This window comes from Diuraphis noxia, unplaced genomic scaffold, assembly GCF_037042655.1.
Source record: "Diuraphis noxia isolate RWA-SAM2 unplaced genomic scaffold, SU_Dnox_SAM2 contig0001, whole genome shotgun sequence".
Lineage (NCBI taxonomy): Eukaryota > Metazoa > Arthropoda > Insecta > Hemiptera > Aphididae > Diuraphis > Diuraphis noxia.
The window spans coordinates 7776479-7896315 of NW_028301711.1; the positions used below are offsets into that span (position 1 = coordinate 7776479).

General features: G+C 28.6%; 8 protein-coding genes across 8 annotated transcripts; 4 read left to right on the forward strand and 4 right to left on the reverse strand.

Annotated features, from left to right (window-relative positions):
- The first annotated feature begins 19256 nt into the window (after positions 1-19256).
- On the forward strand, positions 19257-19919 carry LOC107171216 (zinc finger BED domain-containing protein 5-like). Its single transcript, XM_015521444.2, has one exon. The coding sequence runs from the start codon at positions 19257-19259 to the stop codon at positions 19917-19919; it is 663 nt and encodes a 220-aa protein (XP_015376930.2).
- A 3096-nt stretch (positions 19920-23015) lies between these two features.
- Positions 23016-27701, reverse strand: LOC149059395 (cathepsin B-like cysteine proteinase 4). The gene is made up of 6 exons (XM_089215763.1): positions 27490-27701; positions 24030-24257; positions 23762-23962; positions 23572-23695; positions 23391-23501; positions 23016-23309 (listed from the first exon to the last, which is right to left on the reverse strand). The coding sequence occupies exons 1-6, from the start codon at positions 27607-27609 to the stop codon at positions 23101-23103; spliced, it is 993 nt and encodes a 330-aa protein (XP_089071889.1). The 5' UTR covers positions 27610-27701; the 3' UTR covers positions 23016-23100.
- A 3489-nt stretch (positions 27702-31190) lies between these two features.
- Positions 31191-33766, reverse strand: LOC149059396 (cathepsin B-like cysteine proteinase 6). Its single transcript, XM_089215760.1, has 6 exons — positions 33554-33766; positions 32206-32433; positions 31938-32138; positions 31747-31870; positions 31566-31676; positions 31191-31484 (listed from the first exon to the last, which is right to left on the reverse strand). The coding sequence occupies exons 1-6, from the start codon at positions 33671-33673 to the stop codon at positions 31276-31278; spliced, it is 993 nt and encodes a 330-aa protein (XP_089071886.1). The 5' UTR covers positions 33674-33766; the 3' UTR covers positions 31191-31275.
- Positions 33767-45383: 11617 nt separating this feature from the next.
- LOC107171777 (cathepsin B-like cysteine proteinase 4) lies at positions 45384-47958 on the reverse strand. The gene is made up of 6 exons (XM_089215673.1): positions 47741-47958; positions 46392-46619; positions 46124-46324; positions 45933-46056; positions 45752-45862; positions 45384-45670 (listed from the first exon to the last, which is right to left on the reverse strand). Exons 1-6 carry the CDS (start codon positions 47858-47860, stop codon positions 45459-45461), a joined length of 996 nt encoding a protein of 331 aa, XP_089071799.1. The 5' UTR covers positions 47861-47958; the 3' UTR covers positions 45384-45458.
- A 7588-nt stretch (positions 47959-55546) lies between these two features.
- LOC149059397 (uncharacterized) lies at positions 55547-82913 on the forward strand. The gene is made up of 6 exons (XM_089224007.1): positions 55547-55786; positions 80469-80585; positions 81792-81950; positions 82046-82218; positions 82344-82550; positions 82624-82913. Exons 1-4 carry the CDS (start codon positions 55547-55549, stop codon positions 82085-82087), a joined length of 558 nt encoding a protein of 185 aa, XP_089080133.1. The 3' UTR covers positions 82088-82218; positions 82344-82550; positions 82624-82913.
- Positions 82389-89656, forward strand: LOC107171561 (zinc finger MYM-type protein 1-like). The gene is made up of 6 exons (XM_089224013.1): positions 82389-82550; positions 82624-82633; positions 82734-82839; positions 88609-88991; positions 89043-89115; positions 89194-89656. Exons 1-6 carry the CDS (start codon positions 82389-82391, stop codon positions 89654-89656), a joined length of 1197 nt encoding a protein of 398 aa, XP_089080139.1.
- An 89-nt stretch (positions 89657-89745) lies between these two features.
- LOC107167170 (uncharacterized) lies at positions 89746-117678 on the forward strand. Its single transcript, XM_089216259.1, has 7 exons — positions 89746-89854; positions 103945-104017; positions 109719-109918; positions 115247-115453; positions 116510-116707; positions 116790-116862; positions 117541-117678. The coding sequence occupies exons 2-7, from the start codon at positions 104001-104003 to the stop codon at positions 117587-117589; spliced, it is 744 nt and encodes a 247-aa protein (XP_089072385.1). The 5' UTR covers positions 89746-89854; positions 103945-104000; the 3' UTR covers positions 117590-117678.
- On the reverse strand, positions 94562-101768 carry LOC107167159 (uncharacterized). The gene is made up of 6 exons (XM_089216257.1): positions 101612-101768; positions 101403-101552; positions 98332-98429; positions 97486-97641; positions 97269-97370; positions 94562-94780 (listed from the first exon to the last, which is right to left on the reverse strand). The coding sequence occupies exons 1-6, from the start codon at positions 101766-101768 to the stop codon at positions 94562-94564; spliced, it is 882 nt and encodes a 293-aa protein (XP_089072383.1).
- Positions 117679-119837: the final 2159 nt, after the last annotated feature.

Sequence of the window (119837 nt, forward strand, 5' to 3'; positions counted from 1 at the left end):
AAATTTAATATAAGGCTCCTAAAATATTTTTACAATAGCAGGTGATAAATAAAAGAATAATATAGTCACAATTTTTATTTACAAGCATTCAAATTTTGAATTTTGATAACATACTTAAAAATCACGAAAAATCGTAAATTATTTTATGTTAGAAATTCATAAATATTTTTCTTTTTAAATCTAGGATTTGAACATTTTTAATAATCTATATAATATATCCTAGACATATAAACCGTCTTTGCTCAGAATCGTTTTTCGTATACAATGATATAATATCATTGGATTCAAATTTAATTTCATCCATTACAGAAACCGACTTGTAACCTACTGTACAGCAAAGCGACATCCACGACTTACCCGCTTTTTTTTTAATTATAGTAAAAATTTTTTATTCATGATTTATAATCTTTTTTTAAATGGTTACGAGGCGGTAGGAATACTATCACGGGTCGGGGGTTGGGCACGCCTGATCTAAGGCCTTCTAACTACTTAGCCCATTACCATAGACGTGTAATTCTTACTTTCTTAGTACACAAGTTGTACCTATAACTCAAACGCTACTCGTTAGAATTTTGATTACAATAAAATTTAAAAAAAAAATTAATATCTTGTAATAATTCAAAGAAAATAGGTTTTCATATTTAAAATATAAACGGTTGTAAATTGTAATGTCACAAGTAATAATATTTTTACTATTCTAAAATAAGGTCATCAAATGTGTTAGAAAATTTAAAAAATGGAATATAAATATAAAATGAATAATTTATAAGCATATTAAAAATATAGTAAACGTGCTTAAAAAATTGTCTGTGTGCCGTTATAATTTATTATAAAAAAAGTTTATAAAATATTATTCGCGGTAGATATAATATTATTACCTATCTAATTACTGAAATCGGTAAAAATTCAAAACAAGTATTGTTTTATTTACTCTGACTGTCATTTTCGAATAAAAATTATTAATGGATTGGATTATATTTTGAAAACGTAACCTACAACGAGCACGTTTGTCGGACACAGCAACTATAAATTATGAAATGAATGCCAGCGTGCACCTAAATAGACCGATTAACCCTATAGGTATGCACTCTTCTTAAAATTAAAGAAATAATATACTATTATATACCTATCTTAACCAACAGTATTGATACTTATAATAAGTGTATTGTCAATAAGATTAAATACAAAGATACACTACACAAAAAATGTGGATACAAATGATACAATTTATGAAGCTGCACCATAAGCTTAGATTTAGGTGAATGTAACAATGACCATGTAGAATACAAGGTGATATTTTAAACCTGCTCATGCCTATTTTCCCCTTTAAGTAGTGTCCTATAGTTACTATTACTTCTGTTTTTGAAGTAACTTCTGCTTTTTAAATAATTTTTTTACTGCAAATTATTTAGCGAAATATTTTCTTGAAAACGTTGATGTAAATAAAATGAAATTCTAATCTATGGTTTCTATAACATAAATAAATCTAAAAAAGACTACAATTGTACACCGTTTGTAGCACAAGCAATATCATATGCGGCCTGCACATAAAAATTTAACAAAAAAAAAAAATTTTAAAAATGTCTTATTCGATATTTCGATTACAATTTACAGCTAGTAGTTTATCATCAGAAAATAAGGCAGTACAATAATGTATAGCAAATAAACGATTCTCTAAGAATCTAAGATAGTTGTGACATGGCATTAATATTTTATTATTTTTATTATTATATTATATTTTTGTTCATTAATATTGGTAGACGTGGGCCACAAAAAATTGAGCTGAGGCAGCGAGTTTGACATGCCTGGCATACATCATTAAAATTTAAAGCTCAATCAATTAATAATATAATATATCATGTTTATCTATTAATCTGTTTTTTTTTTTTTAAGTCCCCGGGTGAAGGTATACATCATAATATTGAATAAGCACCTGTACTATGATAGTGGATGGCGTACAGTCGTTATTTTTGTTTTTATTTCAACGTTATTATCATGTTTATTTATTAGGTATTATAAATTTTATAATCTATCAAAATCAAAAGGAAATATTGATAGTATTCTATTTCAAAGAGATTGATGTGCTATATTATAAAGTGATTAATTTGTAAACAGAACAAAAGCTGACGTTTTTATGTATATATATACAATACATAGCTATTCTTAATATAGCCATCGATATTTTCTTAATGAAAAATGATGAAAAATTAATTCATTAAAACTTCTTAAATGATATTATAATAAAAGTATTCGTAATTATAATTATTTACTAAATATTGAAATATCTTGTTTGATTTTTCGAACCATGCTTTGAAATTATTATTATTTCGCATTTTCATACGCTAGTTTAGTCATTCTAAATACCCACTGCTTATTGATCATTTTTGGATTTAATTAATATCAGCTCAAAGAGCCGACGCCGCATGCCGTCGTTTATTAAATTCGATGTTCACTATAATATTATATCCGAACGGAAGGTAATGATGGTGATGCATTTAAAACGTAAGGGCGTTTCCTTTCCCGTGTCCAATTTTCTCGTTCATTAATTTATTATACACAATACGAATCCATCACGACTTATTAGCATACACAAAATCGAACCTAGGACGTGCAAAAGTTACTGTTGTGCATTTCAACCCACCAACGTTTTCTTTTTCTTTTTATTGCAACAATATTTTCAAAAGAGAAGACATTTTATAGGCTGTTATAAATTTGCTTCCAGCAGTTTTTTATAATACGAATACTAGACCATAAACATTCTAGTGCTTCCCTGTATATTATATTCTTTAATAATAATATTGTTTTATAAAATATATAGCATAAAACATAAACTCCATTAATAACACTTTTTTCCAGTTTGAATTAGGTATGTACTAAACTATCAATGAAATGGGTTTAACTCCAGTTTACTGGAAGACATAATGGTTATATGAACAATCTACAATATGATTAAGTATTGATAATATTTATTGACTTTTGTTTGCGCCAGAACGAAAATATTTTAATTATTTATATGTATAACCAAATTATTTTAATTGGTGGCAGGTCCATTATATTCCTTAGAAAAATGTTAAACCTTTACTTTTTAATGTTTATGTGTTCTTATCCAGCTACTACAAAACACAAATTTAAAACATTTTTAAATTAACAAATTTTTTTTCTAATTGCATAGACACAACGTGTGTAATTCAAATGCCAAATCAAAAAACGAAAACGTCAGAGATATTTAAAACCAATCGAAATATTGATTTTTAGTTATTATAAACTAAAAACACTCATATATCATTAAATTTGGACTGCAGTTGTATCACGTTTGTTACTGCTTCTCCCTCGTGTGAACTGGTCAGTATTAAGTCAGACTAAATCTCAAAGCAAACGATTTTTTGCATACATCATACAAGTATGGCAAAATATAATGGAGCGAAACTAATTATTTCATTAAGTTAATTTAGTTCATTAGTAGTATGTTTTAGCCGATTCAAAAACCTCACCCCTCATCTCTCATACTCATCCCACCGCCCACACCCTAATCCTCATCCCGCCGCTCGCGTACGTATGCAGCATATATTATTGTTATCACACGTTATCACTTATCATATTATTGTTATCGTACATTATCACTGTTATCATATTATTTCCGTTGTCATGGAAAAACTGCAAAATAACTGATCGGGTATTGGACCCGGACATACCGTCACCCGTGCGATTTTTTACCTCTAGTCCACCCCACTATACACTTTATTATTGTTATTTTCACTTATTTAACCAGAGTTTGAACATATTATAAATAAATTTAAAAATATTTAAACCCGGTCATAGTACATTAGGATACTTATAACTTTCAGCTGCGTACACAAATAATATCGATGAATACACCATATTAACAATAGAAGACATTTGACCACAATGGCGCCACCGCCGTATATTTCCTGCCATTAGATATTATTCGTATTCAATATTTTTCTAGTCATACACATAAATCATTATTATTGAAAAACTCCACCGCCACATGTGATAATTCTATACATTAAGTCTAATTAGTGTCGCCAGGATGTGATTTACTTATCGATATTAAAATACCTATTAGTGAATAACTCAGTAATGACCGATTTAGTCGCCAGGATGTCGCGGACTCTAAATAGCCTAACCACAATGGGCATTTATATTGAAAGTCACTTTCGACATTAAGAGACAATAGGTATCCTTATTCAATTAAAAATATACTACACACTGCAAAACCATTTATATTGACAATAAAATGTCAAAAAATTAATATTTAATTTACGTTTTATTAATTATGTAGACAATGTTCGCGTCCGGACACCTGGTGAAAAAGAAATATCTCCTGGAATATATGTCCCTGACATACCAGCAGGTCCCTCTTGGCAGTATGTGAATAGTTTACCGTCCGATGATTTTAACGATGGGAATGATAAAATTTGCGTAGAAGTTTTGAATAATGCTGAAAGTGCTGGACTATGCAATACGACAAGTAAGATTTTTTATTATTATTTGTGCTATGTTTCTATTTATTTCTAATTATTTTTAAGTAGATTCTTATATGGCTACGGTAAGGGGAAAGCGTGTACACGTTGAAAACACAGCATCCCGCGTTAAATCGAAAAAGGCTCGAATGGATATACCTAATAAACTAGGCTTTGTTAAATGGTTTAATGGTATTACGCTAAAAATCTAAACAATTTCGAAAATTATATTTATTTTCCAATCGTTAAAAATAGAACTTGTTGATTTATTAAAATACCTTAACAATCATAAAAAAGCGGGTAAGTCATGGATGTCACTCTGCTGCACTGCAGTAAGTTATTGTAATGGATGGAATTAAATTTGAATGCAATGATAGGTATCATTGTATACGAAAAACGATTCTGAACGGAGATGATTTGTCAGTCTAGGATATATTATATTTAAATATTGTCATATATTCTATTTTGAAACAAATATTTTATTTTTCATTTAAGACGCATTTTGCATATTGCATAGTTAATCAATTAGTGTAGTTATCATGTAGTTATCATAATTCATAATACCTTATATATACGAATACCTGGTTTGAAGATAAATCGTTATCATTACGCGATTTCATACAAATTTAAAACTCAAACGCTCAAAACATTTTTCCTATAATGACGCTTCAAATTTTCTCTATAGCTATTTGAAGCAAAACTTGTGGAAAACTTGGTGTTAAATTTTATAACCTTAGATATAAATACAAACAATATTATGAATTTTGAACTACAAAATAATTTGCAAATATTCATGGTTTTGACAAATTTTTGTCAATATTTGAAATTCAAATGCTAATAAAAATTTAATTTGAATTTCCGGTGGACATTTTTTTTGTGATTAAGATTGACAAATTTGTAAGGAATCTTGTATTAAATTTTCAATCTTAGATTTAAAAAGAACATTTTTTATGAATTTCTAGCTTAAAATAATTTGTGATTTTTACGTATTTTGTCAAAATTCAAACTTTGAATGCTTGTAAAAAAAAATTGTGCCTATGAATTTATTTTATTTTTCAACTGCTATTGTAATAATATGTTAAGAGCCTTGTATTAAATTTTCAAGATTTTCTACCTAAAACATAAATTTTTATCGATTTTAATTTTAAAAAAAAACTAATAATGATTGAAAATTGCATATACCTATGAATAGTTCAACTTCAGTTAAAATTTTTTAAAAATTTCATGGTAGATTGAATATACTTATATAAACATTCGGTGAACATTTCATGTATCGATGGTCAATTGTTTTAAACTTACAACAAAAATCAAAATCGATTTTGTCGAAAACTGATTGTACGGAAAACTTCCTGTTTTTCCCTTAATTTTTAGTTTGTTTATCCCGATTATTTAGAAAAATATTAAGAATTTTTTACTTTTGATCCCCCAAAGTATCAACTAGATTCACTTTCTGATTAAACAAGGTACTGAAGTTAAATGTCGAAGCATTTTTACTGCCCCAAAACGTAATGACAAATAAAAAAAAAAATATTCATGGTTTTGACGAATTTTTGTCAATATTTAAACTTCAAATGCTAATAAAAAAAATTGTGCCAATGTTTTCTTATAATTTTTTATTCACTATAAGAATATATTATGAGGAACTTTGTATTAAATTTTCAAGTATTTTTATAGGGCCAAAACAATTTTATCGACACTTCAAAAAATTTTTTCAGAAAAATTGAAAATTTCAGCTGTCTATAAATGTCTCAAAAAAAGTCAAAATATTTTGAAAATTAAATCATGATAAGAAAATGACAATCTAAATAACTGATAAAATTTTCAAGTATCTACGACTTTGAATAATAACAAATATTTAAAATCGTTTCAGGATAAATCGTTATCGTTACGCTATTTCGTAAAAATTTAAAATTCAAACGCACTTAAACTCTTTCCTATAATGACGCTGCGAGTTTTCTCTATAGCTACTTGAAGGAAAACTTATGGAAAACTTAGTGTTGTATTCTTAATCCTTAGTTGTCTGATCATCGTAATTTATAGTTTGTAGATATGCTATTAGTAATAAAATATACTACAATGAGGCGCAGAAAATATATTTAGTAGACAAATAATTTCAATTGGGTTTTTGAGATTTTCTCATTGTTGTTAAAACCATAAAGTCAAATGGAAATAGAAATTGTAATTTGTATAATACTTTTATTATAAAATGAATAAAAACTATTAATATATATGCACAACTTATTTTGTAATTTGGTGACCCCCGACCAAAACTTCTGGGGCAAGTGCCCCGGTTCACCCTTCCCCCCTAGATCCGGCCATGATTACGACTATCATAGTATCATTTGTAATTTATATTTATATTTAAATTAATTTTTAAAATTGTAATTGTTATGTAAAGAGACATTGGTACATTTATAGAATTTTTTAAGAATGCTCACCCCCATTTTCCCTTTAATTGAACATTTATTAGAGATTTGATCTTTTTAAATTTTGAAGTTTTATTAAAAATATTTATGTACCTATCTAAAGCAAAATGTTAGTAAATAGTTTTTGAGTTCTAAACATACTTATGCTAAAGATAATATCTTTTAAAAATGAATTTTCAAAATTATAAATTTATGTTGTTGTGTTAGATAATATAGAAGTTATTAAAATTATTGGATCATTTTTTTATAAATTATTTTTATTGATAGAACAATAGCAATTGCTAACATTTTAGAACCACCTTAACAACTATTATGCCATTACCGTAGACTTATTTTACTTAGTAGATACACAAATTAATATAACTCTAAAACAAATCGTTAAAAATTTGATTTGGATACATAAAAATTCTCGAAATTCTCAAAAAAAAAAAAAATTGAATTATTACTTGAAAAATAGAGATGTGGAATATTTAAAGAACAAAATTAGTTTAGGCCCAGGATCGTATATAAGCAGTACAAAAAATTCACAAGTATTAGAAAATATGGTCTTAGAGTTTAATTAAAACTTCCAAATATTTGAATTTGAATACATAAGCATAGTTTAAGCAAAAATATACAATAAGCATACTTAGAAAATCACCGTGTATACATGGTTAATATATTATACAACAGACGTGATTATAGTCGTATCCATAAATAATTAACTGTAAACAAAATATATTTAATAAACGATATATGACCCAAAAAGTACAACAAATACCATTTTCTAATTGACATCAAAGTTAAATAATATTAATGTGAGGTAATATAATTACTATAAGGTGCATTTACTTTTAATTATATTATATTCTTTACATTTAAAATTAAAAAACCTGAAGTTTGAAAATAATATAATGCTAGATTCTCCTCATACTTTTTTCTAACGTATATTAAAAAATACATATTATGCAGAATTTTATAGAGATTTTAAGTTAAAATTTCGATAAAATTCATGTGGACTTGAAATATTTTACCACAAAGTATATTATTGTAATATTATATATCTGTATTATTATAACATATTGCATTTCTTAAATCATTTATGTTGGTTTTAAACTACTTTTAAGCTGTAATCGATTTTAGCACAATAAACAATAATCAGGTTCACTTACTTCTTAATATTATAATAATTAGTATATATTTGTATTGATATTTTAGCTTTGCGAGAAATTTGCATTGGAAATTTTAATTATTTAATTTATTTTAACTGTTTTATGAATTTTATATATACAATTGTGAACTTATAGAGTTATAGGCCCCCACACGAACATGTTCAATGGGACCTATTATCTCAATGAATATTATATAAAAATAAAAAATATATTATATATCCTAGGTTGACATTTGAAAATAAAATCTTAAGAGTTTTTCCTATCGAGTCATTTTTGTCTTTTGTCTATATAATGAAACTCCCCTAAATGGGTGTCGGACAGTTGTAGATTATAGTAGATATCGGACAAGTATTATAAATTATCGGTGGCCTCTGAAACACAAAATATAATTTAATATAAAATCGGAACCTGGCACTTTAATTACAGCTTAAGTGTAATATATTAAGGTACCTGTTTGTTTTGTACATTTAAGTCAATTAGGTCAATCAAGGTAATTTCGAGAAAACGTATTATTATTATTTTATTTTTGTGGCTGCCGTTAACCGTGGTACACAAGGATACCGAATCTGAGTACCTATGGATTGACTAGTAGAAGATGTAGGTAGGTACCCACTCGCCACTCGGAGTTTAATAACCGAAGTGCAATCGATTGGAATCGTGATAACTCGTACACTGCTGAAGTGCAAACTTGTGTAACAGTATTATATTATTATTTATGATGTGTTAGTGCGTAAAAAATACTATAACTTGTTGAAAATTGTTCAAGTTACGATCTCCGTTAGTCAGCAGCTGCACAGAGATGCTATAATGTTGTTACGATTCCGAGTTCAAATATTTAATTATTCAAAACGAAACTTTTGATTTACATTCAACACACCGTATGCATACGTAATTACAGTAAAAGAATGTGTAAGAGTTTGGGTGGATATTTTGAAATATATGAACAATAGTATCTCCCACGTCATATAGTCATAACACTCGTAACGTGCTCATGTCGAGTTGATGTCACCCGTTAGAGTGGTTGCTATATGAAGAGAAAATGGTGCTTGTGAGTTTAGACAGCAGTATAGTAGTACATTATACAAACATTAATTTAAGGTTTTACGATTTAAATTAAAAAATTTTGTATATTTCAAATAATTGATAATCATATTGATGGTAAAAATTATATTTTTTAATTAAGAAATGTATAGTATAAATCAAGGCAATTATTTATAAACCAGAGCTTGAATTCAAAAAAGCACCAAAACGGGGTAAGCAAAAAGTAAATCATACGGTACAAAAGCAAAAAAAACCCAGTTACAAATATATAAAAAAAATCTTCAGTAGTTGAATTTTAGATAGGTACATAAATTGATTTTAGTGCATTCATCAGAAGTTTCGGTCAAAATTCCAGATAAAAATATTATACAAACTAGGTATAAGACATGCAACTGTATTAAGAATATATTCATTTCCTTATCAGAAATGATGGTAAAATAGAAAATTGAAGCGTTTTTAGTGCTTTAAAGTGTACCTAATAATAGGAACATACATAAAAAAAAATTTAAAAAAATACCTACACATAACATTGTAAAACCCATACATGCGTCGGTCCGCTTAAAATCCAAAATTATCATCTTATTTTACTAAATCCAACCAAAATTCCGTGCATGTATTAAAAGCAATATTATAAATTAAAACAAAAAAAAAAAACGGGAAAGTGGGTATCGCTCTGCTGTACATTCGGGGTGGACCTCTGACTAGGGTAGGTTAGATTTGAATGAAATGATAGGTATCATTGTATACGAAAAACGATTCTGAACGGAGATGATTTGTCAGTCTAGGATATATTATATTTAAATATTGTCGTATATTCTATTTTGAAACAAATATTTTATTTTTCAATTAGGACGCATTTTGCATAAGGCATGGTTAATCAATTTTTCCAAAAACATTGCATGTAGTTATCATAATTCATAATACCTTATATTATCAAAGATACACATATACCTGGTTTGAGGATAAATCGTTATCATTACGCGATTTCATAAAAATTTAAAACTCAAATGCTCAAAACATTTTTCCTATAATGACGCTTCATATTTTCTCTATAGCTATTTGTAGCAAAACTTATGGAAAACTTAGTGTTGAATTTTATAACCTTACATAAAAATACAAACAATATTATAAATTTTGAACTAAAAAATAATTCGCAAATATTCATGGTTTTGATGAATTTTTGTCAATATTTGAAATTTAAATGCTAATAAAAATTAAATTTGCATTTCCGGTGGACATTTTTTTTGTGATAAAGATTGAAAAACTTGTAAGGAATCTTATATTACATTCTTAAATCTAAGTTTAAAAAAGAAAATTTTCATGAATTTCTAGCTTAAAATAATTTGTGCATTTTTGTGATTTTTACGTATTTTGTCAAAATTCAAACTTTGAAAGCTTATAAAAAAAAAAAATTGTGACTATGAATTTATTTTATTTTTCAACCGCTATTGTAACAATATGTTAAGAGCCTTGTATAACATTTTCAAGATTTTCTACCCAAAAAATAAATTTTTATTGATTTTAATTTAAAAAAAAAACTAATAATGATTGAAAATTGCAGATGTGAGAACTATTCATTAACTTGAGTTAAAATTTTTTTTAAATTTCATAGTGTCATATTTTTTTGAAAATTAAACTGTATATAGATAACACAAACATAAACATTTGTTGAAAATTTCAAGTATTTATAATGATTAGTTTTTGAATTACAACCATAAAAAAAAAATTGATTTGGTCGAAAACTGGTTTTGCGTAAAAGTTTTTTTGAAAACTGTTGGAAAATGTTAACTTTTGACCTGTATATTGCACCAAAGATATTCACTTTTACATCGGAAACCACCCCCAAAGTTTTAAATTGAAGCATTTTTTCGACTAATTATGCTGTACACAGACACAAAAAAAAAAAACACACATCATTGTAAAATCAATACATTCATCACTTCGTTCAGAATCTAAAAGGTCGAGAAGTGAGTACCGCTATGCCGTACAGTAGTTGTCTAATCTCTAGTATGTCAGTGTAATGGTTATGTTATATTTAAATTCAATGATAAATAATTAGGAAAAACAATTCTGATCAGAGATGCTGTACAAAAATCAAGAAAAAACCAAAAAATATATATTTATACATATTAAAAATAATTTTTTATACAATTCGTATTCTGTTAGTCACTCACACTTGTGACTCTCATATTTGCATAATTCTTCTTTACGAGATAGGAGTCGAACGTGACTACGCGTGACTTTAATATGAATCACACTGTAATAAATGAAATAATAAATAAATAAATATATTGTGAGATTACGGAGCTTTTTAGGGCTCCGTAAACCACCCACGACAAAAGGGGAACACTTTTGCCGTGACCTACGAGCCGCACCGCGTGATGACCCGAGGGCCAAGTCGGTGGAGCTCATAGGCTTTAAACACGCAACGGCAAATGAATGCCGAGGATTTATTTATTTAAAGGGGGAAAACGATAATATTAAAAAAAAAGAATAAGAATAATAATTTTGGTTATTAAAAAAATATAATAATTTAAAGTGGCACATGGCAATTACAGAACATAATAATTTGTCGCATGCTTTCCTGGCCCACGGGAGGCAACACACCATATTACTCATGGCGTGCCCTCGCAGGGTTACCGGGAAAGTATGCCGGGCTTACTACAGCCGACAGTAAAGGGGGGAATTAATTTTTGTGAGGGACCCGCGTCTTGCGACGCCTCCTGGGCGCACAGGTTATACGTGCTGGTACAAGGGGGGGGGCAGGGAAAACAAAAACAGATTACAACTTCCGACGTGGCTGGAGCAGTTGTGGCCGCCGCCCGGGCCCTCGTGGGTGAACTTAGCCCATCATCGTGATCTGCGGCAGATGTGGCAAAATGACAACGGCAATCAGCATCTGTTCACCGAGCCGGTGGGTGTGCCAAAATTTGTCGTCGTTGAAACTGGTGCAAAGACGTCGGTCGGAACAGGTTCAGAGACGTCGGTCGGAACAAGTTCAGAGACGTCGGAGAAGAAGTACCGGCCAGGTACAGTGTAGTGTAAAAAGTGATTTGATTTCGTCGGAGACCCGGCGACGGCGGTGGCCTGGTGCCGGCGGCGGAGCTTTTTGATGTTGGTGGGGCAGATCAGTGTCGTCGTCTTGTGGGAATAACAGAATATTCGGGGAGATTCCAGCGTTGCTCCGCCGGTGCGGTGTCGCCGGACGCGACGAAAGGCAACGACGGCAACGACGGCCGTGTGTGGCGACGTATGGGCACCGGACACCGCGGGTTCGTGGGGGCCAGGGGACAATGATTACATAATACTGCGGTCATTTCTGCATTAGCGCGCGATACTCATAATAATATTATATAGATAAGGTACGCTCATTAGTGGCAATATGGGTACAGGTATGTTTGTTGTAGTAATAATATTAGCGCAAAAAATGCTGTGACGTTACAATATATAAATAAATAGTAAATCAACCTAATGCCTGCTCAATATACGACATAAATTGTAAGTATAGTATTACCAATAATGAATTTATTATTATGATTTCCACGCATCAACCGATAATACTGCTTCTAATAATTGCACGGTTTTTTAAAATAAATAGCGAATTCATAAATTCTTAAGTTCCAACTTAAACTGTGGAATTTCTGATAATATCATATAGCCTATAGGCTTTTAGTCTTCCTCGATAAAAGGACAGTCCAATAAAAAAATAATTTTTAAGTTCAAACCAGTTAGTAGTTCCTGAGATTAGCGCATTCAAAGTTTTGTAATTCTTCAGACTTATAATATTAGTATAGATAATATACTTTAAAACTTTCAAGTATCCATGAATTTATATATTTTTTAATTAAAACAATATACCACCGACGGCACTGCTCATGGTAATGCAGCTATATTTATCAAATCCTCAATTCTTTTTCATCCTTTTCCTCCATACAATGAGCCACACATTCAAGCAAATTCCATCCAAATCACACTTGATCACACACCCATTACAATCACTTCAACATACTGCCCTCCTAGACATACTATCTCCCCACTGCAATTTGAACTATTCTTCAATACACTAGGCAACAATTTTATCGTAGGTGATGATCTAAAAGTGAAACAAATACAATGGGGATGCCACTCCAACTCACCCCGTGGTAACACTCTCCAACGGATAACTAATAATAAAAAGGCGGGTAAGTCGTGGATGTCGCTCTGCTGTACAGTAGGTTACAAGTGGGTTACTGTAATGGATGGAATTAAATTTGAATCCAATGATATTATATCATTGTATACGAAAAACGATTCTGAGCAAAGACGGTATATCGGTCTAGGATATATTATAGATATTATGAAAAATTTTCAAATCTTAGATTTCAAATAAAATTTTTTTATGATTTTCTAGCATAAAATAATTTGTACATTGACGTAATTTTTACGTATTTAGTCAAAATTCAAATTTTGAATGCTTGTAAAAAAAAATTGTGACTACGCATTTCTTTTAATTTTCAATTGCTATTGTAAAAATATGGTAGGAGCCATGTATTAAATTTTCGAATCTTAGGTATAAAAGGAAAATTTTTTATGAATTTTCGTGATTTTTACGTATGTTGTCAAAATTCAAACTTTGAATCGTTGTAAAAAAAAAAATTGTGATTATGAATTTATTTTATTTTTCAACTGCTATTGTTAAAATGTGTTAGAGGCCTTGTATTACATTTTCAAGCTTTTCTGCCGAACAAATAAATTTTTATCGATATTTAAAGAAAAAAAAACTAAAAAAGTTGAAAAATTAAAATGCCAGTTAACAGCTCAAAACAAATCTAAATATTTTGAAAATTGTATCAAATATAGAAAATGTCTAGGAAAATATTCAGTGAAAATTTCAAGTATTTACGGTCATTTGTTTTAGTCTTTTAGAGTTACACCAAAATAAGAAAATCACTAAAGGTCCGGTCAAACAGAAAGCGGACTGTCCGCGCGGCCAAAACTTGAAATTTGTCAAATTCGATTACAATGCAAAATCGAAAAATTCAAAACACTGATAAATGATAACCATAACAGTAATAATTGAAATTGATAACATTTCGTTCGGAACCACAGAGTAACCCTAAGATCTAACCCTATGTTCAGAACATGTCTTTTAGATAGTACCAACACACACTTGTATCTGCGTGCACCATATCTAATCTGTGGACCATAGAAAAGCACGGCTGTAGATATTAAACCGTATAGAAAAAATATAATAAATTATTAAACTATAATATCAAAACAATTTTAATATGAAAAATAGTAAAATGTTTATATAATTGACATTAATTCAAAACCCATATTTAATAAAAATTATTTCAGACATTAGATTGTACCGTCCCCCGTCTAAGTAAAAAAAAATAGTAGGGGAGCTCCGTCCACCTACGCACCGCCGACCTTAACCACCAATTCGAGCACTGGAAAAGGTAAAAAAAAATGACTTGAGACTAGCTGAAACCACTGAACTCACGTCGGAACGATACAGTGCAACCTAGAACCCACCGAAAACCATAGGAAGTTATCAGTATCGATCTAATGCAGTGGTTCCCAACTGGTGGTCCGTGGACTCATCTTAAGTGGTCCGCGAATAGAAAATTTTAATTTAAATAATGAGCGATATTATACTTGATATTTTTTATTGTTAACGGCTTAGCGCCTAACAGCCAGATAACACACTATCGCGACCTATGACAATTTATGTACGGATATAAATAACATTCGGTCATGCGAGTATAGCTGAATTGTGATAAATATTATTTTATCTGCGTTTTTCCACTATTGACTATACTACTATATTACGGTAACTATTACTAGTTATGTCTCATAATCTGTCGATAATATTATTATGACGTAGGTATTACCCACGGATAATAGATATACGGTCGAAGCCAAACACCGCTAGCCAATTAAAAACGATTATTGTTATATGACGTCACAATAGACCTAAATTCTCGCGGCTGCACGGCAATACTACGGACGACAAGCGTATTTAATATATATTTTCATCTTTGAACTTAAATTGATTTTTAATTTAATGTTTCTTTAATACCAACTTGGTTTTTATTTTTTTAATGAAAAGTATACCTATACTATGAGTAATATTTGTAATTAATTAAATAAATAATGAGTTAATTACACTAATTAACATTCAAAAAATAATTGTTCAATCATTTTTATGTAGTAATAACTTAAGGAGTAATATTGTAGTTCTGGAGATTTTTTTTCTAAGATCGCGAATTATTTCCTGGGGTTCTTAAGATTGTTATTCTGTTTACCATATTTTAATTACGTATTTTAACATATAAAATATTATGGATATCAATGAATAGTATTGAGTGATTTAAGAGACTGATATATTTAAAATTAACTGAATTTATTTAGCTTTGTGAATTTTATTTTACATACATACATTAACATAAATTTATAATACAAACATTTAATAATAATAATGTATTTGAAACAAATTATGCAAAAAATAAGATAAGAATTTACAAGTTCAAACTTTAATCTTACAAATACAATATATAACCAATTAAAAATTTTTACACAAATAAAAGTATAATAAATACCTATTTACATCATATTTAAATTATATATATATTATCATATTTACACATTTACATTAATTAATTAAGAATCAGGAACAATTAATATAAGTAAAAAAATATTATAATAAGGTTTAAATACTATTTTTTTAATATTACAATCCCATACAATATTTAAGTTATTATTTTTTTCATTTTTTTAGTTGATTTTCTATCTGTGCTTGATGTTTTTTTACCTTCAGATGTTTCAGCTATAAGATTATCATTCAGCAGTTTAATTCTAATGTAAGTCCTTTGGAGAATAAACGCTTTAATTAAATCTTCAGGCACATCACATTTTTTTTTTATTAATTTAGTTAATCTTTTAACAATATTTGATTCGGTATCAATTTTTTCTTTGTGAAACTTTTTAAAGAGGGTTTCAAAAACTTTAGCTTGCTTAACCCAATCCGTAGACGGTTCAGTTAAACCACCAAATGACAGATGTTGAACCCAACTTGGTGCGCTATATGAATGATCTGGTTTTTTGTCTTTGGTATAACAACCCAAGTGGGGATATTTGTTTTTAAATTTACGGGCAAGCCAACCACACAAATAAATAAAACCATCTTCTTCATTAGTTGTTGGAAGATTATTTTGTGTTGATGATGATTCAGATGATGACAAACTGCTATCAGATAAATCATTTTCTTCGTTATTGAAAGGGATGTTAACATCTGCAGTTGCTATTACATTTGCTACCAAATATTCTTCCAAATTTAATTTTTCCTGTGGTGTTTCAATATTAAGTTTGTCCTGTACTACCCCCGGGTTTTTACCGAGCACAATTATTCTAATTCTGTACATTGCATTTAGGGGAGTAGGGTGGTCATTAAGTCCTCCCCGACTTCTAATTAATGAAAAAAAACTTTCAAGACTATCTTGATTAAGTCTGTGAGTGACTATATAAGATATATTATATTTATCTTTCAAATCTTCAAAAAGTAATTGAGTAGATTTTATGGAAATCAAAATTCCTTTTTGAAATGTTTGTAAAGTATTTTTGCCTGCACATCTCATTGAATATATTACCTTATACATTTTATCCAAACAATTATTCTGGTCTTCTAAATTTAAGCCATAAGGCTTTTTGGTGCACAAAGTTTCAGATGGTGTATAAGAATTCATTATGTCAAACCAGTTACTTACAACTTCAATAAAGTGACCAGTATTTTCCGATAATACCTGATTTAAACCTGGTTTATAATGGATCAAAGCTGTAGCAACACTATGGGAGAGTAATTGTGCGGCTAATCCGACATTTTGTCTCTCGGCCTTTACACATTCCAAATGTTTCTGTGATAATCTATGACAAACTGAAATTTCTGTATTAGTTACTTTAAGTAACTCTTTTAATGGTGTTGCATTTATCATACAACCGTCTGAAAGAATAAATCCTGTGTCTAAAAGCCAATTTCGAATTAGTTTAAGAAGATGTGGGGCATCTGCCAAAAAATAAATTTTTTCTTTTGTGTTAGGATGTAGAAAATATGTTTTGTCAATAGTTATACCCAACTTCTTCCATAACCCAACATTACCACCACCACAATCAGATACACAGGCAACCACATTATATGAATTTTCATATAAAATAGATATAGCTTCAGACAGAATTTCCGGTGTAATTAATTGATCAAAATTGACATATATTGGTTGTTTCCAATTCTTAAAGATGCCTCTCACCATGATTACTTGCATTTGACTGTGGGGCCCTATGACTTGATCGTTTTTTTTATCATACTCATAAGCTGATAATATCTTCATTTCATCAAATTGAATAATACACAATAATTCAATACTATTTAAATTTAGCGCTGCTATTTTCATTATTCTAATAACGTCAACCAAAATACCCTGACGGAAATTTAATCTGGAAGCCCATTTAACTAAAGTTGATACATGTGGCAATGGATAGTTCAATTTGTTTCTTAGATAAATGTAACACCTTTTACTAAGATATCGTAATGTAAAAGCTTTTGAAATATCTTCTGTGCTCCAAATCACTTTTTTTTTCTTTTTAGTTATTAATTGTAATTGTGTTTGACTGAACACTATTTTTAAAGATTCATTTAAGATATGAGTTTGCGAAGCTTGTTCCCCAAATTTTTGAGAAAGAATATTACATTTTTTGTTCAAAGTATTAATACGATTTTTTTGAAATCTATTGAATTGAGATAAATGTTTATACTTTGTTTTCAATTTGTCATGGTCGTTAAGTAATTGTTGGTACTTATGTTCAATTGATTCATTAATTAAAGTAGGCAACTCTTCGTGTACTTTATCTTCATCTTCTTTTGCTATATCTTTATTCTCTTGAGTTGGTAACATTAAACTTTGAACAATAGTTGCATTTTCACGCATATTTGCACGTACTTGTCTAGATGATAATGTATTAGTTAACACATTTGGTAAATATTTCTCTTTTAAATGTTGTGTTGGAATAGCTAAACAAAAAAAAAAAAATTAAATTAAGGTTAATAATTGTAAAGAAATAAAATATTATAATAAATAATTGATACCATTTTGTTTTAATTTTCTTTTTATTTTGATGTTCATTAATTGGCTTCTCAAATCAACTTCAAAATCGTTTTCCAAAAAATGTACACTACAAATTGTACTGGTCTTATGATTCCACTTATCTTTTCTACGGCAGGCATTAATCCAAACATGGCATAGTTTTTGATCTTTTGGAAATGTATGATAAGATATGTTAGAATTTTTTTTTTTTGTTTCCTGTAAACTATTTGAGCAAACAGCAACAGCACATCTAGTTCCTGGCATCTAATTAACAATATAATAATCAGTAATTTATTAATTGTTAACATTTTATTTTTTAATAATTTATATAGGTATCAATTCAGGAACCTTATTACTTAATGTGCAAGTATAATAATTAACACATATTTAAAAACAAGATTGATCCATAAATTACTATAATATAATTCTTTACAGTTTACATAGATATGTAAAGTAATTATAAATGTAAGTAATAACTTCAAAGATAGATTATAGATTTATTATTTAAACTTCTACAGTACATTGTAATTTGTAAAAACTAATATTCTAATATTGTACAATTACTTACTTTAACGTTCAATTAATTGTTTTATTCTTCTTTGCAATAAGTCGACAAGTAGACGGAAACAATGTTAAAAAAAAAAAAAAATAGTTGGTAAACACTAAACAATGATAGAGTTTTGGCGCATTACTGCATTAGCGGGCTAGCGGCTGGATTGCGGAGGTCTATTCTGACGTCACGCTCTTTGAAACCACGCCCCCCAAACAACACAATGCTTCGACCGTATATCTATTATCCGTGGGTATTACCTACTCGTTTCGTATTTTATCTATTATTATTTTCCTCGTATTATATTTATTTGTCATATCGTAAGTTAGTACACTACGTGACTTCGTAAAGAAAGTACATATTTTATTGTGCGTTGTTTGATTAATTAACATTTATTTGTTTGTATAACCATATATTATATATATATATATGTTGAGCATGAAACATTACTATTTCATACTGAAACAAGATGGCTATCGAAAGGAAATATGTTGGCACGTTTATTTGAGCTTCGAGAGGAGTTGAAGGTTTTTTTAATCGATAAAGGTATGAACTATTTACATGAGCAACTTTGTGATCCAAAAATTGAAATGCAAATTGCATATCTTGCGGATATATTTGCCAACTTAAATCACCTAAATTTGCAACTGAAAGGTTCTGGTAATGTTAAACTTGAAGGTTCCGCAAATATTTTCGTATTTGAAGATAAAGTTCGCGCATTTGTCTGCGAGATAAATCTTTGGATTGACAAAATTCAGGTGAAAAATTATTCTGTATTTCCTACACAGCGAGTTCTTATTGATGACGAACACTACAAATGTTTTACAGAAGATTTTCAGCATAATGTATTAGAACACTTAAGAGTCCTTAAAGAGGAATTTACCAGATACATTCCAGATTATGGTGTAGTAGACACTGATGTTGTTAAGAAGTTAATTCGTAATCCTTTCACTGTCGAAGTCAACAACGTTCAAGAAGAATTAATAGATCTTCAGAACGACAGCAACTTGAAGAGTTCGTTTGAATATAGTACAAACTTAGAAGAGTATTGGTGTAAAAACTGTAACGGAGTCACCGGAAGCGAACATCCGTTACTTCAAATAAAGTATACAAATGCCTTTATGGTATCATCTGCTGGTTTATTTCTATGATAAGGAAATATTTATATACAATATAAGGGGAGTGGACGGCTCGCGCTCCCACACCGATAAGGTTGTGTATGGATGCGCGGCGGTCCTTACAAAGTTGGGTATAGGTTTAATTGAACAATGAAGGGCGACCCGGGTGACTATGATCAGCCCGCTCGAATAAGTGGCGTCGATCTATAGCTCCGGACGGGAAGCGTGGCCTAGGCAGGCGCGCTTGGGGGGACAGTACACGTTTGTTATCGGCCCTTAAAAGGGCCGTTTTAGGTATCCGGCAACTTTACGGATTGAGTTGCGGGTGATGATCTGTTGGTGAGCCGGATGGTGGCTGTGATTATCTGTTTTCTCAGCGTTACGTTGCTCGTTCTATTGGTGTTGTTGACGGCGCTGACTGTAATGCTCGACGAGCCGCGAGATTTCCGCAAGTTTCTTGCTCGTCTCGGCTCGTAAGCTGCGTCGGTGTTTTCAGCCCGGATACGGGCTATTTTAATAATGCGGTGTGGTCGGCGTTGGCTTAAAAGATCGACGCCGTTCGCGGGTCTGGACTCTGGCTAGTCGTGTCCGATTCCCTTCTTTAATGCACTGCAACGTGTTTCGTATTCAGCTTCGTCGTCGGTCGTTCTCCTTTTCCTTCTTGTAGACAGCAATGAATATTGTTTGATAAGTTCTTGATGTCTTGAAGGTTGAAGGAGTACTGGGTGTCGATCAGTAAAATGCACCCGTATATATACCAGTTTTTGCTGTTGTGGCTGTTTTCATTGGCGGAGAGTTTTGTTATGACGAGTGAATATGACATCGATCCTATGATCTATTCTGCTCCGTTGATGTCATTTTCGCTCGTCATAATCGTTGAGCATACTTGTGAAGAATCACCTAGTTCTTATCCGTATGTACGGTTGCTTGTATGATTCTGTCTTGATATGTGCATTAAATTGGTGGCCGTGAGAACGGCCGTTTTATGTGTTGTTGTTTGTGCCGTATCAAAACGCCATAGGATATCCAAACATTCGGCAAACAGCATTACGTTTCCTAGTAGTTTTTTCAACCACATATTTATGTGAGCAAGGATTTCTATAAAAAATAAACAACGAAATCGTCTGAATCCAAGTGATGATATACGACTGGCACTAAGTTAAAGCATCGTTCCAAGAATTTCACAACTGGTAAAAGAAGCGCGCCCTAATAAGTCACACACTACTCAATAATATAAATTTGTTATATTTTTTTCTCATTGAATAATACATAAGTTAATTAATATAAGTTCGTAAAATGTAAAATTTAAATTAGTATCAGCTTTTTTTATTAAATAAATAAGTTAAAATATTTTTCCACGACATAAATTGTATTTCTGATTTTATTTTGTACCTAGAAATAATAAACTATATATTATAAAACTATAAAAAAATAAGTGATATAAAGAGGGGAAGGGGTTGTAATCAGGGAGTGGTCCGTAACGGTGAAAAATTTATAAAAGTGCCTATTGTTGAGTTGGGAACCACTGATCTAATGGGACCATACCCACGTTCTGGTAAGGGAAAATCGCAAATACTGGTAGCAACCGACTGTTTTAGTATAGGTAGACCGAGGCTTGCCCCCCTAGGAACCGCAACCTCTAAAACAATAATCGAAACATTAGAACGCGAGTTCTTCTCACGTTTCGGTTACCCTCACGTGAATATCAGTGAAAACACCCCCCAGTTCGTGACAAACGAAATTTTAAACGCATCAGAAAGTTGGGGAGCACAAGGTTTGACAACTCTGATTTACTATCCGATAGCCAATCCAGTATAACGGTTTTTTATCAGCAACCACACACATCATATTATATCAATTTCAGATGTAAAATTTTTAATTAGCAGAATAGTTATATTCAGGAATATCTCGCTAAACGTCAGTCCTTTCCTATACATTAACATTTTTGTACAAAATTTGGTTTTAATAAATCGAAATACTTCAAATAAAGTTTTACTCCGAAATATAAAACCTTGCCATTTAAACAAGTAATATATTTTAGAAATTATAACGATAAGAATTTGAAAAATATAATATTTTTTAAAATAATTATTATAATTATAAAATGTTTTAGCTCACATAATGCTATGTTGATTTAAAAAAAAATTTTCTAATAATCTATCTATTGTCAATACTATACCTATAATAGTTAATTTTGATTAAGTTACGCAACTCTATTAAGCGTTGTTAAAATCCTTGAACGTAACACGATTAACCTTCAACAGTTTTTATCAGCAACCATCTACATCATATTATTATACCAATTTCGACATAAATACATAATTTTTTATTTATATAGTTGTTTAATTTATAATATTGTCATTGATGGACATTTCAAGTGAGTTAAACTAGTTCTCATTCAAATAATTGAATAGCTCAATAATTTCTGTTTAGAATACTCTTCGAAATTTTCTGCTTTTTCACATAATGATTTCAAGTAATGATTAGTAATCGCATAAGCAGTAAACATTATGATATTATTGTTATCATAGTTATTAAAATGTATTCTGTTTGATTGTAAACAACATAATTTCGAACAGAAGTATTTATATTTCACGGGAAACGATCAGTAGGAAGTATTTGAGGAGAAATAATATTATTTACAATCACTATTATTATTGTTATAACGTAGGCATTTTTTATCAATATAATATGATGATACGATATTATTTTTATATATTAATTATAAAAAAACTCGCACTTCTTCAAAAATTAAGAATTTCGTCAATTTTTGTACTTAAAATACGTTGGAAATAAATTATACCTATTGTTATTTAATTATAACTCCAAATACGAAAATACAATGCCCAACTTAGACTCTCACGTGGGCACTCAATAATACCTAAACATATTTCATAATATTAAATGTATTTAAAAACTATTTATGTTAAGGCTTTGTAACATTTTCCCGGTTTTTATTACAGTAAAAGAAATTGTATTAAAATTTTAGAAAGTTTATAGAACCATCATAAAAATTTTTTTAATATGTATTAACGAGCTGTTTAAAGAAGGATTCAATTTAAAAACAAAATATTTAAAATTATTAAATAAATGATTAATTAAATGTCTTCTGAACAAAAAAAAGTAAAAGAATGTTTATTTTAAGTTTTATTCAAAAATAATACGCAAAAATTTGGAAGTAATGTTTTTTTTTTAAATATGGGCAGTCAGTAAATTAAATGTTCGGTACACCACCAGTTGTAGAATTATCGACACCACATTCGTTTGTGCCTCGTCGAATTTTGAAGAGACCGTTGTCGCCCCAACTGGAGTTCCACGAGTTCATCATCAACCAATACGGGATTTCTTCTTCTACACCCCAACCGATCAACTTCACGGCATGTCCTCCCAAGTATGTAGCATTTTCTGATTTAACGTAAACACCTTGAAAAATTGAAATATTAGTAAAAAAAATATAATAAAAATAGAAACACGTTGGTTAGAAAATTGTTGGCAGTCGTTTACCTGACTTGTAATTAATAAAATCATCGTATACTTCAAATGATGCTTCAATAGGTCCGTAAAGCAGAACGTCCTTTTGTATGGTATTGTAAGTTAAGTAGTAATAGTCACGTGCTTTAATAATAATATAATAATGAATTAACATATTTAACCACATGTAATGAATTGTAAAATTAAATCATACTGTATCTGTGATCTTCGCTGTAACTGATGTTTAGATTATCTCCGTAACACCTTCTCGCGCAAAAGTGATTGTGTGAATTTGAACTATTACTTCCAGAAGGTGGGACACTATATGGTTCACAGCCCTGAAAAAGAACGTATGCACGTTTAACACGAATATAATATTAAATTATGTTAACAATCTTCTCTACCTCTCCTGAGCCGAAGTCTCCTCCGGTTACTAGACCGTGTCTACTGAATTGTTTCCATGCTTTTATTGGAGAACCACCATGGCACCCAAAGCCACATGTATAACAGCAGAAAGTGATTTCATCGGCTGATAACAATTCGTTGAAATCTCCTTCTGTAGCTATACACAAACGGTCAGCAAAAGCCGAGCTCGTGGACACCGCCTGAATAAAAGTTCATATGAAATTAATGTCCTAATATTGGCACAGATCAATCGATATTTGTACACACCCAACACGATCCACATTGTCCTTGGTCACGGACTCTTCCGATCGTGTCACATTGTACCCATTTTTTCCGTGCGTCAAAAGTCTTTGGGATTATGCCTGAGCTGATGTAAGCTACATCGTTGGTTTTGTACATATGCATATTATTTTTGTTTGGGATTTGGACTCCTGTCGATCCCAAAAGTCTTTTTATATCTTCCTCTGTCGTATCTGGATCGAAGTTCACACCAGCCTTATTTGTTAAAGTTTTAATTCGTATTAATATTTTAAAATTAATATGTATGCAAAGTTATTAACAAATTATAAGTTAAATATAATGATATTACGAAAAAATATATATTTAACTGTTTTTATTATATTGTTCTTCAGCGCAATAAGCCATTTCCAATATTTACAATATGAAGGCTTATCTAATTAACTGTATGCAAATAAATCAACGGTAATGTTTTATCTATTATTTTAAGTAGGTAGTTTATTTCAGACATATGCAATTATATTTTGAATAAAAATATATTTTTGTTATGATAATTTTTAAAATATTTACGATTAAAGATAATATATTTAATATTCGTCAATTATAGTCAACGGGAACCACAAATAAAATCTGACAACTAATTTTAGTATATTCACCATATGGTTATTAATGATGTATTACATTTAAATTTTCATGCATTTTCTTAACTTTTAATTTATATAGTCACTTAATTACACGTATTATATTTAATAAAATGTATAAAACATTAACATTAGCTTTTTGCATATTATAATAATAAAAAATAAATAAAAAATATTACCCAACATTATTTCAACATGTGAAAACAGATTTAGTTATAACTTATAATACTAAAAATTAGGGCTGGGATTTGTATGTAAATACATATTTTTAGTAAAACATGATAAATTAATTATTGTAAATGATAAATTCATATCACGTAATTTGCAATAAAATAAGACATATTTTATTTTACATATTTTTACATATTTCGTCATAAATACATATTTTTGCATACTATGTAAAATTCTCGCCTTTTTTTTTTACATAATTCGTAAATTTTAACAATTTCGGTTGCTTAATTATATTTTACATTCAAATTTCGATAATGGTACTCCAGTAAATTTTAAGTGTATAATAATTTATATAGGAAATAAGTAGGTTAAAATAAATATTAATAACTTGATTTTAGTTTATCTTATCTGTTTCTGTTCGATAACCATACTTTAATGATTATACTTTATGTTCAACAATTATTTGATAAAATATATTTACGAATTTACAAGAGTACCTATCAGACTATCAGTTCACGCGGTTGTGAAAACATCTTCACCTAACGTACATTTAATTTTGAAAATGTAAAACAATACATAGTTTGTCATTGTTTCACTTTAAATTGATTACCTAAACATCAATTGTATTTCAACTTAACAACATATTTTTTACCACAAATTAGTATATTTTTTAAATTAAATTAATTGGATATAAAAAACAATAAATTGTATTATTCAAAAAAGATTTAGAATTGTATTTTAATTTAAAATTTTAACATATTTTTAAAATTTTTCTTAGTAGGTAGGTACATATTTTTTATTTCATAAAACATCTCGGAAATTTTAATTACATATATATGTACATATTTTTGGTTTTTATTACATATAAAACCCAACCCTACTAATAATTTACCGCTCTTTGTTTTAATAATCCTAAAATCATACAGTATTTTTGTTATTGCATTTCTGCTTCGGAAATTTTAAGTTTTGACATTATTCTGTAATTTATGCAATTGATACGACTACATCATGACTCACCAAAAGATTTAAACGTTTAACTGAAAATCTTTCTGCTTTAAATGTATTTAACTAAACAAACACAATATTACGTAAAACTTGTTTGGTAGTAGAAATAGTATTTCTCAAAAATTGACCAAGGCACAACCTGTAGAAATTAACTATCAAAGAAATATCTTTCATGTTCTTTTAAGTATCCTAGCCGAGGAGTTTAGAGACAACTGATCAATATTGAACCATCTAGTAACTATAATACAATATTAGGTTTATTTTATGATATTATGCATTCACATAATTCCAAACGTAAGGAAATTAATTTGTTGATTAATTAAAAAATCTTGGTGATCTAGTTTAAAAAGTCAACCCCAAGATATTTTTATTAATTGTTGAAAACTCCTATTGCAGATCATCATAATGGTGATCATGTTTTATGACTTAGTACTGACAGCCGAGTATTTCTGAGTAAATCGTTGGATAAAAAAAAAATTAACACCGTTTCAAGTGGTATCAATCTTTTCTACATATAACTCTTTTAAGGTATTTACTTTTTTAACGAGTAAGAACAATATACAGGGTGATTTTTTAAGCATGCTCGCCCCATTTTGATGCTTAAATTATGCATATATTCAAATTTTGATTTTTGGAATATTTAAGTGTAGTTAAAGGCGTTATTTTTGAGTACTTAGATTTTTCACAACTTTTAAGGAGTATCCTGTAGCGATACCAACTTTGGTTTTTCAAATGACAACCTATATGTTTTAAAGCAAAATGTGATTCAGATAATTTTTCTGAAAATTTTGACATATTGCAATCAAAATTCGAACGAAAACTTCCAGAGTTATTCTACTTGAAATACTAAGGAATAAGGATAAAAGTCTAATACTTAAATGCCTACGTTGTAAATGGATACGATAATTATAATTCGGTATACAATATAAAAATAAAATATTTGTTAATAACCACTACTTATTACTAAATGGCCAAATATTGCATCTGACAATTTTCAAAAGAAAAGAAAATATGAATAAAATAATATCCTTTTTATTTTATCCATGTTACCTATACCTTATAGGCAACGTTAATATTTGTATAGCATAGGTATACCTACTTATAATAAAATACCGAACAATAGTGTACAATAGCACAAATGCGAAATATGTACGTGTATCCATTTACAACGTAGGCATTTAAGTATTAGACTTTTATCCTTATTCCTTAGTATTTCAAGTAGAATAACTCTGGAAGTTTTCGTTCGAATTTTGATTGCAATATGTCAAAATTTTCAGAAAAATTATCTGAATCACATTTTGCTTTAAAATATATAGGTTGTCATTTGAAAAACCAAAGTTGGTATCGCTACAGGATACTCCTTAAAAGTTGTGAAAAATCTAAGTACTCAAAAATATCGCCTTTAACTACACTTAAATATTCCAAAAATCAAAATTTGAATATATGCATAATTTAAGCATAAAAAGGGGCGAGCATGCTTAAAAAATCACCTTGTATATTATTAATTTTATGTCAATTTTATTACTGTTAGCTTTGAAAAATACCTTTTAAAAATAATATTAGAGGTTCCTTATCAATTATTATTATTACTAAATTTAAATGGTGTACAATTCTTGTAGAAAATAGTTTATTTATAGATTAAGTTATTAGTAAAATTATTATAAGTAACTTACCTTCCATGTAGTTGCTTGTTCATTGGTATTCTTAATGAAATCTTCTTGTAAAAAGTATGCTTGTTCTGTCACATAAACGCTGATAAAAATTACAGACAATAACATGAACACCCTAGCCATGATTGTAATATACTGTTCCTTTAAATTTACGATTTGAACAAAACCGAACACAAGACTCGACGGAGTGAGTGTGAACAACAGTAGCAGAATAATTTCCGATTTCAAACACGTTTAGTATTTATACAAATTTTAGGATAAGTAGGTACTCGAATAAAAGACTTGATTAATGTTTACTCGGAAGACTCTACTTACTATATTCTTGTTATTTAATATTTAATAATTCTAGAAATTTTAGTCAAATTGAGTACCAAGTTATGTATATTATTCATCTTTTTCTAATGAAAAAAAATAATAAATACTTATATACTAATAGGTTTATATATAAAAATTAATTTTAAGTGCATTAAGCTATTCACATTTTAAATTACACTTCAAACCAATTATATTAACTCCTTATCAACGATAATATTGAATTTATTTATAATTGGTTTTTATTTATGGCAGTATAAAATGTATTATTTATGACTAGAGAACGGATTTAAATGCTCTAAAAAACAAGAAAAATGCTTAAAAAAATACGATTTAATGCCTTAAAAAATGCTTTAACATCATAAAAAGCACTAAAAAAATGCCCTAAAAAACTTTAAAAATGGGTTTATATTCAATAAAAACAAAATTTTGTATTTATAACTTATAAAAAAACACATTATATTATGAAAAATCTAATAAAAAATATTTAAATACAATAAATCTTAATTAATTAACTTCAGATAAATAGTTTATCGTATCTTTTGCGAAAGTTTGTAATGAACACAACACATAACATGACAAGTTATTAGTTTTCGAATATTAAAGCTATTTAAGTTGTATTTTTTTTTACATCCACCGCCATTTCTTCACGGTCGGGGCGTCCACGTCGCAAGGAGATGCATACTAGCCGCCATGAGCATAGCGCGCAGCGGCTTGCTAACACCAAACCAGCTGTCAATATATAGACTTCCCCGTGACCTCAGGTGGTTGATGGGAAAGTCACGCCAGACCGTTGCCTTTATTGGTCGCGGCTCGCGTGGAAAAAGACTTCCGGAGGTTGGCATCTCTGGTCGTAGAAGCCAAGGGTCATCACCTAATAAGTTATTCTTGAACCTAACCTTGGAAAAATTGGTAGACACCCATAACGCAATCAACCAATATGGACCTCGAGACCGACCGTATATTCTCTATAGTACATAACCACGATAGTATCGACACGCCCCTCACTGCGACAAGTCTCGAAAAGTGGCAGTCCGAAGACGCTACAATTCGCGACGTAATCGCCGGTCACAGGTTGGACGGTCCATCACAAGAATACAAGGAAAGTGAAAACCATAACCGACACATGTGTTTTTTCTGGCGGTCTCTTACGTGTAAATGCCAGCCCTAAAACACTCATTGTGATACCAAAATCTAAAGCACGACATGAAATATGGAGATGTAACGACCACGTCTTGTCTAACCACCCGGGTTGGTAAGAGACGTACAGGGCGGTTCGACAACGGTACTATTGGGAAAAAATAAGAGGAATTCAATCCAACGATTTAAAAACTGTGTTCCAAGTGCAGAATTAATCAAAGCAGACACGTGGGGGCTTCGCCCCCACACACTCCTTTCCCTCCACCCAATCATGCGTATATTTTGAATACCTACCACTTTTCAGCCACACATAATTTAATTATATGAAAAATACTGATTCTTTTAATCTTTTTCCGGTCTGTGTGAATGTGTAATTTGTAAAGAAAAATTATTATAATATTTTTAATGTCTTCAATTATTATGATTTTAACAATTAATTGAACACAAAATAACTCAAAAACTTGTAATTTGTCAAATTCGATTACAATGCAAAATCGAAAAATTCAAAACACCGATAAATGATAACCCTAACAGTAATAATTGAAATTGATAACATTTCGTTCGGAACCACAGAGTAACCCTAAGATCTAACCCTATGTTCAGAACATATTTTTTTAGATAGTACCATCACACACTTGTATCTGCGTGCACCATATCTAATCTGTGGACCATAGAAAAGCACGGCTGTAGATATTAAACCGTATAGAAAAAATATAATAAATTATTAAACTATAATACCAAAACAATTTTAATATGAAAAATAGTAAAATGTTTATATAATTGACATTAATTCAAAACCCATATTTAATAAAAATTATTTCAGACATTAGATTGTACCGTCCCCCGTCTAAGTAAAAAAAAATAGTAGGGGAGCTCCGTCCCCCTACGCACCGCCGACCTTAACCACCAATTCGAGCACTGGAAAAGGTAAAAAAAAATGACTTGAGACTATATTATGTTGGTGCGTGTCACGTTTGCGAGTGCACGAAACCACTGAACTCAGGTCGGAACGATACAGTGCAACCTAGAACCTCGCTAAACGTCAGTCCTTTCCTACACATTAACATTTTTGTACAAAATTTGGTTTTAATAAATCGAAATACTTCAAATAAAGTTTTACTCCGAAATATAAAACCTTGCCATTTAAACAAGTAAAATATTTTAGAAATTATAACGATAAGAATTTGTAAAATATAATATTTTTTAAAATAATTATTATAATTATAAAATGTTTTAGCTCACATAATGCTATGTTGATTTTAAAAAAATTTTCTAATTATCTATCTATTGTCAATACTATACCTATAATAGTTAATTTTGATTAGGTTACGCAACTCTATTAAGCGTTGTTAAAATCCTTGAACGTAACACGATTAACCTTCAACAGTTTTTATCAGCAACCATCTACATCATATTATTATACCAATTTCGACATAAATACATAATTTTTTATTTATATAGTTGTTTAATTTATAATATTGTCATTGATGGACATTTCAAGTGAGTTAAACTAGTTCTCATTCAAATAATTGAATAGCTCAATAATTTCTGTTTAGAATACTCTTCGAAATTTTCTGCTTTTTCACATAATGATTTCAAGTAATGATTAGTAATCGCATAAACAGTAAACATTATGATATTATTATTATCATAGTTATTAAAATGTATTCTGTTTGATTGTAAACAACATAATTTCGAACAGAAGTATTTATATTTCACGGGAAACGATCAGTAGGAAGTATTTGAGGAGAAATAATATTATTTACAATCACTATTCTTATTGTTATAACGTAGGCATTTTTTATCAATATAATATGATGATACGATATTATTTTTATATATTAATTATAAAAAAACTCGCACTTCTTCAAAAATTAAGAATTTCGTCAATTTTTGTACTTAAAATACGTTGGAAATAAATTATACCTATTGTTATTTAATTATAACTCCAAATACGAAAATACAATGCCCAACTTAGACTCTCGCGTGGGCACCCAATAATACATAAACATATTTCATAATATGAAATGTATTTAAAAACTATTAATGTTAAGTCTTTGTAACATTTTCCCGGTTTTTATTACAGTAAAAGAAATTGTATTAAAATTTTAGAAAGTTTATAGAACTATCATAAAAAATTTTTTAATATGTATTAACGAGCTGTTTAAAGAAGGATTCAATTTAAAAACAAAATATTTAAAATTATTAAATAAATGATTAATTAAATGTCTTCTGAACAAAAAAAAGTAAAAGAATGTTTATTTTAAGTTTTATTCAAAAATAATACGCAAAAATTTGGAAGTAATGTTTTTTTTTTAAATATGCGCAGTCAGTAAATTAAATGTTCGGTACACCACCAGTTGTAGAATTATCGACACCACATTCGTTTGTGCCTCGTCGAATTTTGAAGAGACCGTTGTCGCCCCAACTGGTGTTCCACGAGTTCATCATCAACCAATACGGGATTTCTTCTTCTACACCCCAACCGATCAACTTCACGGCATGTCCTCCCAAGTATGTAGCATTTTCTGATTTAACGTAAACGCCTTGAAAAATTGAAATATTAGTAAAAAAAATATAATAAAAATAGAAACACGTTGGTTAGAAAATTGTTGGCAGTCGTTTACCTGACTTGTAATTAATAAAATCATCGTATACTTCAAATGATGCTTCAATAGGTCCGTAAAGCAGAACGTCCTTTTGTATGGTATTGTAAGTTAAGTAGTAATAGTCACGTGCTTTAATAATAATAAAATAATGAATTAACATATTTAACCACATGTAATGAATTGTAAAATTAAATCATACTGTATCTGTGATCTTCGCTGTAACTGATGTTTTGATTATCTCCGTAACACCTTCTCCTGCAAAAGTGAAAGTGTGAATTTGAACTATTACTTCCAGAAGGTGGGACTCTATATGGTTCACAACCCTGAAAAAGAACGTATGCACGTTTAACACGAATATAATATTAAATTATGTTAACAATCTTCTCCTACCTCTCCTGTGCCGAAGTCTCCTCCGGTTACTAGACCGTGTCTACTGAATTGTTTCCATGCTTTTATTGGAGAACCACCATGGCACCCAAAGCCACATGTATAACAGCAGAAAGTGATTTCATCGGCTGATAACAATTCGTTGAAATCTCCTTCTGTAGCTATACACAAACGGTCAGCAAAAGCCGAGCTCGTGGACACCGCCTGAATAAAAGTTCATATGAAATTAATGTCCTAATATTGGCACAGATCAATCGATATTTGTACACACCCAACACGATCCACATTGTCCTTGGTCACGGACTCTTCCGATCGTGTCACATTGTACCCATTTTTTCCGTGCGTCAAAAGTCTTTGGGATTTTGCCTGAGCTGATGTAAGCTACATCGTTGGTTTTGTACATATGCATATTATTTTTGTTTGGGATTTGGACTCCTGTCGATCCCAAAAGTCTTTTTATATCTTCCTCTGTCGTATCTGGATCGAAGTTCACACCAGCCTTATTTGTTAAAGTTTTAATTCGTATTAATATTTTAAAACTAATAGGTATGCAAAGTTATTAACAAATTATAAGTTAAATATAATTATATTATGAAAAAATATATATATAACTGTTTTTATTATATTGTTAGTCTTTATTATTATATTTTGTCTTAGTAGGTACTTATTTTTTGTTTCATACTCCATATCTCGGCATTTTCAATTGAATATACATGTACATATTTTTGGTGTTTATTACATATAAAACCCAACCCTACTAATAATTAACTGCTCTTTGTTTTAATAATCCTAAAATCATACAGTATTTTTGTTATTGCATTTCTGCTTCGGAAATTTTAAGTTTTGACATTATTCTGTAATTTATGCAATTGATACGATTACATCATGACTCACCAAAAGATTTAAACGTTTAACTGAAAATCTTTCTTCTTTAAATGTTTTTAACTAAACAAACACAATATTACTTAAAACTTGTTTGGTAGTAGAAATGGTATTTCTCAAAAATTGACCAAGGCACAACCTGTAGAAATTATCTATCAAAGAAATATCTTTCATGTTCTTTTAAGTATCCTAGCCGAGGAGTTTAGAGACAACTGATCAATATTGAACCATCTAGTAACTATAATACAATATTAGGTTTATTTTATGATATTATGCATTTACATAATTCAAACGTAAGGAAATTAATTTGTTGATTAATTAAAAAATCTTGGTGATCTAGTTTAAAAAGTCAACCCCAAGATATTTTTATTAATTGTTGAAAACTCCTATTGAAGATCATCATAATGGTGATCATGTTTTATGACTTAGTACTGACAGCCGAGTATTTCTCAGTAAATCGTTGGATAAAAAAAAAATTAACACCGTTTCAAGTGGTATCAATCTTTTCTCCGTATAACTCTTTTAAGGTATTTACTTTTTTAACGAGTAAGAACAATATATATTATTAATTTTATGTCAATTTTATTACTTTTAGTTTTGTAAAATACCTTTTAAAAATAATATTAGAGGTTCCTTATCAATTTTTATTATTACTAAATTTAAATGGTGTACAATTCTTGTAGAAAATAGTTTATTTATAGATTAAGTTATTAGTAAAATTATTATAAGTAACTTACCTTCCATGTAGTTGCTTGTTCATTGGTATTCTTAATGAAATCTTCTTGTAAAAAGTATGCTTGTTCTGTCACATAAACGCTGATAAAAATTACAGACAATAACATGAACACCCTAGCCATGATTGTAATATACTGTTCCTTTAAATTTACGATTTGAACAAAACCGAACACAAGACTCGACGGAGTGAGTATGAACAACAGTAGCAGAATAATTTCCGATTACAAACACGTTTAGTATTTATACAAATTTTAGGATAAGTAGGTACTCGAATAAAAGACTTGATTAATGTTTACTCGGAAGACTCTACTTACTATATTCTTGTTATTTAATATTTAATAATTCTAGAAATTTTAGTCAAATTGAGTACCAAGTTATGTATATTATTCATCTTTTTCTAATGAAAAAAAATAATAAATACTTATATACTAATAGGTTTATATATAAAAATTAATTTTAAGTGCATTAAGCTATTCACATTTTAAATTACACTTCAAACCAATTAAATTAACTCCTTATCAACGATAATATTGAATTTATTTATAATTGGTTTTTATTTATGGCAGTATAAAATGTATTATTTATGACTAGAGAACGGATTTAAATGCTCTAAAAAACAAGAAAAATGCATTAAAAAAATACGATTTAATGCCTTAAAAAAATGCTTTACCATCAAAAAAAGCACTAAAAAAATGCCCTAAAAAACTTTAAAAATGGGTTTATATTCAATAAAAACAAAATTTTGTATTTATAACTTATAAAAAAACACATTATATTATGAAAAATCTAATAAAAAATATTTAAATACAATAAACCTTAATTAATTAACTTTAGATAAATAGTTTATCGTATCTTATCTCTAATCTTTACCTTAATGTGGGTAATAATCTGTTGTAACTTGTATGTATATATTTTGTGTCTACACCTGTCAACAATAATTTCGTAATTTCGTAACATAATACATATTTAGGTATTTAAATATTTTTTTTTTGAATGAATGTGGAAAAAATGTTGAAAAATGATTTAAAAACCACAAAATGCACTAACAATTTCAAAAAATGCATTAAAGTCTTAAAAATGCAAAAAAATGCAAAATAAAAGTTACATTTTTTAATTCTTTGATGTCTGAAATGAACTTTTTGCTTGGAAACCAATGTTTTCGGACAATCAGAAAAAAATGCAATTTGCATTCAAATCCGTTCCCTATTTATGGCATTAATATTTAATCAGGATTTGAAAAATATATAAATAATTGAATACATAATATGGTAAATTTCATAAGAACACTTAATTGAAAATCATGTAACTATTATGTAATTATTTAATATACACATCAATCACATACTATAATAAACATAGTCAGGAAACAATATTAATAATTATTGAAAATCCCAAACGGATTTATATTTTGTCTGGTCTAAAGCTACTTAATTCTTTAATTTTAGAGAGATCCACGAATATTTTAATTTCTTTTACGATTAGGTATTTATTTATTTTAAATTTTTTTTTTTTCATCTCATAAAGAGTTGCTTATCTTAAATAGTTTCTAACATCAGTATTATATTTACTTATGATTTTAATACATGAATCTCTTTTAATCGCAAAATGGTTTTATAAAAATAAAAACTATATTTTGTAATGTTAGATGCAGTATTTATTATACATAGATCATTTTTACCAATTATTCATATTGATAAACCAATGGTAATTGCTAAATTTTTCAAATCGTCTAATCTGCCTAACTACTTAACCCATTGGCATAGACAGATTATACTTAATATACAAAGTTATATAACTCAAAGCTATTAATAGCTTGAATTTTGATTTGGATGTATCAATTTTCTCATAAAAAAATTGGATTGATAACAATAACTATAAAAGGAGGTTCCTATTAGAAAACATGAAGTTTGTACTGACATAGGGTTATATATATAATAATATTTATGTTAATAATATTCATTAAAAAAAAATATATTCAAAATATTCAAATATTCAAATGTCTTTAAATAGCAAAAAGATTTTGAAAATTTGATCATGTATAGAAAATGCGAGTTTATACATTCAGTGGAAATAAAATTCACAAATAATTAAATGTAAAAATAAAAATAAAATTCAAATAATGATTTTAATAATAATTTATATAATAACAACATTGAACATTCATTATTTTAAAATGTTAAAAGTTAATACATTACAATATTACAGCAGTCAATACAATTAATGAATTCAAATTTTAACATATTATGTTTAAAAGTATTTTATATTTTTATGTCGTGTAGAAAACCTATTGACAAAGTAATCTAGGTCCAAACTTTTATACGTTTTTTTGTCTTTATAAACACCTAACAAATTTACCACTCTGTCATTTGACATACCATTTATCGTGTAGTAATTTAATCTTCTTAGATAAGAAGAGTCCTTCCACACACTGCGCTGGTTACTGGAATAGTTAGTGATACGAAGGTTAGTTTATAATTTTATCTTAATTCGTGGGGAAAAAAATAAGATATTTTTTATGTGCTATAACTTAAAATCCACCATATGATAATGGGCCCCTCTGAACACCTTGGTTGGCACAGACATATTATAGGGTGGGCCAGATGAAATTTTCAGACACAAGTTATCAGTGTAAAATTTTTAATTAGCAGAATAGTTATATACATGTATATCCCGCTAAACGTCAGTCCTTTCCTACACATTAACATTTTTGTACAGAATTTGGTTTTAATAAATCGAAATACTTCGAATAAAGTTTTACTCCGAAATATAAAACCTTGCCATTTAAACAAGTAAAATATTTTAGAAATTATAACGATAAGAATTTGTAAAATATAATATTTTTTAAAATAATTATTATAATTATAAAATGTTTTAGCTCACATAATGCTATGTTGATTTTAAAAAAATTTTCTAATAATCTATCTATTGTCAATACTATACCTATAATAGTTAATTTTGATTAAGTTACGCAACTCTATTAAGCGTTGTTAAAATCCTTGAACGTAACACGATTAACCTTCAACAGTTTTTATCAGCAACCACCTACATCATATTATTATACCAATTTCGACATAAATACATAATTTTTTATTTATATAGTTGTTTAATTCATAATATTGTCATTGATGGACATTTCAAGTGAGTTAAACTAGTTCTCATTCAAATAATTGAATAGCTCAATAATTTCTGTTTAGAATACTCTTCGAAATTTTCTGCTTTTTCACATAATGATTTCAAGTAATGATTAGTAATCGCATAAGAAGCCGTCGTGGTAAAAGTGAAAAACATACAACGCTCAAGAGATGGCGTTGTATTCCGTATCGCCGCGGCGCGTGTGTTATAATCGCGGGAGCGGTACATTATTATATCACGGACTGTCGTTATAGACGTTTCGCGTCAATGTAGTTGACCGTTGCGTAAATTGTCATCCAAGTATTTCTTACTATGTACTAGCGCACGGTACGTGGCTCCTAGTTCACGAGTCACGATTCGCTACCTATTTATTAATTAAAGCCCCTGCTTACTTAAGAATATTAATCAATAAATAAAGCATACAAATAATAATACACCAAAACTTGATTTGTATTTCTAACCCAATTACTTTTTAAAATACATGTAATAACATGTAGTAACAATAATTTCATTACGATTAAATAGGTTTTTTTAGTAACTGTGTCACGTTTTTTACGTTATTACTTATTAGTGACCTGAAGTACTTATCGTACGATATTTTCATCTCCAATATATTAGTATAATGTTTTAAATATTTTTGTTAGTATAAAATACATACCTGTTAACTTATTTTATTTTTAAACTTAATATAGGAAGTTGAGTGTTATACATAACATATTATATGAAATAAATAGAATAATACTTTAATTTTTTATATTATTTAATACAATAGCAATTTGCAGTAAAAAAACAGTCTGTATACAAACATTACAAACTTATCATGTTCATATGATCTATATAAATATAAATAATGTAGGTACTCACAAATGTAAAGAACACATTTAATTTATGTATAATAATTAATTGAAACATAACATTAATATATATTTAATAATTTATTAAACGGACGAACCCAATTACAATAATTATAATATGAAAACATAAAATAACGATATACAGTATATAATATAGTTGTGGTGAGAGGTGTACAATATTATTTAAGTGATTAAATTATTAATGTATAAATTAAAAGAAACAATAGAGATACATAATATACAAATTTGGATTAGAGACAAATTTTTACTATTGAGAATTTAGATTCATATATTATAATGGATAACTAACGTATAAAATATAAGCTTATAAATATGTGATATTTACATATTGTACATATTGTACAATGTACATATTATCTATACACAAAGTGCATAATTACCTAAACGTACATAATAATAAAATAAAATATATAATATAACATAATGTACTTAAATATTTTACGCATATATTTTCCGCAATAATAAAAAACCATCGGTGACTAATTAATTTTATTTGTGACCATAAATCGTTACAGATGATTTTTAATTAGCGCAGCAAATAAACATGTAAAATATATTTACAAAAAGTTATATTTTATTATTATGCACGTAGGTAATTATGCCCTTTTTACATACAAAATATTATAATAATATGTACATAAAAAAAATAACATAAAAAATATTTTTTATTTTTAGATTCTGAACGAAGTGATGAATGTATTGATTTTACAATGATGTGTGTGTACAGCATAACTAGTCGAAATAATGCTTCGATTTCAAACTTTGGGGGTGATTTCCGATGTAAAATTGAAGATCCTTGGTGCATTATAGAGGTCAAAAGTGAACATTTTCCAACAGTTTTCAAAAAAATCGAGAAAGACAAAAAAAAAAATGACAGAAAAACGGGAATTTTTACGCAAAACCCGTTTTCGAGCAAATCGATTTTTTTATATGGTTGTCATTTAAAAACTAATCACTGTAAATACTTGAAATTTTCACCAAATTTTTATGTTAGTGTTATCTATATACAGTTTAATTTTCAAAAATTTTCGAATTTTTTTGAGTTATTTATAGACCACTGAAATTTTCGAATTTTTTGAGAATTTTTTTATGAAGTGTCGGTAAAAAAATGTTGGACGATCAAAAAAACTTGAAAATTTAATACACGGTTCCTTATGAGTTGTTCTTATTGTAGCTAAAAAAAATTAAATAACGTTAGTCACAATTTTTTTTAATAAGCGTTGGTATGGTTTTCTTATAAATTTTAAATTCTTAAAAGCCCAAAATTTTTTTTTGAATTTTGAATTTAAAAAAAAAAATGAATTTTATGCCATCCAATCACAATTTCCATACTTAGTATTGTAAAAAAACCCGCTTTTAAATATATTGATTTCCCATGGAGATATTAAGGGTGATACGGAACTTATGGGACATACTGTAGGTATATGACTTGTAATTTATATCTAGTTTGTAAAATATGTATAATTGTCAAACATAATTATAAAGACCTTTAGGTCGTTTAAATAATAAAGCCCCATGGTATTTAAAAAAAATAAATAAAAATTGTAAATATTACTTAATTATCGATAGTTAACTTTTTAATTTTAGTATAACACAAACTTATATAAATATATAATAGATAGATACTCACTTTAAATACTGATCCAGATATCCAATACCTAACAATTTCATGTTCATTGAAATGTTTTTCACAGACATATGTATTATTTGAAATTTCAAAATCTTTTCGAGAAATAGCTTTAGTCCATTTATTTCTCAAAATAAGATCTTTTGGTACACAAAATTGGGATAAAATTTCTTTAAAATAGTTTTATAATCAGATGTGCATCCCACAACACAACACTTAGCCATTTTAAAATTTACGATATACGAAAATTGACGACACTCGGAGACTCGGACACTACGACTGCGATAGCGACATAATGAATAAAGATACAATATAAAAATTAACAAAAAGTGGTTACCACCTATCTACAAACATATTATTTTGATTTTTGATGCCAAATATGAAATAATATATTATTGTCATTGAAAATAAAACGTAATTTTAAAGATGGAAATACCAAAAAAATTCTATCTGATGTAAAAATGTTCAATCTATTATTTAGGTACTTAACAATTTTTATGTTATTGTAATGGATTTCACGCAAAAAAATAAAAACTATAATATTCTGTATTAATTATAATATGTTAAAGTCGGGTAAATGACAACTAGCGCGAATTGTTCTCTATAAACGCCACTTCGACAATCCAACGCATGGAATACATATCGTCGTACGCCAACCTGTGTAGATAACCATACTACACAATAGTTTATCTCCTTGTTTATGGTTTATCATTATCATAAATCGTTTATGTATAAAGAGAAGTAACCATACATTTTTTAAATAAGTTGGATATACACCAGAAGACAGATAAATTAAATAATATCATTAGTAGAAAGGATAAACTATTAGCAGTATTTTTAAGACGTATAAAGTTAGTAATTCTATATTCAACGAATGTAGCACGATTTTTAATCATAATAAAATTTTTTGCGTTTATAACTAAGGATTAAAAATACAAAACTAAGTTTTCCATAAGTTTTCCTTCAAGTAGCTATAGAGAAAACTCGAAGCATCATTACAGGAAAAATTTTAAGTGCGTTTGAATTTTAAATTTTTTCGAAATAGCGTAACGATAACAATATATCCTCAAACGATTTTAAACATTTGTTATTATTCAAAAAGTATAAGTCGTAGATACATGAAAATTTTACCAGTTATTTTGATTGGCATTTTCTTTACATGATTTAATTTTCAAAATATTTTGATTTTTTTTGAGGTATTTATAGATAACTGAAATTTTCAATTTTTCTGAAAAAAATTTTTTGAAGTGTTGATAAAATTTTTTTGGCTCTATCAAAATACTTGAAAATTTAATACAAAGTTCCTCATATTGTTCCTCACATTAGCATTTGAATTTCAAATTTTGACCAAATACATAAAAATTACGGCAATGTTCAAATTATCTTAGATCGAAATTCATAAAAGTTTTTCTTTTTATATCTAAGATTTGAAAATTTTATACAAGGCTCCTAAAATATTTATACAATATTATTTGAAAAATAAAAGAAAAATAATATAGTCACACATTTTTTTAATAAGCATTTACAGTTCAAATTTTGACTAAATACATAAAAATCACGAAAATTCGTAAATTATTTTATCCTAGAAATTCATAAAAAAATTTTCCTTTTAAATCTAAGATTTAAAAATGTAATATAAGATTCCTTACAAGTTTTCCAATCTTTATCGCAAAAAAAATGTCCACCGGAAATGCAAATTTAATTTTTATTAGCATTTGAATTTCAAATATTGACAAAAAATTCGTCAAAACCATGAATATTTGCAAATTATTTTGTAGTTCAAAATTCATAAAATTGTTTGTATTTATATCTAAGGTTAAAAAATTCAACACTAAGTTTTCCATAAGTTTTACTTCAAATAGCTATAGAGAAAATTTGAAGCGTCATTATAGGAAAAATGTTTTGAGCGTTTGAGTTTTAAATTTTTATGAAATCGCGTAATGATAACGATTTATCGTCGTTAATTCAAACGCTCTTAAAATTTTTCCTATAATGATGCTTCGAGTTTTCTCTATAGCTACTCGAAGGAAAACTTATGGAAAACTTAGTATTGTATTTTTAATCCTTAGTTATAAACGCAAACAATTTTATGATTTTTCAACTTCAAAATTACTTTTTTTTAGCTACAATAAGAACAACTCATAAGGAACCGTGTATTAAATTTTCAAGTTTTTTTGGTCATCCAATATTTTTTTACTGACACTTCAAAAAAACGAAAATTTCAGTGGTCTATAAATAACTCAAAAAAAGTCGAAATTTTTTAAAAATTTAACTGTATATAGATATCACTAACATTAACATTTGGTGGACATTTCAAGTATTTACAGTGATTAGTTTTTGAATAACAACCATATAAAAATTCCCGTTTTTCTGTCATTTTTTTTTGTTTTTCTCAATTTTTTTGAATACTGTTGGAAAATGTTTACTTTTAACCTCTATAATGCACCAAGGATCTTCAATTTTACACCGGAAACCACCCCCAAAGTTTGAAATCGAAGCATTATTTCGACCAATTATGCTGTACACAGACACAAAAAAAAAAACTCACATCATTGTAAAATCAATACATTCATCACTTCGTTCAGAATCTAAAAAAATGTATATGATGTATGTTTAATATATAAAAATAAAAATTTATAGTACATTTCATACAATAAAATGACTATAAATTATTAAACTTTACCTAATTGTTTCCCTCGATGAGCATGGTGTTTGATTAACAGCTCCCAAGTAAAAAGGTGCCATAACAGATTCTGTGGCCTCTGGATTGTGACTTAAAAATAATTACAATAAAATTGTATTATATAATTAAAAATCATACTAGTACATAGATTAAGTTTAATTATAATTTATTTTTAATTAATATTATAGTTATGGTATTATACATTTGAATAACAACCTAAAAATTATTACACTTAAAACTTTACCTAATTATTTCCTTTGATGAACATGGTGGTTGATTGTCAGCACCTAAGTAACATGATTCTACAATAGGTTCTGCGATTTCTGGATTGGGACTTTGTTAACATAATTTTAGTGAATTGTATTAAATTAATAATAATAATATATTCTCAAATAATTTTTTATTATTTTCATTTTCGAAAATGGTTTGTCTTTGATAATAATTTTTAGAAAATTGTCTGTTATTTTGTAGTGGATCTCGAGGAAAAGGACCCATAGGTCTACATGATTGAGAAAATATTATTTTTTTTTCAAATCATCAATTAATATTGTATCTTTAAAATTACCCAAATCAGTATTTTCTAAAATATACGATTGAGAATCAGATGTTAAGGGTATATCTATTTCTACTTCTTTCACACAAGTAATTGTAGTTTCATTTGTAGTATTTTCAGAATTTTTACACGAGTTATTTATATTTTGTGCAACTAAAAAATTTGTAATTTTAGGAAGTTTAGCGTTTGATTCCGCAATTTCTTTTTGTTTTCGTTTTTTAGCTGCCCCACTAGTACTGCTCAACATTTTTAGTCTAAAATATAATACCTATAATAAATATTTATAATTTTGTACGCGCAATGTATATATAAATTATAATATGAAATAAATGTAGGTAATTTCAAAAACGGTTATTGCAATAAATACGTAAATATTATGACTAAAATAAACTACCTATAAATTATAATTATATTAAATAATTATACTTACAATATTTTTAATAATTAATTGTAAAACAATAATTTTTAAAATATTATTATTATTAATTAACACAACTCGCGTCTTAAAAGTAATAGTACAAAGTTTACAAACACTACAAACATAATGTACCGTAGTATCATATAAAGTGGTGGTATGGGATTCCGCGATGAACTGTACAATAATATAATATTAAATTCCTATCATATACTAACATTATAACGGTCAAAACGTATAATCATCAATCAAGATATTTACGATAAGCATACTCGTAAGCCGATAAATGATATAATATGTTCTAATGACAATATTTCTACCTGTTTCATGGACAATTTATTTTTATACTCTTCGTAATATAAAATTTTATGATTTTATCGTAGTATATAATTTATTATAAAATAGTTTAAAATTATTAACAACATTTACAATTTTAATATATTTTAAACAAAATATTAAAATTCTAGGGCCGCCTTTTGGACCTTCTAGGCCCCGGGCCCCGGTGCAATGCACACCTATGCAACCATGTAATTACGCCACTGTGAAGCAGCCAACAGAAGACTGAATCTACAAATGGGTGTACAACATCCAACATTGTGGACATTTATCACCAACTTAAGAAAAGTTCAGTCAGGACATGATACATTTTATCAACATCTAGAAGCTGGAAATAGTCCTCCGAAAAAGAAAAAAAATGTATTGATGTCGACAAATGAATTTTTAAAATTGTAGAAGATTATAACAATCGAAACATGCTTAATTTTTTAAGGGGAATAGCTCAAAATATAAGTTGTTACTAAATTCTTTATTTTTAAAATTTTTGTTTTATTTATATGAACTTACTACTAAAGTCAATTACTTTTTGTATTTATATTTTTTATTTATATGAACTGACCTAACCTAAAGTCTAAAACTTTTTATTAATACATTTATATCAATTGATTTTTTACTCCACCTACTTTATTAATTATTATACATGATTATTATATTATTATTTATTATTTATTATATTACTCGCACAGACAACTACTGGCATACTAGTTATATTAGTCCAAAACTTAACGCCAAAATAGTTTTACGCCAAAATAGCTATACGCCAAATTAGTTTACGCCAAAGTGGCCACGCCAAGATGTCCTAGATCGATACTAAAGTCCAAAATATCCAACATGGTAATATCAAATATCCAATTTTATCGAATAGTTTACTACAGTTTGAAAAAAAAAATTGTTTGAATCGGACGTTTTTTCTCGCTGATTAGTTACAGTTTTAAGATTTGGTTCCATTTTGCGTAAAATACGATAGTAATAGGAATACGAAAATTGGAAATGTAAAATAATATCATTCAATGACAAAATTATTATTTTCATATTGACAATTTGGCTATTTATAACCAGCGCGCGGCTGAGATAGATAACCAGTTTTGACCTATGGAGCGGTACCGCTGCTTATGAACGCGGGGTGGTGGCAGAAGTACTGTTCAAAATGCTGCCACTGTAGTCACTAGAGCAGCACATAACGACGGCGAATTCATGATTTTTTTGCCAAAAACATACTTTTTTATTTCCAATAGTACTCAGGCCTCGTTGATCGTAGAAACATGATTTTAGTATCAAAATAATCACGAGAAGTTGTACTTAAAAATCTTGGAACAGATTTTCGATACCTCAATTTGATGATTTTATATAATTTAAAAAAAAAATTAAAATTTGTTACAAACTTCAAATGCAAATAAAATTGGTTAGAAAATATAAATCAAAAATCTGTTCCAAGATTTTTAAGTACAACTTCTCGTGATTATTTTGATACTAAAATCATGTTTCTACGATGAATGAGGCCTGAGTACTATTGGAAATAGAAAAGTATGTTTTTACGGTCGATTTTTTCCTACCGTGACGGCCTCATAAGCAGTAAACATTATGATATTATTATTATCATAGTTATTAAAATGTATTCTGTTTGATTGTAAACAACATAATTTCGAACAGAAGTATTTACATTTCACGGGAAACGATCAGTAGGAAGTATTTGAGGAGAAATAATATTATCTACAATCACTATTATTATTGTTATAACGTAGGCATTTGTTATCAATATAATATGATGATACGATATTATTTCTATATATTAATTATAAAAAAAATCCCACTTCTTCAAAAATTAAGAATTTCGTCAATTTTTGAACTTAAAATGCGTTGGAAATAAATTATACCTATTGTTATTTAATTATTACTCCAAATACGAAAATACAATGTCCAACTTAGACTTTCGAGTGGGCACTCAGTAGACAGTAATATACCTAAATATATTTCATAGTATGAAATATATTTAAAAACAATTTATGATAAGTCTTTGTAACATTTTCCCGGTTTTTATTACAGTAAAAGAAATTGTATTAAAATTTTAGAATGTTTATAGAAATATCATAAAAAATTTTTTAATATGTATTAACGAGCTGTTTAAAGAAGGATTCTATTAAAAAACAAAATATTTAAAATTATTAAATAAATGATTAATTAAATGTCTACTGAACAAAAAAAGTAAAAGAATGTTTATTTTAAGTTTTATTCAAAAATAATACGCAAAAATTTGGATGTAATTTTTTTTTTTTTAAATATGCGCAGTCAATAAATGCTCGGTACACCACCAGTTGTAGAATTATCGACACCACATTCGTTTGTGCCTCGTCGAATTTTGAAGAGACCGTTGTCGCCCCAACTGGAGTTCCACGAGTTCATCATCAACCAATACGGGATTCCTTCTTCTACACCCCAACCGATCAACTTCACGGCATGTCCTCCCAAGTGTGTAGCATTCTCTGATTTAACGTAAACACCTTGAAAAATTGAAATATTAGTAAAAAAAATATAACAAAAATAGAAACACGTTGGGTAGAAAATTTTTGGTAGTCATTTACCTGACTTGTAAATCATAAAATCATCGTATACTTCAAATGATGCTTCAATAGGTCCGTAAAGCAGAACGTCCTTTTGTATGGCATTGTAAGATAAGTAGTAATAGTCACGTGCTTTAATAATAATATAATAATGAATTAACATATTTAACCACATGTAATGAATTGTAAAATTAAATCATACTGTATCTGTGATCTTCGCTGTAACTGATGTTTTGGTTATCTCCGTAACACTTTCTCCTGCAAAAGTGATTGTATGAATTTGAACTATTACTTCCAGAAGGTGGGACTCTATATGGTTCACAACCCTGAAAAAGAACGTATGCACATTCAACACGAATATAATATTAAATTATGTTAACAATCTTCTCCTACCTCTCCTGAGTCGAAGTCTCCTCCGGTTACTAGTCCGTGTCTACTGAATTGTTTCCATGCTTTTATCGGATAACCACCATCGCACCCAAAGCCACATGTATAACAGCAGAAAGTGATTTCATCGGCTGATAACAATTCGTTGAAATCTCCATCTGTAGCTATACACAAACGGTCAGCAAAAGCCGAGCTCGTGGACACCGCCTAAATAAAAATTCATATGAAAGTAATGTCCTAATATTGGCACAGATCAATCGATATTTGTACACACCCAACACGATCCACATTGTCCTTGGTCACGGACTCTTCCGATCGTGTCACATTGTACCCATTTTTTCCGAGCGTCAAAAGTCTTTGGGATTTTGCCTGAGCTGATGTAAGCTACATCGTTGGTTTTGTACATATGCATATTATTTTTGTTTGGGATTTGGACTCCTTTTGATCCCAAAAGTCTTTTTATAACTTCCTCTGTTGTATCTGGATCGAAGTTCACACCAGCCTTATTTGTTAAAGTTTTAATTCGTATTAATATTTTAAAACTAATAGGTATGCAAAGTTATTAACAAATTATAAGTTAAATATAATGATATTATGAAAAAATATATATATAACTGTTTTTATTATATTGTTAGTCTTTATTATTATATTTTGTCTTAGTAGGTATTTATTTTTTGTTTCATACTCCATATCTCGGCATTTTCAATTGAATATACATGTACATATTTTTGGTTTTTTATTACATATAAAACCCAACCCTACTAATAATTAACCGCTCTTTGTTTTAATAATCCTAAAATCATACAGTATTTTTGTTATTGCATTTCTGCTTCGGAAATTTTAAGTTTTGACATTATTCTGTAATTTATGCGATTGATACGATTACATCACGACTCACCAAAAGATTTAAACGTTTAACTGAAAATCTTTCTTCTTTAAATGTTTTTAACTAAACAAACACAATATTACGTAAAACTTGTTTGGTAGTAGAAATAGTATTTCTCAAAAATTGACCAAGGCACAACCTGTAGAAATTATCTATCAAAGAAATATCTTTCATGTTCTTTTAAGTATCCTAGCCGAGGAGTTTAGAGACAACTGATCAATATTGAACCATCTAGTAACTATAATACAATATTAGGTTTATTTTATGATATTATGCATTTACATAATTCAAACGTAAGGAAATTAATTTGTTGATTAATTAAAAAATCTTGGTGATCTAGTTTAAAAAGTCAACCCCAAGATATTTTTATTAATTGTTGAAAACTCCTATTGCAGATCATCATAATGGTGATCATGTTTTATGACTTAGTACTGACAGCCGAGTATTTCTGAGTAAATCGTTGGATAAAAAAAAAATTAACACCGTTTCAAGTGGTATCAATCTTTTCTCCGTATAACTCTTTTAAGGTATTTACTTTTTTAACGAGTAAGAACAATATATATTATTAATTTTATGACAATTTTATTACTTTTAGTTTTGTAAAATACCTTTTAAAAATAATATTAGAGGTTCCTTATCAATTTTTATTATTACTAAATTTAAATGGTGTACAATTCTTGTAGAAAAAAGTTTATTTATAGATTAAGTTATAAGTAAAATTATTATAAATAACTTACCTTCCATGTAGTTGCTTGTTCATTGGTATTCTTAATGAAATCTTCTTGTAAAAAGTATGCTTGTTCTGTCACATAAACGCTGATAAAAATTACAGACAATAACATGAACACCCTAGCCATGATTGTAATATACTGTTCCTTTAAATTTACGATTTGAACAAAACCGAACACAAGACTCGACGGAGTGAGTATGAACAACAGTAGCAGAATAATTTCCGATTACAAACACGTTTAGTATTTATACAAATTTTAGGATAAGTAGGTACTCGAATAAAAGACTTGATTAATGTTTACTCGGAAGACTCTACTTACTATATTCTTGTTATTTAATATTTAATAATTCTAGAAATTTTAGTCAAATTGAGTACCAAGTTATGTATATTATTCATCTTTTTCTAATGAAAAAAAATAATAAATACTTATATACTAATAGGTTTATATATAAAATTAATTTTAAGTGCATTAAGCTATTCACATTTTAAATTACACTTCAAACCAATTAAATTAACTCCTTATCAACGATAATATTGAATTTATTTATAATTGGTTTTTATTTACGGCAGTATAAAATGTATTATTTATGACTAGAGAACGAATTTAAATGCTCTAAAAAACAAGAAAAATGCATTAAAAAAATACGATTTAATGCCTTAAAAAAATGCTTTACCATCAAAAACAGCACTAAAAAAATGTCCTAAAAAACTTTGAAAATGGGTTTATATTAAATAAAAACAAAATTTTGTATTTATAACTTATAAAAAAACACATTATAGTATGAAAAATCTAATAAAAAATATTTAAATACAATAAACCTTAATTAATTAACTTTAGATAAATAGTTTATCGTATCTTATCTCTAATCTTTACCTTAATGTGGGTAATAATCTGTTGTAACTTGTATGTATATATTTTGTGTCTACACCTGTCAACAATAATTTCGTAATTTCGTAACATAATACATATTTAGGTATTTAAATATTTTTTTTTTGAATGAATGTGGAAAAAATGTTGAAAAATGACTTAAAAACCACAAAATGCACTAACAATTTCAAAAAATGCATTAAAGTCTTAAAAATGCAAAATAAAAGTTACATTTTTTAATTCTTTGATGTCTGAAATGAACTTTTTGCTTGGAAACCAATGTTTTCGGACATTCAGAAAAAAATGCAATTTGCATTCAAATCCGTTCCCTATTTATGGCATTAATATTTAATCAGGATTTGAAAAATATATAAATAATTGAATACATAATATGGTAAATTTGGTTAATTTCATAAGAACACTTAATTGAAAATCATGTAACTATTATGTAATTATTTAATATACACATCAATCACATACTATAATAAACATAGTCAGGAAACAATATTAATAATTATTGAAAATCCCAAACGGATTTATATTTTTTCTGGTCTAAAGCTACTTAATTCTATAATTTTAGAGAGATCCACGAATATTTTAATTTCTTTTACAATTAGGGATTTATTTATTTAATTTTTTTTTTCATTTCACAAAGAGTTGCTTATCTTAAATAGTTTTTCACATCAGTATTATATTTACTTATGATTTTAATATATTTACTGAGTTCTTATAATTGAAACTACCAGATTCAGATTTTAAGTTTAAATCAAAAATGATTTTTCATTGAATTATTTGACAATCTTAATTAATTGATCATCTGGTTTTACCTGAAATTACTAAAATCATAACATATAATTTTTGAATTTATATCGATGTATATAAGTTATAAATATATTACTTCATATACATATACCAAACCTATATATAAAGGTATGTAATTAAACTTTAAACTCATTTACTTGGAACATGCTACATATACTCACTGAATAGTTTCTATATTTAATTATTCATTGATTATTGATTTCTTCAAAAAATAGATTTGGTTTAATATTTTATAAAATTTCAGTTTTGACTTATCTAATTACTTTTTAGGAGGCTGAGGTTTTTTAATATATACGATTAGAATATGAGTTTACGTAATAAATTTTTTGATTAACGGAGTAGTTTCCCTACAATTTGCAGAGTATCTGTGCATCTCTCGACTTCCCACTAGTATACTTATATACTTACAAATTATTGAATATATGTCCAAAATTTTTATTTATTTTAGTATTTTTTAGCGTTTTTTACATATGGTATAGATAAATATTATAGTCTCAATTCATCAATTGTTTTGTGTGGTTTGCTTAAAATCTAAATTATCTATTGAATGGTCATTGTACATCATATAATAACGTAATGCAGTTCGACGTTTGTAGAATTCGGTCTCGTGATTAAAAGAAAAAAAAAACTCGAGTGTTTTGTTTTTCTATATATTTGACATATGGAACTCTCAATTCCCAAGTGCACTTCGCAATTTTTCATAAATTAATTTCTGTGAATCAGCGAGTGAAACATATTTTGCCGATATAAATCTCATATTTCTATATGCGCTCGTCCACTTTTGTCCACTTGAAAAATAAAATGTAAGTAAAATTTTCAATGAAATTAAAGCAGGAAATCGTTCATATTGCACAATTAAACATTCTCATAACGTTCTTCACAGTGACATTAATTCAAAATTAAGCATTTAACGGTGAAGCTTGCATTGGTAATAATTAATACTACTTAATGGTTGTTATATGTATTATAATATTGCATTTTTAAGTTTATCATTTTGTGATGCATGATTAGTATATTCTACAAAGTCATTGGAATGTTCAATAATATTTGTTTGCCTTCTAGCTGTAATAGATTTAAATGTTCAACAAATCTACTGTGATTAACCTAACCTAACCTACGATAACAACGCTGATACCGTACTTCAAAAAACAATATTATATTAATAAATCGCTATGACAACATTCGTATTTTGTTGATCAATCAAACATTTTTCATCTTTACCAAAAGTCATTGAAAAACAAAAGTTTTTGTGATTATATTCAAAATGAATTACGGTGGATACTTAAAATTTATACCAAAAATTATATGACAATATTCCATATTATAAGTATAATAATAATTTCAAAATACTTTTAATTTTTTTTGATCATCTATAAGCATTAGCAATTTAATTTAAATATAAGCTTAAGAATAATGATACTACTGTAAGTTACCGTTATAACGAAAGTTTAGAAGGCCCCTATCGAAAAACTATTTTAACACTGTTAAATGAATCTCAATATAACGAAATAGTTGATTTTTAAAAATCCCGAACAATGAACTTTTTTACAGGTTTCCCTTCTTAATCTAATCTAATGATAACAAGTACAATATTTAATGAGATTATAAAGCCATTAAATTTGTATTATGTATTACCAAGTTATTCCACGTCAATCGATAACACAACACAATCAGTCGTTGTATATCTACATGAAGTTCACAAGTTAGTATTTTTTTTTTGTATTTTCCGTATTTTAAGTTTGTTCTTTATTGCACATAAGTACGCGAAGAGTTCTACAGTGAAAAGAAAGCAATTTTCGTTGGAAGAGAAGAAAAATATATTTCTGAGGTAGACAAAGAATTAAAGAAAGACGAAGTCACGAAGTGCTAATAAAGTTTGGAATATCTCCGTCTAGATTATCAACCATTTTGAAGGACCGAGAAAGCATCTTGAAACAACGGCAGACTTCCGTTTTTGTCCCGAGCAGAATAGGATGTGTAAGGTACAATTTGAAGACATTGGTCTTGATCCTGCGGTTTTCAAATGGTTTCAAGATTATCGTTCCAGAAATGCTTTTCTGAACGGTCCTTTTATTCGAAAATAAGCTTTAGAATTTGGTAAAATCGAAGTTCAGAATTTCCAAGCAAGTGTCGGATGGTTAAATCGTTTCTGTGAGTTGTATGGCGTGGTAAGCAAATGAATTTCTGGAGAGACGAGTGACGAGCAAGTGAATTCTGTTAACGAATTACGAAATGGAGAAGTTGCAGCACTTATCAATAAATATAGCCCAAACGATGTCTGCAATGCGAATTAAGTTGAATTGTTTTTTCAGCATGAACTAAAAACAGCGTAAGTCTAGAAAGTAGACAAGTGTGTAGGCGGTAAAGCTTCCATACAATGCATTACCACTCTGTTCTATTGTAACAAATAGGAAACGAAGAAACGAACAATTCTCATTATCGGAAAGTCAACAAAACCTCGTTGTTTCAAAAATTGTAAATCATTTCCATGCATCTATTAAGTTAACAAGAAAGCATGGATGACTCAAATTATTTTTAATGATTGGTTGATAGATTTTGACAAAGAACTGAAAAAGAAGAATAGTAAAATTTTTCATCTTATCTACAACTGTGGTAATCAACCACCGAAATTAGATAACATTCGTGTGGAATATTGCCTTCCTAACTACACAGTTGTACTTTAAATTCTTGACTAAGGTATCTTCAGAGCTGAAAAATCACACAACAGAACTTTTTATTACGTCAAATTGTATGCATTTTGGAGAAAAATATCCAAAGAAAATGCAATGTGAAAGAAGGTATCGAATGCATATATGGAGCTTGGGATGATATCAATTAATCAACAATAACTAACTGTTGGAAACATGTAACTACAACCAAAGACGTGTAACGGAAAAATTATGATATACAAATATAAAAAAAGCTCTTCACGGAGCCAACAACTAACATATTTACGACACCCAATCATAGCAAAGGACGAGAACAAAACACCACGTTTTGGACTTAAAAAGGAATTTTCTGTCGGGGAAATTTCCATATATCATATAGACATCAAAAGTACATCAATAGATAGAGAAAGTCAAGACGAAGACAACATTACCTTCCCCATGGTCGTAACTCAAAAAACAGCTGAGATATTACCAAATCCATTACGAGAGAAAATACAAGTGATCTAATAACTAATGTGTTTACTAGTTGGCACGGATAGTAGTACTTCAGCATAGACTCCAATAAATTCTCATTTTTTTCTTCAAATTTCAACCAGTAAACAATAAACGTTGTCTGTGTTGACGTATTGTACCGGACTCAGTGGCGTGGCGAGGTAAAAGTTACATGTGGGCGAAGTGGACTTAAAGAGGCCCTTTTAAAATTTTTTTTAACTTCTGTCATATTTCTCTATGGTTAATTATAAAGCCCTATGGAACGCGAGGCCCTTTGAGGTGTGAAGCCGTGGGCAATGGCCCACACCGCCCACGCCTAGCGCCGCCACTGGTACCGGTCTGTCTGGTCTTTGTGATTAGTGATTACTGATAATGGTGTAACACGAATTAAGATATATATCTTAATCTTAATTCATGCTGTGTAATGTATTAGTGTGTAGTTTTATCTACGGTGTAGACACTAGACCAGCGATACTCAACCTGCGGCCCTCCAACGATTTATATGTGGCCCGAACAGAACTCATTGAATTGATAAAAAAATATAAGTTTCAAAACTAATATTATTATAAATATAAAATTTGAAGAGAAACTGGAGATCTATTACAAGGAAATACAGAATAAAGTGCTACATAATTTCTCAACCCTTATAAAAGTTAAACAAGATGATATTGTCATTTCTGAAACAAATAAGATAATAATTTTAAATCATTTAGCTGCCTTATCAGCCTAATATTTAATTACATTTTTTTTACACTACATTTTCAAATGTTATACAATATACACAATATATACATTTATTTTTAGTTTTTTTTTTAATTTCCGTTCCATTCATTTCAACTTGCGGCCCGCGTAATATTTTAAAATATTTTATGTGGCCCAAATAAAAAAAAAGGTTGAGTATGGCTGCACTAGACTGTAAATTACCCATTTTCTATTTATATCTCAATTTTCAGTTAACTGATAAATTATTTGACTGTGAAACGTAGATGCAGCGTATCGCGAATGTATACCGTTGCTATGGACTAGCGTCCCGCATTGTCTAGTTCACGGTCAACTAGGTACCAGCCGAACCAAGATAGGGTAGAGTGCGACCAACTTTGTAATTATAGGAGAGAAAGTATTTCGTGGAAATCATTAACGTTAGAGCAACACGAAATCATGTGGTTAGACGACTATAAAGATCATTGATAGGTGTGTACAGGATGCGGGGTTATGCATCAATACAAAAGTTCCAAGAACCAATGTTATAATGTGATATCATAATATATATTTTTACATAATAATAATGTTAATAATAATATAAATTATCGAGGTCTGTAGCTGCACGGGATGCACCTTTTGACTTGTATGTGGGCGAGTAACATTTCCCGTCAGTCTAGATAACTATACCACATCCGTGAGAACAGCGACAAGAGCAAGTATACTATGGGGAGTAGATGGTAGCACTATATAAGGGACCCCGAAACGGCCTGTATTCAGACGCGACTTGACCAGACTAGCCAGAGCACCTTCACGCCAGTCTGTTGTTTAATTTAATTTATTGGACTTTCCTATAAACAATATTTTGAGCTTAGAAAATATTCGAGTCAAACCGAATTTATTCTAATCATTCAGAATACTTAAATATTTAAATAAATTCAGCTTTCATGTTTTTAATAAATATATATGTTTTGTCAAAATAAATAATCAAATAATCTAACTAAGAAGAATTCCACGTTGTTTAATTAACTCAAGAGTCACCTTCCAAAATCATCCTTGACTACTGATACCTTTAGGCGACGTGATCACTACACCGTATTACCGTTACCTACTGTATCACCAACTACCATTTACTGTGATATAAGATAAGCCGTTGTTTACGTAATGTGAAATCGCCAGCTTGGGGAGACCACACCGAGGAACACGAAAACTTATACAGGGTGTTTGCCGGTGGAATATCAAGGTCTCACATAGACATAACGTTCGTCAACGATAGTAGAAGCCATCTTGTGTGTGACTGGAAAGTGTTGGCGAGTACAGCGCATCACTCTATAGATACATAACGTACAGTGTTACGAGAGAAATTCTGTCGCATACGAGAGAAGTTTGAGACCCTCAACCTGTGGAGTTTCGCAGGGGTCCGTACAGGGGCCGCTGTTGTGGAACCTCATGTATGACGGGCTGCTGGACGAGGAAACGTGAGCGGTATGTCATCAACGGAGCTGGTGGCTTTCGCAGACGATGTGGTGGTGGTGTCAACCGGCCATACGACATGGTTACTGGAAACGGCAACGAACGAGGCGTTGAACAGAGTGGCTGATTGGATGACGAGCGCCGACCTTACCCTGTCAATACGGAAAACTGAAGCCGTGATATTGAATATGGAGAGAGGATTCAGTATGCCGGAGTTCTCGATTGCAGGCACTTGCATCGAAATTAAAGATAACATCAGTTACCTGGGTGTAGAACTCCACTGAGTGCTTGACTTCAGAGCACACGTCGAGACGTCGACGGCGAAGGCACAGACCACCGCATTGGCATTATCAAGGCTGATTCCCAATATCGGAGGCTCGGGGCAGAAGAAGAGTAAACTACTGTCTACGGTTGTGGCGAGCGAATTGTTTTACGCGTCGCCAATATGGGCTAAAGCTCTAGTGTTCAGCCGGAATGTCAAAACCATAGTGAGACCTCAGAGGACGATAGCAGTAAGGATAACGAGGGCTTATCGCACGATATCTACGGCAGCGGTGATGGTGATCACGGGTCTAATACCGGCTCACCTCTTAGCATAGGAGAGGACGTAGAGGTAAATGTGGAAGCACGAACCAGACACAGGCCGAGTGTCTATGGAGATCCATCCAGTAAGGTGTTGCGGAAATGGCAGGTGGAGTGGGATAACGAAAAGAACGGAAGATGGACTTGGAGAATGATAAATAATATCAATACATAAACAAGCAGATAGTACGGAGCTGTAGATTTCCACATGACGCAGTTCCTGTCCAACCACGGATGCTTTGGAGAATACTTGCACAGGATCGGAAAATTGGAGATCACGACTTGTGCAGACTGCCAGAAGGTGATCAACGACGCGGAGCACATGTTTTTCAATTGTGACAGATGGTGGAGGGAAAGAAGACCACTAGAGGTAGATCTGGAAGAGGAATTGAATCCGGATAATACAGTGAAACCTCGGTATCTCAAACTCCGGTATCTCGAAGTTTCTGTATGTCGAATTTTTTTTTTCAGTCTCGATCATTCAGTATTGGACTTACGTATTAAGTTATTTCGATATATCGAATTTCCATAAGTCGAATATTTCTATAAGTCGAAGTCATTATCTGGTACTCAGCGCCTATTATGATTCACTAACTTCTGTGTCTGTTGGAACTTCGTCAATTTGTAGTAGCTTTTTCTGACATACTGTATACTAACTTCTGGCGTATATTTGCTTCAGAACTCTATCTCGAGTTGTTAGTCGATAAAAACCATCACTTGTCACGTAATTTATGTATCAATAGTATACAGAGACTGATATCTCATACTAACCGTTCATTTTAAACCAGGTTTCTGTTAAACAAATAGTTATAGTTCATCTTCATTAAGTTTTTTATTATCTATTTAGATTGTTTCCAACATTCACATTTCTTCAATTCTTCTAAAAATTAAAAATGAGAATTCGTAAAAATGCCGTACAAAGTCCCCACAACACCGTACAAATTCTAAACTTAAATATCCACACAAGAAATTATTTGTAATTTTTTTTTTTAATTAATTAATTATTTTTTTTTTTTTGGAAAGCTTAGAGAAACGTCTGACAGACCCCAAACTTGTTTGGTTATTCCTTTGAAAATAAACCTATATGAATTCTATATTCTCTAACAGGTAAAATAATAAAATACAAGGAATTATTAAATAAATATTTGGTTATAACGAGCCGGTCATTATGTTTTTCCTAATATGTACCTACTTATCCCATTATTTAGGTCCGTCCACGTACGAGATGTTTGTTATACCTACTGAATTCCTATAATAAGAGTATTTAATTATCTAATAATTAATTCAAATACATATGTACACTATTAGTAAGCTTCAATACACAATAATAAATAGTAATAAAAAGTAGTATTTCTATAAAATTTTCTGGTTTTTTGTTGTAGGTACATTGATATTATTAGAAAAGCATAATATTAGAGAATGCTCAATTCAACAAAGCACATCCTAATAGGTATATTATTTTTAAAAAAATATAGTAAACTAAGTGATCTTATACCTACACTATTGGTTAAAAAAAATACAATCAGTGGAATCAACATAAACAAATATCCACCAAAATTAATAGCCGGCGGAATCAATAAATAAAAAAGCTCTCTGGAATCGATAGCCGGCGGAATTGATATTAAAACGGCGGAATCGATAAAACCCCAAACTATTGATATGACCGATTTCAAGTGTATTAATTTAAAATTATGATAGTATTTATTATACCATAAAAATTGGTTTTGATAATTTACTTCTGATTCAAATCCGACATATCGCAGAATGATATAGGTAAATAGTTTTGTGGAATAATTATAAAATTACCTGAAATTATTCTATATAATATATTGATTATTATATTTCGTATGACATTATATCATAGTTTATATGTGTCAACATTTTAAGTTCATTTGATTTTTTTTTTTTTTTTTAATAAATTCAAACTAACTAAAATTATTATTAATTGCTTAAACATTCAGATGCTTGAATCTTACATAAGTACATAGAAAGGTATTATATCCCAGAGATCATGAAAAAAAAAATTTTAAAACTTGATAGCTCTTAGTTGGCACGTGAATAATTAAAAAAATTATTAGATTATATTTTAATTTTAATAATAAAAAATGTCAAAATGAGAGCACAGTTTTTTCTAATTTATATATTACATAATTTGCTGTTTTCCGATCCATTGACTTTCATATCATTATCCAAAAATATGAAATATTTCGAGATCCCTTTCTCTTTATTTTTTTCCTAACGATGAATTTTCAACTCTGCAAAAGTACACTGGACTGATTACGTTTCGGCTGGCACGCCCAACAAATAACTTATCAGGAGATTGCCAACAGCAGGAATTAAAATATGGATAGTAAACAAGCGAATACCAATATGACAAATAATTGAATAATATTTGAAATACAGATAATAATACAAATGAGGTCTTAACCTATGTTAGTAATAATATGGTCACAAACGACCACCGTAAGTACAAAATACTATACTAATAATGTAATAGTATAATAATAATATAATAAATTTCGGATCACATGCGATCGTTATAATAATAATTTAAATAATAATATAATTCAACAATAATACGAATACAGAACGATAACAATTAATATTATATAAACATCCCGAAGTGATAATAAATATACACAATGATAGTACGACCTGATACCGTGGATTGCAGTGTGTGAGTCGTGGTGGAACCGCTGGACCAGTTGCGTAATAACTTGTCGACGTAGCAATAATGACGGGCAGCCGGTAATAATACTAATGGCCAACACTCACGTACTATAATAGTATTTTCGAATATGTCGAGTCGCGTTGCGCACTTTGCGGACGAGCGATGATCATCGACTTAATACATAATAATAATGTAAACGTTCGCACTGCGACGAGGGACGGGCGAATAAGTACGTTTACATACGGCGATATATTTGCACGGCAATAATAGCTTTTCTGCCAAAAACAAAGCGGCAACGGACGACACGCACACGTCGTCGCGGCTACGTCACCTGTACTGGTCGAGTCGAGAGAATACGCGGAGTCGCCGCCGCCGTGACCAGTCGGTCGACAGATAAGCTTATCGGGCTTTTAGTGGTGGACATGGTGTGCAGGTGCATGCATTGATTGTGGCGTCAACAGATTATGTTCCCTGTTTTTTAATGTGAATTCCCGTGTTATTATTTTTTTTCATCATATGGACACAATAATACTATCGGATGTTCCCAACTGAATTAAATATTTTATTTTCAGAAAAACAGCAGTTATGTACGAAGTTGTATGACCGTTTCGCGTAACGATAGTTTCATCAGCAGCTGTTCATTTTTATTATCATTCAAAAGTAAGTACATAAATAAATTTTCGAAAATATGAACATAACTCATTAAATTTTGGGATACAATGTTAAGTGTATATTATGTCCCAGTCCTAGTTATTGACTTATAATAGATTATACGAAACCACGCTGTCGTGGTATATCGCACGAAAAGCAATATTGATTTTTGTCTCATAATTAAGTCTATTATCGTAATATTATTATGATGCCAATTATCACTTAATGCGTGGCATGTGAGACGGTAATGATTACAAAACGGTAAGACTACTCACAATATTAACATTGTCAGTCTTGTAAAAGATACTTTTAAAAAGTATTCAAGTACAGATACTGATACTTTTTTTCAAAAGTATTTAAAATACGTATTTCAATACTTGAAAAAAAAGTATTTAAGTACAAATACAAATACTATTAAAAAGTATTTACAGATACTTTCAAATACTTTTTTTTTTTAAATATGTTTTATCTTTTTTCCTTGGCCTAATGTCCTTATAGATAAATTGAATTATTATTTATTAATCAACTAAATTATTATTTCTATTTTAAAACTCTAATTTTACTTAAATTAATTAGAATAAGAATAATTAAGTTAGAATAATTAAAAAGTAAGACGAAAAAAGTATTCAAATACCCAAGTACTTTTTTCAAATGTATTTAGAATACGTATTTGAGTACTTAAAAAGTATTTGAATACTTTTACTCAAGTAGGTACTTTACAAGTCTGAACATTGTTATGACTACGACGTGTGCTCGTGATCAACGCAGCAATATATATTGTGCATTCCGGGGCTTAAAAAAAATTGTAAAATATAATGTTTTTCTTGGTATTCTTGGAAATATATACATTAAATATTTCGTGAACAACGCATTTAAATCTGGGATACTTTTGGGCTTATAATTAATTCAACATTTACGAGATTAAATTCTCGGTGGATTTTCACCACCGCAGCAATAGAATAATCCTAGGGTATTGTTCCTATCACTATCATCATCAAAATTATTTACATGCACACAATATGATATATTACGCCGACGCTGTTTCCTCTCAAGTGACAATAATATGATCGTTATCATTATGTACGATGGCTTTCGTGACAATAGTTAAATTCTGTCAATGTGTTTTAAAAAGCCATCACAATAGTAGGTTTCACGTGTTTCGTCGACACTCAAATATTATATGATATACGGCAGTATAACACGTCAGACCAACAAATACTTAGAGAGCAAATCTCGGTATTTGATAATGACTATTGTTATCAGCGGTCACCGACCTTTCGGATCTCAAAGACAATCAAACTCAGCCCGGACATGACCGCTGGGTCGATCCGTTATATACTTTTGTTTTAAACAATTTATTTTCATGACATGTTTTTGGTCTACATAGGGAGAAGGGAGTAGGAAACGTAAAACATTCATGGAAGTAACAGTAATTTCTGGGCGCAATTTTTCATTACAGTGCCCAGAGCCATTTTGAGAATTTGTTGATCCTTTATATTTCATTATATACCAACTCATAATTCAACTGGCAGTCACTACTTAATTAAGCCACGTGCTGGCAGTGGTCTAATTCACCACGTTAAAGTATTATACAACGAGTGTAAAATATATTCCACTCGCTGTATATTGATAGGTCACGCAACTGCCTAACAATCCACAAGCACAAGTGCACAACCGTCTGTACTGGCTAACCTACTTAGGACTGGCTGGCAGGGACGGTGCGAGGCGGGGGGGGGGATCGGGGCAGTTGCCCCGGGCCCCGTGATTTTAAAATTATAATCAAGGTCCCGCAGTTCTTAAATGATATTTTATACTGTTCAGAAATTAGTTAGTTTGGATAATATGTAATGTGACTGTTATTAATTTTGCCCGGAGCCCCGCAAATCCTAGCGCCGTTTCTTCTGGCTGGTAAGGATCCAACGTATTACTTCTCTTCATAATTATATAAAATTAATATTATATACATCATAAACAATATAGAAATAACAGTGATATCATGAAACAGTTAGTATTATTATTTCGTTAAATGAACAGCTGTCCATAGCAGATATGTACTGTTTTCATACTGTTTATTATATCACATAAATAAATTCATACATTTTATTTTATTACCAGCTGTTAAAGGTCCTCACTGGTTATGGTTTTCATAAAATATGGTAACTTGTATTAATTGACCATCGGTACGCCTGAAATTTGTATGGCAAGCAAGAAACATTGAAAAAATAAGAGTGCCAATGTACATCTTGGCAAACCTAATCCTCAAATGGTACAATGTATGTATTTACTTTAAAAAAATATCATAGTATCATTATAGTTTATCTTTATTGTGTCGTATTAAAATATGTTTAGAAAAAGGAAATTCTGCATGTTCGTATCATAGCTTACTTAACTTGTAAAAATAATAAAATTGTTACTTAACATAAGTATTACAGCATGGTAATTACAAGAAGACGACCAGAATAACCATACAATTATGTTCTTGTACCTGCTCATAAGTTGCCGTTTCACTAAATCATAACTTACCATCAGCAATCATTAATGTAAAGCACGATTGAGCTCATTCTCAATTTGTATTTATTGTGAAAACCCAATTTTTATATTTAGGGTAGAGGAGGGAAGGATACGAAAAATGTTCAATATGCATAGAGGAGCTATGAATAGTATGAATCAACGTACGCTGGCCACTCAATTTCTACTGAAATTCTATACGTTTTGAAACGCCACTGACCTAACAAACGACCCAATCTACCATAATATCACACAACGTTCTCAAAAATGTTTGAAAGTGTGGTTTGAGTGAGTATCACACGTGACTTACGCTGTGCAGTGTCTGATGTTCAATCAACTAGGGAATATCGCCTCCTTGTTTACGGAAATTGTGTGTCAGACCTCAGACGTGGCGCCTTATCTCAGACCCGTGTAACTGCAGTATATATATATATATATATATATATATATAATATATATTATATATATATGAATATATTACACGTGTCCATATCATATTATTTTCCCATACTAAAATACTCGATATCATTATGATACCTAACCCATAATGAGTTATGATGAAAAAAACTCGAAGGGTGCGATAGCAACAACAACAACAATAATAATAATCATGATATGATCCACCAATCAATATGCTTACCTTCATTATGCGTCTTTATTCACTATTTAAAATATAAAAAACCTTATTTCGATCAGCCGTGACTTATAGAATTATTTTCATCTGATGGCGAATTAGACTTAAATTGACGAGAAATTTCCAGAAATTACTTTTTGAAATAATCTGGAGAAACCAAAAAAATTAAAAATCGGAAATCGTAATCAACTACACTAGCTTTTAACGATTTTTTTATATGGTTGTAACTCAAAAACTAAACACTTGAAATTTTCACCAAATTTTTATGTTAGTGATATCTATATACAGTTACATTTTCAAAAAAATTTGACTTTTTTGAATTATTTATAGACCACTGAAATTTTCGATTTTTTTGAGAATTTTCTTTTGAAGTGTTGATAAAATTTTTTTGGCCCTATCAAAATACATGAAAATTTAATCAAAGGTTCCTTATGAGTTGTTCTTATTGTAGCTAAAAAAATTAAAAATCATTAGTCACAATTTTTTTTTAATAAGCGTTTATAATTCAAATTTTTACGAAATCTGTCGAAAACGCAAAAATTTGCAAGTAATTTTGTAGTTGAAAAATCATAAATTTTTTGTGTTTATAACTATAAGGATTAAAAATACAACACTAAGTTTTCCGTAAATTTTCCTTCAAGCAGCTATAGAAAAAACTCGAATCATCGTTATAGTAAAAATTTTAAGTGCGTTTGAATTTTAAATTTTTACGAAATAGCGCAACGATAACGATTTATCCTCTTGTTATTTTTCAAAAAGTATAAATCTTATATACTTGAAAATTTTACTAGTTATTTAGATTGGCATTTACTTTACATGATTTAATTTTCAAAATATTTTGACTTTTTTTGAGAAATGTATAGACAACTGAATTTTTCAATTTTTCTGAAAATGTTTTTTTGAAGTGTCGATAAAATTGATTTGGCCCTATAAAAATAATTGAAAATTTAATACAAAGTTCCTCATAAGTTATTCTTATAGTGATTAAAAAATTATAAGAATACATATGCATAATTTTTTTTTATTAGGATTTGAAGTTCAAATATTGACGTAAAAATTACGGCAATTCTCAAATTATCTTAGATCGAAATTCATAAAAGTTTTTCTTTTTAATTCTAAGATTTGAGAATTTAATACAAGGTTACTATCATATTTTTACAATAGCATTTGAAAAATAAGAGAAATATATATGCATATTTTTTTTTTTAAAGCATTCAAAGTTTTAATTTTGATAATTATAACATTATATTTTAAACTAGAAATTCATAAAGTATTTTCCTTTTATATCTAAGATTTGAAAATTTAATACAAGGTTCCTAAGATATTTATACAATAGCAGTTGAAAAATAAAAGAAATACCTAGCCGCAATTTTTTTTTACATGCATTCAAATTTTAATTTTGACAACATACGTAAAAATCACGAAAATTAGCAAATTATTTTATGTTAGATATTCATATAAGTTTTTCTTTTTAAATCTAAGATTTGAAATTTAAATACGAGGCATCAACATATTTTTACAATAGAAGTTTAAAAATAAAAGAAATCCAGTCACATTTTTTTTTTTACAAGCATTTAAATTTTAATTTTGACAACATATGTAAAAATCACGAAAATTCGCAAATTATTTTAAGCTAGAAATTCATAAAAAATTATCTTTTTAAATCTAAGATTTGAAAATTTTTAATAATCTATAATATATCCTAGACAGATAAACCGTCTCCGTTCAGAATCGTTTTTCGTATACAATGATACCTATCATTGCATTCAAATTTAACCTACCCTAGTCAGAGGTCCACCCCACCCCCAATGTACAGCAGAGCGATACCAACTTACCCGCTTTTTTTACAAATAAATTTATATAAAAAAAACTAATTTTTGTCATGGGTGACGCTGGTTGGCTACCATTATTATTTATAATTTAATTAATTAATCAATTATATTGATTTATATTTTATATACTGTATTATCTCGATCAATTATCAAACGTACGATCTCAATAATTTTTCAACAAATTCAAGAATGATATTGATACCAATCCGCAGTGTTAATCCCATTCACATCAACCAACCAACTTCAACTTTATATTCTCCATCAACTTCAGCTATTATTCAATTCACCATGATCATTCTTCTTCTTCTTCTTTATGATAATATGTTTATTACCATAATATAACAATAACAATAGATGTCAAAACCTAGAATTTGATAAGCCAAATTAAACAAAGAACAAATGGGGGATGATTGCACTTTCGATTAGTCTGCTAATATATAGTAGGTATATACCGCGAAGTTGTATATATGTTACATACAATGTCTGGAATTGTACATTTCACAATTTGTACAGTGATTTTTGTACACATCGCGAATTGTACAATGTTGATGTACAAAGCAACTAGATTGTACAAGTTTCATTATACAATTCGCGATATGTACAATAATCAATGTGCAAATTACGATATGTACCTTCATTGTACAAATCACAAAATTTAAAAACATAAATTACAATATAATAATTAATAACTGGTATGTTTTAAAAGTATTTTCTTAACAAATATTACATATTAGTATATCATATATAATTAGATGCACCTGGTCTTTACGTATTAGTAAACTATAATCATAGAACAAATCACAGCATTTAAAAACATATTATAAAAATTACAAATCGTATAAAACTACATATTACTGTACAGTGTACACAGTAAACATTGTGATATGAAATAAAATACGTGAATCTATAATAAGATGTATAATTTCATCTCTTATAGTCATATGAGTTGTTTTTCCCACATTATGTGGAATCTAACATATTGGGCATGTACCGTTTCCGCCAAAATTTGAAGTGACCGATTCCGCCATCGCCCGTTTCCGCCAATTTAAAAGAGGTTCGATTCCCGTTTCCACCAATCTACCTGCTATGGTAAAATTATTATAATTATTTATATTATAATAATATAATGTATTATATTTTAATATTCTGAATTAATTGCAGTATTATTCGTATTATTTTCAACTTGAAGTAATTGTACGTCGTATATAATATGATAATATTAAATATTGGAAAATATATTTACAAATAATAAAGCAAATAATAATTACATAATATTTTGTTATATAGTTTTAATAAGTACAATAATAAAGTAAAGGTCACTTATTCATAAATAGATATAGTAGTTTTATGGAGTAAAAAATGTTCTTATCGGTAGTTTCAATCTTATCGATTAATATACAATGATTCCATATTTAAGTAATAAATATATATTTTATAGAGTATGTATGGATAGGTGCCTAATATATATTGTATGTATGTGTGTATTTAAAGTCGCCACTATCATAGATTAATGTGTACAACTATGACTATCGCTTATTGCTCATTTGTATCTAACATCTTCTTATGTACCTATTAACGCATCATGTGTACGTAGTTTTAGTGAATTGAAATTAATTAAAACATTTTTACGATCGACGATGAACCAAAACACTTAAAATTTATGAACTATGAATAATAATAATTATTATTCCATAGCAGGTAGATTGGTGGAAACGGGAATCGAACCTTTTTTAAATTGGCGGAAACGGGCGATGGCGGAATCGGTCATTTCAAATTTTGGCGAAAACGGGTAATTCCCAACATATTAGTAAAGGTATAATGCAATAAAAATTATAAAGTTTATCTAAACGACTTTACGATAAGTACTGTCGTTGAGTCGTTCAGAAATATAATTTAAACAGATTTTAATACGGACTAGTGCATTGTAATCGGAACTGCTGCAATATTTCAACTTATATTATTGTGATTATAGTATTATACAATCGGGCAATATGAGTAAAGTTGAAAATAATATTAGATACTTAAAAAAAAAAATTTATATGATATACCTACTAATATGTAATACATATTTGTTAAGAAAATACTTTTAAAACATACCACTTATTATATTGTAATTTATATAACTTTATATTAAAATATCCAGTATTTCTATTTATTTGTTAATAATAATTAAGACTTTAAAACTAGCAGTAATCTTGTGATTTGAACAATGAAGGTACATTTCGCAATTTGTACAGTGATTATTGTACACATCGCGAATTGTATAATGAAACTTGTACAATCTAGGTAGTTACTTTGTACAGCAACATTGTACAATTCGCGATGTGTACAAAATTCACTGTACAAATTGCGAAATGTACAATTCCGGACATTGTATGTAACATATAGGTATATATTGTTACAATACGCACTTACCTAATGACGGAGAGACATTTTTATATATTATGGCCAATGTCGTATCATTTAAATTTCATTCGGTCAATTGTTTATGTTACAACAGATATAATGAAATGCAGATGTTTCGAATATTTATATAATATTACACATTAATACCATGTTTTAAAATGCTTGAGACTCTTTTTACTCTAGAGGTCTCCAATGTCCATGTCATGTGGCATACAAACATTTATTCTACCTACTTATGTTATGTGTATCCTATTTTACGGATAAAAGTAGGTACATTTACGTAAAATGTAGGTACTGAGGTTTTTTAGCTGGTTAAAATTGTGTTAAATGTTTTTAAAATCGTTGATACAAACTTTTTGTGTGGGTACCTGGTATCTAACAAACTACTAACTACTATTGTATTATTTTAGCAGTCATTATAACTATAAATACAGACAATAGACATAATTTTATTAGTATTTTTACATATTTTTAAAAGGTAATTATAGTGGAGCCCGGATTTATATGCACTTGCATGTTCGTACTAAGTGTATGCACGTCTATGGGGGTTTAAAATGTGCACGGTTCATATCACACCGAATATAAATACCAAATTTTATATTGCATATTTTGCATATTTCGAGGGTTTTTGCATATTTGTTCATAATTAATATTTAACGTTTAAATTCTTAGTAACAGTACCGATAACTCTTTACAAATACATAACCTGTGTAACGAGTTATTTGTTTTAATTCCCAGGCGGTCAGACATAATTATCGTCGGTAACCTATCAGTAGATTAGACTGAGTTTATAATATTTACCACATAATTTATTATATTTAAGAAGTATATTAAGTAAAACTACATTATTACAATTTAAACTGACCCCATCAATGTTCAAAAAACATCGTGTAAGTAAATATGTAGGTAACAACATTATTATATAATTTTTGTATTTGTATTCATAATTTTAATCTCGAGATTAAACAATTGAAAATTGGACTATTTTTAATATCTCAAATCTTATTGATAGATAAAATAAAATTGCATACATATCATTAAAAACCCAATACATCCATACGTTCAGAACCTAATATAATATTAAAAATCCATTAAAAATCAAAAAAAAATTAAAATATACTTAGTTAAATTTAAATTTAAATCAATAATTTTAATTATTTTGATTTCAGGGATCTGATATTATATTCTTGTGTCTACATAATCACATTACTTGAAGTAATGAACTTCTAATATGTACCTATGTAAAAAAATCTAACTTTGGTATTATTATTGAATTTTTATTAATTCTTGGTGTAAAATTTGATAATATTTAACAACTACACATTTACATTAGATATATTTTATTGGTATTAATAAATACTTCTAATTATTACGGGTATTAAATCTTTATAGTTTATTTTAAATATAATATGTATATATAATACATGTTTTAGTTTACGTTCGGTACAAGTTATGGTTATGATAGTACACTACATAATAATTCTATTTACTTTGAAAATTATTTATTAGTATCTAATACAATAAATAAACTCTTAAAAATTTTGCTTTCCGTAACTTCGAAATATGATAAACATTTTTATTTCATTTTTAGTTATTTATTTATTTATTTTTTTTTTTTTGAACAAAAATACATCGTAAACTAGGTCATTAGAAGGTTTTTTGATTCGTTGTTATTTAAATTTTTTTAAATTAAATTAAATTATAAAATTCTTTTTTTTTACCACGATCGTAACCAATTCCACATCTGAACAAATCTGCCAAGCGCTAGGACCAAATCCACAAGAGTCCTGTGACAGGACACAAGAAACTGTATTTTATTGTTATTTCCCACATACCTAAATGAAATATTCCAATAGCATATTTTTCATAACACTTTAAGACTCTTGCCATAATTTGATAACTTAAATCTCCATAACCGTGGTCGATAAATATTTCAATCACTCGATAACCTTACGTAACTGTTTTCATAAAATATACCGAACATCAAAAACGATAAACCTTGCATAATAATAAATTGCTATCCACCTATGATAGTCGTTCTACGCAAATTATTATTATTATTATCATTGTGTAGGTTTTTTGTAATACGCATGGTAGTAGTGTAATAATGTATTATACTACAGTCTACGTATATTTTTTTTATAATTTCCGCCCTCATGATTTACATTGTTTTAGATTAGTTTTGGTGTCTGCAAGTGATTATAATAATGTTGTGTATTTATAGTAGGTCCATACTATAGTTGCTGATAACGTTTTAAACTCTATGAACAATGTTATGCTAACGCAATCGCATGTTCGGTACAATAATATCAGCTATATTATGGCAGAGTCATAATATGTACAAGGTACAACGGCTAAAAACAAGTTACAATAATAATATTTTGACTCCTCAAAAGGCGAATATTGTATTGGAAATTTGTAATAGAAGAAATCTGGAAATATAAATATTTATCTTATAGACTTAAAAATTAAAATTCCATTTATTACATAGACAAATATAACTTTCATTGTTAACTCAAAACAATTTTGCAATAAAATAACGTTTGTATCGCCAAGTTCAAAGCCCAAATAACACTATTAAAATGCCATAAATAATTGAAGTACAATCATATATATTAGGACAATATGGTCTTAAGTAAACTTAAACATTTAAAAATATAGAAGAAAAACTAGAGGAAAAAAGTTTGAGGTGAACATGTTTGATTAATAATTTTATTTTACAAAGATATAATGAGATGATATTATTACGATATATCGGTACCTAGGCGTGGTTATTGATTTTATTCTAATAATACAATGTATAGTTTTCATCAATTATAGATATCAAAAAAATGATCGATTTTACAGTTTACCGTAAACAAGTTTTACCCATTTGGAAAAAAGTGTAATTAGAATTTACAAAATCCAAATGTAATTTTAGATTCTGAGCGGAGCGGAATGTATTGAATATTGATTTTACAATGATATGTGTGTGTTTTTTTAGATTCTGAACGAAGTGATGAATGTATTGACTTTAAAATGATCTGTGTTTTTTTTTTTTTGTATGTCTGTGTACAACATAACTAGTCGAAATAATGCTTCCATTTCAAACTTTGGGGGTGGTTTTCGATGTAAAAGTGTATATCCTTGGTGCATTATACAGGTCAAAAGTTAACATTTTCCAACAGTTTTCAAAAAAATCGAGAAAAAAAATGACAGAAAAACGGGAATTTTTACGCAAAACCAGTTTTCGACCTAATCGATTTTTTTATATGGTTGTAATTCAAAAACTAATCACTGTAAATACTTTAAATTTTCACCAAATGTTTATGTTAGTGTTATCTATATACAGTTTAACTTTCAAAAATTTTCGAATTATATATTTTTTTGAGAATTTTCTTTTGAAGTATCGGTAAAAAAAATTTGGGTCACCAAAAAAACTTGAAAATTTAATACAAGGTTCTTTATGATTTGTTCTTTTTGTAGCGGAAAAAAATTAAAAATTGTTAGTAACAATTTTTTTTATAAGCGTTTATGGTTCAAATTTTTACGAAATCTGTAAAAAACGGGAAAATTTGCAAATAATTTTGGAGTTGAAAAATCATAAAAATGTTTGTGTTTATAACTAAGGATTAAAAATACATCACTAAGGGCCAGTTGTACCGTCTACGGTTAAACTTCGACTACGCTTAATCAGCTGATAACAGATATTTAACCGTGCAAATTCGGCCGATTAAACTCCGGTTAACTTTAATCAGAGACGGTACAACTGGCCCTAAGTTTTCTGTAAGTTCTCCTTCGAGTATCCATAGAGAAAACTCGAAGCATCATTATAGGAAAAATTTTAAGTGGGTTTGAATTTTAAATTTTTACGAAATAGCATAACGATAACAATTTATCCTCAAACGATTTTAAATATTTGTTATTTTTCAAAAAGTATAAGTCGTAGATACTTGAAAATTACCAGTTATTTAGATATGCATTTTCTTTGCATGATTACATTTTCAAAATATTTTGACTTTTTTTGAGGTATTTATTTTATAGACAACTGAAATTTTCAATTTTTCTGAAAATTTTTTTTTGAAGTGTCGATAAAATTGTTTTGGCCTTATAAAAATACTTGAAAATTTATTACAAAGTTCCTCATAAGTTATTCCTATAGTGATTAAAAAATTATAAGAATACATTGGCATGACTTTTTTTTTATTAGCATTTAAAGTTCAAATATTGACTTAAGACGTAAAAATTACGGCAATGTTCAAATCATCTTAGATAGAAATTTATAAAAGTTTTTCTTTTTAAATCTAAGATTTGAAAATTTAATACAAGGCTCCTATCATATTTTAACAATAGCAGTTGAAAAATAAAAGAAATATATATGCACAATTTTTTTTTTTAAGCATTCGAGATTTGAATTTTGACAAAATACGTAAAAATCACGAAAATTCACAAATTATTTTAAGATAGAAATTCATAAAAAAATGTCCTTTTATATCTAAAATTTGAAAATTTAATCGAGGTTCCTAAAATATTTTTACAATAGCAGTTGAAAAATAAAAAAAATACCTATATAGCCACAATTTTTTTTTACATGCATTCAAATTTTAATTTTGACAACATACGTAAAAATCACGAAAATTCGCAAATTATTTTAAGATAGAAATTCATAAAAAAATGTCCTTTTATATCTAAAATTTGAAAATTTAATCGAGGTTCCTAAAATATTTTTACAATAGCAGTTGAAAAATAAAAAAAATACCTATATAGCCACAATTTTTTTTTACATGCATTCAAATTTTAATTTTGACAACATACGTAAAAATCACGAAAATTCGCAAATTATTTTATGTTAGATATTCATATAAGTTTTTCTTTTTAAATCTAAGATTTGAAATTTAAATACGAGGCACCTAACATATTTTTACAATAGCAGTTTAAAAATTAATGAAATATATAGTCACAATTTTTTTTATAAACATTCAAAGTTTGAATTTTGACGACATAAAAATTTTTCTTTTTAAATTTAAGAGTTGAAAATTTTTAATAATCTATGATATATCCTAGACAGATAGACCGTCTCCACTCATAATTCTTTCTTGTATGCAAAGATATAATATCATTGGATGCCAATTTAATTTCATTCATTACAGTAACCCACTTGTAACCTACTGTACAGCAGAGCAACATCCACTTTTCCACTTTTTTTTCATATTTACATCATATAAAAAGATTAAGAAAATGTAAAAGAATAATCATAACAAAAAATACTTTTGGATCGTTGTACATTTTTAAATTCCCAAAAATAGGGCTTATACTTAAAAATAAGTTTCAGTGAACTAAATTTTTTTGAAGAAAAGGAGAAAAGAAAATCGATTCTTCAGAAAAAAAATCAGTATTATTGATAATAGTAGATACGTTTTAGATTTCAATCTCTCAATGGTCCAATTTTTCTTCACACTCTCTACTCTCATCTTACTTATAAACACTAATACACACCATCGTATTTTAATATTGAATCATGGGTTTTTCTTTATTAATATTCTTCTTATTATTTGTTTTCTCTTGCATCAAAAATATACACACAAAAATCCACAACGCTCTGGCCCTTTCAGGTCTCGGATTGTGATTAGCGAAAGTGACAGACGATCACGCACGGATCACCATTAGGTTGACATACGAATTACTCGGTTGGTAAATTTTCGAACGTCAAGATACGTTTTTGTGTGATAGATACCTGTAGAGTAATAAAATTATTAAAAGTTATCAGTGAATAATTTAATAACGAGTATTGTCAACTAAACATTATCAGAAAATCGTTATTAAGTAGTTCGAGATTTCATTCAGAAATTAATCTTCTTTGAACATTATCTAATATTACGAACAACGAAATATAATGTAATATTAGATTCGCTTTTGTGTCGAGATAATTTCTCTGTGATCACAGTAAACTATCAACCTCCTTACGCCTGAAGTGCGTGGAAAATAATACCAATATCGTTATTTTAACGAATTGAATTTACGTGGTGTAAACGAAACGGAAATTTTTGGTCTCCGATTACTTTCATCCATTATAATATTGTAGTAAATACATCGGATTATCTATTACAAATCATTAGCTAATTACGGGAACTCGATGAATTCGATCATCTATAATAATAAGCGTGCTCTAAAATTCTATCTTATGCACCGGCATTATAATGGTATATTACTACTATCATTGTTATACTGTATTTGTTGAGACTCAAACAGAATCCCAAAGTCAATATGATATCTATATTAATTTTTTCAGTACATCTAATTGTGAAGAAATAATTAAATATATAAAAATGATTAAAAATCGTGCTACATTCGTTGAATATAGAATTACTAACTTTATACTTAAAAATACTGCTAATAGTTTATCCTTTCTACTAATGATATTATTTAATTTATCTGTCTTCTGGTGTATATCCAACTTATTTAAAAAATGTATGGTTACTTCTCTTTATACATAAACGATTTATGATAATGATAAACCATAAACAAGGAGATAAACTATTGTGTAGTATGGTTATCTACACAGGTTGGCGTACGACGATAATGTATTCCATGCGTTGGATTGTCGGTGGCGTTTATAGAGAACAATTCGCGCTAGTTGTCATTTACCCGACTTTAACATATAATTAATACAGAATATTATAGTTTTTATTTTTTTGCGTGAAATCCATTACAATAACATAAAAATTGTTAAGTACCTAAATAATAGATTGAACATTTTTACATCAGATAGAATTTTTTTGGTATTTCCATCTTTAAAATTACGTTTTATTTTCAATGACAATAATATATTATTTCATATTTGGCACCAAAAATCAAAATAATATGTTTGCAGATAGGTGATAACCACTTTTTGTTAATTTTTATATTGTATCTTTATTCATTATGTCGCTATCGCAGTCGTAGTGTCCGAGTCTCCGAGTGTCGTCAATTTTCGTATATCGTAAATTTTAAAATGGCTAAGTGTTGTGTTGTGGGATGCACATCTGATTATAAAACTATTTTAAAGAAATTTTATCCCAATTTTGTGTACCAAAAGATCTTATTTTGAGAAATAAATGGACTAAAGCTATTTCTCGAAAAGATTTTTAAATTTCAAATAATACATATGTCTGTGAAAAACATTTCAATGAACATGAAATTGTTAGGTATTGGATATCTGGATCAGTATTTAAAGTGAGTATCTATTATATATTTATATAAGTTTGTGTTATACTAAAATTAAAAAGTTAACTATCGATAATTAAGTAATATTTACAATTTTTATTTATTTTTTTTAAATACCATGGGGCTTTATTATTTAAACGACCTAAAGTTCTTTATAATTATGTTTGACAATTATACATATTTTACATACTAGATATAAATTACAAGTCATATACCTACAGTATGTCCCATAAGTCCCGTATCACCCTTAATATCTCCATGGGAAATCAATATATTTAAAAGCGGGTTTTTTTACAATACTAAGTATGGAAATTGTGATTGGATGGCATAAAATTCATTTTTTTATTTAAATTCAAAATTCAAAAAAAAATTTTGGGCATTTAAGAATTTAAAATTTGTAAGATAACCATCTTGTTAAACATATTTTTTTTAAACGGCTCAAAAAAAAAAAAAAAGCGGGTAAGTCGTGTATGTCGCTCTGCTGTACCGTAGGTTACTTTAATGGATGGGATTAAATTTGAATGCAATGATAGGTATAATTGTATACGGAAAACGATTCTGAACGGAGATGATTTGTCAGTCTAGGATATATTATATTTAAATATTGTCATATATTCTATTTTGAAACAAATAAATTAGTTTTCAATTAGGACGCATTTTGAATAAGGCATGGTTAATCAATTTTTCCAAAAACATTGCATGTAGTTATCATAATTCATAATACTTTATATTATCATAGATATACATATACCTGGTTTTAGGATAAATCGTTATCATTACGCGATTTCATAAAAATTTAAAACTCAAACGCTCAAAACATTTTTCCTATATGACGCTTCAAATTTTCTCTATAGCTATTTGAAGCAAAACTTATGGAAAACATGGTGTTAAATTGTATAACCTTAGATATAAATACAAACAATATTATGAATTTTGAACTACAAAATAATTTGCAAATATTCATGGTTTTGACGAATTTTTGTCAATATTTGAAATTCAAATGCTAATAAAAATTTAATTTGAATATCCGGTGGACATTTTTTTTGTAATAAAGATTGACACATTTTCAAGGAATCTTGTATTAAATTTTAAAATCTTAGATTTATAAAGAAAATGTTTTATGAATTTCTATCTTAAATCAATTTGCGAATTTTTGTGATTATTGCGTATTATGTCAAAATTCAAAATTTGAATGCTTATAAAAAAAATTGTGACTTACGATTTTTAATGTTCTTTAGCTACAATAAGAACAACTCATAAGGAATCTTGTATTTAATTTTCAAGTTTTTTTGGTGATCCAAAAATTTTTTACCGATACTTACAAAAAAATTCTCAAAAAAATCGAAAATTTCAGTGGTCTATAAAGAACTCAAAAAAGTCAAATTTTTTTGAAAATTAAACTGTATATAGATAGCACTAACATAAACATTTGGTGAAAATTTCAAGTATTTACAAGGAGTATTTTTTGAATTACAACCATATAAAAAAATCGATTTCGTCGAAAACTGGTTTTGCGTAAAAATTTCCCGTTTTTCTGTCATTTTTTTTTTGTTTTTCTCGAATTTTTGAAAACTGTTGGAAAATGTTTACTCTTGACCTCTATAATGCACCAAGGATATTCACTTTTACATCGGAAACCACCCCCAAAGTTTGAAATTGAAGCATTATTTCGACTAGTTATGCTGTACACAGACACAAGAACAAACATAAAAAAAAACACATCATTGTACAATCAATACATTCAGCACTTCGTTCAGAATCTAAAATATAAAAATTGAATAAAAATTGACAAAGTTAAAGCAAGTTATGTTTTTGAATAGTTATATCAAAAATATTAATTGTTCCACATTTAAATAATAAAATATCTGTTTATCAAGTTCATAATGTTAAATTGTTTTTTTTATTATTACTGCAGTTCCTCCATGAGCGCGATTGCTCAGATGTTCTGTCGAATATAGCCACGTAATTTTAGAGTGGTCCACATTGTGAAGTGGGTTTCTGAAATTAAAACTATGTCAATTTTTTCGTCATTCATAAGATCTTCAAGTTCTTGTTTTTGTTGTACAAGCCCGTTAGCGTTCCATTTTATAATTCGTAGTGTTATACTCATTCCCTTTTCTTTTGCGCTTTGGTTTTCGGCTAGCTATTTTCAAGCCTGCCTAATCCATTTAATTTTGTTAATGCTGCAATAACGTCAGATAGCGATGGTACATTTTTTTTTTTTTTTTTTTTGTATGGGTTAGAGCCAGTGAACCCTTTTGATTTTCATTTGAAGAACTAGCCATCTGTGCAAAAGAAACTTTTTGAGTGACTGGTTTCGCAGTCTTTTGTTGTATTCTTTGTACTGCTGTAGTTTTTTTTTAGAGTGAGATTTTTCTATTGCATTTTTATAAGTAATGCATCCTTTCCAATTTGCAGTATGTCCTTCACCATAGTTTGCGCATTTCGCTTTTGATTTCTTAGACTTAGGACAATTTAGTGAAAATTGTCCTTCACTACATTTTACACACTTTGGTGTTTTGAAACAGTAGTTTTGAGTGTGACCAAATATTCGGAAATTTTTGCATTGTAAAACTTCTTTATTTTTCCTCTGAGGTCCTACTTTTATTATATGATACCTAGAACAAGTTTTTAATATCATAAATGTCTTTGTTGTTTACTTGTGGCTTCAAATCCACGAAGAATAATAGAAGCCTTACTAAATCGATCACTAAACTTGTTGTTAAGTTCGATTTTTTTTAATTTGAATGTTCGTAACATTATGAACAAAATGTCCTAGGTTGGATAATTTACTTTCTATGTCATAGGGGTCAGTTTTAAGGTGTAATACACGAATTACCACCCGAAACTTTTTTTCTGTTTTAAGTTGGATCTATGATACTCAACTTTTTCCTCTTTAATACTTTTATAGTTTGTCGAAACTGGTGTTCGTCACCTGTTAGTATCTTAATTTCACCATTACCTAAAGTTTTCATTTGTTTCTAGTATCCTTCAGCTTCTTCGAGTTTTAAATTAATCATGAATTTTTTTAAATAATTTACACCACATACTATGTTATTGGAGGTAGTTTATGGTTTTTTACAGAAGTTTTCGCTACTTCTTTCATCACTTTGATTGTTTTTTTTGGCGAGCTCAAAATTGCTTTGGAGCTCCCAACGTTCATTTCAGAAATCTGAAGTTGTAATTAATCATTGTTTAATCGCAATTCCGTTACCATATGTTTCAAGGTCACGTTGTCGTTTTGTATTTGTGTCCAGCATCAACTGTTATGTTATGCGGTGGATTTTAACCGACGTCCATATTTACATGCATTGTGTAATTCGGTCGATTTGAGTGTGACCCACTTAAAAGATGTAGCATACATGAAGCTGTATTATTTCCAAAACATACTCAAAGTTTATATACAATTACCTTTACTGATGCAAAATATTATCATTGAATGCTCGAAATAAAAGAAAGATTCATGGCTGTGAAGAAAAACTGGATTTATCACCCAAATTTAAAAACTTAATGAAATTAGAAAAAAAATCATATGCCCTTCGACAAATTGTGGTTAAAAGAACACAACAAATAACTAAATTAAAAAGAGAGCTGAATAAAATCCAAATAGCTATGTCTGAATATTCAGAACAATTGGTTCAAGATAAATTATCAAATATGAATGAATCTTAAAAACCCTAGTAATAGAATGCTTTTCTGCATCAAAATATAAAACCCAAAAAGTCACAAGTACACTAAAAATTGGCTTATGCTGTGTTTACTATTAAATATCAGATCATCATCTGCATTACGAGCAAGTGCTCTTTTACCATTACCACACCCAAAAACAGTAAGATGCTATTTGGCATCTGTCGCGTTCAGCTCTTAACAAAAATATATAATAATATGTCAAGTTAAGATTGCCTTCACGACTGGCCGTTATGAGAAAATGCTTACAGAGCTAACGGCCTGAATGATAAAAGAAATATAGATCACCAGAATATAATACATGGGATTTGAAGCAATAAAAAACCAAATTTTTAAAAGGGGTATTTGATAATAATAAAAACAAATAATAATATATAAAATACAAGCTATGCTATATTGTGACAACATGAATAATAAAAATGTTTGGTAAAAATTACAAAGAAATAATAATAATTCATGCTTGATTAGCAAGTGAATATAAAACATAACATATAAATTGAATGATTGATTATCATACATGAATATAAAACGGTAATGCAAGCTGCAGTGTTGCTTGATTAGCATGCAATTAATATAATAATAATGATAATGACATAGTGCTTGATTAGCAAATGCAATGAATATACAATAATAATAGGTGCTTGATTAGCAGACAACTAATTAATACAAAATATAGTTGCTTGATTAGCAAATGCAATGATTTACTACAAAAATAGTGACATAGTGCTTGATTAGCAAATACAATGAATTAATAATAATGAAATGATGCTTATTTAGCACATGCCAATGAATATAATACAATAATATAAGATGCTTAATTAGCAATGTAATGCAATGTAATGCAATGTATAAATGCAATAATAATAATATAAAAACAAAACATGCCTGACTAACATTTTATATATATGCAATTAATAATAAATTTAAAAGGCTCGTCAGCCGATTACCTGCCAACTGGTGTCCGTTAGCGGCTTCGAACCAGAACGCTACCATCTTGGGATGCACACACTTGCACAATAAAAAATACAAAGGTGGGTTACCCTGGCACCCCAGTGTTCGAATTTTTTATTATTTTTTTTACCATTAATTGTACTATAATTTATACCAATTTGTACCGTAAATTTCAGAATTTGTACCAAAGTATTTACCCCGGAAAAATCGATTTTCCGCTGGGGTGCCAGGGTAACGTTACACCAGCACCCCCGTTGCTAAAAAATGGACTTTTAAAATTTTTTTTTTACCATTAATTGTACTATAATTTGTACCGATTTGTACCATAAGTTTCAGAATTTGTACCTAAGTATTTCTCACGTCCGTCAAGTTGGCACCGGCACTTTCTCCAAACAACTCAAAATTGGTATCAAAATTTTGCTACGAATTTGCTACATTTTGCTACGCTATTTTTAGAATTTGCTACTATTTGGTTTTTCCGGAAATCCGGAAACAAACATGCCAGTGCTATCTTGACGTAGCACCGGCACTTTCTCCAAACAACTCAAAATTGGTATCCACATTTTGCTATGAATTTGCTACATTTTGCTACGCTGTTTTTGGAATTTGCTACCTCCTGGTTTTCCCGGAATCCCGGAAAACAGAAAATTTCCCAGCACCGGCACTTTGATGTTAAAAGAGCTGATGGCCTGTGGAATATTCACGACGACTTGGTAAACAAAATAACAGCATAAAAAACCCCGAAAAAATTGAAGTTCAACCCCATATTTTATTTTATGCAAAAAAATTAAAATAAAAGTAAAATTATATTAATTTGGAGAATAGATGATAATAATTGAAATAAATTTAAAGTACTTATATTTCAGTTTATTAGTTTTTGTATATATTTTGTTTTATGATATGTTTTGTATATTTCGTTAAAATTATTATTGAATTCGTACAACTATTATACCTTTTGATGCCCATTTAAGCTTTTGTATGACTAAAGTTTTTGATTGATATTAATTATTTACTAAGCAATCCGGTTACTTATTATTATTATTACTATATTCGTTATTGAGTCAAATAAATGGTAAAACTAAAATGAATTTCTACAGTTCATTTATTTATAATATATACTATACTTAGACAACGATTGTCCAGTACTATAATATTAACATGTTGAAAATAGGTTTAAACATATATTGACTGGAATATGTTTAATTTGGAAATTTAAAATGTTGATAACATATATTTAAATTCAATTAAATTTTTTGTTGTTCATACCCCGTGCTATAGGCTTTAAAAATGTATAATAAGTGCTGGCGCTAAAAGTATTTCAAGATTCTATACTTCCAACGCAGAAGAAAGTTCTGAATTTTATATATCTCATTAGTTGTGAAACGCATTATAGCACATGAATGGAACAATAATCTATGAAAATAAAAAATGTTAATACCTATTATATCATGGTATTTGGTCAAAGTGCCGGTGCTGGGAAATTTTCTGTTTTCCGGGATTCCGGGAAAACCAGGAGGTAGCAAATTCCAAAAACAGCGTAGCAAAATGTAGCAAATTCATAGCAAAATGTGGATACCAATTTTGAGTTGTTTGGAGAAAGTGCCGGCGATACGTCAAGATAGCATCGGCATGTCTGTTTCCGGATTTCCGGAAAAACCAAATAGTAGCAAATTCTAAAAATAGCGTAGCAAAATGTAGCAAATTCGTAGCAAAATTTTGATACCAATTTTGAGTTGTTTGGAGAAAGTGCCGGTGCTGGGAAATTTTCGATTTTCAGGGATTCTGGGAAAACCAAATTGTAGCAAATTCTAAAAATAGCGTAGCAAAATTTTGATACCAATTTTGAGTTGTTTGGAGAAAGTGCCGGTGCTGGGAAATTTTCGATTTTCCGGGATTCTGGAAAAACCAAATTGTAGCAAATTCTAAAAATAGCGTAGCAAAATGTAGCAAATTCGTAGCAAAATTTTGATACCAATTTTGAGTTGTTTGGAGAAAGTGCCGGTGCCAACTTGACGGACGTGTATTTTCTCCCGGGAAAATCAATTTTTCGCCGGAGCGCCAAACGTTACACCAGCACCCCCGTTGCTAATTTGACTAATAAAAATGTTTGCTTCCTTATACAGCTGAATTTGCGCCTTTTATTTGTCGGGTTGAGTATTTAAATGCAGGGTACTATATCATGAGCAATATTTGTATTTTGTACCTAATTTTTCCTAATACAATCCAGAAGACAGAATAAGTTTGTGTAGTCAAAAAAAAATATTTAAAAAAATGTCTAATACAATGTATTATTATACACGTTTTATACGCTATAAAATTAAAAATTTTTTTTTACGTACACAAATTACTATTATCATATAGAAGATAAATATTATAACGAACCTAACCTAACCTACCGATTTAGCGCAAAAAATTGTAACAATTTTTTTAAATATTAATTGTACTATAATTTGTAACGATATGTACCACTAACTTAGGAATTTGTATAAAGTTCTGCTCTGATCGCTCTTAAATATATATAACTATAACAAAACCACAAAATGTATTATAATATAATTATTAATTATAATTTTGAAGATAAATACTATCTTCTGAATCACTGTTGAAGGTATTGTTTGTGACGGTGCCACAACTAACCGGAGAGTGTGGAAAGAACTTGGCATCAATGGTTCCAAACAAAATCTTAAGAATTTATCTTGAACATCCAATAGAGCCCAAACGAAAAGTATAATATGTATTTTCAGATATTGTACATTTCTATGTGTCAGTGGCGTATTTACGGGGGGGGGGGGCAAGGGGATCAATCCCCCCCTGTATAGGTACACACAATTAATTATAGTCGTTACTGGTTATAATTTGACAATTATTATTTAATATATTATGATTATTATTATTTTTTTTTTTTATCAATAATTGATTAGTCAGACGGGCTAGATTTTTATTATTCCCAATAGAAAATAACGTTTTATGCTTGCAGACTGCAGTTCAGTCTTGAAAATTTGTAAAGTATTCGAATAAATGTAATAATATGAATATGTATTCAAATACTTTTTTTAGATTCTGAGTGATGCGATTAATGTATTGATTTTACAATGGTGTGTGTTTTTTAATTTTTTAATTTTTTTGTATCTGTCATCACGTTTTAGGATAGTAAAAATGCTTAGATTTTCTTTAACAGTATCATTTCTGATAGGAAAATAAACCTATATGGTACTTTGGAGGGTCAAAACTAAAAATTTCCCAGTACTTTCAAAAGCGGCGTGAAAAACAAATGAAAAATTAAGGAAAAAACGGGAATTTTCACGCAAACCCAATTTTGGTCAAAATGTCCGATTTCGGTTTTTGGTGTAATTCTAAAAAAAATGTCCATAGATACATGAAATTTTCACTGATTGTTTATATCAACATTTCCTATATTTGATATTATTTTCAAAATATTTTGACTTGCTGTTTACGGATTATACTTATTACTTAGTTTCCAACTTTTTAGGTTTTTTTTTTTGAATGTCAATAAAATTTTATTTGTTGGGTAAAAAAGTTTGAAAATTTAATACGATACTTCTCATATATTTTTACAATAGCGGTTGAAAAATATTAAAAATCCTTAGTCGTAGTTTTTTTTATAACTATTTAAAGTTCAAATCTTGACAAAATACGGAAAAACACGAAATTAGCAAATAATTTTGAGTTAGAAATTCATAAAATTGTTAGAAATTTGAAAATTGAATATAAGAGCCCTCTTCAAGTTAGTAATTATCATAAATAGTCATAGGTATTCCCCCCATGACAAAAACCTAAATACGCCACTGGTATGTGTCCGTAAACGTTTGTTCAATAATGACAATAATAAATGTTTATAAGTATGATATTAAACCCCATCTATTATTTACATATTATTGTGGTAATTAATAATAGTATCTTTTATTTTTAGCTTAGTGGCCAGAAAGAACAAATTTGCTGGTCATATTACAAAGAAGAATATAAAATGGATGTACAAAATCCTGGTAATTTAAGAGCCATACCAAAGATAACACCACAACATTTGAAACTAACACCCATGGCTGAGATGCGTATTCGTCATTGTACACAAGTAATTTTGATATTTTGTAAATTGTATAATCATGAATTACATGCATAGCCAAACAGAATTTGTCTTAAAATAAAGTTTTTAAAACTAACTTCTAGGTTTTAAGTTTAAGTATGTCAAAAGCAATGATTGATATTTAAGTAAAGGCTGCTTGACTCTCAAGGGTTCGTCCGAGACTGCTAAATTTATTGAATATTGAAATAAACTATTTGTTAATTTTAACCAAAATCTACCATGGCAAGGACTCAAATTAAATAGTGATGAATTTCAGGTAAAATTAAAGGGGTTAAATTATGTTTGTTTATTTTAAGAAATAACTATAATAATACATAAACAATAAACATAGTTAGTTGGTTAGCTACTAGTAAAATAATTCAACATTTTTTTAATTCATAGAATTTTGAAAATGCCATTAAATATTTAAATTATTGAGAGGAAGAAATGATAGTTGGAAATATAAAACCAGGAGATTTTTTAACTGTTAGTACAGCTAAAGGTCTGCGAGTGACTATTCAATCAACTATTGATTTGTCAAAACATTTGTTTGAAAATTGTAATTTTAAATTTGTTTTAACAGTAATAATTTGTAAAGATCCATTGGAAGTAAATGTTTTATTATATATTAAACTTTTAATAGTTTAAATAGATAAATAAATTAATTTGTGTTATATTACAGAAATTGTTTGGTATATAATGCAGGCATCTGATCCTAATGACCACCCTACTACTCCAACGTTCCTACATCTGTAGGAACATCTGTGTATAAAATCATATCTGTGTATTCAGTTATTAAACCTCCAAAATTCAGCAATTGCACAATAACAAGTGCAGATGCTCCAAAATTGTCATTAGAAGATTTGCGGGAAATTTTTCACAATAAAACTAATGAAAGGTATGAAAAAATAAACAAATTAAGAACAAAATTGGATCAACTCGTTAGAGATGGTATATGGGAACCGAGTGATATTTTTCTACAAGTCAGTAACGTTTAAGACGAATCTAACACAAGAGACTGCTTAATATATTATTACCTTTGTGGGTATCTAACAAAAAAAGATATTAAGTCGAAAACAATGTGCTTCTTGTATTTTATTTTTGAAATCTGGCAATATTAACTATCGTGCTGGCGTGCTGCTGAAATAATTGCTATAAAGTCAAAAGTTCAACTAATTTACCCAAATACTTTTTTATTTGATTTCTTGAGTAATGTAGAACATTTTTTTGAAAAATGTTGCATGGATTATGATTTTTTTTTAAAGTTGTTGAAGACATAACTAAAAATAATTATAATTTTAAGTATTCCTGTAGTGAACATAGAGTTGATGTTTCATGTGAAATAATTGTTTATTATCTACAGAGACTTCGCCAATTCAGTTATCAAGAAAATTTAAAACATAAAAAAAATCGGGTAAGTCGTGGATGTCGCTCTGTTGTATAGTAGGTTACTGTAATAATGGATAGAATTAAATTTGAATCCAATGATATTATATCTTTGTATACGAAAAACGATTTTGAGCAGGGACGGTTAATCAGTATAGGATATATTATAGATTATTAAACATTTTCAAATCTTAGATTTAAAAAGAAAATGTTTTATGAATTTATAGCGTAAAATAATTTACGAATGTTCGTGATTTTTACATATGTTGTCAATATTCAAATTTTGAACGCTTATAAAAATAATTATTGTGACCATATATTTATTTTATTTTTCAACTGCTATTGTAAAAATATGTCAGGAGCCTTGTATTAAATTTTCAAATCTTAGATTTAAAAAGAAAAACTTTTATGAATTTCTATTTAAGATAATTTGAACATTGCCGTAATTTTTACTTCTTAAGTGAATATTTGAACTTCAAACTTCAAATGCTTATAAAATATCGTGCCTATTCAACTGCTGTTGTAACAATAGTTTAGGTGTCTTGAATTACATTTTCAAGCTTTTCTACCAAACAAATAAATTTATATCGATATTTATAGAAAAAAAAAAAAGTTGAACAATTTAAATGTCAGTAAACAGCTCAAAACATCAAATCAAATCAAAAAATTTTGAAAATTGTATCAAGTATATAAAATGTCTATATAAACATTCAGTGAAAATTTCAAGTATCTGCGTTCATTTGTTTTAGTGTTACACCAACATAAGAAAGTCGCTAAATGTGAAATTCAATGAAAATCAAATAATGTAAAAATTTAAATTTCAAATGCTTATAACAATTTAATTTGAATTTGGACATTTTTTTTTTTTTGTGATAAAGATTGACAAACTTGGAAGGTATCTTGTATTAAATGTTCAAATCTTAGATTTAAAAGGAAAATTTTTAATGAATTTCTAGCTTAAAATAATTTGTGAATTTTTGTGATTTTGACGTATTTTGTCAAAATTCAAATCTCGAATGCTTATAAAAAAAAATTGTGACTATGAATTGCTTTTATTTTTTAACTCCTATTGTAAAAATATAATAGGAGCCTAGTATAAAATTTTCAAGCTTTTCTACCCAACGAACAAATTTTTATCGATATTAATTTAAAAAAAACTAATATTGATCGAAAATTGCAAATACCTTTAAATAGTTCAACTTAAGTCAAAACATTTTGAAAATTGCATGGTTGATAGAATATACTTATATAAACATTCGGCGAAAATTTCATGTATCTATGGTCATTTGTTTTAAGATTACATTAAAAACCAATTTTGTCGAAAACTGATTGTGCGTAAAATTTCCCGTTTATTCCGATTATTTAGAAAAATATTGAGAATTTTATACTGAACGAGGTACTGAAGTCAAAAATCGAAGCACTTTTACTGCCCCAAAATGTGATGAAAGACTCAAAAAATAAAATAAATAAAAAACACACATCATGGTAAAATCAATACATTCCTCGCTTCGCTCAGAATCTAAAATATCAAATTAGTATAAATTTGTAACATTAAATCACTTTAAAAAAAATTTATATTTCTTACTAATAATATTAAATTATTTATATATATTTAGTGTTTTTTTAAGCTTCCAATAAGAGATTGCTTAATTACTTATTTTTTTTTTTTTTAAGTAAGCTTACCTATAGGCTATAATATTAAATTGCTATTTTTTTTTCAAGAAATTTATATTAAAAAATTGTTTAAATACTTACAACTTACTTATGGCTTTTATCCTAAAAAAAATTCATCAGGTAAGACAATGGTAGAGGAACTTTTTCCATAGACTCTCGCTACTTGAGCAAGTTACTATAAAAGCCCACATCATTATAAAACCATCAAATCTTTGCTATGCTCAAAATCCTAACAAAGCTTAATATAATATTATCTATTATATTTTGTAATTATTTAATGCTCTTCATAAATATATATATTTTTTTTAATGGTCCTTATATTTTTTTATAGTTTACCAGAATCATTATTACAGTAAGTAGCAGAATAAATCATTTGATACAAACTAGAGATCAGCACGGACTATAATTTAAATATTACGGATAGGTGGGATCGTAATATTATTCATTCAGCCGGGTTGATCAAAAATATGACTCATAGTTGATATTGTAGACTCCCTTTTGTTTTTAAATGACTATTACAAAAAGAAAATGTAACTATTATAGGTTAATTTCTGTATTTTATTATTATTAATTTATTTATTGACATTTTATCAGTAATGTTATTTTGATTTTTGGCACCAAAATTTTATGATAGTTTTCATTGAAAATAAAACGTACTTTTAAAGATAGAAACATAAAAATTATTCTATATGATATAGGTACCTATAGGTATATTCCTAGTTGTTAACAAGGCATTTGACTGTGTGAATTACCAATTACTACTTAGGAAATGTAATTATGTTAGAATTCGAGGTATTGCATATAATATAATTAGCTCATATCTATAAGTTCAAAGTTGTATAAAATATCTAGGACTATATATCGACTCACGTTTAAGATGGAAAAATCACATAGAATATTTGGTATTATAATGCCGTATTTTTTTTTTATATATTTTTTGTTATCTTAGATCTATACTTGATAAAATACAATTAAGAACAATTTTATATCTCATTAGTTTAGTCAGTTATTTTTTATGAAGTTGAAATTTGAGGTTGTGCTTATGATATTCATCTTATAACACTAATAACAACTATAAATAAAATAATTAAATTTATATTAAAGTTACCTAATTATACATGTACTAATACCATATATAAAGGGTTAAAATGTATTAAATTTTGAAAAGTTATTTAAAAAAAATGTATTTTTACTTATATATAATATATTATATAAGCATATGAGTTTTGTACCAATATGTAACCATAATCTTAATACTAGATTTAGAAAAAAATGTAAATATAAATATACTTAGATGTTATAAATATTTCGGTCTTAAAAGCACATTAAATATTGCAATTTATTACTTTTTGTAAAGATTTAAAAATTCATATTATTCTATCTATTTATAATTACGTACTCGTATACTGTTTAAAAAAGCTCATCATCTTCAATAGCATTATATCTTACAGACGACGAGCATACTATTATCTATTAATGCATTATATTATAATTTATTATAAAATTGTTTGTTTGCAAATAAATAAATAGATCATACTATAGGGACGTGACTATTTAGTATATACAGAGTATGAACATTATTAATGCAAGTGAACCTAGTAAACAAACTTTTGACCAAAAAGATTTTTACTTTATTTGTTATGGACAATTTATTAAGCTCGAGCTGGCCGCTATGACCAACAAAAAACATATTATACTAAAAGATGTCAGCTAGTATAATTAATTAAAAACTGTCATTAATTTGTACCCTATATAATATACATACGTATGTTTTAAGTAGCGAACCGGACATATATCCAGGTCTGTGTATGTTTTATTTTTAAAAGCGATGAATTAAAAAACTATAGTAGCCTCTATATACAAACTTCCTTTGTTCAAATTGTATGCATATTCATGATAATAATATTATACGCATATATTATGATATAAATTATGTTTTCAGAGTGAACCGAAACAAACAACAATTACATTAACCACAGTCCTAAATTCACTGTTTACGATACTTTTTATACTTAAGTGTACTATAGTAAGTAGAGGCAGTTTCGTAGTTTAAATGTTAATTTCAAAACAAACGTAGGTAACGTCATGAGAGCAAGTCCCATTTTCCTTTTTATTTATTTCAGAAAACTTCGAAATATACAGAACAGAATAAAATATAGATATAGGACCCGTTTCAAGAAGTCAAGGAAACCGTACATCCAGGTGATGATGAACATAGGCGAATCTACAGGGTGTGCCTGGTGTGCCAGTGCACACCCTGCGACTCTTAAAAACCTGTGTAGAGCCCATTATACTCATTTCAGTTACAATGGTATTGAGTAATGAGTCTAAACATTAAACAATTTGTTTTTAATTTTAATACATTTTTATGGGTACAAATATTGCCAATAAATATTATAGTGATAAAAATAGTTGATAAATGATCAGCAATATTTTCAAGAAAAGAAAAAAACATGCCTGTTTATTTATAGCACGGCTATAGTCGTAATTTATAGCCATAATCATAGTTGTTTTATGTAATTTAATTTTACCAGTAATTATCATTTTTATAGTTATTGACAAAATGAAAAATACTTTATTTCGTATTTCGTATTAACATTTAACATAGAAGTATTAAGTATAATATCATGTCACCTATTACTAGATACCAGTTATATTATATATTTCATACAATTCTTTGTTATTAATAATAAAAATAAGATGTTATATTAAACTTCCAAGAATTTTAAACATAATTGATTAACAATTTTATCGTTAGTTGTATGTCCAAAAATAATAATTGAATAACATATATTGAACTTTGCAATAGTGATGGTTTATTAAATTGAAACATTACATGTGTATTTTACAGCATGAAAAATAGCATATAAACTAGGTAATAAAAATTAATCTTAATAATATTATTTAATATTATTACCTAATGTTATTTCAAATGGGAAACATATTCTAAACGTGTGATAACTGAGAGGTATTTTGAACTTCAGAGGGTCTTTTTGAGGTGAAGGCACACCCTGCTATGAATTCCTAGATTCGCCTATGATGATGAATCTAGAACATCTCGTCTAAATAGGTAATGTGAGTAGGTACCTGGATTTGCATGCGGTGATATTTGAAATGCCAAAAAAAGTCTATTTGAATTGTAAATTATTTAAAAAGAAAACTCTAACTCACCAGTCACCACCGAGAATAAAAACTATTTACATTTATTGAAACATAAATTATATCCAGTGGCGTATTTATATGCAGGCACTATAGGCACGTGCCTACAGCGGCAAATTTTGAGGGGCGGCATATTTTTCAAGGGTTTTTTTTTCGATAATTATGGTATTATATATTGACTTGGTGAGACTTATTATATCGTTTTATTGTAAAATACTCTAATAGCCACAACAGCATACAAGATTAGTTTAAATTATTGAAAACAATGGCATTGGCTTAAAATAGAATTCGAATTTATTATTTTTATAGTTTCTTACCGCCGCGCGCCGTCTATTGGGAAATATTGTTCACGCGGCGGCGGCGCGGTCAGTGAGCGTCTATAGAACATATTTATAACAATTGGCAATAATAATAATAGTATAATCTAATATTATCTTATGTTTAATAGACGATTGATTAATGGAGAAATAATTGTTCGTTCATGGTTAGTTTATTCTCCAAGTTTAGGAGTAGTTTTTTGTGGGCCTTGTCGTATATTTCAAACATCTTTAGAAACTCAACTTGTTACTGAAGGATTTAATGATTGGAAAAATGTTATTAGCCGTTTCAGTTACCACGAAAATAGTAAAAAGCACAGAGATGCTATTATTAATTTAAAACATAGAGGTAATGTCTTGGGGCGTATTGATTATTCATTGATTAAACAATTAGATACAGAAATCGAATATTGGAGAAATTTGTTGAAGAGAGTAGTCGAAACTATTAAATCGTTAGCTTCTCGTGGACTCCCTTTTCGAGGACATGATTCGTGTTTTGGTTCTGTACACAATGGTAATTACTTAATGTCACTCGAATTAATCGCAAAATTTGATCCGTTTTTAGCCGATCATATAGTTCGTTTTGGAAGTAAAGGTAGTGGCTCTACATCGTATTTATCGCACGTGATATGTGAGGAGTTTATTTTATTAATGATGAAAAAATTAAAACATAATATTGTTAAAGAATTAAAAATATCAAAATATTTTTCAATAAGTATTGATTCGACGCCAGATATTTCGCACGTCGACAAATTATCATTTATGGTGAGATATGTCCTCGAAACAGGTCTTCCTGTAGAACGATTCTTATGTTTTGTTTCAAATCCAGGACATAAAGCTTTAGATTTGACTAATGCCATTACCAATACTTTAAAATCACACGATATTGACATTTCTGACTGTCGAGGGCAAAGCTACGATAATGCTAGTAATATGTCAGGCCAATACAATGGAGTTCAGGCACGAATAAAAGAAATTAATCCACTTGTTTATTATGTACCATGTAGCGCACACTCGTTAAATTTAGTTGGCATATCTTCTGCTGAAAGTTGCTCACAAGCATCAATGTTTTTTGGATTTATACAACAGTTATACAACTTCTTTTCCGCATCAACGCATAGATGGTCAATTTTGCAATTAAATATGAAACATAATGCTAATACAATTAAGAGTTTATAGAATACTAGGTGGTCGGCTCGCGCAGACGCATGTCGAGCATTATATAATTCGTGGGACGAAATTATAAACGATAGTAAACGATTACACACATTGTCTAATGAACTTATTCCATCAATATTTCTCCAGTTTCTTGTTAAACTACGTTTTGAAAACATTTTCGGTTGGTACATTTACTGTAAGGGTTTCCGAAATACCATAGTAAGTAAAATTAATAAATTGATTTTATAGTTAATAAAACTCATGTTCTCGCCAAAGCATTATCGCAGTGTGTTGCAAATGTGCACGACGGAGACGGTGTTTTCCTTATCATCTCTTTTGTATCCCCGTCTCATCTAATTACTTGTTATGCGTATTATTATTGTTATTATTGAAATTATTATTATTATGTGGTTTCTATGTCCACTAATTATTTATTGTCTTTGTTCCTGTCACATATTTATTATCATTATTGTTTAATCACTTTTATACGGCCAACGCCCTTGTTTATATGTTTTTACTATTATTGTTGGCGTCAAACTGTCTGCCGTTGTGTCGTTTTTTGCCGTCGTTGTTGTTCGCTATTAAAGCGACAACAAATATTTTTGTACGTAAATTGTTTTTTCTTCCGCTATTGCAGCGGCTTTGTATCTTTTTTATATTATACTTCGTTCAATGTTTTATTGTAAGTCGCATTAAGCGCATACGTATAAATTGTTGTCACGATAAGTCGCATTAAGCGCATATATGTAATAAACTGTTTTTCATGATCTACACAAATTACTTGTTGTTTCGTCTCTTCATTGTGAACACCCATTAACCACTAGACGCAGATCGTAAGTGGCTTGTTGTTGGTTACCTCACGTCCTCCACTTATTGGGCAGTGTCTACCGAGTATTGGGTATCGCATTATCGCGGCTGTCAGCCCCCTTTTGCATCAGCGATTGAGCCGTCCGTTGCGTAAGTCCGCCAGCAACTAATCGTTGTGTGAGAGGCCGCCCAAGTCGTCTAGAGTATTCCACGTCTGCCATCGCTTATCACCATCGTAACCGGACTTCCGTAGCTTAAGTTTAATTTTAAGTCTTGTCCCTGAGTTTATAAGCTCTGTGATCATTGCACCAAATCGATTCGATCACAGAGCCCCCTCCCCATAACTAACTTGCACATCCAAATTCCTCCCAGTCTTGTTGCCGAAAGTCGTCGTTAGTGTGTACGAATTTGCCTACACACCACATATCGGACAAAGGCGTTTGTTTGCCTATCCGTTTCTTTTGCGGCGTTGATTGGTTACTACTGTGGCAAACTCATTGGTTAAATTGTTCTCGAGCGTTTCGAGTGGTCCTTCAGATTAGCCTCTAATTAGAGCGTACACATTCATGTTATAGGTAAATTTTCAGGGCTTGAAGTATTGAATACCGGTTAAAACCGATATCAAAATAAAAATTGAATACGACATCGAAAAAATTAATACCGGTAGTCAAAACCAAAATTGAAATCGGAAAAAATAAAAACCAGAGTCAAAATTTAAAAAAATCAATTCTGGTAATTAAATTGAAATCATTACATAATAATTACATATTATAATATTTGAAAATGTTATCAAGTATAGCAAAATATAAAACATAATAAACATAGATATGATGGCAATTTCAAGAAATAAAAATCTCAAAAAATAAATACAAGTATCCGAACAAAAATCAAAAAAAAAAATTCAAACCTTGAATTATTTTTAACATAGTATGATAATTGTATGTGTTAGTTAAATCAATTGTTGGGAAATATGGCGCTATATGTTGTTAATTTTTTATTTTAACTAAATAAAGGTTCATGGCTTATTTGCATTTGTTTAATCCAGTGGTTCTTAACCAGTATGCCACGTAAAATATAAAACACGTAACTGTGATTATAATGGTAAAAAATTACTGAAAACAGTATTTTATTTCAATATATTTATTTATTTCAAATACAGCAAACAAATAATATTTTAAGAACTAAATTATTTTAAAAAAGGAATATCATATCATAAAGATAAAATATTTTAAATTATTAGTGAGAAACTTGAGCTTGTCGTTTCGTACAAAAAAGTTCAATACGTTGTTGAATTGAAAACCAGTAAATTGTCTGATCAATGGTTAGAAGCCTCTTCCGTTTCCAAATTTAAATGTGCATAAAACTCGTAAAAACATTTTAAAAAAAATAACATTAATTAATTAATTCCTCAGATGCAATTTAATTAAAAATAATATGGTTTCATATTTCACTTTGACTAATTTATTATAATATTTTTAGTATTATTATAGATTAAAAATACAACTTAATATTTATTCTATATTCCATCCCCCCATACGAGATTACAATCTAAAAATGTAATTATTATAATTTATCTAGAAGGTAAGCCGGTGTTATTATAGGTAATCAAAATGATAATATTATTTGAAAAATGATAGTAGTCAATCCAATATTCAATATTCTATACGTAGATTGGACAACACGAATACGTCCACAAGCCACATGGATAAATACTCGCACAATGATTTCAAGAGTCAAAATTTTTATGAATAGATTTTATAATTTTTATAATTTTATCGGTAATAAATAAATACCTATTGGTTTTTTTTTTAATAAGACGCGAACTGCAAGTTTGCCACTGCTAGTCTATATATTCTATACTTCACTATTCAAACCCATCTATCATCATTTAGGGCGTACATTTCCCCATCCCACCCATTACGGTTTTCAATTTTTTCTAACGCCAATATTTAGTACTTTATTCTTCCAATTCCTGCCTCCATTCCCTAATTTCTGCTCAACCATCACCCCTCAAAAAAAATTTTTTTTTAAACGCTTGGTGGTGGTAGAAAAATGTACGTCAATAATGCATTATACACTCGTACAAAACTCTCGTGTGTTCTGTAGTCAACCTAAAGAAATTCATTGAGTGCAACATATAATTACTAAATTACGACGAGTTGGTAATCTTTAAATCATTACACTATATTATATTAATCATCGTACTTACCAGTAGCATAGCTGGAGGCGCCACTTTTATTTAAAAATTATAATATGCCACAAAATATTGTGAGTAGGTAATTCACAATTTTCCATTTATTATTGTTAACCGTGCATCAATGATTAATATATTGTTTAACTAATTATTGCTTACCATTTATTTGCTGTTAAAAAAAAAATGTATGATATAGGTACAATGTACATATTATTATACTTAAATCCTAAAGTCATGTAACACTCATGATTAAATCACCAATAAAAATGTCAAAGGGGAGTACACTCATGGCCCCCTAGCTACGCCACTAGTATTTATAATTAATATACAGAGTGTCTCACGATGATCTGACATATATGTATAAGTAGAATAACCGCTTGAATGGTTAAATGCTATATGTCCGAGTGTGATATAGCGCATCATTTGCTTAGTGTGTTTTCTATGTTTTGAAGTAAAATTTCTTTCTTGAGGTATGGATGGAGAAAAAAATCGACATTTTTAAAAAAGTTAAGCACGCTACAACATATTATTCACTCTATAAAATATCAATTTATATAATAAAGTAAATAAAGTAGCCCATTATATATTATATTATAGTCATCACTAGGATTACCAAAAATAAATCTCTCATGCGAATCGGTTGATTATTTTTAATCTTTACAAGCCAAACTTAATATTCAGATGAAGCAACTCTTTATTTTTTCAAAATAGGTTTTAAACGATTCTATTTCATCATTGAATAAATCTCTGTGATAGAATAGACAAATTATTGAAATGTAATGATAAAAATTGAAGAGGTACGAAAATAGTTTGTAACAGAGAAATTTTAGCCCACCTCTATTCTTAAGCATATTTTATAGGAATACAGCTCATAAAGTTATCAATTGTTTACTAGCTGTTATATTATAGCTTATAGGTACATAGTAGAATGAGTTAATTTTCTCATAATATATTATTATATTATTATATTCTGTAATCAAACCGTATTATATCATTACTTATAATTTATAAGTTATAAGAAATAACTTATAAAGTATAATTCTATACTGACGTACCGTAGAATGACTGAAACAAATTCATATAGGCAGTATTATAAATTACTGAAAGTTATTAAAAATTGTTTTTTGATTTTTACATTTCCAATTTAAAAAAAATTTTGTTGTAAAACAATATATTAATTTGATGACTTAATTAAGCATAAATTAATTTTAGTGCAATAAGTAAAAAAAAATATATTTGATTTAATTCATGAAATATCCTTTTAATCGATGATAAGTAAATTGACGGTTGTAAGTGTTATTGACGAATTGATTGTTGATCAAATGTTTTTTATGAATGTGTTGTCATGGGATGACATTTTTCAACCAGCTTTCCTAGACCTCCTCAAGTAATATGTGCCTTGAATAAAATGTCAATATATATGACTATGACTATATTAAGAATGTATATTCAAAGCACGAATTTTCAATGTACGCATTTGACTGCATGGTCCGTCAAATTCACCTAAAAATCTTTTTTTGAAGAATTTTTTTTTTTTCAAATCATATCGCAATATCGTTGGTACAAAAAAAAAACATAAATTAAACAAAATCAATAATGTTCAATAATCTCGTTTATAGTAAACAGTCGTGATTTAATGGTTGTTTATATATATATATATATATATATATATATATATATGAAAAAATTATCTCTGCGTTGTAAATGTCAATCATATATATTATATATATATATATATATATAATAGGCGTAGGCACAAATTAAAAACAATCGAAAATCAAATATTATTAATTATTTAACATCAAAATCATTGACGGACTTTAAACCTAATATATACGGCGTATTAATAGTGTACAGCCGATAGATATAGCAAAATATCGTTCATTATAAGTATCTATACATATCATATAAAAAAAAAAATTGTTTTAATACTTTAAGGTCTCAAACCCTTCGTTTTTCTGATTATTGTTTGTAGTCAGATTTGTATTTTCATCGAACGGAAAATTGACCTTAAAGTGCATTCCAGATTGGTTGTGCGCCGGCGTCGTCCAGAGCTCTGCATTTTTTGTTAGTATCTTGGCCATTGATCTCCAATAACTCATATATCCATTAGTGATTAATAAATTGAAAGTTGACAATATCAGCTAAAATTCAGTAAAAGAAAAATCGTGATGAATTAAAACATAATACATTGATTGTTAAAAACTTAAAATCATGATGCTATGTGCTCAAGTGACTTCACCTTCTACTTGATTATAATATTTAAAATTATCTTATAACGCCAACCTTGGGAAAGCAATAAATATTACATGCATAGATCACTAATGGAACAAAATATCAATTTCTGAAAGTAACGATGTGAGGGTAAAATATTCACAAGTGAGAAACAAAATGATAAAAATCTTTTAGGCAATATATTGACATACTGACAAAGCCCCGCAGAGATCAAAGGATATGCTATTTACAGATATACGACCAATTGTATATGGACCGTAGGTAGTAGATATTATTTTGAGTATGGACCACTATCATGAGAATGAGCAATAGACAATACAAAACAGTAGAAAGATAGGATAAAAGAGCTCCAGATGACCCATTTTCAGATGTAATTTTATTGAGCTATTTTAAGTATCTCCACACCAGCTAGTCTTTGAATTAATTATTTGATTTGAGAATATCGTAATATTTTGAACTTAGAAAATAAATAAAAAACCATGTATTTCCTAAACTATGGATGACTGATAGATCAATGGTTCTTGACGTGAGTGGTATAATACCCTAGGGGCATTTTGTTTCTGCAGTTTAGTAGTAGGTTTAAAGAGGGCGTTGGAGGGGAGATAAGCTCTCAGCTTCAGAATAACGGAAAAATAAAAAACCTGTGTCCAGTGACACATGAAATAGACTATAATACATATATTTTCATTGTAAGATCTCGAACCTTAGTTATAAATGGAGTTTAGAAACATGACTGTGGGACACAAATTGTTTTTAAGCAGCTCGATTTGTGTCTTTCTGAGTCAAGCTTAAAGACAACTACCTATGTCAAAAAGCTAAGTTTTTACTTCTTCCTTTCCAATCAACATATCTAGCAAAAAAGGATTTCAATTTAACCTTAGAATAATGATCCATTTTGTATTTTTTTTTTTTTTTTTTTTTTTTTTTTTTGGGGGGGGGGGGAGGAGTAAGTAGGCAGTTATCTTGGTGAAAGTTAGGATTTTTTTTTCAGTAGTTTAAAATTATTGTCATCCATGAAGTATTTTCAATAAGACAATAACATATAGTTCAAAAATAGCAAGTATTCGAGATTATTTATAAACAAATGATATTTTACCTGCTCTATCCTTTCATTATCACCAGTAGGTTGGTGGGGAAAATCTACACTAACAGTGCAACACACAGTAACAGAAAATTGCGGAAAAAATTATCTAAAAAATCATATTATACGAGTATGTTTAACATACAGTGTTTAATCTAATTATGCTAACTAGTAATTAGTACTTTTTTTTAACTCTTCAACTTTTGGTGAATCAATAACCTTAAATGATTAAGTTGAGAATCATCAGTAACAAAATAATCAAAATTACTTCATTTATTACCTATTGGAGGATTACATAATTTGGTATCATAATATAATAAAATTGAGTAGTATTAGAATTGCTAAATTTGGAATATTGATACCATTTTTTTTTTCATAATATTTATTATAAAACGTTTCTTTTTGTTATAAGTGCTGTGTTTAATGGCAATGAGAAGCAAACGAATTTATATGTAAACTGGCCATAATATAATGGTATATAAGGTGCTTTTTAAAACATACTCATCATATTTTTATGCTTAAACTATGCATAATATGTTTAGTAATACACTTGAACACCACCAATTTTTAAATACTTAAGATTTTTAGTATTACGTCATAAGAATGGTCTTCTGACAGTATAAATTTATTTTTTTAAATACGTCCCCTCGTCCTCACCGTTTCACTTAATATTATTTAACAGATATATTTTTTTAAATTTTGATGTACCTAGCTATCCAAATCAACGAATTTAAAACTAGTAGTTATAGAGTTAATTTTGGATGGTGTTTGTATCTTGTTTTTTAACTCTTATAATTAGGTAACTAAAAAGTAGTTCACATTTGATTCTTTTTGATCCTACGAAAAAAGAAAATCTTTTTGTTTATCTTAATGGCTATGCGTACCATTAGTTATATATATTTATATAACAATTATAATTAAATATAATATATCATATCCATTGTTTTACAATAAGGCATATTTAAAAATTTACAACGGAAAAATACAAATCTAAAATCTTTGGCAGGGAAACGTTTGGACAACTTGTTATTTTTAATTTCTATTGTTAAGATATTAAAACTAATTATGTAATTAAAATTTAATAATAACATTATTAATTAGGAATTCTTTATAATAATATTATATTTTATATTTATTATTATTAGTATTAACAACATTATAATATTAATCCTTTATGAATTTCAATAATTTCCCCCTATTTATAGCAGTCGCAGACCCCTCTAATTAACTGATAGAATTTTGGTGAGCTCAGAGGTTTCACTATATTTTAAATTTTTTTCCGACTAAAATTACCAAGCAATAATGAACCATCTAACCTTCACTATTTTGGTTTTATCGGACCTGTCATAGGATTCGTCGAAATATGACCCATAACGGTATTTCCAAAGTTCGACGTTTTCCAGTGCCATTTTCAGAGCCTGTATACAACAATAAACAGAAATTTTGTTATATAATTCTCAATCAGCCAATATTTAAAAATTAGCTTTTGATATTGAACTAAAATATAACTTATATTTAAGCATGAATATTTACTTTTTTAGAATTTTGATGTTTTTTACTGAGAATTATGTTTTCCTCCGTCAATGTTTTGACTTTTTCGATATTTAAATTATTGTATAAAATGTCCTCTATCATCAGTGTTTTGCACATTGACTTATAATATTTGTCTTTTTTTTCAATTTCCAATCTCTGCAATTAACTCAACTATTATTAATAATAGATTTCAAAATTTCGAAGCACTTTGCATTATTTTCTTAATTTAGCTACGAGAATCTAGCTAACATTTAATGTATTTTTAAAGCAAAATATTAAGTTTTTATTTAAGTAGTACTTTTTGTCAATTATAATTTTAATGAAAATTCATTATTTCATTTTATAGGGCATTTTTGGTTAATATTTAATCCAAAATTTAAATTTTATTTTATGATTTTTACAAGTGTTACATGACTTCTATATAAATTGAACACACTATAACTACCTATGTACATTATGTAAATATATATGATCTAAAACTTTATATATACAAATATTTTAAAAAAGTAAAAATAATAATGTAGGTATGGAAATATTTTTAAGATCTAAAACGATCAGCTTCGGTATGTATAACTTTTTTGTAGTCTTTAAAGTGTATATTCGATTTTATACCAAAATTATTGAAAATGTATTTTATCCTTTTCTTTGTGCATTATTTTGAATTTTTAGTGCTTAAAGGAATGTTTTGGGTTTTTTTGTCCTTTAAATTATTAAACCAGCCCTCCTCATTAATATATTTTATTGTTTGAATAACAATTTTTTATGTAAATATTAATTACACTAAAAGTAGTAGGTATCTGTTGTGATATTTAATAATTAATAATTCATAAAGAGTATAATTAATACCTTTGTCAATAGTTTAATGTTTTTGTGGATAGAGTTACCATTTCCGTTATTGAATTTCATTTGCTGATCAATAAATTCATTTTTATCATCTTTTTCAGCTATAAATACAAATAGTAAATATAGTATTATTTAAATCAAAATATACCTAACATAATATTATCTATTCTTTAAAATATGCAATATACCGTATGATCCGTTTGATGTATGATACTCATTATTTCAGAAAATATTAATCTAACCTTGAAAAATCTGAGCCGTCATTGGACGCCTGGGCGGATGTAAAACATCAAAAAATTTTTTTCGGTAATAATGTTGAAAATTTATGGTGATCAAGATGACTATGAAATAACTTCTAAATTAATGTCATAAGACTATTTAGTTTTTAATTTCCTTCGAAATTTCCTTTCTCCGAGCGCAGTATCGGCGTACCCACTTACTGATTAAAAGCGTAGGTATAATAGGCACGCCTATATTGTTATGTATACATGTATTGTTTAAATGTTTCGTTGAATATATTGTTACGTATATATATATATATATTGTTATGCTCGTAGTTACAACAATGATGTGTATTTTATATACATAATATATATATAATCCAAATACCACTTAGTCACTGATCGCTGCAACTTAAAAACTACGCAACGTACGAACTTGAAATTTGGAATTCTAGTTCTTCTCGTATTTTAACCGTGCTATAAGAAGAGATTTTTCAAAATTCATCGTCTAAAGTGGAAAATAAGGGGTTGTAAGAATACAATAGTGGCGCCATCTATCAGGCAAAATCAAATTGTAATATACAACATTAGTCTCAGGATGCAAAACTTACGACCTTGATATTTGGAATAGTGGTCACTTTGATGTAAAATACTAATCTAAAAGTACAACAAGAAAGGGTTTTTCTGTATTTACATTTTAAACAGGGAACTTGAGATTCACAGTGAAAATTATTAATTATTATGTTATACTATTATATTATATTATATTAAAAAAATATTTATCACGTTGCGTAGTTTTTGAGTTACAGCTATCAGTGACTAAGTGGTATTTGGATTTTATATGTTTAAATTATTTTTAGAATATTATTGTTTATGTGAAAAAATATTATATTTTGTTCAAAGGTGACATTGCCCGTGCAACACCGGGTGAAACAGCTATCTATATAAATAATATTATAGGAGTTTGCCCCTATTTACTCATCAACCCCCAGACCAAAACCGCCAGTCCAAATCTCTAGAACTATTCAACAGATTTAAAAATTGTTTACCATCAGAAAGCTACACAATCCCATGAATGTATGTATTAATATATTTTTTTATTGCAAATTTGAGATTTTTCATAGAAATAGTAATAATATTAAATATATTTTTAAGTATTATACGGTTACTAATTTACAATTGGTTATCCAATTTAGTATGGAATAATAAGAAATTAGCGATTTGTTATTAGGTACCAATGTATAAATTGTTCCACATTTACAAAGCTATAAATCCGACAAAGTACTATGATTTTAGATTATGAACGAAGTGATGAATGTATTGATTTTACAATGTGTGTGTTTTTTTTTTTTGTGTGTGTCTGTGTACAGCATAACTAGTCGAAATAATGCTTCAATTTCAAACTTTGGGGGTGGTTTCCGATGGGAAATTGAATATCCTTGGTGCATTATACAGGTCAAAAGTAAACATTTTCCAACAGTTTTCAAAAAAATCGATTTATTAATATGGTTGTAACTCAAAAACTGATCACTGTAAATACTTAAAATTTTCACCAAATTTTTATGTTAGTGTTATCTATATACAGTTTAATTTACAAAAATTCCACTGAAATTAAAAAAATTTAAGTGTCGGTAAAAAAATTTTGGATCACCAAAAAAACTTGAACATTTAATACAAGGTTCCTTATGAGTTTTTCTTATTGTAGCTAAAAAAATTAAAAATCGTTAGTCACAATTTTATTTTATAAGCGTTTATAGTTCAAATTTTTATGAAATCTGTCGAAAACGAGAAAATTTGTAAGTAATTTTGAAGTTTAAAAATCATAAATTGTTTTCTGTTTACAACTAAGGATTAAAATATAACACTAAGTTTTCCATAAGTTTTCCTTCAAGCAGCTATAGAAAAAACTCGAAGCATCGTTATAGTAAAAATTTTAAGTGCGTTTGAATTTTAAATTTTTACGAAATAGCGTAACGATAACGATTTATCCTCAAACGATTTTAAACATTTGTTAATATTCAAAAAGTATAAGTCGTAGATACTTGAAAATTTTACTAGTTATTTAGATTGGCAATTACTTTACATTATTTAATTTTCAAAATATTTTGACTTTTTTTGAGATATTTATAGACAACTGAAATTTTCAATTTTTCCGAAAATTTTTTTTTTGAAGTGTCGATAAAATTGTTTTGGCCCTATAAAAATACTTGAAAATTTGATACAAAGTTATGAGGACATAAGTTATTCTTAAAAAATTATAAGAATACATAGGCAAATTTTTTTTTATTATCATTTGAATTTCAAATATTGACAAAAATTCGTCAAAACGATGAATATTTGCAAATTATTTTGTAGTTCAAAATTCATAAATTTGTTTGTATTTATATCTAAGGTTAAAAAATTCAACACTAAGTTTTCCATAAGTTTTTTTTCAAATAGCTATAAATGAAATTTGAAGCGTCATTATAGGAAAAATGTTTTGAGCGTTTGAGTTTTAAATTTTTATGAAATTGCCTAACGATAACGATTTATCCTCAAACTAGGTAACAAACAAATTTGTCGCCGTTCCTATGATTAACAAAGAATCAAAATAATATACAAATGTATTTTGTTGAAATAAGTATTTTTGGTATTTTAAGAGGATGCCACCAAATGGAATCAAACCAATAATTTTTAATAAATAATTTAAAAAAATTTTTTTTTTTCTTAATCTAATAACTTTAATTTAATTTTATGTCATCAAAAAATAACAACGCTATGACACTGATAAAGTTTTTACCTATCCGTTGTGGAATTCTGATAATTCTACTATAAATACTGAGGGTGAAATGTTTTTTTAAATTTTTATCTCACCTAATAAACGTTGTATTTCTTCAAATTGTTCCATAATCTTTGAAGACAATATTTTTTTATTGTGTAGCTTATCATTTAATTCATCTTCGTATTCGTGTTTGAGCTTATCAATACCATGTATTTCGTTAGTTAACTTTTTATTATACAAAACTAAAAAATATATATCATTTATAGGTTTCGACTTAAATTTATTTTTAATATCATCTAACTTTGTTTTTGTATTTGTGTATTTATTCTATTAAGACTGATTTTCTTTTCATTATTTTCTTCGGTTTTTTTTCTATCACTTTTAGAAACTGTTTGTATTTCTAAGAGCAATTTTTCTATCTTTATCATCATTTCAGAAAATGACATTTTTTCCATCATATTGTCTTGATAGTGTTTTTAATGAATTTCAGAATAATTAAACATGTTTAACGTTCAAGCCATAATGTTATTTTACTACAATATATTGTAAACGATGTATAGTTAATTTGTATCACTGTAAATCCATTTTGATATTATATTGATTTTCTAGTTGGTGGACTTAAATAAATTGATAACGACTCAATAAACAACTATAAAAAAAAAAAACTACAAACGGTTTTAACAACATCAATATATTCTAATATAATGATATTTTAAGATTGGAAAATAAATTGTTGTATTAAATAGAGTGTTTATCGACTTGGCGGAAAAATGAAATGCAACAATAAGAATGATGTAAACGTATGCCTAGCAACAAAAAAAGAATCTGCACAATAAATTTCAGTCCACTGTGGAACATAATACAATTTGGCATAATTACGATTTGAAATATGAATTTGGTCAAGCTGACTCGATAATAAAGATTGTTATTGTAAGTTGTAACTTGTTATTGTGGCTTACACTAAAAATATATTTATAAACTATTTCTGATATTATTTTACATTATTACATAATATTATTCAACTTATTATTTTCTATTATGACTAAATATAAAATTTCCATTTTCTTGGAACTATATATATAAACATGATATATTGTACTAATTAATTAGCATAATTTATTATTATTATTACAAAAGACGTCCACTGAATTGGTTATTGACCACTATAAGTGTATTATATTTGGTTTTTTAGTATAGTATAGAATAAAATAAAAAACTAAGTATAATTAAAAATAAAATAAAATACATAATATTATGCACATATTGATTTTATTCTGAATTTCTGATGATATGACCTTGTATAAATTGGTGTCTTTGATAAATGTCAGAACCTAGGTTATAGATATTTGGAGATTCATTGTTGAGATATTCGGGGATATTATATATTTTGATATTTCTTCATTAAATTGACTAGATTCTTTTAGTAGATGTTTCAGAATCACAAGCAATGCATGACTGTTTTATCCATAAGATATTCATGAGAGTATGTTAGGTATTTCCTTAGCCACGTCAATGTTATGTACCAATTTCTTGTTATTTAGAGAATTGATCCATTTATACATGTTTTATTTCTCTTAATTTATTTTCCCTCAGCAAGTACCTTTCCTTGCGTGCCATTTATTATGGTATTTTTAGCTGCTCTTTTTAGGCCATCTGTGGAAAAATCTTTTCAATGATCAGTCGTTGCTTATTTTGCTGCTGTGTCTGCTCGTTTGTTCAGTTTTATTCCGATGTAGCTACAGAGCTACGGGGTGACCGGAGCTTCGACGTAATTCTCCGACGCGGGTGTTGTAATGTCAAACGAAACTCCCTGGTGTGTAAGAGTCACCCAGCCATGCTCTCTGAACAAAACATGTAGCAGGGAAAATAATAACGAAATGAAGTACATTGAAAAGGGGGAAATAGAGGGAATAAATACATTACAACGACGACTGATGTCTTGAGGTGATAAGATCGACTGGTTGGTTTGTTCGACAGCTTCACCCGCCGTGGGCCCGTTGTGTTTATCCCATCATGACGGTAGTGCAAAATAATAGAAAAAACGATCTTGAAACAAGAAGAGTTGCTAAATCGTCGTCAATTGCTATAGGAGTCCCCATTCGATGGCAGAGAACAAATCGTATAAGTGATCAATCGTCGTCAGCCTTGGTGTCCGGACGTAGGTTTTTGCGGCGTGTAATTTTGTGGGGGAGAGGGGCAGAGCGGGGAAGGAACAGTGTCGTCGTTGTGGTGAACTTTTGAATTTTTATAATATATAATTAAACAGATTGCCCTGTCTTTGTGAGCCTGGCGAACGCGACAAAAACGCTGACGGTGTCGAGTGCCAAAAACTATTAGCGTTTTCGATTTGACAAAATAGTATGCACGGAACTTCCACAAGCACTATGCGAGTGTTGCACTAGTTTTTAATAAATCGAATACAATGATGAATGAAGTGTAATAATGGAAAACAAAATATGTTGACACGAAAAGAAATAAAATTACCGGATTTTGGAAGTATTCATATCACACTGCATGTTATAATGAAATGGGTATAAATAGTATAATCATTGATTATGAATACTATTTATAACAACGGTATAAATTAAATATTTTAATAATTTGTACATTTGTACATTTCTTATGTTTTGTTAGCAGAATAAATACTTACAACAGTTAAACAGTATATACCAGAATGTCGTTCGATTCCGATGTTGAAACATTTGACGTAAGTAGTTTTCATAAGTAAGCAGAGTTTTAAATTATTAATCATTGATCATCTATCCCAAATAATTTATTATGTTATATCAGAGCTTTATATGTCACATAAAGCCTATTATGTAGTCATGTAAAGATGCACACCTAGTGTATAATAAATTTAAATAGTTGGTGTACTCGTGTACTGAAAATGAATTAAATGTGTGGTTTTTTGTATCCATCTATACCTTACTGTTATCGCGTAAAACAACTCGTAAGAATGTGGTGTTAAAAGTGGTATTTAACTATTAATCATCTATTTTATTCAATATATAATAACGAATATTATACTTTATTATTACATACACAGAGCCGGCGTTATGTAGTATTTGTGAGAGGTCGTAGTTAGTAAAATTAACGACTTCAATATTCATGCACAAATATATTCTAAAATTTGTTTCTTTCTGCGCTCAAAATAATATCAAGGTTTAATTTCAACAATTCCTTACTATATCTATTTTAGTGTTGAATGGGAATCTTAAAATAATTAATTCAATAGTATTAACCATTCATTAAAACATATACAGCTCCTAGTATTTGCAGGTGATGTAAAAGTATTCCATATTTATCGATTGTATCAACTCTTTAAACGACTATCTTGTCCTAAAAGATGATCTGAATGCAATTGTTGCATGAGCTAACAAACTAGGATTGGTCTTCAATATAGCTAAATGTCACCATATGACTTTTACTCATTAATTTTAAGCCCATATTGTATGTTAAATAAATAAAGAAAACAATTACTACCTATTGACTATAAGTTATAATTAGAGCTCGGATATTTATGACTTAGCATATTTTTTTCGCGCACTCAGAATTACACCGGAGTGAGATACAAATTTGATTCATTAAGTCTATATTACAAATATGCAAACTTTTTGAAGTGAAACTTCTTTACGCGCGCTTGGCTTGGGGAGTAAGCTGACGAACGCGTTACGCAAAGTGTGATCAGGCGAGGCGAACGGTAATTGGTGGGGGATATAGGCAAGCGTCAGCAGTGCGCGCGCACATTTTTCTTTCTTTCTCTTACAGCTGGGAAATGAAATATATGTATACTTAAAAAAAAAATATATATATATATATATATATATAAATATATAAATACAAAAAATATACTTAAAATATACTAAAATATACTTAAACAGAAATTTCACAAAATGTCAGTTATTGATACTGGCGGTTTACCGTACGAAATTGTTTTCGTTCCGTACAAATCGTACATTATCACCACAATCATTGATGTATCAGATGGATTGGCAAATGGTGCAGTTGATAAATTGGTACATATTGAACAAAACGAACAAAATGAAGTTACACGAGTATGGTTAACTTTTGAAAATTCACAAAAAGTTGATCGAGTAGGTTCTGAAGAATTAGGAGAAAACTATCATACGTTGCCACTAATATTAGCAGGAGATTTCAATATCAATTTCGCATCCGAAGATGGACAACTCTTGATAAACTTTCTACGAGATACATTAGAATTACAAATGAATAATGACCGTAATGAGCCAACTACAAGACATGGAACAACAATCGATGCAGTTTTTTCTAGATTTCTGTCTAATTTTAATTCTAAAATATATGTAACGTATTTCTCGTATCATAAGCCTATTGTCTCGGTTTTACAATCAACCACAGTAATTACTGATGTATCCAATAATGAAAATAACGAATAAAACAATGAAAAAAAATAAAAGATCTATGCAAAAATATTAATTTACTAATGAAAACATAAAATAAATTTAAATATTTGTAGGAAATTAATATATGTATATGTGCATACATGTATATATTGCACACACACATTCATATATATACATATAGATAGAGCGAAAGAAGTTTCACTTCAGTCATGCGGTCATAAGCACACTCACTTTTTAAAAACAGGTAATTGATAAATTATTTTTATTATTTTCAATTCCTATTTTGTTTATCATTATTCATTACCAGTGGCGGATTAAGCTTTTCGACGCCCCTCCCCCCCCCCCATCCCATTATATATATTTGAATAATTTGTATTGCAAGAAGTAAAAAACGAATCCAATTTTTTAGTTTGACTGATTACTTTTTTTTTGCATATTTTTGCATATTTGACATTTTTGAGCATATAAATTCATACATTGATAATTTATAGATTTAATGGCATATTTCTAATATTATAAATATAATATAAACATAACACTTTATGCGATTAAAAACTCATATATTTATATCACTATATGTATACACGAATGTCGGAATCGCCTGTGAACGACCATTATCGCCTATCGTTAATAGACTAATATTACAGGTATAGGTAAGAATAACAGTATAGATTGACTGCTTATAGTAAACTCTGCGTGGTGGGTTTTATCTACATATTCGACGAGTTTTCAGTTTGCTGCAGTCCTCATATGTTGTGTTTATTCAACTATACAATTTTTCTGATAAACGTTCTTTTTTTTAATAATTATTTACAAAATGCCGAAATGTTCGTCAAGTTTAATTAATTTTGTGAAATATTTTGGGAAACATGTATTTAGTTCCGATGGTAAAATAATATTTTGCAAATTGTGTGAAGTTAAATTACCTGCAAGTAAACAGTTTTAGTAACACAACACTTGAAAACTGCAAAGCATGAGTATGCAGTAAATCTCCGAAAAAGACGCGAACAAAGTACAGTTCAACCATTATTTACACAAAATACAAACAAGGAAAGTGATTTTAATTCCGATCTTAATGAAGCATTACTATCAGCTCTTATTTCACTGTACAAGGTAAATAATTTTAAATTCAAAGAGTTTTTAGAGAGGTATACTTCAAAAAATATCCCCGATGAATTGACCTAAAGGAAAAATTATGTAGATGATGTTTATAAAAAAACCTTAATTAAAATACAAGCCGAGGTCTTTAATCGTAAAATTTGGGTATCAATCTATGAGACCACGGATGTAGACTAAGAGACGCTCTCTCTCCCGTCCTCTTTAATTTAGTCCTGGAAAAAACTGTCAGAAAATTAAATATTATAGACGGGGTTACGATGGGTAACACGACTATAGGTTTACTAGCATACGCCGATGACTTAGTCCTATTGAGGAATAATTTAGATATTGTGAAACAGCATTGTAGAAAAATAATAAATATAGCAGGCAAGTGTGGTCTAAAGATCAATGACAAAAAAAAATGGAGTATGTCATAATTGGAATAAGAAGTAAAGAATACCGACAAGGAGGGGTTATGGAAATAGAATACCATAAGTTTAAGAGAGTGCCACATTTTAAATACCTAGGATCCATAATAACACAAGATAGTGACATTATGATGGAAGTGGACACTAGGATTTAAATGGGAAATGGGTGTTATTTTGCCTTAGGAAGTATGTTCGACTCAAAAACCTCATCGACAAAATTAAAATACAATTTTACATGACGCTGATAATACCAGTAGTTTTATATGGCTCTGAGACGTGGACTTTGAGAAAGGTAGAGGAAACAAGACTTGCGGTGTTTGAACGAAAAATTCTTAAAAGAATTTATGGACAATGTATCGATTCTGACACTGGGGAATGGAGGATACGCCACAATGATGAATTGAAAAACTTGTTTCAAAAACCAGATATTATAGCAGAAATTACAAAGAGAAGATTAATGTGGGCTGGACATGCTTGGAGGAAAGAGAGTTCTTTTATTAAGGCGGTTATTAAAGATAATCTATTGGAAAAAGACTATTAAGAAGACCACGTTTACGATGGGAGGATCGTATCAAAAAGGATGTTAAGGCAGTAGAACCGAATATACTGTGGAAATAAGTTGCAGAGGATAGGGAAAAATGGAGGCAAATTTGTTTGCAGGAATGGTCTTGAAGGCCGTATCCCACAGGAAGAATAAGTTCCGTGACTATTCTTCAACTGGGAAAGTGTTCTATGAACAGAGGGGATTAACATATGGGCTAAAATATTGGCTTATTCGGTCACAATATTATATCTTGTTATGTTATATTTAATAAATAATATGTATTTATAAATATTTATAATATACATTATATTATGTTTACAGAGAATATTACAACACCTGTTTTAAAAAGTGCTTGGGCAGAAGAAAATATAAGTTTTATGTTGGAATGTTACCATTAATACAGGGTGGGTCACGGGAATAGGGACAAAACAAATAGATATAACTCAAGATGTTTTAGGCGTACAATTATTTTATCAATATTTTATCATACACAAATAAGTGCCATTTTAAGTTTTGAAAAGAACATCGAGCGTATGACGTCCATCTTGTTCGTAGCACGAAGAAAGTTAGTCCAACAAATTTGAATGAATGCGTTGAAGCAAGTTTTCGTCTAATAATACAATTTCCATTTTTATTGCATCCTTAACTTCGTCTTGTGTACGTGGTTTTGACTCGTAAAGACGTGACTTCAGATAACCCCAAAGGAAAAAATCGCACACCGTCAAGACAGGTGAGACATATAATGTTGCAACATTATATTATTCTCATCATTTTAAATGTATTATTTTTAACGATATTCCGAGTTCGAATGCACGCTATATTTAGTATTGTGTTTAATAATAATTAAAACACATTAGGCGTACCTTTTTCGGTACCTTTGAAATAATCGTCGATAGACATTGTTAAGTATTGTTAAGTTCACGGACTTCAGATATGACTATTTGGTCTGTGGGTCAGTAGTCCAATGTGGGTTCGATGCTGTATCGACTTGACAGTGTCAGTGCGTGTGACCGGACGTTACAAATTCACGACAACATTGGCACAGAGTTTTGGGCTGATATGGTTGATTGTTGATTGCAGGTCACAGCTGGTTGCGTTACTGGTCTGGATGATTGACTTCGATTACTAAAGCTGTTTCGGAAGGTATTCTATTCTTCAGGTGTTCGCTGTAGTCTTGAGTGTTTAACGGTTGAAGGAATACTGGAATCATTCTCTTATTGAAAGCGTCCGGTATATAATCCGGTATTCTCCATACCGACTAGTAAACTATGAGTGTACAGCCGGTGTATTTGGACAGTTTTTTTTAGCTATTTTTGAAGAGATAATCTTGTAATTTTTTGTTGTTGTCTTCTTTAACGGATGGGCTAGCTGCTGTATTTGTGCGGTGTCTTTGTGGGTTGTAATTTATCCCCTCATTCGACCCCGTGGTGTATTTCGTATTTCGTGAACTCTGATTAGTAGTCCTGAAAAGGACTGCTGTTTTTTTATGCGCCGTCACACCGTAACAAAATGTTATGCCATGTTGTCATTTTTTCGATTGTAACAACACATTATCTATTGACTTTATCTTAAACGTCAGACAACTAGTCTATACTGCACAAAAAAACAGTGCTTCTTACTTAGTTTGATCTAATGTGAGTTAGGCGTTTTTGCTACTGTACTGTACATCGAATTCAAACGTCTTTGGATGCATGATAATATTATAATAATGTTTGAAACAAATCTGTTGCCGCAAACACTACAGAATATGCTGGCTAAAAAAAAAAACGAAAAACACATTTGACTATTATTTTATTAAACAACGTTCCATTAAAATATAAAATCTTAAATTACTTTCGAAATAATAGTAACATTTTAATTTTTCAAGCAAAATGACGGCTAAAACTGAGTATGAAACCACTTTGCCTGCAATTCAAACATCAATCGAATATAATCCATATTAATTAACTTTTTTAGGTCCGTGCCTGCCCCCAAGAACGAGCGCGACAGTCCTAATGAAAACTTTTCGTTCAGCCCTATGCTATACAACTTTCGAGTGGCACCACCACCCGGACACAACAAAACGTTTTCACTCCAACAGCCGCTGGCCACACTGTTCGACAACCTGATCACAGTACTGTGGTCGGTATACGGCAAGAAATCGAAAATCAAAATTGGTAACGCACACGCAGTTTTACATCATAATAATTTATCACCTCACGTTTTACTATCTGAGAGAGGTATAGGCATAGATGCAACTAAAGATAACATTTTGGGAGCAGGGAGCTAACACTCTAACGATACCAAACAAGTGATTCTATAACTCATTTTTTTTTCCGTATGGGATGTGTTTCCCGCATCCAAGGTTTTCCTCTAGTTACGTTTATGTAGATGGATAATTTCAGAGTTTTGGGTGAGCAAAGTAGTCTTCATTTTCTGATCTACTTTAGCTCTTAATCTTGATATATTAAATACTCCTCGCCAGTCGGAAACGGTCCATTTATTACTATACTTTGAACTGCCACGTTGTATTATACATGTTATAATTTTTTTTTAAATCATTAAATTGATCTTTAATGAGGCCTAGCCTTAAGTAAATATCCTTTTTATGGGATCCTTTGACTTTTACAAACGCCAAACTGAATGAGTGCAAAGAAAATTCTTGAGTTTTGCTACTATTTACTAATAAATATGAAATTTTCTTCGTATGACTACACATATTTTAATCGGCTGCTTAATGTGAGCAACCAATTAGATAACTGTAGGATTAATAACGTAATTTATTAAAAAAGAAACTTAAATCTGGCCATGTTTATCTACCTACCTTGTTATCAGATATTAATTTGAGAGTACTTTCTCAACGACTGAGAAATTTAACTACTTCTACCATGCATAAATCTATCATTAACTAGGTATCAATATAATTCATCTCTACACCATCTTCGACTATACGGAGCACTTCAAAATTTAATATACAGGGTGCCCCACAAAGTTCTGACAAATGCAATAACTTGTATTTGAATCAATATTTTTTTATATAATCAATAGACTCTAGTACTATACTTGATTAAAAATTATTTTTTTTTTTTTTAATTCAAAATAGCCAATTCATATGCGTATTGAAAAAATTGATTTAACGTTTACAGTATTTAATTTGATTAATCCGTTAGCGACTTATTTACGTTTAAATATTCGTTAAATTTACTGCTACTGAAAAAATGATCATACCCAAGAATAAAAACCTGTAGTCAAAATGAAATTAAATCTCAGTTTAATGATACCAATAGCGGTCATAATCGATAATATCTAATAAGTAATAAGTTCAATGGTCATACGAATTGAACATTTGGACCTTCCTATATAATCCTCTACAGCAGCTTAATTAGCAGGATATCAGCTATAAAATATACAAATAACATTTTACAATTTACCATCACGGTTACATAATGTAGCACTGGTTATTGATTCTTGGTATACTTACGGTCTTATCACTTATCACGTTTATAGATAAACTAGAATGAACATTTAACATGATTTAACCATAGATATTAAAGAATGGATAGGTCATGCTTATATTTATAAAATAGAGGGAAGTGTACTGGAATGAGGAAGAGAGAAAGAGTGATAATTTGTTAATTTTAATTTTGAATATAAAGTGAACGATTTTGTAACACAATATATATTTTATTCATAAGTTTTAATACTAATAAGAAAAATTGAAACATACAATTTAAGGATATATTAAAAATACCTAGCTAAATACCTACTTTTTTTCATTAAATATTATTATATTAATTTTTTGTAAATTAAGCTTAGTACCAACATTCAACTATTTAGATTAGGATTACTTAACCACTACATCAACATAAAATAACTAATTAAAAAATAAAAATAAATCAACTATAAAAATAACTATAACCATAATTTAACTTAAGTTAATATTGCAAAATTGTCATGACATACATTAATGATCACTACATATTGATTTTTGAATTTAAATGATTAAAACCTATTATTATTAAATATTAAAAATAAATCAATAGTATTTAAATTCACTAAATTACATTTTGGAATGTTGATGTCGGTATTATTTTTACTAAGTTTAATAGCGATTCATTCATTTGCACTAAAATAATTAATTGTGAAAATAGAATACGTAAATGTTTACATATTTAATTTTAATAGTTTCATCATGACTTGATAATTGGAACACAACAACTCAATAAAAATATATCAATAAGTTATCGATCAAAATCTGTATTCTTAGTCTTATACAACGATCAAAGTTCTGAAATAGTATTTAAACTTATAATAAAATATATAAGTACTAGGTTCCAAGTTAGATATGTAAACTTACAGTAAACAACAAGGCATTTTACTATTGTTTTCGCAAGTACAAAATAGTTATATAAATAATATAAATTCACCGATGAAACATAACTATCATTACTGGAATGGACCAAATCAATAACCTCCAATGTGGGTATGTACCTACAGTACTTCAATAATCAACTAATTGGACCATATTTTATGAAACTTCCTATGGCAATAAAATACAATTTAATTATTATTAATAATATGTATAATATATTAGATTATTTAATATTATTAATAAATGAATAATTCATTCATCAATAGGTATTTACATTTTGAAACTAATTTTTTTTTGACATTAGTATACAATGTTGGTTACCACTCTTGGTTTAATAATTAACTAATTTTATTTTATCACAGCACTTTATCATCTAGATAGTTGATATTCTTCATAATTTTCATGAGATATTTTTGAAAAACATTCTCTTCGAGATCAGGTAAATTGTATATTATACAACATTAACACCGTTAAACATTAATATAATAGTAAGCACTCAACAGTTTTCATTAAAATTGCTTCGCATACGAAGCATTAAAAAGGTTTCATGACTCATGTTCCCTCGAATTTTTCGTATGGTTTTTTTTTTTAGGAGTACTTGAGTACCTAGGTAATATAATTTACTTGCTGGATAAATAACTGTCATGATTGCTGTAATATTGATGGTGGTGGTCACTAGTCAGTAATTTTCGAACAAAAAATGGTATTGTAAAAATGGAACAATTTTTGGTACATATTTCTGTTGTATTTTTTGTTCCATTACTTGTTTAGATTCCTGCGTTGAAAGGTACACATTGCACATTCTTTTTTTATTAGTTATTTTATTTAAATAATAATGGATGTTTTTGAAGACGTGGTGAATGCATTAAAAATAACAAGGATAACAATATGAATGAGTTAGATTTTTTCAACATTGAAAAAAGAATAACGTACATGCGTTATGTGAAAAACTCGATCAGCTGATTGGGTCTCGTTTACTTATGATCTGAAATCTGAACCTCTGAAAAACATGAAAACGTCTACTCGCACCAACTTTATGTAAGATCCAAGGTTACCCGTATTATGAGAACGTATACCAGATAACCGATAATCGCTTTTGATGAAACCACAGAATAAAATAGATATCTCCGTTTCATTTTGTCTTCTGGTTTTATTGTTGGGTATGATACATTTTTTAGTAGCAGTAAATTCAACAAATATTTTAACGTAAATAAGTTGCTAACGGATTACTCAAATTAAATACTGTAAACGTTAAATCAATTTTTTTCGATATGCTTATAAATTAGCTATTCTGAATTTAAAATAACAAATTTAAATCACATTTAAATTTTTTATATTCTGTAAAAAAAAAAATAAAGTTTATATTATACGTATAATACTAGAGTCTATTGATCATATAAAAAAAAAAAATGAAAAAATATTGATTAGAATACAAGTTATTACATTTGTCAGAACTTCATGGGACATCCCGTTTTACCCATATGGCTAACATATTTTTAACTGATTTCTTGTATTTTCTTGTGTTTTCGCTTTCCACAACCCGTTTTCTGTTCAAATAAAATAAAATACAGTTTAAATAATTTAGATTTATCGGTTGATTTAAAAATAGGTAATAAAACAAGTTAAATATTTTTTTTTCAATTTTTCGTTTTTTATAGATTTATACTTATATATTAACAAATAACATAAAAATAAAAACAATTCAGTACTATAATAATATAAATATTTGAGTTATTTTTCTCAGTAAAATAATGGTGCATACCTACATATTGATAATATAGTTTAGTAGAATAAATAGACATACAATAATTGTATGATATGAGTTTAAATTGCTATCTAACATAAAACAATTATTATAATATGTATAGTTCAAATATTTAATAAAAATGTAGGTAAAGTAAAATAAATATATAAACTAGGTAAACATTGATAAAAGTTTAATAAAATTGCTTATTAAAATAATTTAGGAAATTATAAAGAACGCAGTCACTCGGCATGTGATCCACGTACTAATTAAAAAGTAGATTAAATTATTTTAAACTTAGTAAAATTAATACTTTTTTCCGTAATATGCTTTTATAGAGTTAAATTCATAATTTGATAACTATTATTTTCTAACTTATAGATTTTGCGTTCTTTTAATTCGAATTCTTCAATAAAACCTACCCACTTTTGTTAATTTATACAGTCACAGGCCAATTCATTACATTTGTGTGCTCGTGTCGTATATCAGATATACCTATATGTATTAGGTGTTTTTGGTTGATCCTTGAATATTTTGCGGTTATTTGTGTCACATCTTAACTTGAAAAGTATCCACATAAAATATAATTCATATTCATTTATTTATATATTTGAAGAGTTGGTCACATTCAAGCCAACAATTGTGTGGAAGGTTCTTATAATTAATTAAATTTCTAATACATGCTTGACAAATTTAAATTATATTTAAATAAATAACTTTTCAAAACTATAGTAAATCAAATATATAATGTAAATAAGAATAACTTTAAAAGTTCTAAACACTATGAAAGCACTTAAGCGTTTACTAGAGTTCAAATACGTTTAAAAAAAAAAAAATTTTTTCTCAATCAAAATTTTCACTAATAAATATATTATATAAATTATACCAAAAAAATATATATATATATATATTATATAATATATATTCTATAAAATTCTTACCTACTAAATATTTATGAGATAATTAAAATGGTAAATTGTATTTCAACTAAATAGTTTAAAAACTCAATAATTTATTTTACTACACCTAACAATAGTACATAGTGAAAACTCTCAAAATAACATGCATTATAAAGTATTTAATCGTTAAATTGGCATCATCAAATATGATCTTAAAACAACAAAATCACTAAATATATAAAAATGTACAATATTAACTATAAATATTATTTTCATAATATCATGAAAATTATATCAAACTTTTCTTAGCAATGAATGTAGTAGCACAAAAAAAAACTTAAAAATGCATTGAATACTGGGCCTTAATTAATAATAAATACATAGTTTAAGACATTTCCATTATAAATATCACAATAACAATAAGTGATATACTTGCAGACGTAATTACTAAAATTATATTCTAATTTGTACGTTGTTCACTCCGCCACAGGCGTCAATCAATTACAATGGGCATTGGAGTTCTTGAGATGCATGAAAGTTGACTACGGTTACCCGGAAAGCATAGAGAAAATTGTTGGTGAGCTGGAAGAACAGCTGATATCACTTTACGCCAAGGTCGGTGAAAAAATGCAGGAAAAAAAACGGAAAAAAGACCTAGAAGAAATAGAAAAAGATGTCACTGAGAAAAACTCGAAAAGTTAGTATTTTATAAGTTTAGAAGAATAGTATGCCTGTTTACGAGGAATCACAATTATTGCTGATAGAAATCAAATCGAGTTTTAAACAAACAATATTTTATTGCATCTTTTATTTTATAACGAAACGTAATGATATAATATTAGGGAAAGTCGTGCAGAATGGAGTATTGAGGCACTCTGAGGAAAATACCAATAATATTATACACTAATAGAAGTCTCAAATTCTTAGAATAATAAACTTATTGATTATACCTACAAAAAAACTTATCAAATTCTATTATCAATATGTATAATTGTATTCTTTGATATTGAGATAAAATAATTTTATACTTTAAACATTGTTATACCCAAGTGCTGTGTATTTTAATCTAAAAATAAATGTATGAAATCATTTTTTTTAAGTATAGGTACGACCGACGGTTGTACCTATGTAAGCTTACCATTTTGTGTATTTCAGTGTATAAATAGGGACAAGCAGTGTTTAATATCCATTAACATTATACAATAATTGGGCCTTTGTCTTTGTCCAAGTATTGAGACAAAATATAAAGAGGACATTGATATATTATTATGTTAACTTTATTTTAAGTTTGAAAGATTTTTACAATGTATATTGTCAAATCAACAAATTTTAAAAAAATTGAAAAAAGTATAAAATAATTTATGTCATTTTATAAGTCTTACTATGATTTTAAAAAAGTTATTTTTCCTAAATAATTCTATTCCTCAAATTTCTAAAATGGAATTAAATTTTAAAAAAAAAAGCATTTTGAAAAATCACTTTTTATTTATAAGTGATTTATAAGTCTTTAGAAGTCTTCCAGTCTGCCACTCATTCTCTGATATATGATAGACAATAGCATTATATTATTATCCGTCATAATGCCATGTACTTTTATTATTTTTAAAGATAGGTACGATAGCAATTTTACGCCACAATGTTTGGTGAATAAAAGTTGTAAAATGGTGGAAATATTGTGTACTGATTATTGATTAAGATTAGATTATTTTTTATTAGATTATATTATTGATTGGATCGATTCTGTTTTTTGTAGGTTCTGGTATTGACAAATCCATGACGGACACATTTACATCATTTAACGAAGAAGATATCATGGGAAAGCTAGGTGTGACCAAGTTGACGTTAGATCCCGTCTCCGGTGAAGCGAAATACTTAAAAGAGTTAAACTCGTTGGGTAAAAGGAAACAAAAACCACAAGACCCGTGCGCCAATGATAAAAAACAAACGAAAAGTATACAAATTGTTTTAACCTTGATGGTTTTTGTTTTATTAACTCTGCTTACAACATTAAACGTTTAATTTATGAAATTTAGATTACATGATTGGTGCTTTACAAAAGATTCTGAGCAAAACAACAGAACCAGACACTAAAAACGGAGTCGAAGAGTATGTTTTATCAGAGAATTATTAGTTTAACGAAATATTTAAATAGTAGAGAGTGGGTTGAACTGATCAAATTTGAAAACATAGAACAGAAATTAGGGGTTCGGTTTTAGTTCAAAATTCAAAAGTTAAAAAAAAACTTTTCTAGTTAAAAAAAAAACCGAATTATTAATTATTTATTAGTTATTAAAAATTACATTATTAATCTGAACTTCAAAAATAATTAGGATACATCAAACATTATTTAAAAAAAAAACAGTTTTCAGTGTTTATTCTTTGATTTAAGTTTTGTTAATTGTTTATTTTATCGAAAAAAAAATAAAACTCTAATGTTAAACCAAAATGTTAAAACCAACAAGATTCAAATTAAATCAAAACTTAAAAAGCTCGGTTTGGGTTCAGTTTGGTAATATAACATGCTTGATATTGGTTCGGTTCGATGTTAAACAAAATGATTGGTTCGATAAACGATTAGAAAATTTGATTCGATTTTGGTTGGGTATTATACACATTTTACTTTAATCTACCTCTACTAGATAATTAGGTATTTATAAATATATCAATAAAATAAATATCCTTTTATAACCCTTTTATCAAAAGATATTTAATATTTTAATCTATAATTTATTAAGATAGGTACTAGTATATTATATTCGTCTAATCGGATATTTTTTTTTTCAGATTAATAAAAGGTCTTAAAGTTGACAACATTCCATCGAAAAAGACATAACATGTAGGTACGACTTTGTGGGGCATCATATCGCTTACTTAATAAAATAGAGTATTATGTATTTCTTTGCCTTTGCATTTTCTTCAGATTTTAATCGTTTTTAAACATAAAATTTTCAACTAAGTCTACTTAGATTTTTAAACCTGCATCGTTTGCATTGTGTCTATTAGTATACATTTTTATTGATAGTCATTTCCAATCGATTACATTTTTTGCATATCTTTATTATATATTATTACTATAATAGTTTGAAAAATGAAAATAATAATGTGCAGTGCATGCCTACTATCCATGGACACATTGTTACGTGTTATGAACTTATGAATTCGGTCGTTGTAGGATGAATGTTATGATACCTAATGAACATTTACCCAAAAACTGATCTATTGATTGGTGATAATCAAACGAATCACCGACAAAATATCGCCGGTAAAATATCGCGTGACCAAATAATTGAAACTAAAATATCGCGAAACCGTTATATCGCATGGAATAAATATCACCAGTATACAAATCACCAGCATGAAACATAGCAGTAATTTAATTATAAATAAATAATATATTTCAAGCATATAATAGTGTTGAATTAAAGTAGAATTTTAGTTGTGATATTTTGGTCACGCGATATTTTACCGGCGATATTTTGTCTGGGTACCTTATCAAACTTACAAATCATTAGTTGTCAGACTAACACTAAAACAACTGTATACGTAATTATATACTGATAATCAGTAGTACGTGATCGCAAAGGTACTCATCAGGCTCGGAGTTTAAAAGAAAATATCTTATGTGATAAATTTTTAACTACAGCCATCACATACAAAAAAATGTTTCAAATTATCACTCCTCTCAGTAAAATGCTGCAGACCAAAGACATAGATCTTATCGGAGTTATTGATTTAGTTAAAGAAAAAATACAACACTTAGAAACATGTAGAAGTGACATAGAATTTTCCACTGTCCTTAACAAAGTCGAAGAGTTCAAAAAGTGTTCAAATAACGAATGTGAAGATTTTATGCCAATTCCAAGTAATCGAATAAGACGGGTACCACGTAAAGCTGACGAAATAACTGTAGACGAAGTTATTGAAGACCCATTGCAAAATTATAAAAATAGGACATATTTTATAGCATATGATATAGTTATTACTCAGATAAAAGAAAGGTTCAATGAAATATCCAGTGGTTTATTTAAGGATCTGTCATTATTTTCTCGACGTTACATGGAAGAAATATCTAATGATCTCAATAAATTGCCAGTAAATGCATTTAAAGTATTTTCTGATACATATAGTAAATTTGTTGATAAGGAAGATTTAAAAAGAGAATATGAACAATTCATAAAATGTTATATTAATTTTGAAAAAGTTAAACTACTTCCAGTCTTCATGATTCTCAATCAGACACCGAAGATGAATCTATTGACCATTTAGAAAGTGACTTGGAAGGTTCTCAGAACACTCAAGAACCAGTAGGAGATCTTTCCATCCCCGAGCTTCCTTTAAATGGATGCAGTTTATCAACAGTATTGAAGCTCGTTAAAATAAGTGGTTTACAGTCTGTATTTCCTGTCCTAAGCATAGCTTTGAAAATTGCTGTAACATTACCGGTTGCTAGTACTACACCAGAAAGAACTTTTTCCAAACTAACAATAATCAAAAATAAACTGCGTAGTACCATGACTGAAGGTCACCTTGAAAATTTAATGGTACTTTCATGTGAAAATGACATTAAAATTGACTCAGACACTGTTATTAATACATTTGCCAATAACAGCAGCTTGTTGCAAAAAGCTTTATTATATTAATTTGATATACAACAGTATGTAACCTAGTCCCAGTGTGTATAAATTGTACTTATAGGAAACATTTTTATTATATATGTATTAAAATATAATTATATTTAATAATAAGCAGAGAACATAATATATTTTATTTACATTAGCGTTCAATACTTTAATATTAAATTGTTGAAGTTTAAATAAAAAAAAAAAATGATTACATTTTTTATTCAATTTTATATTTATTATTACTTCTTAACACTATAGTGATATTTACGAACAAGGTTACCTATACAATACTACCTAAGGGGGCGTTGGGGCGAAGCCCCCGCGGGTCTCTTTTTGAAAGTGACTTGGTGGGTGGGTGGTATTTTTCCATTCAATATGCTACCCCTGTTTATTTTTGAGTGTGCGCCACTGTACTGATTATATTATAATGAATTTAATATCCATACAACTTCATACATT

What these genes read in the sequence shown, in the direction of transcription:
- LOC107171216 (XM_015521444.2), top strand. Translation starts at nt 19,257, where the DNA reads ATGTTGGCACGTTTATTTGAGCTTCGAGAGGAGTTGAAGGTTTTTTTA.
- LOC149059395 (XM_089215763.1), bottom strand. Translation starts at nt 27,609, where the DNA reads ATGGCTAGGGTGTTCATGTTATTGTCTGTAATTTTTATCAGCGTTTAT. An exon ending in GACAATGTGGATCGTGTTGG is followed by an intron (nt 23,963 to 24,029) that starts GTGTGTACAAAT and finishes ACTTTTATTCAG; the next exon opens with GCGGTGTCCACGAGCTCGGC. An exon ending in GAGACTTCGGCTCAGGAGAG is followed by an intron (nt 23,696 to 23,761) that starts GTAGAGAAGATT and finishes GTTCTTTTTCAG; the next exon opens with GGCTGTGAACCATATAGTGT.
- LOC149059396 (XM_089215760.1), bottom strand. Translation starts at nt 33,673, where the DNA reads ATGGCTAGGGTGTTCATGTTATTGTCTGTAATTTTTATCAGCGTTTAT. An exon ending in AACAAGCAACTACATGGAAG is followed by an intron (nt 32,434 to 33,553) that starts GTAAGTTACTTA and finishes TTAACAAATAAG; the next exon opens with GCTGGTGTGAACTTCGATCC. An exon ending in CAGCGAAGATCACAGATACA is followed by an intron (nt 31,677 to 31,746) that starts GTATGATTTAAT and finishes TTATTATTAAAG; the next exon opens with CACGTGACTATTACTACTTA.
- LOC107171777 (XM_089215673.1), bottom strand. Translation starts at nt 47,860, where the DNA reads ATGGCTAGGGTGTTCATGTTATTGTCTGTAATTTTTATCAGCGTTTAT. An exon ending in AACAAGCAACTACATGGAAG is followed by an intron (nt 46,620 to 47,740) that starts GTAAGTTATTTA and finishes TTAACAAATAAG; the next exon opens with GCTGGTGTGAACTTCGATCC. An exon ending in TTTTATGATTTACAAGTCAG is followed by an intron (nt 45,671 to 45,751) that starts GTAAATGACTAC and finishes CAATTTTTCAAG; the next exon opens with GTGTTTACGTTAAATCAGAG.
- LOC149059397 (XM_089224007.1), top strand. Translation starts at nt 55,547, where the DNA reads ATGACGCAGTTCCTGTCCAACCACGGATGCTTTGGAGAATACTTGCAC. An exon ending in TCCGGTATCTCGAAGTTTCT is followed by an intron (nt 55,787 to 80,468) that starts GTATGTCGAATT and finishes TCACTGTTGAAG; the next exon opens with GTATTGTTTGTGACGGTGCC. An exon ending in GTATTCGTCATTGTACACAA is followed by an intron (nt 81,951 to 82,045) that starts GTAATTTTGATA and finishes ACTAACTTCTAG; the next exon opens with GTTTTAAGTTTAAGTATGTC.
- LOC107171561 (XM_089224013.1), top strand. Translation starts at nt 82,389, where the DNA reads ATGATAGTTGGAAATATAAAACCAGGAGATTTTTTAACTGTTAGTACA. An exon ending in CACAATAAAACTAATGAAAG is followed by an intron (nt 82,840 to 88,608) that starts GTATGAAAAAAT and finishes TATGTTTAATAG; the next exon opens with ACGATTGATTAATGGAGAAA. An exon ending in TTTTGGTTCTGTACACAATG is followed by an intron (nt 88,992 to 89,042) that starts GTAATTACTTAA and finishes ATCCGTTTTTAG; the next exon opens with CCGATCATATAGTTCGTTTT.
- LOC107167159 (XM_089216257.1), bottom strand. Translation starts at nt 101,768, where the DNA reads ATGATGGAAAAAATGTCATTTTCTGAAATGATGATAAAGATAGAAAAA. An exon ending in TACACAAATACAAAAACAAA is followed by an intron (nt 101,553 to 101,611) that starts GTTAGATGATAT and finishes TATATTTTTTAG; the next exon opens with TTTTGTATAATAAAAAGTTA. An exon ending in AACATCAAAATTCTAAAAAA is followed by an intron (nt 97,371 to 97,485) that starts GTAAATATTCAT and finishes TGTTGTATACAG; the next exon opens with GCTCTGAAAATGGCACTGGA.
- LOC107167170 (XM_089216259.1), top strand. An exon ending in GAAATCGAAAATCAAAATTG is followed by an intron (nt 109,919 to 115,246) that starts GTAACGCACACG and finishes ACTCCGCCACAG; the next exon opens with GCGTCAATCAATTACAATGG. An exon ending in TGATAAAAAACAAACGAAAA is followed by an intron (nt 116,708 to 116,789) that starts GTATACAAATTG and finishes TATGAAATTTAG; the next exon opens with ATTACATGATTGGTGCTTTA.